Source organism: Sceloporus occidentalis, unplaced genomic scaffold, assembly GCF_023333645.1.
Source record: "Sceloporus occidentalis isolate IW3139 unplaced genomic scaffold, rSceOcc1.0.p SCAF_14, whole genome shotgun sequence".
NCBI lineage: Eukaryota > Metazoa > Chordata > Lepidosauria > Squamata > Phrynosomatidae > Sceloporus > Sceloporus occidentalis.
Genome location: NW_028316994.1, coordinates 19661553 through 19770204, shown reverse-complemented (window position 1 = coordinate 19770204; position 108652 = coordinate 19661553). Strand labels below are relative to the sequence as shown.

The following is a 108652-nucleotide window of genomic DNA, read 5'->3' as shown; positions in this document are numbered from 1 at the left end:
CAATGGATCCAGGCCCTCTCACTGGCAGCGAGAGCAAGCAAGGAAAAAAGGGAATTGCTTTGTTCCTTTTCTTCCTCTCCTGGTGCTTCTGTTTTGCTCAGTTCTTTTGCAAGCCATTTGAGTACCGTAAGTGAGCCAAATTGTAGGGCAAGTTACTCTCGCCAAAGTTTACAGCGTCTCAAGACTTTCAAACACTGCAGATTATTTATTTCACCTTTCTCTCAGTAATGGGACTCAAGGCAGCTTAAAAACGTATGTAAAACCAATACAGTACAGATTAAAAACTACAGATTCATTAATAAGTAGAAATATAGCTTATTTCATCACTTTTTAAACAACTCTTTATCAATGATATTTTATTAATGAACTTGTAGGGCCTAAATGAGAGCCAGTGAGGTTGGACTACAACTATGGAGACCAGGGTCCAATGGCCTTGCTCCACCACGAAACCCCTCAGAGGAAGGCAAAGGCAAATCTCCTCTAAACAAAACGTGCCCAGAAAACCCCAAGATAGGTTCACCTTGGGGACTTGAAGGCACACAACAACAGGCCTACATGTCCAGCATGGTGTAGTCATTTGAAGGTTGGACTAGAATCCTAGACCAGGGTTTAAATTCCCACTGAGCCATGGATGTCCCCAAGTCCCACTCTCTCAGCTTCAAAGGAAGTCAATGGTAGCAAACCCCCTCTGAACAAATCTTGCTAAGAAAACTCTTGGATAAAGTCACCATAAACTGGAAATGACCTGAAGGCACACAACAACAACACAGGCACCAGACCTTGTCTGCTCTTGGAGGCTAAACAGAACTTGGATGAAAGACCAACAAATACCAGGTGCTGTAGGTTATATTTCAGAGGAAGAAACTGGCAAAACCACCTTTGGCAATTCCTTGCCTAAGAAAACCCAATGAAATGCTTGGCGTCCCCATATGCAGACAGGGAACTGGAATGCACATATGCAGACACACATTAATGAACTTACACCTTGTAAGTTCTGACCTATTGCCTGGCTTGATTGCTTGCTTTCCAGGTCTCTGCTCCTAGAATCAGCTGGGTGCGTCAGGAAAGGGGGCCTTCCTTTTGGGGAACTGCACTAGGGCCCCCCATCCCTTTGTACATGAAGAGGAGGAGGAAAAACAAACTGCAGCCTCTGCTCTGGCACCATCTAGAGAAGACGGCCCAAGATGACGACGCACCTCCACACACACTTTAGAACTTCAATTTGTTTATTTTTTTCTTGTTCCAATATAGTTTTCTTAACCAAAAAAACTACACCTTGTAACAACCAGAAAATTTGGCAGCGATAAGGATTTTCTTGTGTTTGTGTGATAGAAAAAAAATGGCAAAAAAAGAGAGAAGAACTGGAAAAGTGGGGAGAGGGTTAGAACAAAAATGGTAGAAACAGGGAGAAGGCAGGAAGGGAGCGATGGGTGCAAGGGGTGAGCACTGGGGCAGGCGAGGAGGAGGAGGAGGAAAAGAAGGAGTCGGAATAACGCGGCGAATCCGGCGCCGGGGGGTCCCACAATGGTCACGGACGGGGGGCCCGGGGCCCGTCGCAGCCACCTTGGACATCCTTCACCGTTGTTCCATCAGTAGTACCGCAGGTGGGACAAGGCAGAGAGAGAGAGAAAGAGAAAGAGGGAGAAGGGGCATGATGACTGGTCAATACTGTGACCGCCGCAAGTGATTGGCCATCTCATAACACTTCTTGTTGACGCAGCCACCGTGGACGCCCTCCTTGCCCATCACCAGGACTATCGCTGCAGGGAGAAAGAGCGGGGGGGGGGGAACAGGTGAGTAAGAGCAGAAAACACAGGTGGCAAGAGCACCCCACCTACCCACCTGTCCACCCCATGCAAGAGGGAAGGAGGCACCCAGTGCCAGGGGCACCACCTTAACTTCACTGGCCAGCAGGAAACTAAATTGTTCCAAGTCCCATTTGGGGAAGAGAAAAGCAGGATATTAATCAAATACACTTTTTAACAAAAGACAACCTGGCGCAAGGATAGACAAAGAACAGGCCTCCCAGAGGTTGATGGACTGCAATTCCCAGCACTCTCTGCCTATTCAGGCTGATGAGAGTCACCGCCCAACCACCTCTAGAGGGCTGCTAGGGCTTTTTAAGGGAGGGGTATCTGAATCTAACAGCTGCCCCCAGAGGCTAGTCTGGACACCTCCCAGCTTGCCCTTTACAGATGAAAAAGAGGGTTTAAATTATATATATATATATATATATATATATATATATATATATATATATTCATATTCCAGCAGCCCACTGAAAGAAAGGACTCTTCCAAGGGTGCTAAGCCATTTCCAAAAGTTGTTTTTAAACTACTTTCCCATTATATACTTTGTTTATTTCTTCTCCTGAATTTGTCTTAATTCTTTTCCATTATTTTTAATTGTATGTTTTACATTGGCTTTTTATTCTATAGGATTGGCTTTGTCAGTTCAGATGGGCAGCCCTGAGCGGCGTTTATTTTACGAAATGCAGGAAGCAGACAGGATGGGGAAGAAGGAGAGGCTTAGCAAGGGGAGACGGGGGGAGGCATGAGGGCTTCCCCCTTGCCCAAAACTACCCCCCTCCCGCTCCCTTTGGCTGAGTCACAAGGCCCCCCAATGCCCAGGGAGAGAAAGCCTCCACGGAGAGGGCAACGGGAGCCAATGCAATTCCCTCTACCCTGCTTGTCCTGTTCTGGAGGAGGAAGGAAGGGAGTCAATGCCAGATTGCTGTGCCCCCTCCCCTCGGCCAGCCAGTCCTTCCCCCTCCTGGGCAGAGGCTTGGCTTTGCCTCTGTAAGATTTATGGCCCCTTCTCCAGCTGCCCAAAAGGCCGGGACAGTGGTGGCCTTATCTCCTCTGCCTGGATGAGGCCACAGCTGTTTGTTCCTCCGCTGGACAGAGGATCCCTGGCCACAGCTGTGGGGAGGGGGCCAAGGGGGGAGGAATGCAGCCTCAGGGAAGGAACCCCCAACAGCTGCCAGAACAGATGGGTCTGGAGAGGGCAGGGAGGGGAGGAGTGGGAAGCCTCATGGCTGCCAGGGGAAAGGAGGAGCACCCAGAAAGGGGGCCCTGGACACTCCAGAGCCCCTCCCTGGAGAAAAGGGGAACCACCAGAGATGCTTTGCATTTCAGCTCCTCTTTCAGAGAAAATCTGCTTGTGCCAACAATACACAGACTGGTTTCCTCCAGCAGGTTTTTGCACGAAGTAAGTGCTCCTTGTGCTCAAATATGGGTTTCTGTGCAGGAAAAAGTAGGGTTTTCAGCGCAAATGATTCCCCCCAACCCCCAAAAATGAGACCCCAAAGTACAAAGAGCATCCAAAGAGAGTAGAGAAACAGAACAAGGTGACCAAATGGATTCCTTCTTGCGCCCGGAAGGAAATGAAGCCCCCCCCCCATTGGTGGTCGACTCACTCTTGTTGGTCATGGCGGCTGTGATGTTGAAGGTGGGGGCCCCTCCCGTACTCTTCGTCCGGAGGTCCATGGTGCACTCCCCATCCGTGTGGAGGCTGTCCCGGATGACGGAGCACTTCTGCCCGCCCAGCGTCAGGCCGTTGACAAACAGGTTGCTGCGGTCCTTCCCCACCAGAGTGTTCACCTCCGCCGGCTGAGAGGGGGAACAAGAGGGTCACACGTGAGGAAGAGGAGGGGGCTCCATTCGTCCAAGGACCCCCCCAGCAAAAAAAAAAAGGCCACCACTCTGCTGCATCTCTAATGTCCCCTTTCCCAGAGAGAAAACACAGACCCACAGGATGGGCAGACACACGTGTGTGTGTGTGTGTTCGTTCTCCCATCCCAGACTTGGGGAGGGGACACTGGGGAGCAGTAATCCTTCATGGGGTGGGGGGCTTCCAAGATAGTGGAGGAAAAGGAAGCATGGCTCCCACTTACAGGTCACCCTAAGCCATTGGGGAGAGGGGAAGCGGTTACCCAGAAATGCAGAAGTCAGTGGGGCAAGATCTCCCTCCCCCCCCCCCCCCGGCTTTTATGAAAGGAAACCAGAAAACTCCCAATTTGGGCCTTCCAGATTCCCTAAATGCACCCCCCCCCCCCCCGACACACACACAGAGAGGGAGGAAGCGGCCCAGTTGCCAACTCTGCCCAGTCCCTTTGCAATCCAAACTCTGCGCTCCTGGGAACATTTTTCCACCCTAAAAGGAAGGAGGGAAGGGAGGAGGAGGAGAAATGGGGACCAAAGAGCAGGGAAACAGCAGGGCTTGGAGGGAAGTCCTGTCCCAAACTGCTGGCACTGTTGGCACCGTCTTTCTTTTGCCTATAAAACTGTGGGGAAAGTGGGCTAAGAGGGAAGACCCTTCCCTCTAATATACACAAACTCCAAACTGGACGGAGAAATGGAGGAGAGAGGAAAGGGAAGGGCCCCGGAGGGAACAATGGATCCCCATAAAAGGGAAGCCAGCAGAATCCGGGCCGGCCCTCAGTGGATCTTGGCCAGAAGGCTGACGGATCCTGGATCAGAGAGGCCTTAGGGCTTGCTAAGAGGGTGGCCACTTGCCCACCAAGAGGCCCCCAGGAGCTCTGGCCTGGCCCCTGGCCCTTCTGCTCAGTTCAAAGGCCCTGGCGGTTACTTATTGCCTCTTGGGGGACATGCGGAGGGTGCTGCATTTTGCATTTTCAGGCCACTTTTGGGGGCAAAACCTCAGTGCTAATAATTCAGAGGATGAGAAAGAGGGCTAAGAAATACTCCGGACAACAACAGTTGGCCCTGCAATGGAGGAAACCCCAGGAAAGCAGACTCTCCCAATGCAGCCCCCTTGAACTGAGCCAGTGGCCCCCAAGTGTGGTTCCCCTTGTGCCAAGTGCTTTAGAGGGGCTTGGGAGGGGCAGCCCCACTTTTTTGACCCCAAGGAAGGGGAGGCAAGGAGGGCGATCTCATACCCCCCATTGCTCTGTAACACTCTCCCCACCTTTGCAAAGCCATGCCAAATGTTTTGGGGGGTGGAAATCTGGTCTGACTCCATTCTGTGGGTTTATCGCTCCTGAAGCCAGGCAGCAGCTGAGTCTCCTTGGGCTGAGAGGAGAGGAGAGGCTGGCACTGGGGCCAAGGCAAGACCCTGCAAGTGGCCCTAAGTGGGGACTCTCCTTTTATGGGGGGGGGGATGGCTGGCTAAGACCCCTCCCCTTTGCCCCAGGGAGGCCAAGGCGCCCAAGCCAATCTGCTCCCCAGGAGCCAAAAGTGGTGAGAAGAGGGACTCTCCCCACTGGGCCTCACTTCTTTTTTTGGGGGGGCAACCAATGGGCCCAAGGCAGCCTGTCAGCGGGAGCCATCTTGTGCCCCTCCCCTAAAAGGCCTCCCAAGAGGCCAGGTGGGGGCTGGCCGGCCGAGACCCCTCCGCTTTGCCCCAGAGAGGCCAAGCCAGGCTGCCCTGGGGCCACCCTTGCCCCCGAAAGGGCAGCGCCCCTCCCAGGCAGAGGGCCGCGTGGGTCTGCCTTCCAGAGGCTGCCTGCCTTCCTTCCTTCCTTCCTTCCTGGGACCCACAACAGGGAGGTCGGGGGGGCATGGAAAAGTACCAGGGGAGCCCCCCTGCAGAAGAGGAAAGGCTTGCACAATCGCGGGGGGGCACTGCTTGCACACTCACTCGCCGACTTCCGCTCGCGCCCGAGGCAGCAGGCGCGCCCCCGCCCCTGGCACTTCCGCTTCGGGAAAACGGGGGAGGAGAGGGGGGCGGGGAGGGCGAGGCCCTTTCTTTCCTCCCCGAAGAGGCCTCGCCCAGATCCAGGGAGGGCGCCTCTTCGGAGCCTCTCCCGGCGGAGGGGCGCTGAGGCCCCTTTGAGGCCCGGCCTCTTCCCCCAAAAGAGAGAGAAGAGCCCCGAGCCTTTCCCTGATGCCGAGGATTCTGGGCGTTGCAGTAGTCCTGGGGGGGGGGGGGGCTCCGGCAGGAAGGAGACGTGGCACGAGGCGGAGGGAGGGAGGCTGGCTCCGTCGCCGCCGCCAGGTCTCCCCTCACTTGGGGGGGGGGGGTCCTAAGGGGCCCTTGGGGCACAAAGAGGCCCGGGCCTCGGCGAGGGGAAGGGGGTCCCCGGCCTTTGTGACCCTCCCTCCCTCCCTCTCTCTGGGCTGCTGCTCCTTCCGCTGACCGTGATGTTGGCGAAGGCCTTCCCGGGGGCGGCGGCCCAGACGGCGGGGGCGTCCTTGTAGCCGACGATGGCGGCGTCTTGGCACGTGTCGTCGGCCATCAGGCTGTCGATGTAGCAGCTCCAGCCGCTCATGGCGAAGGGACGCGAGGACGACGACGACGAGGAGGAGGAGGAGGAGGACCCTGGCGCGCGGTGGCGGTGGCTGCTTCTCCCTTCGCGGCCGGGATCCTTCTCTCTCTTTCTCGCTCCGGCAGAAGAGGAAGAGGAGGAGGAGGAGGAGGAGGAGGAAGGCGCGGCGGGGGCGGGGCCAAGGGCGCAGGGAGGGGCCCCGCTCGCGCCCTTTCTGCGCACGCGCCAGGAGCCCTTCCCCTTCTGGCCGCCAGGGGCGCGAGCGCGCATGCGCGGTGGGAGACAGGGAAGGAGCAAGAGGGCCTCCTAGTTGCCTCTGATCTGCCCTTTGCCCTCCAGAGATTCTGGGGAGGGGCATTTACGGTCCTAACCCCCCCAGGACGAAGGGGGCCACTGAGGGGGGGCCTGGACCTCCTCATTCCCCTAACGGTCTCCCATTAACCCTGACGGCCCTTCTTGGACTACCACTCCCATCATCCCCCAGATGTGGGTCCTTGTGGGCGGGGGGGGGTTGTAGAATCAGCAAAACCAGTCCTGGAAAAACGCCTTTTCTCACCCCCCCCCCAGTAGCCCTATGCCCCCCCACAGGAAGCCCTGAGGTGGGGAGCGGGCTTCCTATGGCAAGGAACAAGAAGGGACCCCCCCAATACACACCCAGAGAGAGACCTTTCCTGCGGCCAGTGCTTGGTTGTGCCATGCCTTGCTTTCCTTTAGACCAGTGGTTCCCAGCCCTCCTAATGCCGCAACCCCTTAATACAGTTCCTCATCTTGTGGTGACCCAAACCCATGAAATTATTGTCATTGCTACTTCATAACTGTAATTAAACAGGTGTTTTCCAAGGGTCTTAGGCGACCCCCATGAAAGGGTCATTCGACCCCCAAAGGGCTCCCGACCCACAGGTTGGGAACCACTGCTTTAGACCATCTTTGCTCTGAGGAGTGGGCTCCATCTGGCAGCATTTATGCCTGTGTAAAACTCTTAAGCACTACATAAGTAAATGCTAATAATAATAGTCATGGTGCCCCTCTGGATTGGGCAAGGAGGGCAGGGGCACCACTGGGAGAATGGCCAGACATCCCCCCCCCAAAAAAAAGAAGGGCAGGGGATGGATGGGCCTGGGGGGCGAGGGTCCCGGTGATGCCCGCCATCATCCAGCCTATGGGTCCCCCAGGGAAGAGGAGGCCCCACCCCAAAAGGACAGCTTTTGCCATCTAGGATTTGTAACTAACGTTGAGGCAGAACCTCTTCTCATGTCCAGCCACTGGTTCTGGTTCTGGAGCAGCAGGGAAAAAGCTCATTCCACCTTCTCTATGAAAGATCCCTTCAGATATTTAAGGAAAGCTCCATTATGTTAAAAAGCAGAGCCCCCCCCCCCTTGGACCAAAGTGAGGGGAAAGTGACATTTTGGGGCAGGGAGCACCCCATGCCTGTTGCACATTGCTCCCCCAGCGCCTCTTCTTCAGCACTGTGCAAAAGGAGAACCTTTCAGGAGGGGGGGAAAGGACACGTATGTCCCCCCTTGGCAGGGGTCTTTGGGTTTGCCTTGGGACCCCCAGGCCCTCTGGGATGCTCACTGCAGGGCCCCTGGTTTTAGATTTCTCCATGTATAAAGTGAACCTCAGGAAACAACAAGCGCCTTGGTTTCAAAGTCAGATCCAGACAATCTGGGCCTGATCCACTCAGGCCCCAACCCTGCCCCATTCAAGGATGTGGATCCAGGCCCCAAAACTGCTACGGAGACCCAACATCTCCGAGGGACAAGGAGCCCATAGGTTTAGGATTGCCTCTGTATATGCTTTCATTTCATTTAATCTTTAATATTAATGTAAAATGCTGTGATTGTAGACTGCATGTGTTGATATCTATCTGTTGCCATATACTGTATTTCATTCTGTACAGTAATCTGCTTTGGATTCTGCAGTAGTTCATATATGTGTTATATATAGGCATGTAGCTTGACTGACAGATACATGAGCTTCCCATAATGTTTGTAAATGATGTTTTTACACAAATCTCCACTTACTGTTTTTAAACACTGGTTATTAGAACGTACCCCAATTAATCTTTCCACTGTAAAGTTTTTGAAATGCTTTTATCCGTGAGCCGCCTTGGCTCCCTTTTTGGGAGAAAAGCAGCACACAAACGAAATAAGCCCATATGCTCAGGGCCTGGAGGGCATGCCAGCACTGCTCTTTCTCCCCTGCTCTGCCGGGGAAATGGTGGGTGGGTCCTGACCCACAGAAGGGAGGCCTCTGTGTCCACATCTCGCCCTGCGGCTCAACCTCATCCAGCCATAGGTGACGCGCCAGTGCCTGGCATTGCCCCAACTGACTTCTGCAACACCTTTTGTGCAACACCCTCACTTCTTCCCAGCCTCCCCACACCACAGACGCACGCGCACACACACAGCAAGGGGGCCTAGGGGGTCTTCCAAAATGGCCCCCTTGTTCCCTGGTATGAGGTTCTTCCCAGTGGGGTGGCAGAGAAATGGCAGGGCATGGGAAAGGCCAACAACCCAAAAAGACTTCCCATGTGAACCTATTCTGACCCAGGCAGCTTGGGTGAGACCAACGGCTGAACCCCATCCTTTCCTCCGTGACTCAAGCAATGCGCAAAAATGTGGTTGGCCACAGGAGGGGCAGGAAGTGGCGAAGGGATGAGAGCAGGAAGTAAGCAACACCTTTCTGCCTCCTGCATGAGCCGGCAAGGAGGCAGAAGAAGCAATTGCCCCATTGATAACCCCACGGATGGGGGAACGGATGTTGCATGCGCCCACAGTGGGGTCTTAGCATGTCTGTCCTGGGCCCAGGGCTATTCAGCATCTCCTTAGATGAAGGAAAAGAGGGCATGCTTTCCACATTTGCAGGTGACACCAAATTTGGAGGAGAGGCCAATGCCCCAGAGGAGAGGGATTAAAATTCAAAATGACCATCACAGATTAGAAAGCTGGGCCAAAACTAACAAAATGAATTTCAATAGGGAGAAATGTAATGCACAGATATAGGACGGGGGACACTTGGCTTGAAAACAGCACATGCAGAAGGGATTTGGGAGTCTTAGTGGACCACAAGTCAACAGTGCGATGCAGCAGCTAAAAAGAGCAATGCAATTCTAGGCTGCATTAATAGAACTATAGTGTCTAGATCGAGGAAAGTCATAGTGCCTCTGTTCTGCTTTGGTCAGGCCTCATCTGGAATAATCCTGTGCCCAGTTCTGTCAGGGTGACCAGATGTCCTCCTTTTCCAAGATGTGTCCTACTTTTCAAACTTCTTTCCCAGGAGGAATCCCAAAATGACCTGGATGACAGAACTGGGAGCATACTTATCAAATTTGCAGATGACACCAAATTAGGAGGAATAGCTATTACTCCAGAAGACAGGATCAACATTCAAAATGATCTGAATAGACTAGAAAGCTGGGCCAAAGCTAACAGAATGAAATTCAACAGGGAGAAATGTAAGGTACTGCACTTAGGGCAGAAAAATGAAATGCACAGATATAGGATTATGGGGCACACCTGGCTGAATGAAACTACGTGTGAAAGGGATCTGGGAGTCCAAGTGGACCACAAGTTGAACATGAGTCAACAGTGCGATGTGGCAGCTAAAAAGGCCAATGCAATTTTAGGCTGCATCAATTGAAGTATAGTGTCTAGATCAAGGGAAGTAATAGTGCCACTATATTCTGTTCTGGTCAGGCCCCACCTGGAATATTGTGTCCAGTTCTGGGCCCACAATTCAAAAAGGATGTTGAGAAACTGGAGCCATGTGTCCAAAGGAGGGCGACTAAAATGGTGAAAGGTCTGGAAACCTTGCCCTATGAGGAACGACTGAGGGAGATGCTGGGGATGTTTAGCCTGGAGAAGGTTAAGAGGTGATATGATAGCCTTCTTTAAATACTTGAAAGGATGTCATATTGAGGAGGGAGCGAGCTTGTTTTCTGCTGCTCCAGAGAACAGGACCTGGAACAATAGATGCAAGCTGAAGGAAAAGAGATTCCACCTCAACATTAGGAAGAACCTCCTGACAGTAAGGGCTGTTCGACAGTGGAACACAGTCCCTTGGAGTCTGGTGGAGTCTCCCTCCTTAGAGGTCTTTATACAGAGGCTGGATGGCCATCTGTCGGGGATGCTTTGATTTGGATTTCCTGCATGGCAGAGGAAGGGGGTTGGACTGGATGGCCCTTGCGGTCTCTTCCAACTCTATGATTCTATGTCCTCCATTTTGAGCATGACTAAGAAGCATTGCTTCATATTTATATTAGTGTTTTTTGCTTTTGTTTTGTAATGCCCTACGATGTTTTCATTCAGTATCCTAATTTTGTGACATCTTGCACTCCTTTGTGGTTTTATGACATCTGGTCACTGAGTTCTAGGCCCCACAATTCAAGAGAGACATTGGCCTGTGAAGCTGCCATCTCCTTCGGAGCCCCTGCTAGGCCTGGGTTCGAGTGCCAGCTTGGCGTGCAGGAGACCCCGGGTTCAAGGAACCGACAGGAGTTATGGGCTGAGGAGGAGAGGAAGCAAGGCACTCCTTTTTCCGCTCAGACCATGCCTATCCAAGCCTGGATTATTTGCTCTGATAGAACCATTGATAACCCAGCCTTGCGCTACCGGTCAAAAGGCCCCATCCTGGCCGCAAAACTGGATATGCTGCATGAAGAATAAAGTCAGAAGGAGGAAAGGTGGGGTGTAAAGCCAAGGGGAGGAGTGGGCTGTGGGGAGGACCACACTGTCTGGACCCCCAGATGCTCCCCCAGCCTTCTTCTCTGAAGGGGTCAAGGTCCAAATGATCCAGGTCAGAAGAAGACTCCTGGCCTGGAGGCACCCGACCCAACAAGGACAGAGGAGGGGGTGGCTGGCCTGTTGGTCAGCCTGGAAAAATACTAGCCAGGCCACTGTGGGATTTCTCAATCTCTGGCTGCTTCCTTCTCCTGCCCAAGGCGGGATTACGGTGGGTGGGTGGGTGAGGGGCCAGATTGGGCTCCAAATAAGTGGTGCAGTGTGTGTCCCTTACATGAAATCAAACAAGGGAATACATGGCTTCTGGGGCGTCATAGATGGAACCACCCAAAACCTCATAGTGCCCGGTTCCTTCCATAATCACCCACACATTTTGTGGGTAAAAGCATCAATGGGAGATGGAGAAAGGGACCAGGGAAGAAGAGAAGGCAAGGGAGGCCTTTTGCACAAACATACATAGCCCACGAGGCTCCTGAAGCGATTAGTCCGCTTTTGGCTGCCCTCCCCGCCCCCCCCCGGGGACCTTCCTGGCCTGGAGGGGCAACCTCTCTCCCTTCTTTTAGGGGGGATCCATGTGTTGGGGATGATGGGGACGTGTTCTCTTGACACTCTTTGGCCTGACTGCTGCCTGCTGGGGCTGGAAGATCCCATATGCTCCAACTGCAGTGATCGTCCTGATTAATCCTCTGCCGCCCCACTTTCCCAGCTGCTTCCAAAATGCCCTGGTTTCTCTCCTGCCCTCTCCCTTTCCCCTCTTTGCCCTCAGTTTACTCCAATGGCTGCAGAAAGAGCTCAAAGTCCAGAAGTTGTTTGGACTACATTAACTCAGCTTTGCCCTTCCCAGTCGGTTCACGCAAAAGCAAGCTGTTGCAGTCTCTCCTAGACTGTCTGTTCAGAGAGTAATATCTCCAATGTGGCTTGGCCACGCATGTGACCCAGTTTTCACCCATGAAATATTGGGTGGCATGGATCCACCCAGGTGCCTCTTTGGTGGGCTGGGGCCCTTTTGTCCTCCCATATGAAGACCCTCCAAGGCGTAGCAGGGGCTCTGAAGGAGATGGCAGTTAAGCCCCCCTTCCTTCCACGTCTGTGGCCCAACTGAGCCACTTAGCGGCCCAGGAGGCCTTGATGGGATTAGACCTCCTCCATGCCTTCCTCATTAAGATGAGCCCCATCCTGGCTAATTGCATTAAAAACCCACAGAGGGAAGAACGAGTCAGACCTGCCTTGCCCTCCTTAAATGGTGGCAGTGGTATCACACCATCATCATCACCATCACAATCATCACCACCACCATCATCATTTCATATTCCATCTTTTCCCCAATATTGGGACTCAAGTGGCAGACAAAAACGAAAACTAATAGGCCTAAATCCTATTGGATCCAATAAATGTATTTGTATGTGGACTCAGCATTCAGTAGTTTGAGCCAACAGGTTTTCTCTGTTATGGCTGACTGAGGCAGAAGTAAAAACCTACAAAGGAATCTTGTTAACACGCAATTAAACTATCTGTGCAATTAAATCAAAACGCATTGGTTTTAAAAAGCAAGAGTCATTAAAACAGCAGGTAATGAGGAGCCCTTGAGGCCCGCTCTTGTTGGAATAGAGACATTCCCTTGCGGAGAAGGGCAAGGTGCCAGCCTCACTTGGCAGGAGTTCCAGGGGCTGAGAGCAGCCACCAAGAAGGCTTGGTCAGCTGGCAGAATCAGGCCTTTCCCATTATGCCTAAGCCCTTGCCGTAAAATACATGCTGAAGAGCATAAACCTCCATAAATCTTGCTGGTGGGGGATTCTGGGACTTATGGTTTTAAAAAATGTCTTTTTCAACCTATGGTCAAGTCAGACCCAGGAGAGGTGGTCAAGAATATTCACTCCCAGGAGGCAAAAGCAAACAGCTGCAGGCTCTTGTCTTAGCTTGTGTGTCCATCCTTTGCAACTTTGGCTGTCTTGACCACACTCTGATGTGGGTTGGCCACAAGTTTTCATCTGTGAAATGCTGGAAGGTATGAGTCCAGTGTTGGGAGAAAGTGCCAATAAGTAAATTAATAAAGGCTGGGGGTTCAAGTATCTTGGTTTAACTAGGGATGGTGGGACCTTCCAGGAGACCCCCAAAAGTTGGCCTGGTGAGCCCAAGGGTGGTGGCAGGGGGTCATCCCTGGAGAAGGGGAAAAGAAATATGGCCAATGGTCAATAAAATATTGGCCAGGGGGGGACAAATGGGGTGGGGGCTGCTGGCCAAAGTGGAAGAGATGGAGGGGACTGGTAGATTTGGGGAGTGGGGAGTGCTGGCGGCCCAGGACTCGGGGGTCCTTGTGGGGGAGGGATATGGCCTCTCAAGGGACAAGCCTTAATCAGGGGCCACCCCCCCATGGCAACCCATGGGAGTGGGCTCTGTGTGAGTGTGATGGCTGCAATGACCCCACTGCTGCTGTCACAAAGGTTGCGCCAGGGAGACCCTGGGGTCAACAGTCTGAGGGGCTTCAACCGCTTGAAGGGGTCGAGGGAGACAAGGAGGGGGCACCCAGAGGCAAAGCGGGGCTACATTGGGACTCCCAATTTTACAATCCTGAAAGGGAAGTATTCCAAGGAGAACAGGTGAGTGGGGGTCCGGATGGGGGAAGTGGGGGGCAGGAGGAAAACTGGGGGGCCTTCACTGCGAGTGAGACCCAAAAACAGACCCCAAATAATTTCAGAGAAAGGCAGGAGGGAGCTATTAGTCCGAGTTCCTACAGGTAAGTCTGCAAAAGTCTTTGACAGCCATCATCCTCATCCTCATTGTTGTTGTTGTTGTTGTGTGGCCTAGAGAGCTGGGTTGAACTGTATTTCCCATCCATGGGTCCTTCCGCGGTGGCCTTTTGGGGGGAGGGTTTTTGTTGTTTTTGGGTTGCTGTTATTTAGTTTAATGTATTGACTCTATGCTTCTATGAATTCCTCTCTCGCCCGTCTCCCCAAAGCTGGGATGGGGGACAAAGACACACAGGGGTGCGTCTTAGTTGTGTTTTTAACCTTTGAATGTTTTCGTGTTAATTTTATACTGTTTTTAACTAGATTATTTTAATTGTTTTAACATTCTTATTGTAAAGGTTTTTTAAAAATGTTTTTTGTTTTGTCTTGTGATCCGCCTTGGGTCCTTTTCTCGGAGAAAGGCGGCCTAAAAATGAAACAAATAAACTAAATAATAAAAATGCAGCGGAGGGAAATCCACAGCAGCACAACTAAGAGACATGCCTAATGCACACCCCCCCCAAGGCGGTCGTTCCTTTTAATTAAAATGCTGAAATCCAAGGCATAGAGGGCAGGGAGTAGCCTTGGGTCCCTTGCTGCAGTGATGGGGGAGAAGACTACACTGCAGGGCTGTCGTAAGGCATAGATAGTGGACATATAAATAAGTAAATAAGTAAGTAAATACTATTAGGCTCGGAGGGAGCGTTGTTGTGGGGTGGTGTTTTTGTTGTGTTTTATGCTTACTTTGCTTTTATTGTATGCTAGTTAGAGATATTTAACCATGTTGTGTTGTTGTTGTTGTTGTTTTGGATTGTATGCTGCTTGGCAGGTTTTTATTCTTATTTCTTACTTTATTTGACCCTTGCTATGGAAAGTGCTGTGAAATAAATAATAATAATAACAATATATTGTGGGTAATGGAGGACCGTCGGAGGGGAAGAAGAACGGGGGTCTCCTGTGTGGAGAAAGGGCTTCTTTTGGGGAGGCAATCATTGTAAGCCGCTCTGAGAGCCTTTAGGGCTGAAGAGCAGGGTGTAAATACTGTAAACAATAACAATAACAACGGAGTGTGTATAATGGGAGGACTCCAAGGCCACGGAATGGACTCTGCTGAGGGGAGCAGGAGTTCTGTTTAGGCCCAGAGGATTGTGGGGAATCATGCGCAGTGTTGCCATGGCGACTGGGGCCTTGTCTGGACAAGAGAGCGGCTGTTGCTGCTGCTTCCTGGGGGATTGTGGGTAAGGGTGAAGATGGAGGGCTCACTTATTAGGGACCAAATCCTGGGACAGAGGGGGCCTTATTTTATCTTTTAAAAATGCGTTTTTGGCCTCCAAAGCTGTAAACTATGAGGAGATGTTTTCTTAAATCGTAATAAAGAGAGGCCTCAGGAGCCAGGGGCATTCTGGGTAGTGATGGAATAAGGTTGGGTTGGAGCCCCCCAAATTAAGTCCCATTCCCACCCCCAGTGTCTCGGCCGGTCAGTGGGTCAGCCGCCAGCGGGGAAGGTGTCCAACTGGTGCAGCGGCGGCGGGTGTGACCTTTTGGGGCGTTTCTGTTGACTTAATAGAGCTGCCAAAAGGGCCAGGACTTTATTTACTCAACATTGTATTGTATTGTTTATCCTGCCTTTCTCCCAGTTGGGACTCAGTGCGGCTCAAGAGGACTCATAGGGTTAATAACATACAAACTGAGAATAACTGGAGACAAGTGTTATATTTGGTTTCAACTGCAAGGATCGTATACGCTGAATATTGGAAGGATCTGGACCTATGTCTCCTTAAAGCACTTGGCGTTGTAGAGATGGACAAACCCCAGCCCTCCCTAAATCCCTCCTTGGCAGGCAGCTTTGCCGCAGCCCCAAATGGCCTAAAGACCTGGAGGCATCCCAATCCTACAAGTCCTTCGCTCTTTCTATCTGCCCCATACACACACATGCATACTTTCCCACTAGTGCTCTGTGCAGAAAACTAAACCCTGCTTTTATTGTCACACATTTCTGTACACAACAAAAACACACCACCGAATGGTGGAAACTGCACAAGCGAAGTCCCCTCCGCCAGATGGCACCACGTGGCCAGGCATGGCATCCCTTGCCCTGCCCTGCCCTGCATCCCCCCAGGCCAGGCTTACGTCTCCCCCTCCATGCCGTTTCCCCCCACAAAGCCCCTTACTGCCAGTCATGGGCAAAAGGGCAGGGCAGGGAAACTGCACCCCAGTGACCTTTGCCTGGAACTCGCTTCCCAGATCTAGGAGGCCGTGCCAAGGACAGGGAAACTTTGCCCACTGGATGGAGGAGGATGAAGGGAGTCCAGGCACCTAGACCCCCTCCACTGTGGTGCCTGCCCCCTAAGCCTCATGCCCAAAGAAACCAAGGGGTCCCATTGTGTGGCCCCTTTGTGGGTGCCCTGCCTCCTGCTGGCTGCCTCTTCCACCACACTTTCCCTCCTCTGTCTCTCAGACCTTCTCTCCCAACGGGTTTCTGGTCCTCTTGCAGAAACTGAGCAGGTGCAGCTCCTCTCCAAAGGCTTCCCCAACAAAGAGGTCTCTGAAAGGTGACTTCCCACATCTGTGGCACTGGGTGACCCTCCAGACCCTTCTCCGCTCCCTCCCCCAGAAGACATCCATCCCAGGAGCAGGGCTCACATCTCCCCAAATCCTGCAAGGTCAGAGCCAGGATCACAAGAAGGACTCTCTTTTGCGAAGGGGTCCTTGAGGGGCTTCTCCTGCCCCCTCCGCCTTCAGAGATGCCCAGTCTAGGTCTCTGAAAGGTGAGCAGAAGGAGCTAAGATTACAGCCTCGTCCTTTAAGCTGGGGCTTGGAATGGTCCTTTTGACCTTTAGCAGGCTCTAAATTTAGGCCAAGACTTTAGTGGAAGGGCCTGGCATCAAGGGACCGTCTACAAGGAACCAGGGCTGGCATTTCTATTGGGGAAGGAGGGGGAGTGGGATGCCACCAGCTAGTCCCTCGTGTTGCAAGTGGGGAGATCAGCTTCCCTCCCAGCAATGTGGTTCAGTGGTGAGATCAAAGGCCCCGTGATTCATCCTGGCTTGGCCACCAACAGTTCTCCTTGTAGCCCCGTAGGCAAAGTTGGCATCTGTTCAGTATCCCTCTCCTGTTCAAAATAGATTAGTAGGGTCGAGAGGAGGCTCCGAGGGGGAAGGAATTCCAGGTGTGTTGAAGGTCAGGATTACAGAGGGGCGTCCAAATGGGCCGGTTGCCCAGCAAAGCTGACGTTGGTTCAGAATGGGCAAAAAAGGAAGCAGTCTTGGCATTAGCACACCTCAGGTACAATCAGTGCGCGGAATTTGCTGCTGCCAGAAGGATGTGAGGGGGTGGCCACTAGCCAGCCCACTTTCAAAGCCAACGAGGCAAAGGAAGGGAGGGCAAAGAGCGGAGCGCAGGGAAGGAGATTCCTCATTTCCATCTCTTTCATTTAAACCACACTTTTCTCCCCACATGAGACCCAGGGGTCCTTCTTCCATGAAGCACAAGTTGTCCCTGAGGAGAGGTAATGGGGTGGGGGCTTGGGTTGCAGCCCTCCCTCACTGAGTGCCAGGAATGGATTGCCATCTGTCATTGGGGATGCTTTGATTGTGAGTTCCTGCATGGCAGAACGGCATTGGACTGGATGGCCCTTGGGGTCTCTTCCAACTCTATGATTCGATTCTATGATTCTACCCCTTCCTTTCCCCTCTCATCCCACAGGGCAGCTCCCTCCCAGCGGCCACTCAGAATGTCCCTGCTCACATTCAGATGGGATGCCAGACAAACAAGGAGGCCTTTGCTGTGCCCCATGTGCCTGGCAGCCCCAGTCTTAATCTTGGGCCCATGCGCTGTGGGTCTGCCAACCAGGTGCCCTCCTCAGCCACGGATCCCTGCACACTCCTGCTGCACATGCCAGTCCAGGAGGAACTGAGCATGGAGGACAGGACACTGCAGGGGGAAAGCCTTGGCTGGCCGGGAAACCCTAGCAGAGGGCGTCCATAGGCTGCAGTTCAGTCAAAGGACCCTACAACAAGAGCATCTGGTGTAGACCCTCCCAGGGAAGGGATGCCTTGGAAGGTGCTGACCTAAGGCCATGGGGAGGGGTCCTCCTTCTACCTCAGTGGGACCTCCCTGGACCTTCACTTGTGGGCCTCCTCTGGGCTGAGGGTCTTTTTTTGCCTTCCCTGAATTTGCCAGCTTTAATGCTGGGAAGAATAACTTGCCTGGTTACTGAATCCCCTCACCCAGAAAAAGATCCCCACCAGAGTGGATTGCTGCAGTGGGAGATGCCACCTTAAAGCACAGGAACAAACTCAGAGTGATCGATCGATCGATCGATCGATCGATATTGATGGAACAATCTCTCTGCTTGTCTATGCCACTTATGCCTCACCTCTTAGGCCAGAAGGACCCCTCAGATGGCATGGAATAGATAAGAACATTTAAAACATTACGCACATGGATCCTGACTTCTAAAGCAAACTGAAAAGACTCCTTAAGAATAATGTTAAACCCAGCAGGGCAGAGAGATAAGCCGGTTTCCTTGGCTGGGCATCCAAGCCCTCCGGCCCCATCCCTCGGCCCACCATTTGCAGATGGTCCCTGACTGACTGGGGGGGAGGCGGAGCTGGCACTGGACCCCTGGTATAAAGGGCCCGGGTCCAGAGCCAGGCTGGGCACTGTCAGCAGCTCCCAGCGGCAGCCACAGGACCCCAGGCACCCCCACCTCAGCCGACAGTGATCCAGCAAGTGAGTGGAGACCCCCCCGGGGAGGGTTGGGTGGGCGGGTGGTCGGCTGTTGTGTTTGGGGGGAGAGCAGGTGGCCCTGCAGCCCCCTTGCTGCCTTCTTGGGCCCACAGCTCCTCAGGGCTAGAAATGCACTCAGAGCCCCCCGCCCTCCATTTCTGCCTCTTTGCTCCCCAGCTGCCATTCCAAAAATAGGAAATTCCTTCCCAGTCCCAGGGCAATCTGCCTCCCTGCGTTGCTTTAAGTTTAAAGACCCTCATTCTGCGCCTCCAGCTCCCAAAGCACTCTAAGGGTAGGATCACTTGCCAGCTTGGCGCTGTGGGGAGTTCTGCTCCAAATGTTCAGCCTCCAAATGTGGATGATGGGGATCCTTATTCCAAAGGTTGAGAGATGACTCCTGTTCCTGAGCGAATATGCCCTTCTAGCCTGGGAACTATAGGAACTGCTATTGGCGTATTATTTCATTGCCCCTTTTACAATGACACTCGTAAAGATCTGATCACTCCAAATCTTTCAAACAAACTGCAGAGATCTGAAACTTTATTTAAAATACCTATTATCAGATTTGAATCCTGACATAATAACTGATAAAGTGGCTCAGTTTTGCGCATCTGCAGTTACTTGCAGGAAAAGTCAAACTAACCTAAGTTAGCAGAGCATATTGAGACAGGGCTACTTCTATCAACAGTTAGTAACTGGTCCTTATTTTTACTTGAATTTATTTTAACTGTTGTGGAAGTGAATTATTTCAGCTGCGCAGTGGGCAGGTTTTTATCATTCTGTTTTTTAAAACTAAAGTAGTCTGATGTGTATATTATTTTACTTATTTTTATGCATTACTTTATCATTTTTTATGTATTTTTTAAATTGATGATGGTCTTTGACCATAATAAAGTTCAAGTTCAAAGGTTGAGCTATGTGGTCTGGGGGAGCCTGGCAATAGGTGGGCAGAGTGGTTGGGCTCCTCCATCCTTGGATGCCCTGGTGGCACCTTTGGAGCCTTGGGCAAAAGGCAGGCCCAGTGCTGACCTTTCTCTGCTCTGGACAGGGAGAGAACCGGAGGGAGGGAGAGGAGGAAAGGCAAGGGGGCTATTTTTAACCTTGGCAGCTGCCCTGCACCAGTTGGGGTGAGACCCAGGCCTGGGCAGGGAGGCAAAGGGCCAGGGCATGGGTGGCAGGTGGGTGGGCCTGGTTCCTTTGGGGTCTCTGTTGAGTCTGACCACCAGGAGCAGTGGGTCACCCTGCTGACCTCTCCCCTCCCTCCACAGCCATGTCTATCCAGAAGATCCTTGCCCGTGAGATCCTCGACTCTCGGGGGAACCCTACGGTGGAGGTCGATTTGCACACTGGCAAAGGTGAGTGCAGGGCAGAGAGCATGTGGGTTTTGTTCTCCTGGTTTTAAGGGGTGGGTAGAAATCTGTTTGTTTCTTTGGGGGTCAGTCAAGGTTGACCCTTTTCTCTCCCTGCCAGGCCGCTTCCGGGCAGCCGTGCCCAGTGGCGCCTCCACCGGCATCTATGAGGCCCTGGAACTCCGGGATGGAGACAAGGCCCGCTACCTGGGCAAAGGTGAGAGGGTCCAGGCCCACCTGATGGGCTGCATGGAATGCCCCGGGTGGGGGGTGGGCTGGGCTGCACCAGGGTCAGAGGTCAGGTTGGAGGAGGAGGACGATGAGAGGAAAGGGCCCTGGGACCAGGAGGGGGCCTTTCTTGGAAATGTAGGTGCCTGAGTACTGGCAGAGAGAGGCTGCAGCATGAACAAACTCCTTCCTTTCTCCTCAAAAGAAACCTCACTCAGGGGTATAGCTGTGGGGAAGCCAAAGGAGCACATTAGCCCCCCATAAGAGCTTTGCTCCCCCCCCCCCCAGCTGTCACTATGTAATTTCCCTTCAATGCTCACAGTTCTAGCATTGCAGAGCGGGAGACCTTGAAACTCCTTCCCACCTGGAACGCCTCTTCTCCTTGCCACCTTTGCATCCCCTTGGAAACCCTTTGCCTTTCTTTGCATGCCTCCATGGTGGTTCTCAAGGCTCAGCTGACGTTCCACAGTGCTGCAGTGCTGGAGATGTGGGGAACTGGTGGGAGATTTCTCTGGGGAGGGAAGAATCCTTATGGGGGGGTGCAATGCCCTCCTTTCCCCTGCTCCAAAGGTACACCTCTGGAAATGGGGAACAGGCTTGTGGCCCTCTTGGTTGCCAGACTGTGTAGCAGTGGCTCTCATGAGTGGCTTCAGGAAGGGCTTTGTTTAAATCTTGGGGGTGGTGGTGGGGGAACACTTGGAGGACCCCTCCTTGTCTGACTGGAGCACAGCTTGTCTTCAGGAAGAGGCAAGCCTCCTCCCCACCAAACCTCACCATCTCTGGCTTCCCCATGGTGGCTAGGGCCTTTGGATAAGGCCAGGGAGTCCTGGCCAGGTGCCCTCCCCATTTCTGTGGGATGCTCCTGCTTCCCACCATCTCCCTCTCCTCAAATCTGCCCCACTGGCTCTGTCTGCCTCACTCTCTGCCACTTGTTTTGATCAGGGTGTCTCTGACATCTCCCAGTTGGCCCACTAAGTCCACCTTCTGGCTCATTCACTCTGTTTCAGTCATTCTGTGTCCCCCCCCCCCCCCCGGCCAGGATAGAAGCTGGTCCTTGGGCAGGACTGTGAGCGTGGGAAGGGGCTGCCATTGCTCCCCTTCATCCACCTACTCCTCCCTCCCTCCATCTCTCTGTCCATATAGGGGTGTTGAAAGCCGTGGAGCACATCAACAAGACCATCGCCCCAGCCCTGATTGAGAAGGTGAGCTTCGGGGGAAAGGACACCGCAGCGGCTGGGATAAGCGGGGGGTGGGAGGGAACAGGACATATACGAGGCTCCCTGGGTGCCCTTCTTCCCCATCTTGGGAACTCATCTCACATCTCCCCATCACCAGCCCACAAGCAGGTCCTCTCCAGGACACAATAGGTCACAGTGGCTCAGGCCAAACCAGACCAACTCCTCCAAACGAGTACAGAGCAGGGATTCTGGTTGAGCGGATACCACTGATCCACTCACCAAATGATCACGTGGCCATTTTGATGGCCACAGTGAGACTTTCCATGTCCCACCCATTTATTCCCACAGAGGAGAACAGAAGCCTCTTACAGTTTGTCTATGGCTGGGAGGTGGTGCTCAGCACATGCTCAGAAGCCCCTTCACTTGTTAATGAGGGGAGTTCTGCCTCTATGTAATGTCTGAGATGCAGCTAGGTCTCTCTTGGAATGCCACTTGTTTGGCAGAAGGATGTGGGCAGCACATGGGAGCAGGAGGTGGAGTGGGCAGACCAGGCTCCCAGGGGCAGGTCCTTCTGTGGGGTGTTGGGGGGGGGGGAGGGGAGAGAACAGTGGCTTGAGGTGCAGCCAGAAAGCACCTGGGGAAGAGAAGTCCAGCAGACATCCCCCATGCGCTCCATGCTGAAAATACCAGACAGCATCCAGTCCTTGGTCTATTAATGGAGGGGGAGAATGGATCAAGAAAATTAAATTTGCCATGGCTAGTCAACATTTCTCATCGTATCTCTTGCATCAACAACTCTTTGGACTGATTTTCAATTTCCCTAGTTCTGAATTTCAAGCACAAAATATGAATCTCAGCAGGTTTCCAAGTTTTGTGCCAGATTTAAGCCGCAAGCTGGGATTTGGCTTTTTCTGGAAAATAAAACCCAGAGATAGACAGACCGACTGACAGACCTCCGCTCCTTTTCTCTCCCCTCTGCTAGAAAATCAGTGTCGTTGAGCAGGAGAAGATTGACAAAATCATGATTGACTTGGACGGGACGGAGAACAAGTGTAAGCGGAGCCTTTCTTGGGAGGAAGGGGAGGGAAGGGGAGGGAAGGGACCCCTGGGCCATGCTGGCCCCCGGTGCCTCACTTTTATTCTTCCTTTCCTTCTCACAGCCAAGTTTGGGGCCAACGCCATCCTGGGGGTCTCCCTAGCTGTTTGTAAGGCTGGTGCGGCCGAGAAGGGGGTCCCCCTCTATCGCCACATTGCTGACCTGGCCGGGAATAAGGAGCTCATCCTGCCTGTCCCTGTGAGTGACTTTGCTAGTGCTTGAAATGGGGGTGTTTACACAGGGGAAGGGCACAGGGGAAGGTGGGGAAGGGGCCTGGGTCTTGGAACAGGAGGGGCTGGGCCCTGGTTCCTCAAAGGAGAGAGCAACCAAGGCCTTGGGCTTCTTTGGGGGGGGGGGGCTACAGAGGGAGCAGGCTGTGTCCTGCCTGTCAGCAAAGGTGTCTTCCCAGGAAGGATGGAGGAGGCCAGCAGATGGGGGAAGCACCCCCAAAGCAGGGCACGAGGGCATTGGGAGGCATTGAATGGGAAACCACCAGCTTGGCACTGGATCATAACACTTTCCTTCCCTCAAACTCCCCAGGCCTTCAATGTGATCAATGGGGGCTCCCACGCTGGGAACAAGCTGGCAATGCAGGAGTTCATGATCTTGCCCGTGGGGGCCACCAACTTCAAGGAGGCCATGAGGATTGGGGCCGAGGTCTACCACAACCTGAAAGCTGTCATCAACAGCAAGTACGGGAAGGACGCCACCAACGTGGGAGATGAGGGCGGCTTTGCTCCCAACATCCTGGAGAACAACGAAGGTACCACCTCCTCCTCTTCCTCCTCCGGCGGGTGGAAGCCCAAGCACATGGATCCGAGCCCCAGGCCAAGGAGCCCCCTCACCTTACCCCATCCGCTGGAGGTCACTTGTAGCGCCATGGGGGGTTGTGTTTCACGCTACCGTCTGTCTTCATCTCAGCTCCACCTCGCCCTTTAAATGTTGGGTCCAGAATTAGCTCAGAGACTGTAACTGGAGCCCCATGAAAGAAAGGCCAAAGGAGACACTGCTGCTGCCACCAGCGATGGAAAAGGCCTTGCCCTCCAGTGCCAGCAGAGGGGCTGGAAGGGGTCCCCCACCTCCCAAGCAATGCTGCAGGGGAAGCCAGGCAGCAGCCCAGATGCAGGGAGAGGAGGCATCGAGGACAGCCATGGAGCCCCCAAATGCTCCAGCGAAACCGGGAGGGTCCCGGCTGGATCCAGGGACCCAGGGATGGGGGGACCTCTGCTCCAAAATGGAACCTGGAAAGGAGGGGGGTGTTGAGTGCCACCTGGTTCAAAGCGCCAGGGGATGCATCTGTATTGCCTCCCCATGGGATGCAGGTGTGGACACCAAAGACAGAGCTTTCTCGGTAGCTGCTCATAGACAGTGGAATTCCCTTCCAAGATTTGTTGGTTCTGCTGGTCCTGGAATGGGGGAGCTGGGCCAAGGAAGACATGAGGCCTTTTCCTTAGTTGGAGCAGTGGCTCATAAACTGAGTTAAAACAAAGTCCAATTAAAATAATGGATAGCAACAACAAAGTTAAGTAACAGTCATATTCAAAACACGTCTGCACCAGACAGTTAACATCCAAAGCCCTCCCTAGAGGAATAAAAGGGCTTTGCCTGCCAGCAGAAAGAGGATGGAGAGGGGGTCCCACGGTCTAGGAGCAGCCACCAAGAAGGCCCCGTCTCCCGTGTTCTCAGCAGACAAGCCTATGGGGATTGTGGGACAGAGGGTCCCCTAGGGGTCTTAAAGCTTGGCCAGGCTCACGTTGAGGGATAAGCTCTGTAAGAAAGCCCACTTCATGAAAATGGAAGGCAGTTTCCTTGGACTAAATCTCAGCCTTCTTTCTGAATGCGTCAACCCTCATCCAAACCAAAAGACCACTTCAATCACAAAAAGTCCAATCCAATGTAAAAGCACTGCTGCCACTGCTGTTTCTGGGGAGAGTGGGCTGGCCCTTGGCACTCATGTGCCCCCTCCTAATTTACCCTCCTTTTCTCCTCCCCCCCAGCCCTGGAGCTGCTGAAGACCGCCATTGCGAAGGCTGGCTACCCAGACAAGGTGGTCATTGGCATGGATGTGGCAGCCTCTGAGTTCTTCCGGAAGGGCAAATATGACCTGGACTTCAAGTCCCCCGACGACCCAAACCGCTACATCTCTGGGGAGAAGCTGGGGGAGCTTTACCAGAGCTTCATCAAGAACTATCCTGGTGAGTGGGATGGCTGAGGGAGGGAGACCCCGACGCTCCGCTCATCCCACCCAGCTTTGCAGGCAGCGTTTTCAGCTCTGAACATTAAAAGTACTTTCCAAGCCACTGGACCTTTTTGAACACAGGGCTCAGCACTTGAGAGACCTGCTTCTAATGTTCAGCCTGTAACCCAGAGCAGATCCACAGCACTCAACCCTGCCTTGCAGTCCTGACTTATGCACTGCAAGACTTCTTCAAAGACACCTGACAGCCATGCGGGGGAGCGCTCTGTATACGGCCAGGAGCACTCTTCCCATGCCTGAGGCTCCCAGGGGCCCTCCTTTGCCTCTCAAAGCAATGTTTGGATCCAGGACAGAGCAGGTCAGGGAGGGACCATTAGGACATGCTACCTTTTAAACTCTTCCTCACTCACTCCTGCCAGTTGTTTCCATTGAGGACCCCTTTGACCAGGACGACTGGGAAACATGGAAGAAGTTCCTGACCCAGGTGCAGATTCAGATTGTGGGAGACGACCTGACAGTCACCAACCCCAAGCGCATCCAGAAGGCCGTGGAGCAGAAGGCCTGCAACTGCCTCCTCCTCAAGGTCAACCAGATCGGCTCTGTCACAGAGTCCATCCAGGCGTGAGTGACCGGCCGGGTGGCAGAGGGACATGGGGCCTCTCAAGTGGGCCCACCTTGCCTGGGGAGGCTTGGAGATGTGCTCCTGGGAGGGGTGCTCCCGATGCCCCCTCTGATGGCTTCTCCTGCTCCCTTTCACAGCTGCAAACTGGCCCAGAGCAATGGTTGGGGGGTCATGGTGAGCCACCGCTCCGGGGAGACGGAGGACACCTTCATCGCTGACCTGGTGGTGGGGCTCTGCACAGGGCAGGTGAGAGGCTACTGTTCACCTGGAGCCAAGGGACCATCATAGTGCATCTTCTCTTTGCTGGTCATATTAATTCATAGTGCACCTTCTCCCACTCACTGGGCAAGGCTTTATAATATTTTGGGTGCTCTTTTATAGATCAAAACCGGAGCCCCTTGCCGGTCGGAGCGTCTGGCCAAGTACAACCAGCTGATGAGGTGAGCAGTCCTTAAAAAGCCTTCCCCTCCCCTCCAGCCAGGGCTTGCAGGGGGCTGCTGGGGAGGGGGGAAAGCCCCCAAACTGTACAGTCATCACCCTGAACCCTCTGCTGGGCTGGGCCTAAGAACAGCTGCCTGTCTTCTTGTTTTGCAGGATCGAGGAAGAACTGGGGAATAACGCCCAATTCGCTGGGCGCAAATTCCGGAACCCTCTGGCCAAGTAAGACCCAGGCTCCGGCCTCCAAAGGAAGGAGGAGATACTGATCCCCCAACCTTCTTCCTGCCTTGCACCCCCAAGAACAGCTCTGGGGGCCATCTGAATCTCACCCTCGTTCAGGCTGTTATGGGAACATACTCACTGCACACCTGTGGAGCCTCTCCAAATGCCATCTAGGGGGGCTGAATAAAAAGGCAGCTGCGCCAGAACCTCCCTTTGTGTCTCCTGTTACCTTTAGTGCAGGGTGTGGGGTGTGTGCAGCTGCAGTGTTCCCATCTCTGCCACCGGGCGCCGTTGCCTCCACCACCCTCTAAAAGGCCCACAAAGGCCAGCAGTGCCTGCTCTTGTCCTCACTTTCAGGGAACCAGACAGGGACAGCTTCAGACCTCAGAAAGTCATGCATGTGTGGAAGGAGTCCTGCATGGAGCCACAGAGCGGGAGGTATCCTAAGAGCAAACTAGTCCAACCCCCTTCTGCCACTGCTGGCACCTCTCAGCAAAAGCACCCCTAAGAGTGGGGATCCATCCTCTCTTTAAAGACCTTCCTAGGGAGTCTATTACACTGTCACAAGCAGAATCATGGAGTTGGAAGGCACCCCCAAGCGCCATTCAGTCCAACCCCCTACCATGTCGGAATACACAAGCAAAGCCATCTGAAAAGGGGCTCAGCCAACCTGCTTATGAAACCTGCGAAGGGAAGTCCACCACCTTCAGAGTTTAATAACTCCTGCCATCAACAACTCCTGCTTCGTAAGAGACATGGACTAGATCAAGGGAAGTAATAGTGCCCCTCTATTCTGCTTTGGTCAGGCCCCACCTGGAATAATACTGTGTCCAGTTCTGGGCCCTACAATTCAAAAAGGACATTGAGAAACTGGAGCGTGTCCAAAGAAGGGCGACTAAAATGGTGAAGGGTCTGGAAACTATGAAGCCCTATGAGGAACGGCTTAGGGAGCTGGGGATGTTTAGCCTGGAGAAGAGAAGGTTAAGAGGTGATATGAGAGTCCTGTTTAAGTATTTGAAGGGATGTCATATTGAGGATGGAACAGCCAAGAGCAAGGATCTCCTGCTTCTGCTGTCACCCAGACAGCCCTCTCTTAAGGTCAGAGCCCCCTTTCGTGGCAGCAGCAAGTGCCACCAATGGTCAGCTGTGGGATTAATTTTATCAGGACATCTTGCCCAATTTCTAGCAGTACCAAAACCATCAAAGCCTCCCCTCGCTTGTCTCTTTCCTACCCTTATTTTTCTTGAGCTTAAAATGAGAGTCACAAACCCAGTTCCTGCTCCTGAAAGCATAAGAGACAGACACAAAGCAGCACTCAAAACAGGCGTTTAATGGGTGACACAAACACACACTTTGCCCTCTTCTCCCCAGTTCCCCCCAGAAGAATTTACAATCTGTCATCACAGAAAGATGAAGTACAAGGGGAGTACAATGGGGGCAGCAGCCCTCCCCACAGCTGAGACCCAGCAAGAGGGCAGGACGAAACTCCCCATCTATTTACACACTTCACAAGGAAACCTTGCCAGGAACATTGGCCAAGAGCAGAAGGAGACTTGGCCACGCTCACCCTGCAGCCTCCCAAAGCTAGGGTCCATCCCATTGGGGACAAAGGGATCCCCTTCGCCATCCCAATGCAGCCAAGACCATCCCTTTGCCACAACAAGTTTTCCTTGCAAGGGGTAAGAGGGCCCCTTCTCTGTGGCGGTGAGGCCTTTCCTCCTCCCTTTGCCTGCGCTCCTTCACAGAGGAACTGGAGGAGGGTTGGGGAAGCAGGGTCTATCAGTCACAGCCTGGGCAGGGGCCTTTTTGGGACTCCCAGAATCAGCCAGCCAGCATGGTCGCTGGTCATGCTGCCTGGGGATTCTGGACAGTGCAGTAATACTGCCACCATTTGCCAACGCCATTGGCAGACAGAGGAGCTGGGCAACAGCGACCCCAAGAGCCAAGGAGGCAGTCCAGCCACTGAGTCTCCCGCTGATTTCTCCCTCTGGCGGCAGAAAGGCATGCGCAGGAGGGCGCCAATGGGCACAGCTCCCCCCAGTGGACCCATGTGAGACCACAGCCCCACAGCCAGGCCTATCTTATAACTTTGGGGGGGGGGGCAACACACTAAGACTTTTCGGTGGGAGGGGAGGAAGAAGTTGCAAGGCCTGTAACACAAACCCCACCACTGGACCACCTCTGTGGGTCTGAAGTGGCAGCTTCTGCTGGCAGGAGGGGCTGAACAATACGCCAGGGAAGCCTTTGGGGAGGGGCACAGTTACTCTTTATTTCCCAGTCCATCCTCTCAAAGCCTGTCCACAGATACCCACAGAGCCCCGCAATGCAAGGTCCCACCCTGGCTCAGGCACAGTAACTTTTTTAAAAAGCCCCCTCCTATGGCAATATTAAAATGCAATCCTAGGCTGGGCGTTAAATAACCGAAAGGGAGGGGAGGAAAGGGGGGAGGAAAGGGGGCTCAGCAGTCTCTCCCCCTTAGCCCCCCCCCCCAATCCACTCTGGAGCACCTCAAAACACAACTCACAAATAGCAGCCTCTGCCCTGGAGAGGAAATTTCCCTGAATTAGTCGCAAGCACCCAGGCGGCATGAGGCCCCCCTCAATGGCAAACCAGAGTCCTACGAGTTGCTGCGGGTGCTGCTGCTGGGGGGCAGATTGGCGCCCTCATCCTCGCTCTGGCGCAGCCGCTTCTTTGCACGGATCTCATTCATGGCCTCTTCGATGGAGCGCGTGTCCCGCTTGTTGGCAACAGGAACTATTGGGAGAAAGAACAGAAGCCAAGCCTTTTGGGACTCTGTTATGAAGGGTGCTCCCCACCCTGAGAACACAGGCAGCTCAGAAGCAACATGGAGGGCCTCCTTCAGGTCCCCGGGGGCCAAGTTCAATTTCAGAGCAGTTACTGGGGGCTGTGTGCCAGTGGTGGTGGCACCCAGATGCCATAGTTCAGCCTGAAGGTCTTATTGCCAGTAACTATGTTTTGGGAGAGGCCTTTCAACTTTTGAGAATGGGGGGCATATAGGAGGTGAAAAACCACCCATACCCTCAACGGGTGTCATTTGGAAACCCCCATTAGGGCTGGACTGGGACACTGGAAGAGCCTGAGAGCCACCCCTCCTGGTTTCCCTCCATAGGGACTCTGGCCTCTTCCCACAGCAGTACAGGGAAGACAGGGACTCAGAGCCTTCTCAGAGGTGGCACCCGGCTTGTGGAATGCCTCACTGGCATCAACTCATGCTAGCTTCATTTCAGCGTCCAGTAAAAACAGGACTGTTTGGAAGCTAACGGTCTATTCCACAATGTCCAGACATGGCTTTAAAATATTTTAGCTTATTGAATGGCTTAACATGTTTTGTTAGTTCGAAATCATTTTAATTGTTTTAAACACTTCAAATCTGTTTTCCTTATACACTCTGAAACAATAGGGTGAGATACAAATGCTCTAAAACACGGATAAAATAAGTGTCTCCCTTGCCCAACCCCAAACTCTGCCAGGCGCTCACTGGTATGTGGACTCACCACAGCCATAGGCCTTGTTGGCCTCCATAGCGTGGGCAGCATCCTTGGCGGCCACCTTGCCAATGAGGTGGCTGTACTTGTCCTTGTAGTCCGTGTTGGGGTTGACCACCGTGGGCCCCTTCCGAGCGTCCTCTTCTGCCTCCCTCTGAGCCAGCTCCTTTGGGCAGAAAAAGGGGTGTGGATGGGCAAGGATTGTGAGGTTGCTCAGGAAAGGGCAAAGAAAAGTCCCCATTCCGGTCACTGAAGGCACCTCATCTTCCCTCGTCTGTTAGTGAGGAGGGACGAAGGAGAGATCTGGAAACCATGACCTTTGTGAACAGCCTTTCATGTGTCCTGAAGAGGTTAAGGGGCTGCAATGAGGGAGGTGTTCATCTCTTTATGGAATGACCCAGTACCTATACATCTTGGGAACACATCTGACACTCTCAAAGGTGTGTCAGTTCTGAACAATGTTAGCAAGCAGATGTCCTGGCAGCTCATTTCTGGCTTCTCAGTTTCTAAACACTCACCTGCTCAGATCAAGCTGAGAGAGCAGCCCAGGGATGACATGCACCCCAAAGCTGAATTTGCGGCCCTCTCCCTGGGATGCCGAAGGACTCCAAATCTTTTAACCCCCTTCCCCCCAAAACCCCCAGGCCATGTGAAGCCCCACTCCCATGGCCTCACTTGGACTTAAAACAAGCCTGCAAACCCTTTCATTAATAAATACTTCATCCTTTCTGCAGCACAGGATGCAAACAAAGTTCAGCTAAAATCTTACTTTCCAAAAGTTAAGAAATGATTACACCAACAATTCTACTAAAAAGGGCACAGTTAAAACAATACCAACTATGCTGAAAACATAATGAAGTACATAAAAACACTGAAAGCATTCTTCCACCACAAGGTTTAAAAACCAAGAGCCTGTCAAGATGAAAAGGCCTTTCCCTGGCGGCAGGCAGACAACCCAAGTGCCCTTCTTGCTGGAAGGAGTTCTATGGCTGGGACTGAAAGCACAGCAAAGCTGTCCCAGTGGTCCTCAGAGAGGCTGTCAACGATGTTAAAGAACCATTTTTTAAAAAGGGAGGGGGTGTCTTATGGGAAGCTGCTGTTGTTGATGACGTTGTGTGCCGCCTTGATCCTCAAATGGGAGATGCGGGATACAATTAACTATATTATTGTTATTCTTCAAGTTATTTCTGGCAACAAAGTGTTTGCCAACACTTGCCTTGCTCTCAGGCTGAGAGAATGGGACTTACCTATGGTCACTCAGAGGCTTTTCTTGCCTGAAAGAGGATTTGAATCCTGGCTCTTCAGAGCCCCAGTCCAACTATCAGGCCACTGCACTATGCTGGCTTTGCACCAAATGTTTAGAAAACAAGAAAGTTTCAGCTCAGGTTTACAACGGTAATTGAGTAAGTCTCCATATATTCGTCACGCTGGCTTTCAATGAGACCCCAGACTCTTGCCAGTTTCCCACCCCACTGCGACCCCCTTCCCCCTCAAAAGGAAGATGGCTCACCTTCAGCCTCCGCTTCTCTTCGGCCTGCTGTGGGTCCCACTCTTCTCCCCGGCGATAGGCCTCTAGCTCCTCATCCGATGGGGCAAACTCCTAGGAAAAGAAGAGCGGCTCAAAAGTGGGAGCTGCAGGCTAGAAATCTGGCCAGACTCCTGGAAAGGGGACTAGGGCAGAGCCTCATCCAGACCTCCCTCCCACGTGCCTTCTTAAAAATCATGACGTATCGCGACTCCTCTTCCTCGCCAAAGGAGAAGGAGGTGAGGCCGGCCACTTCCACCACGTCGTGCCTGAAAGGAAAAGTCACAATGGAAGGTGGAGAACGCAGCCCTTCATGCAAGAAGCAGCAAGAGCAACCCTGAACTTCATCAAGTGCCAAAAGGACTAGAAAAGGTACTTTGCAAAGAACAACTCCAGGGTCAGCCAGACGGACAAAGTGGAAGCTGGGCGTTACGGACCAACAAGGTAACTTTCCAAAGCCAATGGAGTGGCTAGCAACAGACCGCCTTAGAGATCTTTCCTCATACAAATAAATCACATTCTTAATATGCGTTTTTTGCTTCTTTTTATAACCGTTACATCTTGCCCTTTCCCCAAAACCAGTACTCAAGGTGACCCTTAACTGTATTGCAATCAGTTTAATGTGTAAGCCCTTAGACCCAGGCTGCATCTACACTGCAGAACTAATCCAATTTGACACCGCTTTAACTGCCCTGGCCCAAGGCTGCTTTTTGTTGTGCAATTCTTCTATCAGCTTGAGGGCAGGGCCCTGCCTCAGGAGCCATTTGGAAGCAGCCGCTCTGCTTTTAAAAAATCTGGGATGTGTACTTTGTGAGACATTTAGCCTTCTGGTGCCACAACAAACTGGAAATCCCATGTTTCTATAGGATGGAGCCATGATAATTAAAGCAGCAGCCCCAGATTTGGGGGGAAAGCGAGTCAGAAATAAAGATAACAACAACAGAAAAGCATTAATTAGAAAATGCTGCTGATAATAATTTGTTGTTGTTGTGTGCCTTCAAAACCTTTCCAGCTTATGGAGACACAAAGGTGAACCTATCATGAGGTTCAGAGGGAGTTTGCATTTGCCTTTCTCTGAGTCTGAGAGAATGTAACTTGCCCAAGGTCATCTAATGGATTTTCATGGCCAAACAGAGATTCAAACCAAGGTTTCCAGAGTCCCAGTCCAGTGCTCAGACCACTACACCACACTGTCTCTCCTTTTTAACACAATTGTTGATTTGATGGTTTCTTAACTGTTGTGAGCAAACTTGTTTTCTGCTGCTCCAGAGAACAGGACCCAGAACAATGGATGCAAGCTCCAGGAAAACTTCCTGACAGTAAGGGCTGTTGGACAGTGGAAGATGCTGCCTTTGAGTCTCCTTCCTCTGAGGGCTTTAAGCAGAGGCTGGATGGTCATCTCTTGGGGATGCTTTGATGGAGAGTTCCTGCATGGCAGAAGAAGGGCGTTGGACTGGATCAGGGCCTTTTTGGGATCTCTTCCAACTCTAGGTTTCTAAGTTGGAAACAACTTGAAGGCACCCACCAGCAACAACAACAAAGGCTTTCAAGCGCTTGAAGACCCCACGGAGAGAGTCTGAAACAGCTTTAATGTCTGAGACCCTCCTCTTGGGGAGTTCAAGCACTCTAATGTGTTTTGTAGAATACATTTGTATTTATATCTGTTTTGTGAACTTCAGTGTTGGAAAGAGGCCAGCTGTATATGTCTATGTGTATTTCATAGAATTATAGACTAGGAAAAGACCCTAAGAAGGGCCATCCAGTCCAATCCCCTTCTGCCATGCAGGAACTCACAATCAAACCATCCCCAACCCAGCCTCTCTTTAAGCACTTCCAAAGGAGGAGACTCCACCAAATTATTGGAGGGATTTTGGCCCACTGTCCAACAGCCCTTACTCTCAGGGAGCTCCTAATGTTAAGGTGGCATCTCTTCTCCTGGAGCTTGCATCTATTGTTCTGTGTTTTACACACACACACACAGAGTTGCCCCTCTGTTTTCATGGACCTCAGACCTGTGACCATTGCTTACTCATGAGGAGAAAACGGAGGGGATTAACATGGGGTATGCACCTATGGCTGCTTGTGGACACGAGCCCCCATTGAAGCCTATGGGGCTTCAATATCTGCAAGTCTCCGTTTCTGCAGAGGTGTGTGTCTGGAACGGATTCCCTGTGAAAAGAGAGGGCTGACTGTATATATACACTTGTCCCTCTATATTTGCTAGGTTTAGGGGCAAACGACCCCCATGAATTTGGGGAAAATCGCAAATAACAAAAACGCCATGTTTTTACCTGAGAGGACACCTCTCTAGGGATCTCTAGGTCCTCCAGGGCAACTCTATGGCCAACGTCCGACAGACACTGACCATAGAGTTTCACTGGAGGAACTACAAAGGCCTAGGAGAGTGTCCTCTCTAGGGATCTCTAGGTCCTCCAGGGCAACTCTATGGCCAACGTCCGACAGACACTGACCATAGAGTTTCACTGGAGGAACTACAAAGGCCTAGGAGAGTGTCCTCTCTAGGGATCTCTAGGTCCTCCAGGGCAACTCTATGGCCAACGTCCGACAGACACTGACCATAGAGTTTCACTGGAGGAACTACAAAGGCCTAGGAGAGTGTCCTCTCTAGGGATCTCTAGGTCCTCCAGGGCAACTCTATGGCCAACGTCAGACAGACACTGACCATAGAGTTTCACTGGAGGAACTACAAAGGCCTAGGAGAGTGTCCTCTCTAGGAATCCCTAGGACTCTCAGTGCAACCTTTAGTTAACGCTGACCATAGAGTTGCAATGGAGGACCCAGATATCCCTAGACAGAACGTATTAATCCAATCTGCAGATCGGAAGCCCGCAAATCTGGAGGGAGGAGTGCCTTTGGGAGCCGAGCCCCAGGATCCTGGGAGGAGGAGACTCACAGGATGCTGCGCTCGATCTTGTTCATGGGCGGGAACTTCTTCTTGGTTTGGCCGCTGTCCTGGATGAAGTCGGAGACCTCCTTCTCCATCTGCGGAGGAAGAAGGGAAAGGCGGCCAGTGAGGAGGAGGAGGCTCTCTTCCCTCCCTCCCTCCCTGCCTCCCTCTCTTCCAAGGCAGCGGCAGAACCGACCCTCTTCCGGAACTCCGCCTTCTGGCGCTTCTCTTGCTCCTGGAGCTTCTTCAGCTGAGCCGTTTGCTCTGAAGGGAGAGAGGGAAAGGGTCGGCAAAGGCTCAAGGCCAGGGGCTCCATCCATGGCTGCACCTAAGCTCCGCTCCGGGCCCCCGGAGCCCGCAGCCTTGGCCCAGGGCAGCGAAGCCAAGCAGAACCCTAGTCCCAGCTCCATGCCCCCTCCGACCCACCCTTCGCCCTCCGGGCCTCTCTTCCTGCCAGCGGCGGCGGAGGCTCCATGGAGCTCAGGATCGAGCCCAGCAGGTCCAGCTCCGCCATTTTGGACGGACGGCACAGAGCGGGCGGGCCACGCCCACCACGCACGGCGTCGAGTGACGTCAAGGATGCGACGATGACGACGCTGATCAGCAGCCCCTGCTGCGGCTGGCGAGCGGGGCGGCCTTCTCCCGGGACGCCTCCTTTAAAAGTCGGAGGGCACTAATTCTCTCTGGGAGGACGCCACCCGCTCCCTCTCCCTCGTCACTTCAGTCGGAGGCAGACCTTGCGGAAGTTGCTTTTTCTTCCATGGCAAACTCCCCGCCCGGGACTACGACTCCCGAGAGCCTCCGCCGGCAAAGCTCGGCTCGAGGAATTGTGGCCGTTGTAGTCCAGGGCGGGAGGGGGCGGAGCCTGCCCCTCGTTGGCGGCCAAGGCGAGCCGTGATGACGTCACCGACAGGCGCCCCGCCTCGCGAGAGGGCCGCCGGCGGAAGTGAGACAGGAAGTCCCTTGGTCCGACGAGAATGGACTAGCTGTGCTTTCTGCGATCTCTAGACTAGAGCGACCCTGCTGCTGCAACTGATCCCGAATCCCAGGAGGGTTGGCAGCAGCAGTTCCTCTTGTGACCGGAAGGGGGAAGCACCTCCGACCGACGTGGCTTTCTGCGGTTCCAGCGGTTCCTGTGACCTGGCCTCTGCCGCGTTTCTATTTGCTAATCAGCCCCTGTAATAGTAAAATGTCTGCTATTTGTGTCGTTTAAATCATATACAAGCAATTGCGGAGCGCTGAGGGGCTGGGACCCCTTGGGCCTCCCTGGCGCTGCCCTTCGCGGGAAAGCAAGGCGTGAACGCCGGGAGAATTCCAGAGAGAGATCATGGATACAAACAGTTGGATGGTTGCTCTTCATAGGTTTCTTTAGCTTGGAAGCAGAGGGCTTGAAAGGGAGCTCGCTTTGACATCAATGGCATTCTGCAATGCTCTCACTCCAAATGGGGCTCCTAAATGTCTGCGTTTCCTTCATTTTAAGACCCTGGTGATTTCTCTGCTTCCAACAGCGATCCCTGAAAGAGCAGCACTTCTGTGAAAATCAGTTTGCAGCTGAAGAGCAGAATGACTCGCAGTCACTGAAAATCACAGTTTGGCATCAAGCCAGTCCCAGTTCCAATCAGTGACTAAGAATATCTGTCGCGCCACAGGCCTTCTCTCCCTCGGCTCCCAGCCCAGCGCCCTCCGTCTTCCGTCCCCTCGAAGGCGTCCATCGCAGCCAGCCTCCGCCTTCCCTGCCAGCCCCGTTAACAGTCCCGAGGCCCAGCCGGGTCAGCACTCCGAGGGAGGAGAGGCTCCGCCGGGGCCCCTCTCCAGCAGCAGCTGCAGCAGGGCCCAAAGGGGGTCAGCCAGGCCCTCCTCGCCTTCCTCTTCCAGGAGGGGGCCGGGGCCACAGAGGTGCTCCTGGGGAGGAGGGCAGCGGTTAGAGCGGCGGCAGCAGCACTGGCCTGGGAAGCGCTCCCAGGACTGGGCTGGTGTTTGCTTGTGGCTTGCTGGGTTTAGTGTTTAAGCGCTCATGTCTATTACGTTTCTATTTGTAGGATGTTCGCCATAGGCAGCTTTATCTTATTCCATCCGGATTGTACGTTCAGCACTGGATAAGTTTAGTAATACTCCTCATCCATCCAGGGCAGTGGGAGTGCGCATGGCCTCTGCCAGCCCTGGCTGAGCCAAAGGGACAAAGGCCAAGGCAGTCCCTTGACCCGAGTGCCTAGCCACGAAGGGCTGCAGGGGCCGGGGCTCCTCTCCGCTTCTAGGCCAAAGGCCCAGTGTTGCCTGAAGGCTGCTCCAGGGGCCCACTGAGAAGTGGCACCTGTCTGTCTACAGTGGTACCCCGGGTTACGAAAGTAATTCGTTCCGCCGCCGCTTTCGTAACCCGGAAACTTTCGCTAGCCGAAAAAGCCCATAGGCTTTAATAGCGAAAGCCGCGATTCCGTGTGAAATCGCGCCGAAAAGCACCAAAATTTCTTTCGCAACCCGGAATAACCTTCGTAACCCGGAAACAATTAATTAAGTGAATTTCTTTCGTAACCCGGAAATTTCGTAAGGCGGCGCATTCGTATCCCGGGGTACCACTGTACTTGCATTTGCTTGCTTCTGAACTGCTAGGCTGGCAGGAGCTGGGACTAGTGCTGGGAGTCCATCCATCATGCAGCCCTTGGGCCTCCAACTGTCAACCTCCCAATGCTCTGATCATCAGAACGGCCATCTTAACCACTGAGCTCCTCTTGGGCAGAAGGTGACTCCCTCCACCCCAAAAGTGCCAGGGCTCTGCCTCCAGACTCAGAGGAAGGAGACCCTTCAGGAGACGGCCAACCTGGCAGGGCAGAGAGACCCCTCGCCCGCCTCTGGGTCCAGGCCATGCCCCTCCAGCCTGGAGGGATGCCCTCGCAGCTTTGCACGCCCACAATGCTGCCAGACTGCAGATACCAGCATGAGTAGCCAAGGCTGGTGGATGCTGGCACTTGCAGTGGAGCAGCGTCCGAGGGCCACCTGCCACTCCTCCCTGCCATTTTTTTCTGCTCCTGGGGGGCCATGAGGAAGGGGAGCCCTCCAGCCCTGGTTTGGGAAACAGGGAAAGGGGCGGCAGCAGCAGCAGCAATGGCAGCAGTGCTCTCTGGGACCATTTGCATTAATGCGGCCTTTGCAGAGACTGTAGACAATCCAGCCCTCGCAATTCCTAAGCAAACACAACGACAAAAGCCACAAGGTTGTCTTTTTAGGTGGAAATTCATGTCTCCACATTTTTCAACATACAGAAGTGAGCCAAGGGCAGGGAAAAACCAAACACAGGCTATACACACAAAACACACAAAAGTGAATTTACAGCCAAACAAATAATAATAAATGAAGGAAAGAACTGGAGCCCTTTTAAAAACAATTCCATCCGACGAGGAGGAAAAGGATAAATAGCGCACAGAATATTTACAAAATTGTACATGCGTAAAAAGGCAAATATCTTTACAATAGTCTATATTTTCTTCTTTTCAAATATATATATATAATATAAAATATATGTATATATATATATGTATGTATGTATAATTTAATATATTTAAGGCAGCAAACGGAGAGACTCAAAGGGCTGGATCTTGGGTCCGCTTGCTCCTTGCGCTATTAAGGTGTCTCCGTTTAATCTGTGGGTTGCAAGGCCATCTGCGCTGAAGTACGCCCGACAAAGCAGAGCTGGAGGCTTTTGCACAGATGAGCGAGTGCCCTCTTCCTCCTCTGCTTCCTCCCTCACTTTGGCCCTCCCCAAACCATACAGTTAAGTTAAGGTCAGGCCCTCAGGGAAGGAAGAGACTTCCAAGCATCAAAGCCCCTCTGGAAGTTTCCAAAATTAAGCTTCCCAGGCAGTGGCATTAGGGCTGGGCCTAAAGGGATGGCAGGCGCAGCAACCGAACGGAGAAGGGATTCCTAGGGAGGCTGCAGGGCCCCCCCCACCTGCCCAAAAGGCCAGTGGACAGGGGGCTCGGGGGCGGCTGAGGGGAGATGGGAAGGACCCCCACGCCAAGGAAGCTCTGGGGAGACTTCCCCGCCAGTCTTTTGGGGTGTGGGGAAGGGGTGGGAGGGAGTGCCTTTGGCTTAGTGTTTCTTAAAGTCAGAACACGGGGCCTGGGGGGATGCCCAAGGTGCAAAGGATGTTCTGCCCTCTGTCCCTCGGTTGGGGAGAAGCGGCCTGAGGCTTCAAGTGCCGCCAAGTCAGGAGCGCAGCTGCCCTGAGACATGAAGGGTTTGAGACGCACCGCGTGGGGTTTCCCCCACCGAAGCAACTTGGTGTGCGTGTGCGCCTGTGTTCCCCTTGGCAGGCACTCGTGAATTAGTGCAACACGGTATAAGTGCACAGAAGTGGCTGTGGGGAGACTGTGGCTTCTTGCTAGGCAGAACTATTTCTAGTGTCCAAAATGAAGTTTAGTGTCCAAACACTTTCACTAAGGGAACAAGGCACAGATACAACCAGGGAAGGGAATGCTTGGAAGCAGGCGGCTGGGAAGGCAGCGGGAAAGGGCATCCTGGACTCAAAATGTGGACGTTGCTTTTTTGGACTACAACTCCCCATAACCGTTGATGGCTGGAGGATGCTGGGAGCTATAGTCTAAGAAAGCACCTTTCCCCAGCTCTGGAGCTGCTCCAAGCGAGGGACCATCCTTTTTGCGACCTGTCCTTTTGCAATCCCCATTTGCTTGGGGCTTGTTTCCAGTGGGAGAAAGGGAGCATTTCTAGGTTTCAAGGGCTGCTGGCTTGAAAAAGGCACATGCCATGCCCAAAGCAGCAACCCTCTCACCCAGCCCTATTCCTGACTGGCCCACCCCAACCTTCCTCCTGCCCCCTGAATTATGAGTCTTTGCCAAACGGCCTCACAAGGAGGCCAGGGCCAGGAGGAGGAGGGACACCCACCAACTAAAAATGCAGAGGCCCTGACCAGATTGGGACCTCTGCCCAGGATGACCGAACCTCACCAGGCAGCTGGCCCTCCAGCTATCTGCCCCCCCACCCCCCTCAGCAGCCACAGAGCTTGCAATAGGCCAGATACAGGAGCAACATGACGAAGACATAGAAGATGCCAAAGCCGGCCAGGTGTTCCGAGAGGGCGGCTGGGGCGAGGGGCTTCCCCACGGGGGGATGCAGGAGCAGCAGGGCCTCCAGGAGGCGGAGGAACCCACGAATGTTGCCTTGCAAGAGGTCAGCGGCAGAACAGAGAGAGACCTGCGGCAGGTGGAGAGGACACAGGGACAAGAGAGGGAGAGGAAGGACACAGACAGAGACATGGCAAGGTTAGTGGAGCTAGCCGAGCGGTGGGCTGGCCAGGAGGCCCCTGAGGGAGCCCAGAAGGGAGTGGAGGGCAGCGTGGGGGGAAAGGGGGCCATGGGAGGAGGAAGTCAGGAACCCTAGAAAGGGCATCTGCATGTGTGAGAGAGAATCTACAAATAGGGTGGGTTTGGGGTCCCTGCTATAGGAGGTCTTCTCTCCCTAACCACTGCCATGACCCCCACCCCACTCCAAGGGCCCACCAGACTCACCTCCGGAACTCCCAACTGGTGGCAGGCGGCCAAGAAGTTCTCCACGTTCTTCCGACTTTTTACAGCATTCAGCTTTGGCTGTTGGGAAAGAAAAGCAGAGAGAGAGAGATACTGAGGTGTCCCTATCTGTTGTGGGTTGGAGGAGCCAACCAGGCCTGGATTGAACCCAGCCTCAAGGAACAAGGACAGGACACTTTTGGAAGCCCCCTGCCTCCCCCCAGAGGCTCACCACAGCAGAAGAGGGCACATGGATGAAGGGAATGGATCGCGGGTGCAGATGGTTCACCAGCTGGCAGAGGACGACCCCGTTGGCCAACGCCTCACCCAGATCCTCAGCTAGCATGATGTTCAGCCGAGACTCAATCGCCTGGAGAGGAAGAGGATGGTGTCAAGCCTGGGTGGGAAAGGAGGTTCCAGAAGGGCCCTTGGAATGCAGCCGGGCCCAGGACTTCTCTGACCCTGGAAGGAGCAGCTCTTGATTTATTAAAAGCAAGCCCCTAACCCTCAATAAAGGCTGCAGAGTTCACCTTGCAACTAAATTAGATTCCTAACAATGATGGCTAGGGGCCTCACCTTTACCTCAGCAGGAAAAGCCTGCCAGATGAACAGAATACACTGCCAGATGGAGGCAGGTTCACACCATCCAACTTTCATTGTCCTGGACGGCTAGTTCCTGTGGCCCTGCTCCACCTCAAGGCCCTCTGTTCCCACTCCTAGAATCCTCCCTTGCCCCTTCCTAATCCTCACCCAAACACAGCTGGACCACAGAATATGGCAGGCACTGAGCAAGCCTACTTTTGCTCTGAGTAACAAAGAACCTTGCAAGGCTAGACTGTCCTCCTCTGCCATCCCCACGTTTGGGATTCTGGTCAAACAGGAGCCAAGCCTCCTGCCCTCCCAGCCTGGACCCCCACAATGCGGCTAATACTGCCTGCTTTTCCAGGATGCCATCTGCCAGATGTGTTTCCACTGAGGTCTCCCTACCTTGTGCAGCTGAAGCATCAGTCCTCTCTCATCCAGCGCCTGCGACCCAGGCCTCAACCTCCAGGGACTGTTGAGCTCAGAGGAAGAGGAGAGATCAGGAGAGAGGGAGCCTAGAGACAAAGGGAAGGAGAATCAGAAGATGCTCTTTGGGAGCAAGACAAGGGCTGCTGGAAGGTGATCAAGGATGGGCTCAGGTCTCTCATCTACTCAACTGGCCCATCTGCTTGTGAAGCATATCTTTTATATATATATTGGTTGGGGGCTTCTCTGTGACTCCACGCTCTTTGGAGAGCTGTATGCATCACCTCTCCCCAAGACTTAGTGTACTTTTGCACAGTCATTGCCTGCCTTCTCTTTGTCTGGCTGTTTGAAAGAGCAATACCAACACTGAGAATAATGTCTGTTGGCAGACTGAGCTTGGTGAGGCAATGAGGAATGTTTCTGGGATGAAAGGGACACCCTTCCCTGGAACAAGAATGCTGGAGGTTTAACCTTAACAAGGAGACACAGAAGCTGTTAAACAGGACTGGGGGGAGGGGGGAACTGGCAGGAGCTGGGAAGTCGCTGGTTCAGGCTGAATTGTCCACAGGCAACGAAGGGGAGAGTGTTTTTCAACCAGGTAAATCGGGACAGGGTGGAAATAGGCCACAGGCATATGGAAAAAGCCAAACCATCAAAGAAGGGTATGGGTCTATGCAGAAAATGCACTTGCCTCAGACAGAAGTACTTCTAGGCTAATGCCAGATTCCTCTGGGCCAAAAGAGGACAGCTGAAGTGCTTGGTTTTGTGGCCAAGTGGCTTGAAAGACCACATTCTCTCACGTCAGCCTCCAGCCTAGGTTTCACAATCCCAGTCTTGTCACCTTCAGAGGCACAATTTGGAGGGAGGGAGACATGAGAGAAGGACTTCTCAGTGGCTGCTCCCAGGCTCTGGAACCCTTGAGAAGGGAAGCCAGGTGGCCTTCATTTCTGCCATCCTTCAGATACAAACTCCTGCCATTTAAGCTGATTTGCTGCTGAAGCAGATTTTCACCTAGTTAGTCCTTTTTACTGATTTCTCCCTCTTTCCTAAAATGCTTTGGCACTATTTTCAGTAGAAAGTTGGTATAAGCATTTAGCAAGTAAATCAAAAGAAGTGTTCTTTCCAACTGTCCCCTGACTTCTTGGCTCCTCTCACTGCAAAGAGTGTGTGTGTGTGTGTGTACTTTCAGCTGTGTACGGTAACTGACAGAGGAAAGACGCCTCTCACGAATCCAGGGGACAACACAGAGGGCTTGGCCAGCCAGCAAAGTGTATGATCTGCCACAGCAGGAATCCTCCATATTTCATTTTGGAGGTTGCCCTTCCTGATGCTTACCAGAGCCTCCCCGCTGGATGCTGTGACGTGAGGAGGAGCGGAAAAGGAAGCTGGAAGGTTTCTGCATGGAGTTGGTCTCACGGGCCAAAGAATTGGCGCCCACCATGGAACTCTGTGGGTGGTAAGGATCTGCGCACAGAGGGCGAGACGGAGGAAGTGGCTTAGCAATGGCGACACTCAGCTCCTAGCGGCCCGTGCCAGCTCATGTGCAGCAAAAGCCAGCAGCCAAGGTCCCCACATCATCCCCTGTGCTGTGCCAACCTATCTCCTCCACTGGCAGCCTCTCCTCACCTCCAAGTGGGTAGCCCTGGAGACACGTGCCCCCTCCCCAGAGGCCCCTTCTGCCCTGTCTACCAGAAGGGCTCCCTGGCTATTGCACTTATGCTGGGGCCCAACTTACCTGCATAGTGCAAGGGGCTCTGCCTGAGGGAACCAGCCAGCTGTTCTCCCTGTGAGAAAACAAAGAGAAGAGGTGAAGACTGACCATCTGCCCCCAAAGGAGGAGAAAGAAAGAAAACAGCCGTCTGTGCGGCTAGTGTCGGAGGGGCACTGCAAAACACAACACATGTACACACTCTCTTTCTCTGAAGAGAAGCCACACAGAGCACTGCATGCAATCCTCCCCCTGATGCACACACAGCAATAATTTGGCTACAGCCAAGCAGTAATCTGACAGTTACCTTGCCCATTCGATACCTCAGCTGGGAGAGGCTGCTGCTACTCTCTGTTAGACTGTTGCTGTGGAGGTAAAAAGACCCCAGTGTCAGAAAGAAAAGCCAGAACTACATGCCCACTGCACAGGTGGCTGTGTTTTGGGGGACTTCCCTGGACTGCAGCATCTGGTATCCTCGCTTCCCTGACAAAATCAACTGCTGGGTTTTAAAGAGGGACTCCAACCTTATTCTTAAGTAATGCCAGTGTAGCCAGATAGGTAATAAAGTAGGACTTGGAGCAAGGAGGCCCTGGCTCTGCCAGGTAATGTATGGCTTTGAGCCAGTTATTCTCCTCCTGATCCAATCATGAAATGAGAAGTCACAGTGGTCTGCCTCACAGGGCTCTCATGACAGAGAAAGCAATGGTATCTACTAAGTACTAAAAAAAGTGAGGAAGGCCCTTTGAAGGAGAAACAGGAGGAGGAATCTATTGAGCAGAGTTTTGGGTTGCTGTCTTAGGAGAAGAGGAACTATGTCTGGTGGCAGAGGAGAGAAAAGGAAGGCTGGAGGTGGGAAGTGAGAGAAAAGGCATCCCTTCCTACAAGAGAGATACTTTGGCCTTCCTTCCTCAGCTCAGGGCAAGTGAACTGGGCAGGGCCATGGGCAGATCCTGGCAAGAAGGAAGCTAGCCAGAAGCCACAGGGCAGCCACAACAAGGCACTGGCCTCAGAAGGAACTCCTCTGGGGACAGAGCCTGCTTGTCGGGGAAAAGGGGGCATGGGCCCAGCTGTCTTCCCAGGACCTTATCCAGCCTGGTACCTCTCACGCTTCTCAGCCCCTTGGCTCCACAGAGGCCGCGGTGGTGGCTGCTGCCGCTCCCGTTCCTGCCACAGCTGAAAGATCTCTGGGCGCCGGCGCTCCTCACCAAATGGCTCTGGCCGGGGAAGGCTGGCCCTGGAGAGTGAGCGGGCGAGTCACCAAACAGCAGGGCCCCCCAGATGCCATTCCCACTCACCTTCCTAGAGTAAGGGGAGAGCCGATCCCCAAGCAAAGCAGGCTAGAAATGAGCCATAGAACTGGTAAAGGAGGGCAGGCCGCCTCAATAGCATAGGTCAGCCGGAGGGAAGTCCTTGCAGACCCTGAAAGGAGGGCTACTCTGAACATCAACGGTGGCAGCAAGAGACTAAATCAAGCCCATGCACAGAACAGCCGCCTTGGTTCTGGCTAATTTCTAGTGGCTGGGGAGGTGAAGGAATCCCTTTCTACCCTCAGATGCCACATTTGATCTGGCATAAGTGACATGTGCCTTAATTATGTCCTGATTACTGTAATGCACTCTGCATGGGGCTGCCTTTGAAGAGTCTTTGGAAGCTTCAGCTGGTCCAAAGAGCTGCCTCCAGATTTGTTAACTGGCTGGCCATAAGGAGCACACAGCCCCACTGGCTACCAGTCCATTTCCAGGCACAGTTCAAAGTGCTGCTTATTCCCCATGCAGCCTTATACAGTACACTAGGCTATACAAAGGAACCTTTCTCCCCATACTTATTGTTTATTAAATATATGCCCCGATATGGAAAGCTATCCAGGCTTTGAGAGCCTCAGGGAAAGCCCCTCTATTAGTTCTACCACTTTCACTGGCAACTCGAGCAGGGATACAAAACAGGACCATCTCGCTGGCTGCTCCCAAGCTTTGGATGCCAGGATGGCTTCCTCCTCAATGTCCTAACAGAGGACTTAGAAGTTTGGGGGATAGATCCACTCAGGGTAGCTTTTGGGCAGCCTTTTTGGCTTAAGATTTCTGGGCAGTCTTTGGTGGTGAGGGCTTCTCTCCCCTTTTCCATCCAACAGAAAAGAGAAAAGGCACTCAGGGGTGCTCTGACGCAAGGTCCACCAGGGGTCGCTGCTCACCTGCTGGTCAGACCGGGCTCCATCACTCTGAGGAATGCGCTCCTCCCAGCCCCGCTCTCCAACTTGCCCTCAGTCACCACTGTTGCCTCCTCCTCTTCTTCCTCGCCGTTAATGCTGCTGTCAATGTAGTCCACCTGATCCAGGTCACTGGCATCAGCTGCGCTTAGGAAGAGAAAGATTTGCTCTCATCCCATTCTCTGACTGTGCATCCACTTTCCAACCAGTGACACCACACACACAGAGGTAACTAGGCTGGCCCATGTTCCTGACTCCGCTTTCCCTCCTCAGCCACAATGCCTCACCTGCCCCATTGCTCTTCCTCTTCAGCTGCTTGGGGTCCCGGGTCAGCTCAGCGATGCGGAAGGAGAGGTCTGAGAACTCATCTGCAGACTAAGAGATGGAGAAAAGGGGATCAGATGGGAAAAAATGTATAAAGGCCTTCCATGGGATGAATGGGGAGAAAACACCAGCTCAGCTCTCTCAGCCAGTTTAACACATCCTTCTCAATTTGTGGGGCTGCATGAGGACAGGGACCCACAATCTAAGCCAGCAGTTTCAGAAGCAGCTGGCGTTACCCCTGCACTCCAAGCATGGTCCTGCTGTACCTCGTTTCCCGACCACCGTTTGCTTCCACTGTCCACGCTGTTGAAGCCCGAGTCCAGGCCGCCATACTGCTGCATGGAGTACAAATCATCTGGGAGGCTGTGAGGGTGGCAAAGGAGAAAAGAGAAGCACGATGAGGTGGGAAAAAGGAGAGGCCAGGTTTTGTCCTCCCAAGAGGCCTATTTGCTCTCCCCGGAGGATGCCAAAGCAACACCCACTCCATCCCCTACTGCTGCCAAGCTGCCCTAAGAGCCTCCTTCCTTTGGCGAGGGGTGCAGCCTTGCAGCACCCCACCTCTGCCCCCTCCTCACCAGGTTCCAAAGCCAGTGGGGCGGCTCCCTCGGGCGAATTCTGCCAGGTCCACCCGGCCCTTGCTGCAGGCCTCAATATTCAGGTATTTGAAGATGTGGATTTTGCCTTTCAGGCAAATCTGTGGGTAAAATGGCCGGCCGGTCAAGGTCCAAAAGCACCTCCCCCACAGGACAAAAGCTGCCATCGCTGATAGGGGCACCTTCAGGCAAAACCTGAAGAGGCTTTTACAATGATCCCCTTGTGGGGTGGGGGACATGGGTCCCTATATCTCTCCAAGTGTCCAATGGGGCCTGCTCTCGACCTAGGTGCCATGACCACTAGGCCAGAGTGCCTGGAATAGGAGTCAGGATTGGGAGGGAGTTTTCAAGGCAGAGAGAAAATCCAAATTATTCCAACCACAGCCCAACCTGTGTCCAGAGGCACCTAAGGCTGGGGCTATACATTTCCCCAGAAGCTCTCAATAGCAGAGGCTGGCAGGGATGCTGGCAGCCACAAGCAGCAGAGACTGCTTGTGCTGAAGGCTAAGGAGGAGCAGAATGGAGCAAGGACACTCTGCCCAAGGAGGACAGAGTCGGACAACCAGAGGTCATCCCTTCCCCACCTCTCACAGCAGAGGGTGAGCTGGTGCTTTTGGCCCTTGCCTGCCAATGGTCTCTCCCTTCCAGCCACACCTTGAGTACCTGTGCTGGGGGGGACTGCAAGGGGTTGTTCTCCAGAAGGATGGACTGCAGGTGCCGGAGGTGGCGGTAGGAGACAGGAATGCAAGTGACACGGTTGCAGGAAAAGTCCAGACGCACAAGAGGCAGCTCAGCCAGCTCTGGGAGGGAGACACAGCACAGGTGTGAGCCAGTTAGTGTGTCAGGGGGGCATGGAGGTGGGAGGCACCACCTTGGCTCTTCCCAAGTGCTGCTCCTTCCCCTGGGGAATTTTAGGAAACCTGTGAAAAAGACAGCAGGGAAAACAGCCCAGAAGGGGACTGACCTTCAGGCAGGATGGCAATTTGGTTCCTCCGGATGTTGAGGTCCCGAAGAGACTCCAGGCCCCCCATGCTGGCTGGGAGAGACTGCAACTCGTTGCTGCTGACGTCCTGCTCAGGAAAGAGTTAAAGGAGACGGAAGATGAAAGACACAGTCCCCCTTCGGGCCCCTCACAGAGCACCCCCCCCAAAAAAAAACAAACCCTTACCCTGACACTGTCTGCTGGGAAGGAGGCATGTGATGGAGGGAAGGGAGCAGCGCTGCTAACAGCTGTAGTATTAGACTGGCCTCAAAGGATACTCAGAAACTTCAGTCAGTTAAAATCATTGGGGGGTGGGGGTGGGGAATGAGTAACTGGGACCAGATAAAGAGAAGGTGTTTTGCCCAGTTCAGAGAACAGCAATGGTAGGAACCCTGGCCTGCCTCCTCTGGAGGGTCCAGCTCAGAGTTCTCTCAGACTCCTCCTGAGGAGGACCCACTGCTCTCCGGATCGGAGGCAGGTGGTGATGGGTGGAGAGGAGGAGGAGGAAGAAGAGGAGGAGGAGAGGAGGGCCTTTCCTTTTGCTAACACACCCCCCCCCCCCCGGCACTTTGGCCTCAAGGATTCCTCTCCCCAAAGTGTCTTTTACCAAAGGCTGGCAACTCCTTCAGGACTTTCAGCTTCATTTAGCCTTTATTTGTTCAGCTTTTGACTGCTGCTGCACTGCCAGTAGTGAAGTCAGCAGTTACATACTCTATTGTTCCCACTGTTTGAGTCTGTGGGGAGGGGGATGTGAGATCTGGGGATTCCTAACTCTCCTGATCTCCACATGTCTTCAACCTCAACAAGCAACGGCAAAACTGGACCACTACAGGATGCTGCAAAGGACAAGGTTAGGGGGTAAGGAGGAGGCTGCACCCACTGGCCCCCCCCTGAGCCTGGACTCACCAGTTGGCGCAGGCTTCTGAGGGCACCAATGTCTTCGGGCAGGGAGACCAGCTTGTTATTGCTGGCGATGAGGACTTTGAGGGGCAGGCGGCAGAGGCAGGAGGGCAGGGAGGTGAGCTGGTTCCGGCTGCAGGGAAAGAGACCTTAGCCAAGAAAATGCCCCCCTTGGGAAAAGGACCAGCCAGGGGATTGGGGCTTTCTCTGCACAATAATCCAGAGAAGGCCCTATTCCACCAACCCTGGTCCCCACCCAGCCTGGGCTGCCTTCCGCATGCATTACCTGACATTCAGGTAGGTGAGGGCTTGGAGGTTGGCGATGGCAGCAGGAATGCTGCGCAGGCAATTGTGGTACAGGCTCAGCCCTTCCAAGGACATCAGGTGGCACGCATCTTCGGGCACCTCAGCAAAGCGGTTCCGGGACAGGTCTGCAAGGGAGGAGGGAGGGAGCAAGGTAGGATCCATCAAGAACCTTCATTTCTATTTCATATTTGTTTACTTATTTTCTATTGATTTATTTCTCACTCTCTCCCCAAATGGAACCCAAAGCAGCTTACAATATAAAATAGCCAGAGAACTTCCCAGGACAGTGTGTGCAATAGTTTAGTAAGACAAATATAATAGAACAGACTTAACTAGAAATTTGCACATTACAAATTCATATTTGTATAAATAGAAACAACAATAATTTTGCCTCACAGCAAACAACACAACCCTTTGGGGAACTCCTTGCTCCTGTTCAGACAAACTAAGGCAGGAAACTGGGAAGCGAATTCCAGCTGGCTCTGGGGGCCTTCTTCCGAAAACAGGGGGTTCCCATTTTCTCTAAATCTTCAAAAAGACTCCCAGCCCAGAAATATCTTGAGGCACCATGGTCCCCATTGGGGAATAACACCTCTTCACTTGTTTCATTCTCCTAGGTAGCAAAGAAAAATACTGAACGTTTTGTAACTGCTGAGTGAGATTACAAGTGGTTTTGCACGTGGCACGGCTATTAGTTTTTGCATTCTGGGGCTGTTTTGGTGAAACTTTCTTTAGCACAAAATTTGCCGCACTTGGAGCAAAATGGCAAATTTCCTTCTCCTGGTTAAGGAAGGGTGTCTCCCCAATTTGAAAAACCATCCACAAAAAGATGGATAGGGTCAGAGCTCTCCACTCTCAGCCAGGCTTCTTCAAGAGTAGGGACTAAGCCAGGGTGGGAAGGTCTGGCCTACATCAGGCCCCTGCCCAAGCCAATTTGTTTTTAGGGGGGGATAGAAGGGGGGGGAATTCCAAATGTGGCAGCTTTGCTTTCCTCAAAAAACTGGCTGAAAACAAAACCAGACATGATGTCAGGTCAACTCCAGTTCTAATTCTAAAAAAACGAATGTGGAAGCGCAGCCAAAAATGGTCACCGCCTGTATTAACAGTGTTGGAGCCTCCCAGATGCCAAGTCAGGATGCAATGCCCATCCAGGAACGGATGGTACTCAGGCCAAGCTGCTGGGACACCTTTACCCACCCACCCACACACCCCAAGCAAAAGGATTGGAACCAGAGAACCAGTGCTGGGGTACAAATGTGGATCTGGAGGGACAGAGAGATGGACTGAAGGCAAGGTCTGCTAAGATAATCTTTTGGAGGCAAAGGGAGGAAGAGACTAAATTTAGCATCAGCCTGAGCCCACTCCCACCCATCCAAGAAGGCAGGAAGGCAGTCCCCTCAGGTGGGCGGATCATAGAATCGTAGAGTTGGAAGAGACCACTAGGGCCATCCAGTCCAACCCCCTGCCATGCAGGAAATCCAAATCAAAGCATCCCTGACAGATGGCCATCCAGCCTCTGTTTAAAGACCTCTAAGGAAGGAGACTCTATCACCTTCCAAGGAAATGCATTCCACTGTCGAACAGCCCTTACTGTCAGGAAGTTCCTCCTAATGTTCAGGTGGAATCTCTTTCCCTGTAGCTTGCATCCATTGTTCCGGGTCCTGTTCTCTGGAGCAGCAGAAAACAAGCTTGCTCCCTCCTCAATATGACATCCTTTCAAATATTTAAACAGGGCTATCATATCACCTCTTAACCTTCTTTTCTCCAGGCTAAACATCCCCAGCTCCCTAAGTCGTTCCTCATAGGGCATGGTTTCCAGACCCTTCACCATTTTTGTCGCCCTCCTTTGGACATGCTCCAGTTTCTCAATGTCCTTTCTGAATTGTGGCGCCCAGAACTGGACACAATATTCTAGGTGGGGCCTGACCAAAGCAGAATACAGTGGCACTATTACTTCTCTTGATCTAGACACTATACTTCTATTGATGCAGCCTAAAATAGCATTGGCCTTTTTAGCTGCCGCATCACACTGTTCACTCATGTTCAACTTGTGGTCTACTTGGACTCCTAGATCCCTTTCACACGTAGTTTCATTCAGCCAGGTGTCACCCATCCTATATCTGTGCATTTTGTTTTTCCGCCCCAAGTGCAATACCTTACATTTCTCTGTGTTGAATTTCATTTTGTTAGCCTTGGCCCAGCTTTCTAGTCTATTCAGGTCATTTTGAATCTTGATCCTGTCCTCTGGGGTATTAGCTATTCCCCCTAATTTGGTGTCATCTGCAAATTTGATAAGTATGCTCCCAATTCTGTCATCCAGGTCATTGATAAAGATGTTGAATAGCACTGGGCCCAGGACAGAGCCCTGTGGGACCCCACTGGTCACTTCTCTCCAGGATGAAAAGGAGCCATTGTTGAGCACCCTTTGGGTTCGGCCGGTCAACCAATTACAGATCCATTTAACAGTTCCTTTGTCTAGCCCACATTTTACAAGCTTGTTTGCAAGAATGTCATGGGAAACATTGTCAAAGGCCTTACTGAAATCAAGATATACTGTACTATATCCACAGCATTCCCTTCATCTACCAAGCTGGTAATTTTATCAAAGAAAGAGATTAGATTTGTCTGGCATGACTTGTTTCTCTGAAACCTATGTTGACTTTTTGTGATTATGGCATTGCTTTCTAGATGTTCACAGACTCTCTGTTTAATGATCTGCTCCAGAATCTTTCCTAGAACTGATGTCAGACTAACTGGACGATAATTGTTGGGATCCTCTTTTTCCCCTTTTTGAAGATGGGGACAACGTTTGCCCTTCGCCAGTCTGCTGGGATCTCTCCTGTTCTCCAGGAGTTTTCAAATATGATTGCCAATGGCTCCGATATTACTTTTGCCAGTTCTTTTAATACCCTTGGATGGAGTTCATCTGGTCCCGGAGACTTAAATTCATTTAGATTAACAAGGTGTTCCTCTACTATCTCTTTACTTATTCTGTGCTGAAATTCCCCTATTCTGTCCTCTGCTCCATTATCCTCAGGTTGAGCACCCTTTGCCTTTTCTGAGAAGACTGAGGCAAAGAAGGTGTTGAGTAATTCTGCCTTTTCTCTATCTCCTGTTAGCATTTTGCCATCTTCTCCACGCAGTGGCCCTACCGTTTCCTTCTTCTTCCTCTTGCTGCGGACATATCCAAAAAAGCCCTTTTTATTGTTCTTAACCTCTCTAGCAAGCCTGAGTTCATTCTGCGCTTTAGCTTTTCTGACTTTACCCCTACACATGCCTGCTATTTCTTTGAATTCCTTTTTCGTGATTTCCCCCTTTTTCCATTTCTTATACATGTTCCGTTTCAAACTTAGCTCGGTTGAAAGTTCCTTAGTCATCCATCCTGGTTTCTTGAGACACCTCACGTTTTTCTTTCTCACTGGAACTGTTTGAAATTGTGCCTTCAGTATCTCCCTTTTGAGAAAGTCCCATCCGTCCTGAACTCCTTTATCTTTTAGTATTTCTGACCATGGAATCGCCCTCAATACTTCTCTAAGTTTACTGAAATCCCCTTTCTAAAGTCTAGGATGCGTGTCTGACTCTGCCTGGCTTCTCCTTTCCACTGTATTACAAACTCCAGGAGAACATGGTCACTTCCACCTAAGGATCCCACCACTTGCACCTCATTAACCAAGTCATCCTTGTTGGTTAGGATCAGATCTAAAATAGCTGACCCCCTTGTTGCCTCTTCCACCTTTTGGACCATGAAATTGTCTTCCAGGCAAGTGAGGAATTTGCTAGACCTTGAGGATTTTGCTGAGTTTGACTTCCAGCAAATATCAGGATAGTTGAAATCGCCCATCACTACTACATCTCTCTTTTCTGACTGTGTGGTCATCTGTTTTAGAAAGATATCATCCAATTCCTCAGTCTGACTTGGGGGTCTGTAGTAGACTCCCACCGTAACACCCTTGTTGTTTCCCTCCCCTTTGATTCTTATCCAGATGCTCTCCACCTGGCTTCCATGATTGATGTCCAGGATCTCTTCACTGGTGTAAATATCTCTGACATATAGTGCTATTCCTCCTCCTTTCCTGTTTGGCCTATTTCTCTTAATAAGGTTATACCCCTCTATTTCCACATTCCAATCATGAGACTCATCCCACCAGGTTTCAGTGATGCCTATTATATCATATTTGCTTTGTTGTACTAGGAGTTCGAGTTCATCTTGCTTATTTCCCATGCTCTGTGCATTGGTGTAGAGACATCGCAGACCATGGTTCCCTTTTACTTGCTGCCTGTGCAAGTTTTTTTGCCTCCCACTGCTGGGTCCTTGCAATGTTTGCCTTGTTTCCTCTATGTCAGTTTGACTATTTTCACCATCCCTTTCGCCTTCCTTAATATTGTCTCCCTTCCCCTCGGAACTCAGTTTAAAGCTCTCCTGATCAAGTTCTTGAGACTGTTGGCAAAAACATTTCTTCCAACTGGCGTGAGATGCAACCCGTCTGTTGCAAGAAGTCCCTCCTCATGGAACCGCAGCCCATGATCGAAGAATCCAAATCCTTCTCGGCGGCACCATCTGCGAAGCCATTTGTTCACATCTGCTATTTTCCTCTCCCTTCCTGGACCATGCCCTTCAACTGGCAGAAGAGACGAGATGACAACCTGTACATCCATTCCTTTCAGCTTCCTACCAAGCGCCTCGTAATCCCTTTTGATGTTCTGAATGCTGTGTCTTGCAGTATCATTAGTTCCCACGTGGACCAAAAGGAAGGGGTATTGGTCAGTAGGCTTGACCAGTCTTGTCAGCCTCTCTGTCACATCACGGATCTTTGCACCTAGAAGACAACACACCTCTCGAGACATCTTGTCAGGCCTACAAATCACTGCTTCTGTACCCCTCAGCAAGGAGTCCCCCACTACGACCACACGCCTCCTCCGAGGCTTAGCAGCGACTGTTCCCTCGGGTGGGACTCTCAGGCTCCCCTGCTCTGTCCCAGAAGTCTGTCCAGGCTGCTCTTCTTCATCCTCCTTGATAAGGGAAAGAGCTTCGAATCGATTTTCTAGCTGCAAGCTCCCCGAACAATTCCTTCTTGGCTTACTTCTCTTTGTGACATTCCTCCAGCTGTCTACCTCCTCTGTTTGGCAAGTGACCTCTTCCACCCTAGCATCTTCCTCTGCGTGGTACTCATCCAAGATGGTTAGTTCTATTGAGTCCAGGAAATCCTCTTGTTCCCTAATATGCTGAAGTGTAGCTACTCTGGACTCCAGCTGCTGCACTTTCTCCTCCAAGAGTGATACCAACTTGCACTTGGTGCATGTGAAGTTCTCCACTTCTGTAGGCAAGAAGAGAAACATCCCACAAGAGTTGCAGGTGACTGCGGCAGATCCCTCGTTGTCCATACTGCAAAGTCTTTAGTAATAAATATAACAGTCAATCTACTGAAAATACTTCTTTAAAGGTAAGTACTGGCTGCTATCTTACACTTAAAGGGAAGGTTCTGTTTCAATATCTGATTCTAACCCGATGCCACTTGAGCAGAGTTGTTGAGTTAAAGAAAATGAAAAATTTGCGCGCCGTTAGGCTCTGGAAGCTGGTATATAAAGCTAGTCTGCTAGCTCCGCCCCCTTGTGACTCACAGATGTGACTCACAGAAGCTCTGCCCCTTCAGCAACAAGCACACGGTCTCAAAATCCCTGCCAAGCAGCTCCTCTCCTTCTCCTCTCTCTGGCCGGACTGTTCTGGAAGGCTCTGGAAGCTGGTATATAAAGCTAGTCTGCTAGCTCCGCCCCCTTGTGACTCACAGATGTGACTCACAGAAGCTCCGCCCCTTCAGCAATGAGCACACGGTCTCAAGCACACGGTCTCAAAATCCCTGCCAAGCAGCTCCTCTCCTTCTCCTCTCTCTGGCCGGACTGTTCTGGAAGGCTCTGGAAGCTGGTATATAAAGCTAGTCTGCTAGCTCCACCCCCTTGTGACTCACAGATGTGACTCACAGAAGCTCCGCCCCTTCAGCAACGAGCACACGGTCTCAAGCACACGGTCTCAAAATGGCTGCCAAGCAGCTCCTCTCCTTCTCCTCTCTCTGGCCGGACTGTTCTGGAAGGCTCTGGAAGCTGGTATATAAAGCTAGTCTGCTAGCTCCGCCCCCTTGTGATTCACAGATGTGACTCACAGAAGCTCCGCCCCTTCAGCAACGAGCACACGGTCTCAAGCACACAGTCTCAAAATGGCTGCCAAGCAGCTCCTCTCCTTCTCCTCTCTCTGGCCGGACTGGCTGGATGGAGGGCCAGCCCCATCTCTGCTCTCCTCTCCGCTTGGAAGAGCGACCAAACGTGTTCCCTTCCACTGGTGTGAAGAAAATCCCCACCTGAAGTTCTCCTCATGAGAGCTGGGTGACCAGCTCCTTCACTTCAGGGCTCCCCACCCCTCTTGGAGCATTTTAGAATTGTGACTTCGGGTGGGGGACAAGCTCACATGCAGACAGACAGACACCATTACAAATACAGTTCCTGCAAACCAGCCTCCAGGGAAAACCCAGCATATATATAGGCCAATCCCAAATCTGATGTTTCCCCCTCCGGCCAGGCCTGGGCTGGGGAAGTTAACCCGTTCTACTCGTAAGTAAGGCAAAGTGGAACAGTCAGCCAAGCACAGAGTTTCCTGTTTTCTTTCTGGAAGGAGGAGCAAAGGCAGGGGAGGAAGAGTCCTGAAGAGGAGTGAGAAAAAGGGAGTAAAGAAAACATGTCAGAAGGAACTGGTGGGACCCCACCTCAGGTTTTGGGGTCTGTGGAGGAAAAGTGAGGGGTACTCTCCAGTCTGAGGAGGGCAAGCGGTCATCCCAACAGGCAGATACACAGAAAAAGCTGAGAGAGGGAAGTCCACTTGCTCCAGAAATGCATCTTACAAGGAAACCAAGGCTGGCCAGATGTCTCTGGGGGTTGTGCAAAGGAAAGGGCCCAGGGGAGGCCAGAGGTCGGGAGTCGCCTCTCTCAACTTTAAAAAAAGAACTGGCCTGGAGTACCTGCCCCCTTCAGAAAAACAAGAGAGACCAGGGTGCATGGCACTACCGCTTCTTTCCTTCTCCCATGCCACCAAGCTCACCGTAGTGCCCTCCAATGGAAGAGGAAAGCAGGTTGACCCTCCAGATGCCCAAAAGCTCTTGGAGGAAGGAGGCCAACAGTTGAAAGGAATGGGACCTCCACCCCAAGTTCATCAGCAAGAATGGAAAAGCAAGGAGGAAGGCGGCCACCTCGAAAGGTGCTAGATGACCCCTCCACTGAGGGATGCCTGGCTGTGCCCCCCCCCCCCCCCCAGAAAGTCAACCGGGAAGCCAGGTGGTTATCCTGACCTGACTTTCTGCCTCAGGATGGACAGGCAGGCCTCAGGCAGTGGGATTGCCTTCGCTTTTCTGCCGGACCCCCAAATAAAGGCCCATAACCAACTGGAGCCAAATGCAAAATTCCGCCTCCAGCAGGAGGATTACTCCCAGAAAAGGAAGAGGGTACCTCTGAGCATGTGTCCAGCCCAGGAATTTGTGATAAATAAAGGTTAATCATCATCATCATCATCATCATCATCATCATCATCATCATCAGGGGGAGATATAGCGGTAGGAGAGTGGAGTCGTATCGGAAAGGAAGGCGGGATCGATGTGTAATATCTATCTCTTCTTCCATCCACACTCCTAACCAAAGAGATCTGTGGGTCAGTCCAACTGTACCACAAACCCTGTCTCTGCTCCTATGTAATGCCAGGTCCATAAAGAATAAGACCCACATAATGTATGACCTGCTAGAGGAGAAGTGTTGTGACCTGGCATGCATTACTGAGACCTGGCTTGGGCCTGAAAGTGAAGCGGTGTGGGCTGAGGCCCTCCCAGCTGGGTACTCAGTTAAGGACCAGTGCAGGTTAGGTGGGCGGGGTGTGTGTGTGTTGCCTTGATCTATAAGAACACTCTTTCCTTGACCAGGAACCATTTGCATCAGACTGACTACACTGAGTGCATTTACCTGACCCTGAAGGCCAGGGACAGTTTGGGGATTTTGTTGGTCTACAGGCCACCCCGTGCGCTGACTCCCTATCCGAGCTGACACAGCTGGTCTCGGAACTGGTGTTGGAGTCCCCTAGGCTTCTTGTCTTGGGGGACCTCAACACCCCTTTCGAGGCCAGTCATGGTCCAACAGGTGCGGCTCGGGAGTTCATGGCTACCATGACAGCCATGGGCCTGTCCCAATTAGTCTCAGGGCCCACACATTTGGTTGGTAATACACTCGATGTTCTCTTCTGTACGGATATGAAGATTCCATGGACAGAGGTTATTAATGTCTCTCCCTTGTCATGGACGGACCATTTCCTGGTCGAGGCTAGTATCAAGGCTTCTACCCGGATCCCTCCCGGGGGTGGCGGACCTATTCGGATGGTCCACCCTCGAAGGCTGATGGAACCCAAAAGGTTCCAAGAAGCCCTAGAGGGGTTTATGGTTGGAACTGATGGTGATTCTGTTGATGCCCTGACTAACACCTGGGATACTGATCTCTTCAGGGCTATACACAGTATCGCTCCTAAGCATCCTTTCAGGCCTGCTTTCAAATAACAACCCTGGTATACGGAAGATCTCAGGGTGAGGAAGCGGGCTCTGCAACGACTAGAGCGCGACTGGTGGAAACACCAGCGCTTATCCAACAAGACACTCCTAGAGTCTCAGTTGAAGGCCTATGGAGTGGCAATAGGTGCAGCAAAGCGTTCTTTCTATGCTGCACGTATTGCGTCCGTGGAGTCGCGTCCGGCAGAGCTGTTCAGGGTAGTGAGGGAGCTAACCCAACTTCCCCTCCCCCTGAACCCTATTTTGGAACCATCTAAAGCCTGCTGTGACGAGTTTAATAACTTCTTCGCGGATAAAATCTCTTGGATAAGGGCTGATCACGACGCCAGTATTAGTTCAGAATCTAGAGTAGAGGTATCCAGAGCTTCCGTGGACTTGGTTAAACTGGATCACTTTGAGTCTGTAAGTACCGAGGATGTGGACAAGATTCTTTGAAGTGTTAGGAGGACAACTTGCTCTCTCGATCCCTGTCCTTCATGGTTGACAGCTCAAGGGGGAACGATTGTAACAAATATGTTGCACCGTATTATTAATTCATTTTTCAGGGATGGGCAGTTTCCATCTACTCTGAAGACGGCCATTGTAAAACCTTTGTTGAAAAGCCCTCCCTTGACCCCCTAATTCGGAATAATTATCGGCCTGTCTCGCTGCTGCCATTTCTAGGGAAGGTGATCGAGAGGGCAGTTGACCTTCAGCTTCAGGGGATCTTGGATGAAACGGATTATCTGGACCCATTTCAAACCGGCTTTCGGGCGGGCTATGGAGTTGAGGCTGCCATGGTCGCCTTAGTTGATGATCTCCGTCTGGGCATGGACAGGGGGAGCGTGTTCCTGTTAGTGCTCTTGGACATCTCAGCGGCCTTCGATACCATCGACCATGGTATCCTTCTGGATCGCCTGAGGGAGTTGGGTATTGGAGGCTCTGCTTTGCAGTGGTTCCGTTCCTACCTCTCGGGTAGATTCCAGATGGTGCAGCTGGGGGACTGTCGCTCCGATAGGAGGGCCCTTACATCTGGGGTCCCTCAGGGAGCGATTTTGTCCCCCATGCTATTTAACATTTACATGAAACCGCTGGGAGAGATCATCCGGAGACACGGGGCGCGGTGTTATCAGTACGCTGATGACACCCAAATATGTTTCTCTGTGTCTCCGACTGATGCAGTGACTAAGGATGGCATCTCTCCTCTAAATGCTTGCTTGGAGTCGGTAATGGGCTGGATGAGGGAAAACAGACTCAGCCTGAATCCAGAGAAAACGGAAGTACTGGTGATAGGCTCTCCTGGCCCGGGTAAGGAAATTTTTCCACCTGTCCTGAATGGGGTCACGCTCCCTGTGAAGGACTCTATTCGCAGTCTGGGGGTGCTCCTGGACTCATCACTTCACCTTAGTTCCCAGGTGGATGCGACGGTCAGAAGCATTTGTTATCAGCTTCAGCTGATACGCCAGCTGCGTCCCTTCCTGGGCCGGGGGGACCTTGAAACTGTGGTACATGCTCTGGTAACCTCTCAATTGGATTTCTGTAACGCGCTTTACATGGGGCAACCCTTGTACCAAACCCGGAAGCTTCAATTAGTGCAGAATATGGCTACTAGGCTGGTTACTGGATGTTCCAGGGCCAGCCATATAACACCAGTCCTGAAAGATCTTCATTGGCTGCCTATTCGCTTCCGGGCCGAATACAAGGTGTTGGTTATTACCTATAAAGCCCTAAATGGCTTGGGCCCAGGGTACTTGGAGGACTGCCTCTCCCCATACAATCCGCCCTGCACTCTCAGATCGGGTGGGAAACATCTTTTAAGAGTTCCAGATGCTCGGCTTAATTCATCTCGGAGGGCATTTTCAGTTTCGGCCCCTCAACTCTGGAACTCTCTCCCCCATGAGCTCCGTACAGTTACCACCCTTGATGGTTTCAAGAGGAACCTGAAGACTTTTTTATTCCGCCAGGCTTTTCCCCCATGAGCCTGTTGGTATTCTTCTTTTTCCCCTGGCAATGTAATTGGTGGAATCCATCTTCAGCCATTTGTATGGGGTTGTTTTGCATGGTTTTAACTGCTTTTAACTAACTGCTTTATTGTTTTATTGTAATATGATATTGTCTATGTTGGGGTATTGGGTTTGTTATTCTTATTGTTCTATTTACTTGTTGTACACCGCTGTGATCTTTGGAATAGCGGTATAGAAATAAATTTTATCATCATCATCATCATCATCAGTACAAGCACCATCCACAAGTTCCTTCCACATAGAAATCCATTCCTTGATCCCCAGCATTTTCCAGAACCCCCCTTTGTGTGTCTGCCTGGCACAATATGTGTGTGTGTGTGTGTTTGTGTGTGTGTGAGAGAGAGAGAGAGAGAGAGAGAGACCCACCCACTCTCTCCCCATTTCCAGCTCGATCTCACAGCCTTTTCTGGGTGGGGGGGAGGTGAGGGAAGAGAGGGAACCACGTCCAGGGCCTGGTAGATGGTGGGACAGTGCCAGCTGCAGGTCCCCACCCCACCCCAACCTCCGGTTAACAATAGTGACAGAACGGCCAGCCCATGTGACCGCCTGGACACAGATGCCTACTGTTTCTGCAGGGGGGGCCTTGGTGGGCTGGGTAAACCTTTTGCCTGCCATATGTCCAGGGAGGGGGGCACAGAATCATCAGGCCCCTCAAAAGTGTGTCCAGGCCCAGAAGAAGCCACAGGGGTTATCTGGCGTGATGGGGGCAGCCAAGATGCTCTTGATGTCATCATTGTCATCACCATGGCCTGAAAAAGCAACCCTTCCTTTGGCAGATGTGAAGGAAAGAAAGTTGGAAGACACCCCAAAATTACACCATATCCCTCTCTTTCCCCCCTCGTACGCAAGGCCCCTCCAGACCCCAAGTTTGGGCCTGATAGTTTGTGTTTGGGGGTCTGTGGAAAGCACACTTCTTAAGGTAAGCATCCTGGCCTCTGAAGCCACTGGTGAAGCTGCTTTTCAGGAGCTGCTATTAGGACACCCACCAACCCTCACACTTGCTCCTCCCCATTCAGACTTTTCAGGTATATAGCTTTCCTATCCAAAGGACTGCACATTCCTTCCCTTCCCAAAGGTGAACAATGCTGGTACCAGAGTGGCAGAGAAATAAGGCTGGAAATATTTCACCCCTCCTGGAGTAGCAGCAGCAGCATGTCTGGAACGGTCAGGGCACCATCCCCGTGTGGGGACCAGCTCTTATTTGGGACCAGGGGGAAGGAGAGGGGCGGCAGAAGCAGTCAAAGTCTGTGTCCTTCGTGTCTAGGATGGAGGACACACATGCACCATGCTCTGAAGAGAATTTCGCCCTGACTCTGGGAGGCTGTACTCAATTTCTTCCCTGCCTATCAGCAAGACTTATTTCTCCTTTGTGCCCGCTTGAGCCACATCGCCTGCCCAGCCTCAGTTTCAGATTTCAACAACCAGAATCCCCAAATGTAGTCCAAGGAACCCATTTTTCCAGGCTCTCTCCAGACTCATCTGCCCAATAAAAGGATTCCGTGGCATCTGGGTGCATCCATTCCATACCAGAAGAGCCCTGGCTCCCTCCTTCCAAGTACCATTTCTGCAACAGGTTCAAGAGAGCAGCTGCTGTACATCATGGGAAGTAAAGAGACAAGGATGAGCCAGTTTGGGAACTGGGATGGGAGGGTTCAAAGGCTCTGCCCAGCCCAGGACTGGGAGGGACCAAGGAGGGGAGAAGAGGTATGCAGTGGCCACCTCTGCCTCCTTTCCTCCAAGGACAAGAACCAGGGGAGGTTCTCAGAGCTTCACCCCACACACCCCAAACCCTTGCAGGCCTCCCTCTCTGCTCCTCCCCGCTTTCTTGCTTCACAGAGGCACAGAGAAAAGCGGGGGGGGGGGGGGATTGGAAGACGGATGCAGAGAGGCCATCGGCCCTCCCTTTGCCTTCACCCCAGTCCAGCTGCGGCCATCAGAGGGGAACAAGAGAAACGCAACCAGAGGGTTCTCTTTTCTTGCATTAATAAGGCTGACCGAGTGGATTCTATGCTCCTAGAGCCAGTGAGTCAGGCTTCCCAAGGGACTCTGCAGGATGTGGGGCAGTCTAGGGACTAGAAGCTTGATTTAAGCTGGGATGGAGGGTAAAAAAGTCTTCCATGAGACTGACCTCAGCCCAGCCCCGGGCAGCCAACTGCAGGTGCCTGGAAAAAATGGAGCAGCAGCTGCCATAACATCTGGCCGTAGCCCTGTTTGCCAGCCTGGTGTCATAGTTTGACCACTCGACTGCAACTCTGGAGAACAGGGCTTGAACCCCCGCTTGGTCACAGAAACCCAAGGAGTGACTGTGGGCTAATCACTCTCTCTCAGCCAGGAAAACCCGTTAGGTGTCACCAGAATTCAGAAATGACTTGAAGGCACACAACAACAACAACAACAACAGCTGGCACCCCACCCTCAAAGGAAGGAGTGAGAGGGGCTTGAGCCGGCCCAGTCCTTCCTCCTCTTGAGCCAGCACTTGGGTCCAGAGGGCCCAAGCTGATCCTTCCCAGCCTCAGGCTACAGCAGCTTTTTGCAGTCCCCCCACATTGTCCAAATTCAGCCAAGAAAGGCAGCTGCAAGTAGATCTGAAGCACTGCCCCCCCAACACACACAAACCAAGGGGGAGTGGGAGGTGAACCTGAACTACAAGCAGATTACAAGAGAAACTCCAACCCCTTGGCTAAAAATAAGAACTGGATTGGGGGGGGGGGGAACGGGACAAAGCACCATGTGCCAGATGTTTCCTTTCTTGGAGAAAAGAAGGGGTTTTTGAAGAAGTAATTGCTGGTTGGCCATGATGCAGATCTAGGCCCAAAAGCCCGATGGGAGCCAAATATGTGCTTGCCTGGTTCCCCCCCCCCCCCCGCAAAAAAAAAAAAAAAAAAAAGCCCTATAGAGGGAACAGGAAGGGCTCTCTCCTGGCTTGGAGGAAGCAAGGCATGCCAAGGGAGGAGGACCCCAATGGCAGGTCCCTCCACTGCCACTGTCATGCCAAAGCCCACTGCAGCATCAGCCACCTGCAGAACAGACAGGGCTCCAGGGTGCCACCTGTCTGCCTTCCTGCCTGCAAACCCAGGAGGGGAGCCAAATAGAAAGCAGCCTCAGCTGGAAAGAGGAAAAGGGGGGGGGGGGTTGTCCTGGGTTCCAACCAACCCACTCTATGTTTCTAAAAGCCTGGAAAAAAAGGAAGCAGAAGTATTCCAAACACCAGCCCAAGAGGACCTGAAACAAGAAAGTGGGGGGTCTACCCACACAGGCAAGCCCTTCTTTTCTGCACCATGGGTCAATACTTCCATTGTGCTTGCAGCCCCAAGGCACCAGGAAGGGAGGGTAGGTATTGCCCCAGGTGCTACCCTGCATCCCAAGAAGAAATCTGGAAGTGTGGGGACAGGAGAGTAGATGGTGGGCCGCAGTTGACTCGTCTTCCCCACCACCTGGTGCCCTCTGACTGTGTTGGAACACAACTCCCATTGCCCAGTAGACAACCGGAGGGCTCAGGAAGGCCAGGTGCATCAGTCCCCTACCAATGATCCCCGTCAGGGCTGAGTACCCAAGAGGCAGCCCTGCTGACCTGCCAGAGAGGGAGAGCCAAAATTCCCTCCCCTGGGGCTCCACCAAGAGCAAAGAAAAAAAATGTTATCTTCCCAAGCAGGCATCCCTTTAGGGACCAGGGCTAAAAGATTTCCTGGGGTACTCCAAGAGACAGCTGAGGGGATGGCACAGGATCTGTAGGCATGAAAGCTCCTCCGCATGCAATGGGGAGGGGGGAATGGCTGGCTGGCCTTGCCAAGCTCCCACCCTCCCTCTACAGTCCCCCCACCCATCTTCTAGCTTTCCCCAAGGAGATGAGGGGCTGGCTGCTCCTCCCCCCTACAAGTGCATGAAGCAAAATGGGGAGCCTCCCCCCATGCTATGCTACACTTCCACCTCAACACCTCCATTTCTTACTTATCTCTTTTTGGGGGCACCAGGTTGGGTCTTGTTTTAGAGGATGAGGAAGCATCACACCCTATGTTCTTAACCCCTTTGACTTCCTCTGGTCCAGGCCAGGACTCACTCTAGATGCCCCACAGGTCAGATCCAGCAGACAAACTCAATGGGGAGAATTGCACCTGGGGCCTCACACTTTCCCAGCCTCCACACTTCCCCAGCTTCCAGCTGCCCACTAGGGCTGTGGCCTCTCAGGAAAGCGCCTGGCCTTGGTCCAAGGGAGACCACTGTCTTTATCCAGATGGTGCAGCTGGGGGACTGTCATTCCGATAAGAGGGCCCTTACATCTGGTGTCCCTCAGGGAGTGATTTTGTCCCCTATGCTATTCAACATTTACATGAAGCCGCTGGGAGAGATCATCCAGAAACACGTGGCGCAGTGTTATCAGTACGCTGATGACACCCAAATATGTTTCTCTATGTCTCCAACTGATGCAGTGACTAAGGATGGCATCTCTCCTCTAAATGCTTGTTTGGAGTCGGTAATGGGCTGGATGAGGGAAAACAGATTCAGCCTGAATCCAGAGAAAATGGAAGTACTTGTGATAGGTTCCCCGGGCCCGGGGAAGGATATTTGTCCACCTGTCCTGAACGGGGTCACGCTCCCCTTGAAGGACTCAGTTCGCAGTCTGGGGGTGCTTCTGGACTCGTCGCTCCACCTTACATCTCAGTGGATGAAACGGTCAGGAGCACCTGTTATCAGCTTCGGCTGATACGCCAGCTGCGACCCTACCTGGGCCGAGGGAACCTGGAAACAGTGGTACATGCTCTGGTAACCTCTTGGCTGGGTTTCTGTAATGCGCTCTACATGGGGCAACCCTTGTACCAAACCCAGAAGCTACAATTGGTCCAGAATATGGCAGCAAGGCTGGTCACTGGATGTTCCAGGACTAGCCACATAACACCTATTCTGCAAGATCTACATTGGCTGCCCATTCGCTTCCGGGCGCAATACAAGGTGTTGGTTATTACCTATAAAGCCCTAAATGGCTTGGGCCCAGAGTACTTGGAGGACCGCCTCTCCCCATACAGTCCACCCTGCACTCTCAGATCGGGCGGAAAACATCTGCTAAGAGTTCCGAAGTCTAGATATACTTCATCTTCACAAAGGGCATTTTCCATCTCAGCCCCGCAGATTTGGAACTCCTTGCCCGACGAGCTCCACTCTGTCACCTCTCTAGATTTGTTCAGGAGAAATTTGAAGACCTTTCTTTTCCGTCAAGCTTTCCCTCATGTGCCTTAATACTATCCTTTTCTCCCTTCTCGCATATTGTTCGATCCAGCTACTTTGTTGTATGGTTTTATGGTATGGTTTTAATTATTGTAATATAATGGTTTTTAGAGGATTTTGTATAGCTTTGAATTGGTTATGGGTAGTTTGTTTACACTGTTGGGGATATACGTTGTTATAATTGTATCATTTTATGTTGTAAACCGCTATGATCTATCTAGGAATAGCGGTATATAAATAAATTTTCATTCATTCATTCATCCCCAGCAGCCCCCCGCCCCACCCCCTTCTAGACCTCTCTCTCTTCCCAGTGGCTTTGCTGTTTCAGTCTGGTTTCCGCCCAAGGCATTCCACAGAGACAGCCCTCACTAAGATCTCCAATGACCTTTTACTGGCCAAGGCTAATGGCCTTTACTCTGTTCTCATCCTTCTCAATCTGTCTGCAGCCTTTGACACCGTTGATCACTGTCTCCTAGTTGACATACTCTCTGACCTTGGGTTCTCAGACTCTGTTCTCGACTGGTTTCGATCTTACTTGTCTGGCAGATCTTTTGCAGTGGTCACTAGTGGTCAGACTTCACCCTCTGTTCCCTTATCTGTTGGAGTTCCCCAGGGCTCTGTTCTGGGTCCCCTTCTGTTTTCTCTCTACACACTGTCCTTAGGAAAACTCATCAGCTCTTTTGGTTTTTCCTACCATCTCTATGCCGATGACACTCAGTTGTATCTTTCCACCCCTGACCTTTCTCCAAGGCTTGAACAGCAAGTCTCGTCTTGCCTCACAGCTGTCTCACAGTGGATGCGCCATCGGCGTTTGAAGCTCAACATGTCCAAGACGGAACTTCTTGTCTTTCCTCCTAAGCCCACCCTTCAACACTCCTTTTCTGTCTCTGTGAACAACATTTCCATTCAACCAGTCCAGCAAGCCCGCAGTCATGGTTTTATCTTTGACTCTTCTCTGTCGTGGATCCCTCAGATCCAGACCACAGCCAAGGCTTGTAGATTGCCAAAATCCGACCATATCTCTCCGCCTCTTCTGCCAAGATCCTGGTCCATGCCCTAGTGATCTCACGACTGGATTCCTGTAACGTCCTCCTGGCTGGGCTTCCTCTTTCTCACCTCCGTCCTTTAATCTCTGTCCAGCATTCAGCTGCACGCATTATCACATAATAATAATAATAATAATAATAATAATAATAATATATTTTATTTATTAGAGTACTTGTACCCCACCCTTCAGCCCTAAAGGCTATCAGAGTGGCTTACAATTATTAATTTGAATAAGACGGTTCCCTGCCCTCAGGCTTACAATCTAAATAATAGATTTATTTCTAGCCCGCCCAATCACGAAGAAATCCGGGCGGGTTACAACAATAAAATACAACAAATTACAATAGAGTTAAAAAATCAAACCCTAGACCTACCACCACCCCCCATTCCCAGTACTAAAACAGAATTAAACAGTAATAATATTAAAACATTAAAAACATTGAACAACCAAAAAATAGGCAGAAACATTGGCGGGGGGAAATAGACAGATGAGGGGACAAATATCTCTATATCTGGGGAGGGTAACTAGGTTGGAAAGGCCTGCCAGAAGAGATCCGTCTTGAGTGCTTTCTTAAAAGCTACCAGAGTGGAAATGTGACAGATCTCCTCCGGCAGGTCGTTCCATAGTTTAGGAGCAGTAGTAGAAAAGGCCCTCTGGGAGACAGATGTTAGCCTAGATTTTTTTGGCTGTAGTAGATTTCTTCCAGAGGACCTTAGTGTGTGGGACAGACAATAGGGAAGAAGGCGTTCCCTCAAGTACTCTGGGCCCAAGCACCGCTCTGACCATATCTCTCCTGTGTTGGCATCCCTTCACTGGCTCCCCCTCCCTTTCCGCATTCTGTATAAGCTCCTGCTGTCGACATTTAAAGCCCTCCATGGGCTGCCCCTCCTTACTTATCAGACCTTATTTCCCCTCACCTTCCCACTCCGTTGTTCCCTCCGTTCTGGTAGTCAAGGTCTGCTGTCCCAGCCCAGGATCTCCTCTGCCCCATCTCGGATTCACCCCTTTTCACTCGCTGCCCCTCACTCCTGGAACCTTCTTCCCCCACAAACAAGAGCCTTCTCTTCTTTAACCAGCTTCAAAACGGAGCTGAAGACCATCCTGTTCAGAGAAGCCTTCCCAGGCATTGCATAATTGTCCCTCGCTATTTGATGTTCCTTTGTTGTCTGTTTTATTGAATCATTTCCTGTATTGCTATGTATTTTATATGTATTATCCTACTAGAGAGGCCCCTTCCCCACCACCTTTCCCTTCTCCTTTTGTGTCGTGTCTTTTTAGATTGTAAGCCTGAGGGCAGGGAACTGCCCAATTAAAAAGACTGTATGTACAGCGCTGTGTAAATTTACAGCGCTTTATAAATAAAGGTTAATAATAATAATAATAATTGTGCCTTTGCTTTATTTTAGAGGATTCTGGGCCATCCTTTCAGCTTTTGCTCTACTTCTCAGAAGAGATAAGAGACAGCTCCTAGTGCGGGAAAAGTCCCAATATCTCCCCCCCCCCCCAATATCTCAGCACACAGACACACACTGTGGGGCTGGCCACCAACCCTCCTCTTCAGCTCCTTCTCTCCCAAACGCCAGCATGACTTTCGCGCGAGTGAATGAGTCCGCAATGGCACGAGGACACAAGCTTTACAAGGAAACCTGTAACCTTAGGGTCATCTTACCCTAGAAGTCAGTGGAAGGCACACAACAACAATAGCAACTACTACTATTACTACTACTAGGATTCTCAGCCAAAGAGCTGTCATGATTCACCAAAAGACAAGCCCCAGGATTCCACAGGATATTGTCATGGCAGTTAAAGTGGAATCATAGCACTATGATTGTGTGAAAGGGCCCCAGGAAGCTGTGTTTCATCCCAGGCTCAACAAAACAGAAGGCTACTATAGCTTGTCATTCACAGCAATGACCAGGACAGGCTCCTTGTGCTTAGAGTTCAAATCTAACAACATCATTAGGGAAGTTGAAGGCACCACGCTAACAGGGGTGAAAGGAGAAAGCATGTTTATCTCAGAGAAGATGGCTGCTGAGGGGCAGACTGGAATGTGTGCAAAGAAGGCAGGATGAGAGAAGGGCACAGATGGGATAACTGGGCTCCCGTTATCTGCCAAAGAAAACTGCCTGGAGAAACAGAGCAAGGGAGGGCTGTCCTTCCCAGCAGCTGCCCCATTGAAAGACCCCCAGGCCACTCAACTGGGCTGCTGGGAGGGTTGGGGAGGAGAGGAATGTCTCACATTTCCTTTAAGCTCAAGTGCTGTGTGGGAGAGGATTGGGAAGTTCCTTTCTTTGGGGGAAGGGGAAATGTAACCCTGAGAATGCCCCCAGCCAGCACAGCCCAAGCTCTGGTGCCCCTTCCCTTCCTTCCCAGGGCTCTGGGAACCCTGGAGGCATCTAGATTGTCTGGAGGAGGACCAAGACTGCAGACCAGCTTTCCAGGAAGGAGTCCATAATTCCCCAGGATGTTGCAACCGACTGCAGGGTCCCCCCACCCCAGGTCTGAGGGAAGCCCATGGGGGAACACGTGAAGAGGGTGCGCCAGGAAGGGTTCCTCTGAGCTCCCGGCAACTGCGCTTGGCTGGTTGCTCTGCCAGCTCCTCCACTTTGTGCCAGCTGCCACTTTAGTCACAGGTCAGGGCTTCTGTTTGCTGTAATCGGCTGCAGGGATACAAGATGCCACAACCAATCTCACAAAGAGACACAAACTCCACCACACCCAGCCACACAAACACACCTGTGGAGAGAAAGAGAGAGAGACCTCAGAATGGAGGCCCAAACCCCAGGCTGAACAGCTGCTACTTCCAGGAGCAGCTCCAAGGCCAGGAGGGGGGAAGAGGTGCCCAGGGAATAGGGAAACCCACCTGCGACATCAGATGTCCCCTTCCCGGCCAAAAGCTCTTTGGAACTAGCAGTCCCCAGTGCCCCTTCCCCCCATGCAAGGAAAAACTGAAAGCAGGACGAGATTCTTCATTCCTGGAGCTACAAATAAAACCCAAAGCTGGAAATTGACCGCTGGCTACCTCTAGGTTGCATTTCTAAACACACTTTTTTGGCTTGCAGCAACCTGTGGTGGGGTAAACATTTGGCCCTGGGCCCTACCAATTCAACCCAAATTCAATTTCAGAGAAGTCTGGGAGGGCATGTTTCAGAGGAGAGCAAATGGGACAAAGTCACAATCGCTGGCAAATATTATTTGATAATGAAGCCTTAGAAAGTATTTTTCATCTTTTAGAAGGGGAAGGAACTGTTAATTTAAAAAAAAAACACTAGGCAAAAGAAGGTTTCCTAAGACAAGAGCATGGCCTTCTGGGGAAGTGCAGGAGGGCCAGGCAGCAGCACCCGCTGACCCCCATGGGGCATTCTGGGGGCAAGAAGGGAACAGCCTCAGTGTCTGCCTCTCTCTCATGCTTTGGAGAACAGAGAGATGTCCAGATAAAGGTAACGACTACCTCCCACCCAGGTGCTTTTCAAGGGTCTTCCCTGACCATGGAAGTGCAGAATTGCACCATCTGGCCCCAGGGAGCCAGTGTGTCGGTGGCGTGGCAGTTGCGCAAGTCACCCAGTTTCCCTTTGCGGCTACATTTCCTTCTGCTTCAGCACAGACTTGGATGATCAAGCTGCTGAAACTGAAACGATAGCAAGACTGAATATCTATGCAACCCTTTCTGGAAGTGAACTTCAGGCGGAGAAGCACTGGAGACAGACACATACCCCAAGCGCATGAAAGGAAGAGAAAGTCTGTTAATCCAATTACGTCCAGCAACTGGCTGCTCATTCTCTGCCCACTGTCCTCCCGCACCATGCCCCACAAGCAGCTGGCTTGGCAAAGCGCCTCCCCCTTCCCACAAAACACTCTTCAGGGCTGAGAGTGATCCAAGGGTTAGAGGAAGGTGATGCCTTGCAAGGGGAAAGAGGGAAGGGAGGGAGGAAGAACAAACAAACCTTTAAAGGTCCTTCCCTACAACAAGACCTAGAAGGAGCTCCCCTGAACTGTGCTCTCAGCAAAAGTGAGGGAAGGAAGGAAGGAAGGAAGGGTAACTGGGAAGTGAGGGTGAGACGGCAGAAGGATGTCTCCAAATGTACACCCCCACCCCACAAGTGGCCAAGGGACACCCGGCCCTATCCAGTACCAAGCTCCCCACTTTATTCAATTCCCTGCATGGGACAGCGCCATGTGCTCCCAAGGCCTGAGGCTTATTTGGCTGTTCTGCAAACCTGCCCTCCAAGGCCAGTGTGGGGCTGGCTTCATCCTCACAGCTGCCCTCTGAATCCCAGGGGCTAGCCAAGGACATTGCCCATTGCCACTTCCATCTACTGCATTTTATATTTATTGGCATGTCTTATAAATTATTACACACTGTTTTAAATTAGAAATATTTTTCAGCTCACTTGATTGCTTTTTAACTTTTTAAAAAATACAACCAGGTGTTTAGCTATACCTTGTTTTAGTCTTGCTGTAAGGCTCCTTGGGTCCTTCGTAGGGAGAGATGCACAACATCACTCAAATGAAGGGCCATGGCAAAGTAGAAGACACTTGCCTGCTGATGGGAAGGGAGCTGAGATTCCTCAGTCTGAGGGAAGCCACCAAGAAGGTCCTGTCACTTGTGCCCTCACCAACCAAGCCTGTAATAACGGGAGGGGGGGGGGGAACGCTGAGAGAAAGGCATGCCCCCCATGAAGAGACCTCTCATCCCACCAGACTAGAAAGGGGGGGAGTAGCTCTGTGGCAGGTGGAGACTCCCCCCCATTAACACACCACCACCAAGTGCCCAAGGCTTTTCTATCAACTCTTTTCCCAAAGGAAACCACATTCTTGAAAGTGCCAGTGAGCCACTGAATGCTGGCTCAGGAATTATGGGAGTTGCAGTCCAAACATTTTTGATTGGTGGGCATGGCCCTGTTTGTAAAAACAAAGACTCTTGTGGCACCTCAATGACTAAAGATTTTACAGCTGGCCCTCCGTTTGCACGGAGGATGCGCTCCAGACCCCCTCCCCACACAAAAACGGAGGTTCATGTGTATATAGAAGCCCATGTGTATATAGAAGCCCTGGTGGCGCAGTGGTTAAATGCCTGTATTGCACCCATTCACTCGAAACCACAAGGTTGCGAGTTCAAGACCAGCAAAAGGGCCCAAGCTCGACTCAGGTTTGCATCCTTCCGAGGTCGCTAAAATGAGTACCCAGACTGTTGGGGGCAAATTAGCTTACTTGCTAATTAGCATACTTGCTGTTCGCTGCTATGATCTTTGGAATAGCGGTATATAAATAAAACAAATTATTATTATTATTATTATTATTCAAGCCTCAAATAGGGTGCTGTTAGAAATAACGGCGATCGCCCCTCCGCACACAGTCGAGGTCATGGATCTCAGATCCGCAAGTTAGGAGGGGGGACTGTATTTAGTCTCCATTCTTAGAGGATGCCTCTGTCAGATGCCTGCTAGGGGATTCTGGGAGCTACAGTTCAAACTTTTCAAACTGGCTTTCTATCCAGCTACCCCTACAGCAAGAGAATAAAAGATGGAAAGAAGGGGTGGGTATTCCTCCTTAGGCTCCAAGTCCCACATCTGCCAAGCCTTCTTCCATGGCGGTGGGGGTCTTGCCCTGCCTGGCCCCCTCCTCTAGCCCAGCACAAGGCTGCTCCCTCTCCAATCTCCTTCTCCTGCCCCGACTGCCTTCTACTTTTCATTCAAGAGAAAGCTGGCGTGACAGCCGCACCTAAACCAGAGCCCTCCTGCTTGCCCTGGAGTGCGCAGACTGGTGGCGCTGGCAGGAGGGGGGCCGTTTCTGAAGTTTGCCATCATCCCGCGTCCACCCACCTGCCAGAATGAGAAGGACAGCTGCTGCCTGCAGCTAACAAAAGCCGAAAAACTGCTTCCCGCTGGTGGCTGCCTCTATTGTCTTGCTTGGCTGGGGAGGGGGTGGCATCTCAGTTTAGCAAACAGTGGGTGGAGGGGAATGGTAACCCCCCACCATGTCCCCTCTGCCCATGATCAGAAAGACCTCTCTGGTTAGACATTTTGGGCCAGGGGTCCAAAGAAGAATGGTCTGCAAGGAAGGAGACAAAGAGAGAGAGACAGAAAGCAGGAGGACCTTCCTTCCTTCCTTCGTCTTCCCTTCCTGCTCTTCTGCCGAGTCCCTCCTCTTTCCCTTTAACGTGAGCCAGGCCCTGGAGGAGATCAGGTTCCTGGAGGGAAAAAAGGTCCTGGTCAGTTTGGAGCCACAAACAGTGCAGATGGTGAAGAGAGGAGGAGGAAAGGGTAAGCATGTTTCATCTCTTTCTTTCCTGGGCTAAAAAGCAATCTAGATGCCAGCCATCCACTGCCACCTCCTCAAGACCTCACTGTGGGTCTCCAGTGTACCCAGGCACCTCTGTCCCCCAAAATCAGATGCATCCCACTGCAAGGTCACAGTTCACTCCCAATGCAGTTCACCCAGAGCATGGACTGCTAGTTAGGACCACCAGCTTCATGGGCTTTTTCGCATCTCAAGAGCCTGCAAAGATGACCATAAATACAAATACTGGCTCATATCGCCCCTTCCAAGCCACTCAGTGCAGCTCTCCCTAACGCTAATGCCTTCCTGGAGCCATCACTGGCCACCAGGCCTTGGAGCAGGCACACTCCCTCAGCCACAAAGTGAAAGGCTATTCCGGGACCGACAGCACGTGGGGATGAACACTCTCCCTCGCCCAGGCTAAACACGGAGGCTTCCCACAAAGAATAGTTCAAAACCCTGCCATGATTTTACACCTGCAGCTTGTTCTGATCTGAAAGGCTTGAGCTAGTAGGTGGATCGCCAGGAGCAAGGAAGAATGAGCTTCAGACCTAGAAGACAGGGGCACTAAAAAGAAGCAAACAAATATGATGAAGCCAGTGGTCAATTCTTCCATCCAGTAACACTTCCAGGTGGCTTTGTGAGTGGGTCTGTGGCCATCTCAAAACACTCCTTCCTCTGCAAGATGCAGAACTCTGGACGAGGGCCTCTTCCATGGTGTGACATAGTCCCCAGCAGCATGGCACTGATTAGCTCAGACAGCCCATGGTTTGCTGTGTGCAAGGACAGCCTCTCCCTCTCCTCATCTCTTACACACACACACACACTTTCCCTTTGTGCTCTGGGCACAGAAATTTCTAAGAGAATTAATAACACCTCTCTGGGAGATTCAGACAGCAGAGAAAACAAACTTTTTACAGACAGCAGTACAATTAAAAGAGACTGGAGGGGGAGGGTGGGGAGACCAAAACTACCAGCCTGAGTTCCTGCTCTGAAACTCAGCTCTGGGGGTGGGTGGGTCGCAAGGCCTTGTGTGCTTCTCCAGGCAATGTCTCCCCCACCCCAAAGGTCATCCTCAGGAGCAACTTACACTGTTCTGAAAATATGCTTGGGCCATGCCAAATCCGCTCCAAGGAACCGGTGTATCAACAGTGCAGCTGGGCAACAGGCTGGCCATCTTTCCCCTCCAGCACTTTACTCAAACCAACAGGAGAAGAAATGATGAATGTGGGAAACACAATTCAAGCGCAAACTGCTGCCCTGCTCTCCCAATAAGTCAGTGCCATCAATATGTAAAAAATGGCCCTTAGGTTCTGAGCATGAGGAGACCAAATACATACATGTACATATACGAAAAACAGAAACAGAAGGGTAAGGGGGAAAAATAAAGCTATGGTTTGCCTTTGCAAATCCACACCAGCTCTTTTTCCTCTCTGTTTGAATGCAGGTGTACACCATCCACACAGTGCCCAAATACCAGGGCATGCGTGTAAGAAACATGGGCCCCCAGAAATTTGACAAGGATCCCAGATTTCATAAAAAGTCTCTGCCTATAAACTGCTGCTTTACAGCTTGGTTTCACTGGAGGGATTAAACCAAGCAGGCCTCCTCTGCAGGAATGTGACACGGCAGGCTAATCAACAGCTAAGTAAGGTACGCAAAGAGGGGCTGGACTCCACATCTCAGTCTGGAACAGTCCCCAGTCACTTTTTCCATGGGAGAGTCACCTCCAGCAAGATCTGTCTGCATGAGCTGACTGCGCCCAGCCTTGAAAGATGCTGCCAGCTCAAACTCTAAGACAGAACAGGAGAGATGGCAAACTGCATCGCTTTCATGGAAATTCAACTGGGCCAATAAGAAGGATCCAAGAGGTGGAAATGCCCCCCCCCCCCCCCCCCGGTTCATGGAGACACTGTGTGGCAGGAAGTTGGAAGGAACGCTAAAAAAGTCTCACGAACTAAAAAAGTTAGCACAACTTTCCAACATAAGAACTGACAAGCCAGAAATTCCAAATGGCTAGAACCAGAAACTACGGTTTCCCATAGATACGTACACCTCGGTTTATACCCGTCACACCTTGCCACAAATTGAGAAACCAGAATGAATGGCTGCCCCTGTTCTTCCACCTGAGACCACCAGACCTAACCTCAGTGAGCAGAAAAGAAAAGAGCCAAGCTACGCCAATTTAGGTCTGGGGGCTCAGGTGCTGGTTTGATGCTCAAGCCCCTATATGTTGAGTGCACCATTTCTAACCTGGGTTCTAGAAGGACAGAGGGATGGGTTGCATGTTAGATCATGTAAGAGAGCCAAGAACAGGAACGGAAGCACACCCCTGATCTGATCCTCTACCCCACGCCTCAAAACCTGGAAGCCTTAGCTCCCAACTTTCCCAATGTAACAAAGCAACCCACTGCTCCTGCCTCTCACCTGCAAGAGTAGAGAAGTAGAGATTTCCTATAAAAGGAAATTAAGGCTGCAGTCCCACACACACTGAGCCCCATGGGACTCAATGTAGTTTGCTTCTGAGGAAACATAAACATGACTATACCTTGTCAGAGGGAAGTAAGCATAGCATGGCTGCAGCAAAAACTATAGGAGAAGACTCGGCTGGCAGGAGCTGCACAATTCTCCCATGCTGCTTGCATCTACCTGAAAAGAGCAGAGGGCTAGGCAGGCTTCTGCAGGCGCTGAATGAGGATGAAGGGAGAGGCTACGTTTCTGAGAGCATCAATGAAGGTGGAAGCCATTCCCCTCAAAACACCTGAGCTGGGCCAAAAGGGAACTGCACCTAAGTGAACAACAATACAATAGAATAATAGGGCACACTGATTATCCTGTGGAATTCGCTGCCACAAGATGCAGGCTTTGGCTGAGACAGCTTTAACAGAAGAAGAGAAGACTGTTAATGGCTATTCACTCTCAAGAGGGAACCAGGGGCTGGGCTGGGCCATGTGTGTGTGCAACATCAGTATCTTCCTTGTGGGATTCCTGGAAGCGTTTGGCTGGCCTGCAGCTATGAGAAACAGGATGCTGGCTGAGATGGGTCCCTGGTTTTCTAAGCACCGGGGGGGGGGGGGGTGGATATGCAGAGAACTATCTGGAGAGCTTCACGCAGCAACTCCACATCCATGGAGCAGTGGTCGAGGGCAGGCCTCCTAGTAGCCAGCCAGACAGCCTGACTTGGGCTTCTAGAAGAAACAAAGCCACGCAGCCTCAGCTGCCTTCCCTTGGCCCTCCCCAGGGAGAAGGATCTGGCCCTCTGTGGCCTCAAAAGCCTGACAGCATCTTCCCCACCAAGGCAACCACAGATAAGCAGATAACTGAGGCATCCGAGCCCCAAATACCAGTGGCACCAAAGAAGAGGAGGGGAGAAGTTGGCTATCTATGGTGGCACCCCTGCCACCCTGTTCTCAGAGTTTGCAGAACTGCCCAAGACTGCAAGGAACATATGCAAAGGAGCACAGGAAGCAATGCACCTCTCTCTCATTTTCTCTTATTTCTCTCTCTTTCACACACACACAGAGAGGTCAGGCTCTAGCCTGGTCTCCCTTCAGATTGTTACGGCTTCAAAGGTCACACACTTAAAATTAGACAACTCCACTTAACCAATGGGTTCAGAGGAAGAGAGAGAGAGGGCCAGGAAGAAAGCACTCCCTCTAGCTACCTCCTTACCCAAACAGTGTCAGGATACAAGGGGAGCTGCCAAGCTCCTCGGATATCCAGCACTGGACCGGAGCACATGCAGGGGTAAAGTCAGAAAAGCTAAAGCGCAGAATGAACTCAGGCTTGCTAGAGAGGTTAAAAACAACAAAAAGGGCTTTTTTGGATATGTCCGCAGCAAAAGGAAGAAGAAGGAAACGATAGGGCCACTGCATGGAGAAGATGGCAAAATGGTAAGAGAAGACAGAGAAAAGGCAGAATTACTCAACACCTTCTTTGCCTCAGTCTTCTCATAAAAGGCAAAGGGGCTCAACCTGAGGATAATGGAGCAGAGGACAGAATAGGGGGATTTCAGCACAGAATAAGTAAAGAGATAGTAGAGGAATACCTGGTTAATCTAAATGAATTTAAATCTCCAGGACCAGATGAACTACATCCAAGGGTACTAAAGGAACTGGCAAATGTCATATCGGAGCCATTGAAATAATAGTCTTTGAGGACTCCTGGAAAACAGGAGAAATCCCAGCGGAATGGAGGAGGGAAAACGTTGTCCCCATCTTCAAAAAGGGGGAAAAAGAGGATCCCAACAACTATCCTTCAGTTGTCTGACATCAATCCCAGGAAAGATTCTGGAGCAGATCATTAAACAGAGAGTCTGTGAACATCTAGAAGGCAATGCCATCATCACGAAAAGTCAACATGGGTTTCAGAGAAAGAAGTCATGCCAGACAAACCTGATCTCTTTCTTTGATAAAATCACCAGTTTGAAAGATGAAGGGAATGCTGTGGATGTAGTAGATCTTGATTTCAGTAAGGCCTTTGACAAAGTCCCCCTTGACATTCTTGCAAACAAGCTTATAAAATGTGGGCTAGACAAGGCAACTGTTACATGGATTTGCAATTGGTTGACCGGCTGAACCCAAAGGATGGTCAGCAATGGCTCCTTTTCATCTTGGAGAAGTGACCAGTGGGGTTTCCAGTGGGGCTCTGTCCTGGACCCAGGGCTATTCAACATCTTTATCAATGACTTGGAGGATAGAATTGGGGGCATACTTATCAAATTTGCAGATGACACCAAATTAGGAGGAATAGCTAATATTCCAGAGGACAGGATCAAGATTCAAAATGACCTGAACAGACTAGAAAGCTGGGCCAAAGCTAACAAAATAAGATTCAACACAGAGAAATGTAAGGCACTGCACTTAGGGAGGAAAAAACGAAAAGCACAGATATAGGATTATGGGGGACACCTGGCTGAATGAAACTACGTGTGAAAGGGATCTGGGAGTCCAAGTAGACCATAAGTTGAACATGAATCAACAGTGTAACGCAGCAGCTAAAAAGGCCAATGCGATTTTAGGCTGCATCAGTAAAAGTATAGTATCTAGATCAAGGGAAGTAATAGTGCCACTCTATTCTGCTTTGGTCAGGCCCCACCTGGAATATTGTGTCCCGTTCTGGGCACCACAATTCTAAAAGGACATTGAGAAACTGGAGCCATGTGTCCAAAGGAGGGCAACTAAAATGGTGAAGGGTCTGGAAACCATGAAGCCCTATGAGGAACAACTGAGGGAGCTGGGGATGTTCAGCCTGGAGAAGAGATGATTAAGAGGTGATATGAGAGCCCTGTTTAAATACTTGAAGGGATACCATATTGAGGAGGGAGAAAGATTGTTTTCTGCTGCTCCAGAGAATAGGAGACAATGGAGCAATGGATGCAAGCTCCAGGAAAAGAGATTCCAGCTCAACATTAGGAGGAACTTCCTGAGAGTAAGGGCTGTCCGACAGTGGAACACACTCCTTCCTCGGAGTGTAGTGGAGTCTCCCTCCTTGGAGGTCTTCAAACGGAGGCTGGATGGCCATCTGTCGGGGATGCTTTGATCTGGATTTCCTGCATGGCAGAATGGGGTTGGACTGGATGGCCCTTGGGGTCTCTTCCAACTCTATGATTCTATGAGATCCAAAATGAGCAGAAGCTGGGAGTTTTGGAAGGAGTCTCTCCTCAACACCTCCATTTTGCTCCAGTTTTTGCCAGCAAGAACCATGTCAGTATAAGACAGAGATCTCTTACACCCATTTCCTCAGCAGAAAGAGGCGGAAGAAAACAAAACCTTGCCCTCAAAGGAAAAGAAAGAGATGCTCCAGCAGATAATCTTGATGTCAGGGGTGCGTGAGGGTGGGCTCAACCCCACATCCAAACCACAGACATTTCTACTAATTCCAGCAACCCAGCAGGAGGGCTCAGCACTCAATTTCTGAGCACTCAGCACCGCACTATAAATCCCTGCCACCCAAATCACCATTTGTCTGGTTCTGTTGCCAGGGCTGTGGTGGCAGCAGTGTTGGGGCCTGTGGCTCCTTGAGAACTCAAGCAGAAGGCAGTGTCCAGATCACTGTGAGGACAGGAAGGCGAGAAACAGGAAGTTGCACTTGTTCTCCCTCCCTTTCCCCTTCAACAAAAGCACAGCTGCCTCGATCCTGGCTCCTCACTTCCACACACAAACATCCAGAAGATGTTTAAAGTCTTCCCTTCCAGGAGAGGTTCTGTCTTCCCCTGCACTCATCACCCAGAGCATCCTGAGGATGAAACCCTGAGGAGCCTGGTCAGGCCTCACCCGAAGTCCTGCATCTCATTTTGGGTGCCTCATTTTAAGAAGGACAGAGAGAGGTTGGAGTGAATTCAGAGGAGAGCAACAAGGAGGATAAGATGTATGGAGAACCAATCATATGGGGGAAAGTTGAAGGAACTGGGCATGTTCAGCCTGGTGAAAAGAATACTGAGGAGTGACATGGTGGCCCTCTTTAAATACCTCAAGTGCTGCCACAGAGAGAACTGGGGACAGATTTATTCTCTGCTGCCCCAGAAGGTAGGACTGGGTTTAAGGGTTTGAAGTTACAGGAGGGTAGTTTTCAACAGAACGTTAAAAGGACAGTCGGAGGGGTTGGGCAATGGTCCCTGTTGCCTAGAGGGATGATGGGACCTCTTCCACTGGCTCTCTTCAAAAGGAGGCTGGGCACCTACCTGCTGCCAGGGCTGCTCTGGCTGGAGACCCTGCCTTGAGGAGGGGGCTCAGCCTGATGGTCCAATGGCTAGGATGCTAGCATCCCTTCCTCAGTGGAGGCAACAGCCCTGAGCAGCTGCCTCTCAATGGCAGTTTTACTTTGTCATGGAAACCACCTTCTCCTTCTTCATGTAGGCTGAGCAGACATGCAGGAGAAAGCTAAAAGCAGCCAGAACGCTTGACAAATCCATCTCTGAGGTGTGCTGAGGCCTGTATGAGCCCAGAGTCCTCCAGCCCTCCATCTGCCAAAGGAAACGGCATATGGCTTCCCCACAGCCTCTGACCTGAGGGACACAACCTGACCAGTAAGGCCCACTGGCGCTGGACTCCTTTATATAGAAGGACAGTAACCAAACCATTGTGTTTCACAGCCCCTACTCTGAGAAGAGCTTTGCTTTGTGTCTTTAAAAACTCTCCAGATGTGACAATGTGGTCACCCTTCTGAGCACAAGCAAGGCCACCTGGAGTTGAAAGAGACCCCAAGGGCCCTGATCCAGTCCAACCCTTTCTGCCATGCAAGAAATCATAATCAAAGTACCCCTGACAGATGGCCATCCAGATTCTGTATAAAGGCCTCCAAGGAAGGATCCCACTCAGGGCATAACAAGGAAAGGGTTTTAAAGTACTGGTGTCATGGTGCCCTTAAGCAACCCAGTGGCATAACCACACTGGGAACATGGTAGATGCTCTGGGAAAGGGTCCAGCAGAGGCAGAAGGAGTGCAGAAAGAGGGAGCCAAAACGTGCAGAGGGCTGGGGAGACTCCCTTCAGAGGGAAGGCTAGAAGGAAGGGCTTCCTGTCTCTGTTCTGATCTTGCAGTTTGAGATGGCCAGGATCAGAAGAGTCCAATCAGTAGAACTATGGACTGAGGAGAATTTGAGCGGTGCTGCACCTGAACTCAGGACCATTTGCTCAAGCAGAGAGCAGAGGAAGGCTCAGGATGGAGGGGAGAGTCTCATTTGGGGGGCCTTCCCACAGAAGGTTGGCCAGGCACCGACTCTGTATTCTTTTTGGCACAAAGACATTTATCTGAACAGGCGCTTATATCATTTTCTGTTATACAAAGAAACGTCGGTTGAGCTTTAGGCCGTTTGGTCTGACGGCTTCAGCTTATGTAATGCTCCACTCCACTGGGGTTTTTAAAGCAAGGCATCCAAGTATTCAAATAAGAAAAACTGCACAACAACATTGTTGAATCGTAGGATCTTTTACCACAAGCCCCACTGACAGCTGTGCCAATGTGGGTGGCTTTAGTTGAGGGGAAGTTAGCCAAATCCACAGAGCTGGGGGGGGGATTGATGGCAACTGGTCAAGAGGGCCAAATGGAGCCTCCAGCAGCAGAGGCAGTACACCTTGTGGGAGCCCTGGCTGGGGAGCGCGGGTGCAAGGGCACTCCTGGCCCGAAGTCCCACCGGTGGACTTCCCTGAACAGGCACCTGGTTGCCCAGCGTCCCACGGCGGCCTTTTGGTCTGAGCCGGCACACGGCTCTACTTGCGTCCAACTCTAGGTTGGCAGCACAGGCCCTTTTCATAGAATCCTAGAGTTGGAAGAGACCCCAAGGGCCCTGATCCAGTCCAAGCCCCTTCTGCCATGCGGGAACTCACAATCAAAGCATCCCCATTGACAGTTGGCCACCCAGCCTCTGCTTAAATACAACCTCCAAGGAGGGAGACTCAAAGGCAGCATCTTACACTGTCGAACTGCTCTTACTCTCAGGAAGTCCCTCCTAATGTTGAGCTGGAAACTCTTTTCCTGGAGCTTGGATCCAATGCTCCATTGTGTCCTGTTCTCTGGAGCAGCAGAAAACAAGCTTGCTTCCTCCTCAATCTGGCATCCCTTCAAGTATTTAAACACGGCTATCATATCCCCTCTTAACCTTCTCTTCTCCAGGATAAACATCCCCATCTCCCTCAGTCGTTCTTCATAGGACTTAATGGTTTCCAGACCCTTCATCATTTTAGTGGCCCTCCTTTGGACACAAGGCTCCAGTTTCTCAATGTCCTTTTTGAACTGTTTGCCCAGAACTAGACTCAGAGCAGAACAAAGTGGGACGATTACTTCCCTTGATCTAGACACTATTCTCTTATTGATGCAGCCTAGAATCGCATTGGCCTTGTTAGGTGCCGCATCACACTCTTGACTCATGTTCAACTTGTGGTCTACTTGGCCTCCTAAATCCCTTTCGCACGTAGAAGTCTCCTTAAGCCAGGTGTCCCTCATCCGAAGGGCTCCAAAAATCACAGACCTTGCCTGCCTGCCTGGCCCCCTGACAGGTGAGGCAAGCCCCTGGGGCAACCCCTTGAGTAAGAAGGACCCAACTGGTGAGCCTGGCCCACCTCGCAGGGGCGTTGTGAAGACAAACAGAGACACACAAGGTCGAGCCAGATCTAGTCCAAGGTCCCGACCCTCTCTCCACTCCAGTCAGTCAAAAAAGCTCACTTCAAAAGGGTGGGAGGCGCTTAGGGCGAAGGGTGTGGCCAAAGGGACCTTAAGGGGCGGGGCCGAGGTCAAACGCGGAAGAGGGAGAGCGCGGGCCCTATTTGTGGGCGGAGCCAATGCGAAGTTGCTAGGAAACGGGGCGGGGCGGGGCCGAATCTCTCACCGGCATGCGTGGTGTCGCTGAGGTCCCAGCGCCGTGCGGCTCCTCCGGGGAAGTGCCTCAGCCGCCGCCCTGCCAGGGTCAGGCTGCCCGAGGCCGCCGCTTCCTCCAAGGCGCGCTCGGGGCCCGGAAGGGGGCCCGGCTGGGAGGGGGAGGGCGGGGGCACCGCCTCGGCCCCGCCCTCGCCCGCCGCCATCCCGCTTGTTGCGCTGCGGCAGCCGCTGCCCGAATGAAAGCTCCGAGGCAGAGGCAGCGAGACCTCAGCCAGAGTGGGCGGACCTCGAGCCGCTGCTGCGGCCAATCAGGATGCGGCCACGCAGGAGGCCGCCAATCGCCGGCAGCCAGGCTGGATAAACCCGCTCCCGGAAGCCAATCTCATAGGAGGAGACAGTAGGGTCTTCCTCCTTTTCCGCCAATCCGTTCGCATCTCGCGAATGACTCCTTGGTGGAGTGTAGACTGGCGTCGGTTTCAACCAATCGCCTGCAAGGGAGGGGCTGCCTTTAAACGCCGCATCCAATCGCCTCGTGCGGAAGAAGGCGGTGCGTGAAACTCTTAGCCAATCGTCACTCGGAATCGCAGCAAACGGCCCTATCACAGCTCTCGCGAACGGACTTTCCGTAATGACGGATCGGCCTGCGACCAATCAGGCCTAAGGTGACGCCTTCCCGCGCTTATGGCGGCAACGGTTGAAAGAGCGGAGGCGGCTGAGCGGGACTTATTACTTTTGGCAGGCGAAATACCCAAAGGCCAATCAGAGCTCGAAGCACCGCAGGAGCGGCGAGGGGGCAGTTTGAGTGACAAAGGGACGAGCCAATCAACAGGAGGGGGAAATGATTGACGGGTTTTTAGGCCAGTAGCAACGCTGCTTAATGTGAAAAAGGGGCGGTAAAGCCAGACAGTCCCCTCCCCCTGTATTATGGCTTCTCAATGAAAGGCCTTTCCAGAGCATGTGCAGAGTGGAGTTCCTTGGGAACCGCTTTCAGTTCGTTGTCTGCTATAGTTTATTGTTTGAACGTTGAAGATGTACCCTGCCTTTCCCCTGAAGCCGGGGCTCAAGACTGGCTCCTGCCTGCCTGCCTCCGGGGCTAAGGCTCTGTCTGCCTCAAGGGCTGGAGAGCTGCCTGGCCTCTGAGGCCACCGCTGCCCCAAGGGAGCCCCTCTTGGCTCTCCCACAGCAGCAGGGCCTTGGAAGGAGCAGCCCCTCAGACAGGGACACTGGGGCAGGCGCAGCGGGGCAGAGCTGGAAGAGACCCCTGAAAGGGCTCCGATCCTCTCCCTGAAAGCAGCCCCTGAAGAGGCAGATGGCCCTCCGGCCTCCAAGGAAGGAGACCCAGAGGCTCCATTGCTCTGTGTTTCCTGTTCTCTGGAGCAGCAGGGATGGAAAGGCTGCCGATCTCCGGGGGATTCTGGGAATCCTGGGAATCTCTCCGGGGATTTTGGCTGACTAATGACCATAGAGATTGAGGAGTTCTGGGGGTTTGGTAAAAGATTCGGGGGAGATCTCTGAGGCTTGTTGGCGACTCTGCTTCCAGCCAGGTCCCTTCAAGTCCTCAAAGAGGGCTGCCCCCCTGTCCCTCCAGTCGCTCCTCAAAGGGCTTCATGGCTTCCAGGCCCTTGTTCCTCTGGACACATGGCTCCCTCTCGTCCTTGAATTGTTTTGCCCAGAACTGGGCCCAGGGTTATCCCAGGAGGGCCTGGCCAAGGCAGACTGGAGGGCACTATGGGGGCTTCCCTCTCTGCCAGACGGGAACCTTGCTGCTGCTCTTCCAGGGCTTTCGGCATAGCCGCTTCCCTGAAGCGTTCAACCGGAAGGCAGGGGCATTCACCCACAGCCTCAGGGGGCTGGCCGCCCACCGCTTGTCTGCTGCTTGTGTCACAGCAGCCTCACGCCACACGCAGTTGTCGCTGTCCTCGGCTCGGCAAAGCCTGCCTTCTGGCTGCGCGGGCACGCAGTTTGGCGCCCACTCGGCCAAACACCCACCGCTATCTGTCACCGCCAGAGCTGCGCTTCCGTCGCCTTTGTGTGGGATGGGAACAGGGAAAGGAAAAAGAGGAGACGGGTTTTAAAAGAGCGACTGGGTGAGGTTTCTAAGGAGCAATGTAGAAGGGAGTAGGCGGCCAAGCGTCCCATCTTCAGCGCCAACTTTGTGGCAGAGGAGAGTCTTCCCAGATCCTGGGTCATCCTCAGCCCTGCCCAGGTCTTGCAAAGCCAGGGCTTCCTTGGTGGCATCTGTGCCCCTGTATTGCGGTCTTCCTCTTTTCTTTCCCAAGTATGATATTATATGATATCATATAGTGAAAGTACGATAGCCTCAGTTTAGTTGCTTTGGCTTTTAGGCAAGGTTCGGTCTTGATTTGCTCTTGGGCCCATTTGTTAAGTCTTTTTGTTTTATTGTTATTGTATTGCATTCTGTGGTTGTTGATATGTTGTACATGGCCCTGATTGATAGAAGGGCGGTATAAAAATAAAGCTTTTATTATTATTATTTTTCATGGAACCATTGAATCATAGCGTTGGAAGAGACCACAAGGGCCTGCCATGCAGGGACACAGAACCAAAGCAAAATTTTGGTGGCCTTCAGCCCTGCATTTCAAGTGGCATTTCCCTCCCCCCGTCACCCTTTTTTAATGGTCCATCTTCCACATCCCTACCTAGAAATCAGAATGTCATGGATGATCTTGACTATGTATCCAATGAGAAATCTGTACATTTAAAGATTTTGTCTGACACGCTCATAGTTGTCTGTCTGAGAAAGCTTCTGATTTCTTGGCTGCAGTCTCCATTTTGATTGATGGTTGAGCCAAGGAAGAGAAAATGTAGGCGCTTCTATCGCCCACTTTAAAGTTACGTACATTTTCTGTCCTTATTTTTATCTTCTTAATACTCAGCTGCACCTCGATTTAGCACTTCCTTCCAGAATTTTCTTCCAAGCTTTCCTGTTTCCTGCTAGCAAAAGGGTGCCATCTGTATACCTTGAAGTATGCAGGGGATAAAGTCCCTATGGCCTGTTAGATTACAGATTTTGGGGAGCTTAAAGTCTACAACCAAGCAGGCATAAGGTTATGTTTTAAAGTGAGTTTTTCAGCTGAACTGTGGTAACCTGTGTCTTTTTTCTGCTCCCATAGTGTTTGCTTGTGGCCTTCCAGTCTATGGAACTCCAGTTCTCATCAGGTGCAAGAATTAATCCTACCATCCACATTGGACCTCTCTGGACGCCAGCAAAGAATCAGCCATTGAAAAGAGCCTGAAGTGGTGCTGATTGCTGGTAAGAAGGGGAGGGCTGGCAGACAGAAGAAGAGGGTCTGGAGACAAAACCCAAAAAGCCTGTGACGCCTGCCTTTTCTAGAATGAGAGTGGGCACTTCTGGGTTGGAACTAAAGGGCAGGATCTAGAATCCCTGAGTTCTCTGGAAGGGAAGGAGAAGTAGGCAACAAGCAAGCAGGCAAGATCCGAAGGTGAAACCATCCAAGAGACAGGTTCCTGGAATGATTAAAACTCTAAATCTGGCCACAGCATATGCTGCATTTGCTTTGGTCAGTGAGAAGATGCCTGTTGTATCTTTATTATTCTGGGGCAGTTTTCAAAGACATGTCATCACGATCCATTCACTGATATACACATAGGCCTGCCTGATCTCCCCCTCTCCAGTTGTCTTTCCTTTCATCCCCAAAATAAGTAGGACCAGAATCCCACTCCCTACTAAATGAGTAAAGCTAACATACTCCCCCATTAACCCAAGAGTTAATGACTTCACCTTATTTTACCTTAGCTTATTTATCCTACCCTACTTGCATTTCACAATTATAAGTCAGCATAGTCTATGTAGGGTCCTAAATACCCAAAGAGCACCAGGTCCCATCTGATCTTAGAAGCTAAGCAAGGTCAGCTATGGTTAGTACTTGGAGGGAAGGCTGCCAACTAATACCAGGTTATACTAGGCTATATTTTAGCGGAAGGAACTGGCAGAAGCACATTTGAGTGTGATTCCTTGCCTTAGAAAACCCTATGAAGTTTATGGGGTTGCCATAAATCAACAGGTGACTTGAAGGCACACTTACACAACACAGTGTGTGTGTGTGTGTGTGTGTGTGTGTGTGATACACAGGAGGCAGGATTGGTCCTGATTCATCCACCCTCTGTCTCTCAGCCTTTCAGGTTTAGGGCCACCTGGAATGCAAGGCAGAAATCTTGTAGGTAACAGTCACTAACAATTAGGCAACTAGTTTTGACTCCAAGAACAGAAAGGCCCAGCCTCTCTCCTGTCCCATGGCCCCTTGAGCATGCGCATCAGAGATTTTGGGGGACAGACCAGACCACACAGGCTTCTGCTCCCACTTGAAGCTCTTTGCTCGATCCAGAGCCCAACACACATCCTGCCTGATCTTGGACCCCAGGATCAAGAGGGTCCCCAGTGCCTGGCTCACAAAGGCAGTCCCAGGTGGGCACTGATGTCACAGTTCCCTAGTTACCAGGGAAACCCCAGGCTCTGTGAAGCCATCAGGACAGGCCATTATCACATAGTGCCATGTCCCCCGGGGTGACTGACTTTGTGGGCAGAGGCATTCAAAAGCCTTGGCCATGCTGGTCCCAGCAGCAAGGGTGGGTCTGAGAACTCGCACCCACCCTGCAGGCTATGGCTGGGCGGGCAGACATGATGAGCGACAGGCACATTGCCCGAAAATTCAGAAGGAGAAAGCTCCAGCGCTTCTCCCACATCTCTAGCAGTGAGGAGCCCCTTGGAGTGAGCATGCTCTATTTTGCCCACTAGGCAGGGAGGAGGCCTTTGTGGGGCTGTTTGTAAGAATGGGAGGGCAGGGAAGGGTGAAGAAGAGGCTTGAGCTGGAAGGCCTTCCTCTTGGAGATTGCACACAGTCCAAACAGGGCTGTGGCTTCTCTCGCTGCTTGAGTGCATCTGCAGATTGAAGGCAAATTGGCTAGCCAGATTCAGGCCAGCTTCTGCATGATATTTCTATTGCAGCTTGCAGAGATCCACACAAGTTGGCTATTTCAGCAGACTTTCTTGCCTTTCATCAGAATATGTCAAGATTTTGATTCACCACATTTTGGGGGGAAAGTGTTTGGAAAGGAAGTCAAATCATGAGGCCGTGCCTCAGGCCATTGCGTCAACACAGCAAAGCAACTGCAAAAAAATAAAAGCCAACCCATGTTTCCTTAGCTGTGTAAACAACTGTCACATGCATTGACTCTAGTAGGAGGGAAAAAACTCTTCATAGCAGCATCCACCCAAAGCAAGGAAGGAGAGAACCTGTTCCCCAAGAAGAAAGATGACTTTGGCAGAAACATTCCCCCCTTTTAAGGGAAGGGCGCGGTTGCCCCCTAGTGCTCTTCCAAGGAAGTGCACCCCGCATCTAGCATTCCTAGCATCTGCACAGCAAATAAAAGGCATTATGAAAGTGGCTTTGCATTGGGCAAACGGATCTCCCTTAAAGAATCGTGGAGACCCTTGTTTTGTGCAGGCAATTCCTAGTTCAGAAGGAAGTTATGACTTTCCTGACACATTTCCAGGGCCTTTGACAAGGGTCAGGTGACAAGATATTCAACAAAAGGAACAAGATGCTCAAAAGATGGTTGTTTTATTAACAGGAAATTGGGTTTTTTACTAATGAAAGAAGAATATTTTGAGTGTCCTGGGATGTACTTTCTTCTGTGGATTCCATTGGATGCTCCCCAGCTTCTGCAGATGTACAAGTCACACTTTTTTATTTCCTTTACTTTTGCTGCTGCATGTCCAGCTGCTGGGAATAAGGGGAGGCTTGACTTCTTGAAATCCTGCCCTTTGTGCAGCTTTTATTAAGGTACATGATTCTTCAGAAGGAGGTCTGGCACAGGGTGCTTTTCTTTGATGTAAACATGTGGAAGTAAGATGGCTTCTGGTTCTCACGCTCTCGCCACCTCTTTTTCCCTTGCTTTCAGCAACCCAAGAAGAAGCGAAGGAGTTCATCCACTGAGAGCCCCGAAGACAAAAAAAGCAGAGGAAATTCTACCTCTATCCAGATCTTCCCTCCAGAATTGGTACGTAAACCTGGTTGGAGTAGATGGGTGAAGGGCTCTGCTGTGGGGTCCAAAGTCTAGGATGACCTTCATCTTAACTGAGCCTCGCTGGCCCTACTCTTGTCTCCCCTTGGCCCCATTTTCCAGCTGTACTACATCATCTCCTTCTTGCCTGTGAGGGATGTTGTGGCTCTCAGCCAGACTTGTCGGTATTTCCACGAGGTGTGCGACAGCGAGGGGGTCTGGCAGCGCATCTGCCGTCGCCTTTCACCCCGGCTGCTGCGGGATGAGAACTCAGGGGGCAGCCGGCCCTGGAAGAGATCAGCCATCCTCAACTGTCAGTATAGCATGGTGTAAAATTTGGGGGGGGGGGTTACAAGGAAAATGGTGGGAGGGACAGCAGGAAAGAATTTGCACAAAGAAAAGGATGTGTATGTGTATGCGTTTGCATGTGGGAAAAGGCTAGCTTTGCATGGGAGATGGTGGTGCTTTGACAAGAGAAAGGTGGGATGGCCATTTTTCAGAGTTCAGGATTGTTATATGTTTGGCTAATAGAGTCCCTCTGGCTGTGCTGGCTGGTGGATCCTGGGAGCTGTAATCCAACCGAGTTTTCTGAGCTGTAGTCATTCAGAGAGAAGAGAATTTCTCTCCTTCAAAAGTGTCTCCTTCTCCCACATACTGGGAAGGGGACGGTGATGTAGAGTCTCAGCTCCTCCAGACAGACCCAAATTTCCCTGCCCTTGGGTCCTTTGTACAGACACCAAGGGCTTGTACTTCCAGATGTTCAGCGGCCGACGGCACTTTGTCAGCAAGACAGTGGCCCCACTGCTCTCTCACGGCTACCAGAAGTTCTTGCCCACCAAGGACCACGTCTTCATCCTGGATTACAACGGCACCCTGTTCTTCCTCAAGAATGCCCTGGTCTCTTCCAACATGGGACACATTCAGTGGCGCCGGGCCTGCCGCTACATGGTGCTGTGCCGCAGTGCCAAAGACGTAAGTGCTAAGGAGGGGGAGTCCCTGGGCCTCCAACAGGCCTTTCTTCCCCCTCCAACATGGGGCAGAAGAGGGGTAGAATGCCCTGCGTTGTCAGAGGCAGTTGAAAAGGAGGGGTGGGAGAGAAAGAGAAGAAAAAACAGGAATGTCCCCACCATCTCTATGCTCCAGCCCTGTCTTTATTTCTCTCCCTCAACCCGAGGAGAGAAAGGAAAAGGAGAAAGATCTACCCCCCCCCCCCCCCTTAACACAAAGGTGGGAAAACTCTTTTAAGTCCACCTCTACCACCAAGGGCCAAATTCAATTCCAGACAAGGTCTCAGGAGCCATATTCCAGGAGTGGCCTGTGCGATAGGCAAAAAAGCAAGGTAAAAAAAATTGCCAGCATATTTTACCTTGCAACGTTTAAGTAAGTCTGAATCCCAGTTTGGTAGAAAGGCGGGGTATAAATCCAATAAATAAATAGATAAATTAGTAAACCTTGGGACCCAGCATGGTGTAATGGTTTGAGTGCTGGACACAGCAAGCCACTGTGGAAACTGCTTCAGGGAGAGAGTTCAGCACCTCCCAGGCCTTTTCCAAGTGTGTATTCTAGGACAGTTAACAACAACAACAAACTAAAACTGGGCATTGTGTCATCATCCGCACTGATAGGAACGCCACCAGGCTCTGCTGATAAAATCTTGTCCTTTTCTCTGCTGTGCCATCACAGCCCTTCTGTTGGCTTCAGTGGCTTTACTTTTGTGACAGCTCAAATGACAAGGAGACAATCCAGGTTGGAGTAACATGACCCAGGGAAGCGTGGGGAAGGAGGGAGAGCTTCATTTCCCCTGAGGGAAACATGGCAAAAGGACCTGAGGCAGCTTGAGGATAAATTGATGGAGCCTCGGGAAGGCCTAGAGAAGCTCTGGCTGCAATATATCAGTTTATAAGACAGAGGTGAGCAGCTAAGAGGCACACACTACACTGTCAGGCTTCTGAATTTGTTGTTGCCAAAAGAAAACATGTTGGCCTAAATACCCAAGATCCTGTCTGATCCTGCAAGCTAAATAGGGTCAGCCCAGGTTAATAATTGAATGGGTGATCACCATTGAATACCAGGTGCTGGAGGCTCTATTTCAGAGGAAGGAACTGGCAAAATCACCTCTGAGGATCCCTTGCCTAAGGAAACTATGAAATTCCTGGGGGTACCATAAGTCATCAGATGACTTGAACACACATACACAGAAAAGCAAAAGAGCCCTTCCTTTTGGGGGTGCAAAATGTGTGCCTTACTTTTCGAGCAGCAATGCTGTGTTTGGGTTTTTGCCTGTTTGCTTTGCTGGTGCCATGATATGTAAATCTGGTGGAATGACAACCAGTTTGACTGGAGGGAAGGGAGCACAGATGACAGAAACAAAGAATGAGACATGTTGGCCTCAGGTCCACTTGTCACCCACCCTTTCCACTTTTCTTACAGTGACTGACAACTGGTCAACCCCTGTTTATTATCATTTGCTTCATTTATATGCCACCTTTCTCCCAAAGTGGGCAGGGGATATCCAGACTGGCCCTTCCTGATTGCTTTCCTTCCTTCAAGTTTCCTCTCCTAGATTATTCCTCTTCTAGATCCCCGTTTCCAGACTGATTGATGCTTGTGTTCTGCCCACAGTTTGCCACAGACCCCCGGAGTGACACGGTTTACCGCAAGTATCTGTATGTGCTGGCCTCTCGGGAGCAGCCAGCCACTGCTTCAGCCACTGCAGCCACCTCAGGCCGCAGTGAGGGCACTGGCACAGCTTCTGGGGTACGCCTCTGTGACTGCGTGGAAGTCTACTTGCAATCCAGCGGGCAGCGGGTCTTCAAGATGACCTTCCACTTCTCTATGAAGTTCAAGCAGATTGTGCTGGTGGGGCAGGAGACGGAAAGGTCCCTCTTGCTCCTGACAGGTAAGTGGAGGAGTCCAGAGACTGGCCTCCCCTGGCCCCTTTGACCTCGCACATCCCCGCCCCTGTGGCACACAGAGTTAGCAAGACGCAGAGGCCTATGGCAACCCTGATGACAGTTCAAGAAGTGTGCCCCCCCCCCACATGCTCTTGCTCAATCTAGGATGGGAGAATAAGATGCTCCCCTCCAATGAGGAGCCAATGGATTTGCTTCAAACTCTGCTGGGTGTTACTGTCCCCCACGGAGTAGCCCATGTTGGCACCAGAGGGTGGTGGGATCCCATGACCAAAGCATGGAGATGAAAAAGACTGTGCCTTTTGGATTGCAGCCTATAAAATCCCCATTCTGACTGGGAGGATTCTGTGAGTTGAAGTCCCCAAGAGTATTTTTCCCCCCTCTAGCTGCAGATCATCACATGATCCTACTAAATACTTCTTTTGGGGGTGGGTGAAGAGGAGGACTGAAGAACTACTTTATACTCAGAACAGGCACAGAGCCCTGAAGCTGTTTGCTATGAGCCCCCTCCTTCCTTCTAGAAACCTGATGCAACTCCTTAATGCCACTTGTTTTTGCTTGTCTGAATGAGGCCACCTAACACTCCCCATCATTGCCCTTTGTGGGGCAATCCTTTATCCACAGAGGAAGGAAAGATCTACAGCCTGGTGGTAAATGAGACTCAGCTGGACCAGCCACGTTCTTACACAGTGCAGTTGGCCCTGCGCAAAGTCTCCAAGTGCCTTCCCCACGTCTCCATCCGCAACATGCACTCCAACCAGAGCAGTGCAGTCTACCTGACAGGTAACTCAAAAGATTCCCTTGCTGGTGAGGACAGCCTCAGGCTCTACAGAAGCCTTAGTTATGACTTATGGACCTGTTTAAAAGAATAAAGAGTTGATCATCCAGCAGCACATGGAGGTTGTCTCCTTTCTGTTTTCTGCATGGAATAAAGACAATAGCGGTTAAGCTACACACCTTGGGGGCTTAGAAAAGTGATTCTGGGAGAGAGAGGCCCCAGGCTGAGAAGGGACTTGTGGGAATTGTGAAAAGGAGGCTTGCAGTGGGTGGGGGGAACCAGACATACAAGCAAAGAAAGATGGAAGCAGGAAATGTGCTGAAAAAGTGGGCAGGAGAGCCCACAGAGAGCAAGTAGCAGGTAGAGAGAACAGAATCAGTGCCAGGGTAGAAGTGGTGCCCTTCTTTCCAGCCTCTGCTAGGCTGCCATGGGGAGAGCCCGCCATCCTTTATCCATCCCCTCAGGAAGTTGCATTTCTCCATTGGGTTGTACAGGTGTTGTGAGGTGGGGGAGTCCCACTTCCCTGCATGGCTGGGCTTGACCCTGCTTCTGTCTTCCCCGGCAGAAGAGGGCACCGTGTACTTTGAGGTCCATTCACCCGGAGTTTACCGTGACCTCTTTGGAACCCTGCATGCTTTTGACCCACTGGATCAGCAGATGCCCCTGGCGCTCTCTCTCCCAGCTAAGGTAACTCAAGGGGCTCCAGTAATTCTGGCCCTGCCCACCCCAGGGAGGCAGGCAGGCAGGCAGATGGAACAAGATGGGAGGTGGGGGGGATCATTGCTGAAGCAGGAGCAGATCCTATAGGGAACTGGTGGCAGGAGAGGATTCTGGGGGGAGCCCCCAAGATCTGGGGCCTTTCTCAGCTTCTTCTCTGGGGTGGGGGTGGGTGGGTCCAGGAACCTTCATCTCTCCCCTTCCTTGCCCAGGCACTAAAACCTCCTGTGAGGCTTGTGTAGGCTGCAAGTGCCATGTTGCCTCCTGAAGCCTGATCCTAGGCAGCCATAGCCTGTACAAGCAACCACTTCTTAGAGGAGCAACAATTCACAGGGCAGCTGGAGAACCAGGGGTCCAGACTTTGCGCAATTCAGGGTTGGGGCCAAGGTTTTCTGGCTTTCTGCTCCACTCCTGGTCACCGGCCCTCAAGCATAGTGGAAAGGGCAAGTCCTGAGGGCACTGAAGGCTGGCTTTGGAGCTGACCAGCAGGAGCCTTGCCTTGTCCCTTCCCTTCCCACTGCCATCGTCTTTCCTGCTCCACCTGTTGGGCCCCAAATGTGGGTCAGGTTTTCTCAGCCCTTCTGCCCCTCTGCTTCTGTTCCAGGTGCTCAGCTGCGCCCTTGGCTACAACCACCTGGGGCTAGTGGACGAGTTTGGTCGGATTTTCATGCAAGGAAACAACCGCTATGGTCAGCTAGGCACGGGGGACAAGATAGACCGTGGGGAGCCAGCCCAGGTGAGGCCTCTCTCTCGGCCTGCCCCTTTCCCAAGGGACCCTCCTTAAAACAGGGCACTGGGTGGCACATATAAGTGGGAACCAGACACCCCAACCCTCTGTGCTGGGCTCCTGACAGTCTCCCCTCATTCTGTCCCCTATGCACTGGGGCCAGTCTCGCCTCTCACTCAACAGCTGCCTCTCTGTTCACAGGATCCACAGAGCCAGGGAGGTTATTTCTGAAAATTAATTCCTTCTTGCCATTATGTTTGAGAAGCATCCCATTGCCATTATTCCTTGTGATGGGAGGAGGAATGCCCCTCGTGTTAAATATTGACCTGCTTGTTGCTTTCCCATGATGTTTAAGAGGGAAAATAAGCTGTATGAGGTTGATAAAAGCAGTTTAAAACTCAAAACATTAATGTCAGAATGCCCCCAAAATGCCTTTAAAGGGTAGCATTTTCAGATAACTAGAAACCTGTGCTTCTTACACCAGTGGAGTGACTTCCCCTCTTATTCATTGAGTTACATTTGAAATGTAGCTGTTCTGCATCCTTGTTAAACTGCTTTTAGAGGTAACTATGTTACTTGTGACTTATTGTTTCCAAACTTTGACCACAACCCTCATACAGCAGCAGAGCTGGGGGGGGAGTCTTTGTGGACCACCAACTCTCGCTGCCAACCCAAAGCAGTCTACATAAGAAATGTGTGTTGGGGGGACAGTCTTCCACCATACCCTGATGATCTCTCTGTAACCCCCTCTGCCCATTTCCCGCTAACAGGTGCACTACCTCAAGTGCCCGGTTGACCTCTGGTGTGGCCTCAACCACACCCTGGTGCTGAGCCAAAGTGCGGACTTCAGCAAGGACCTGATGGGCTGTGGCTGTGGAGCGGGAGGACGCTTGCCCGGGTGGCCCAAGGGCAGTGCCTCCTTTGTCCGGCTGCAGATCAAGGTGAGCAAGCGGGACAGGGAATGGTGGGCTAAATCATGTAATGAAGCCCCCTTGGGCGCTGGGCTGCATGGACTATGTAGCATGGACACAAGACAAGGTATCAGAGCCTCAGTTCATCCCTGGGCCTCTCCTTTCCAGGGAATCCTTGGGATCTGAGCTCCTATCATTCCCTCTCCAGCCTCCTATTTGACTTGTTCCTCCTAGCTTGCGTTTTGTTTCTTTTTTAAGGGAAATAACTTGCCCATTTTCTGCTGAATGCCTAGAGATCAGCAGCAAGCCCTGATGAGGTTTCCAGTAGTCACAAGACAGAGATGTGACCACTCAGCAGATTGCCTGCCTTCCTCCTCCTCTTTTATCCTCAAGCACTTCCAAAGTGCACCCAGGACCTGGGCAGCAGAAAGCAGGAGTGACGTGGAGTAGTTTCTGGCTTCAGAAAACTGCTCAGTGTTCTAACTAGCAAAAACCCCAGACACATTTTGCAAAGTGTACGGTTTCATGCCAGTTTATCTATAGGAAGTCCATTAATTAAAAAAAACTGCTTATTAAATCTAAACTTGTTATTATCTCTGGAGTCTGCAGGCCCTGTTCCAGGCCCCCAGCATCCCCTGGAGCAGAACTGAGTTTTGTCCCTCCTATGATCCCCTTTTGACCCTCTGGGCCTCTTCAGATACAACAACCTTTTCCCCTGTGACTTTTGGCTGCTTCCCAGCTTCTATGCTGCTTCTGTTCCACATTTTAAAAGATCAAATTGAGGCTGAGTAATTGACAGTAACAATCTTGCTGTATTACCTGTTTGAAAACTGGTTCCTAGGACTGTTGTTAGACTGCTTTTAGGCATTTTTAAAGAGTATTCTAATATGTTTTTAACATTGTTTTTAACTTTATATTGTTTTTTATTTGTTCATCGCTTTGGGAGCCCTTGTGGGGTGAGAGGCAATACAGAAATACTTTAAACAAATAAATATAACATAACATACAGTAGCATTTTGGTCCCACTCCTTTTGCCTTTGGCTCCACTCACAACTGGGACATGGCTTCCAAGAAGTTCTCTGAAAATAAGCGTGGCCCTTGGGATGGAAGAGCTTCCCCATCCCCACCCCTGGCACTGCCATGGGGCAGGGGGACATGCACTCCCTGGACACTGTTCCCTTTTGTTCTCCTCTCCGCTGCAGGTCCCTCCCTGTGCCCGCCACATCTGCTCCACCCGCGAGTGCCTGTACATGCTGTCCAGCCACGACATTGAGGAGGTGTCCGCCTACCGCGAGCTGCCCGCCAGCAAGGCTGGAGTGCCGCCCAGCGACACAGAAGCAATGGCCGCCCGGGCGTGCGAGGAGTACCTGAGCCAGCTGCACAAGTGCCCAACGCTGGAAGGGCGGATGGCCAAGGTGAAGGAAGCAGTGGGCAGTATGCCCCTCATGACTTTCCAGAAGGACTTCTTCTGGGAGGCTTTGGACATGATCCAGCGGGCAGTGGAATTCCGGGAAGGCCCGGCTTCCAGCTAGCCTGCCGGTCTCGGCTCCCTCTCAGCCCCTTTCCTCCTGCCCCGGACCCCCACCCCATGCCACCTATCCCCATGCATAGACACACATCATGGATCGTGATTAACAAATAGAGAAGACTACACACTGAACAATTGGGAGAAAATAAACCACAAGCACAGACCTAGCGCGGCCTCTGCTGAAGCATGCAGGAGGGGTAAGTGACAAAACTGGGGATCCCAGAAGGGCTCAGTTCATGATAAAGGGAATGGTGTGCCAACAAGCACAGCTGGGTCAAGCTTGGAGGCCCACACCTCCCTCTGGCATTGGGACTCCCCACTGATGGCCAGTCGCTTTACCCTGTTTCTTTAGCATCCATGTGACCCATTACTGATTAACTGTCCAGAAAATAAAGATAACAGAGGACATCATTCAGCAGGAGCTGGAAGATGGAGCCACCACATGTGGGCAACTGGGCACAATTGCCAGGGATAGGTAGCAGAGCCTGCCACCCCACCCCAGCAGCCAGCCAGCAAAGGGCCCTCTTGGCAAACAAGGCAGCTGCCACACGACATCCCCAGCCCATAGGACAAAGTCTGCCCCACTCCCCCACCCCTCAGGTCTACCCTCTGCTCTAGACAAAGTCTGCCAGCAGCTTAGTGCCCAGGGACAGCTCATGGCTAGCCACCAGCCTGCCCAGGTCAAAGTTCCCAGTGCACACTGGAAGAGGGAGAGGGAGACAAGAGAGGCAGATCAGGAGGTGGCAAGAGCCATATGGTAGCCCCACAGTGTAGCTGCTGTGGGTGAAATGGTGCCTCCAAGGGAAGATGCAGAAAGCAGCCTGGTCTGAGGGGCCAAGAGGCCTTCTTCTGCCCCACTCCTGAATCTTGTAATTCCGTCCCTGTGAGTAGCCCCCTGATAACACCCTTCCCTTTCCTCCCACATGGGAGGCTGGCTACACTGGTAATAGAGAGGCTGGGCTCAGCTGGGCAAACCACACCAACTCCACTTCAGAGCCTCCTGCCTCTTGGATAGCAGCAAGGAGGAGAAACCCATCAAAGGCTAGTAGTTACAGTGTCCTTAAGTGCTTCCGGCAGCAGATACATAAACAGTAGAACTATTTTCTGCTAGAGGTAGTGAAGGCTGCCAACGGATGCCTCAAAGCAGGGGCTGCACAGATCCATGACAGATTGGGGCAACCAGTGGCTCTTAGTCATGGTGGCCTATATATTCCCTCCATCATGGAAGGCAGTGTGCCTTAGAATCATGATTTCTGAGGAACCTGAGCAGGAGAGAGCTACCCTCCTCCTGTTTTCCCTGTAGATTTCCCCCTGGTTTTCTTACTGTGTGTGCAGGATGCTGGATGAGAGAGGCCTTTGGTCTGACCCAGTCACAGGATTCTGCTTCTTAGTGGGTGATGATATCCCCTTGCCCTCCCCCCCCCAAAAAAAAACTTTCCCAGGCATGAAGTTCTTGAGAAGGAAATAAACAGGGCTGGGGCAAGGAGGAAGGAGGGCTCCTGGCTCAGAGCAGACACTGGCTGGCTTCCTGGAGCTGGTCTGGTTTTGGAAGCCAAATGAAGCAGCATCAGGGCCTGGCTACTGCTTGAGCAGCAAGCCACCAGGAGGGAGCCTCAGGCAGAGCTGAGTGAGAATCCTGCCTGGAGCCACCCAATAGCCACTGCTGCTGCCAGGGTGCTGGGTGAGATGGACGCACAAAGACCTGGTGCTTCCTACAGCCACTCTGGCCACCAGATCCTTTGCGTCAAAGCTTAGAAAAACCATGGACAACCACTGCCCCCACCATGCATGAACTTTGGAACCCGCCACTGTGCCTGAAGTACCTCCCTGTGATTAGGCATGTGCCACGAGAAAGGGTCCATGTCCCCCTGTGTGCACACTGACTACTACCATGCTCTTCTGAACACAACTGTTCTTGTCTGATTTTGGAAGTGTAGGCAGGGTTGGGACCAGTGAGTACTTGGAAAGTAGACCACTTCAGAAGGGGACGCCTGGGACCTGCTGGCTGTTGCTGGGGGGCTGCTATTGCGAATGGTCTGGCAGCCTCCCACAGTCCTAGCGTCAGGAGGGCTTGCAAGGTCTGCTTGAACCTTTCCTGGAGCCCTGAAATTCACCAGACGTAGCCAGATGCAAAGTGGACCCTTGGGGAGCAAAGGTGCTCCATGAGTGGCATACCGGGTGGCTCCAGCCCAACAGCATAATTTGGGAAGAGAGGAGCATATTTGATCTTGCTGTTGTTGTTTTTAAAAGGGGAGCCAGGAAGCTCCTTTGATCACCTGCAAACCACCCCTCAGTCTACCAGTGGATCCCAGGAGTCCATGAGGGTGGTCCTCCTTCTTTTTGGCAATGGCAAAGACTGGGCTTGCCTGTCTCTGGAGGCAAGGCAACCCTCCTGGCAAAGGGCAGTTGGCCCCTGAAGTGGACCCTCGCTGTCCCCCCCAAGAACTGCTGAAGCATGAATGGGGAAAGCGGAACTCCCATGTCCCCCAGCTCATGGGGGGAGGGGCACCATTCAAATACCAGACCATGCCTCTTGAACACTGTTCAGCTGGGCTGTTAACCCATCCTTCTGGCTTGCCATTTTGAGGATTTTAGAGGAGGAGAAGGCTGCTGCTCTTGAAAGGCTCAGCTGCTCACTTCCTTGCTCTCTCCCTCTGGATCCAATCCACACTGGGCCCAAAGGGAGAATGGAAGGAAAGCAGAAGGTGCCATGCCATCTCTGCCCTCCCTGGCCATTGCATCCAGAAGAAAAGGAGGAGGAAATGACAGGTGGCAGCCGCAGGTTGAGAAGATCCCAGGTTGGGCTGGGGGGGGGGGTACCTGCAGGGACAAGCAGGAAGGGTGCCCTTCCGTGCCTTCCCTGACACTTGCCCTCACAGGACTCAGAAAAGCTCAGTCCCAGGATGTATTTTTTGGGCTGAGAACTCAGGGTCCCCACCTGCAGAGGTCCTACCCAGCTCCCTGGATTTTGCGATTAAAGAGAGGAGCCCCCCAGCCCATGGGACTGCTGTGCTCCTCCAACCTGCCTCCCCAGCAGAAGCCCATCAGGATAATCTTGCTCCTTGGATGTGAAGCCACTTGCGCTGAAGCAGTCTTGTGTTGCACTTTTGCACACTCCTGGAGCAACCCACCCGTCCTGGGGCTTTCCTCCTTTTGTCCTTCGCTCCAGAGGTCTCCATTCTATATTTAAACCACCCCCATCTCCTGCCAATGTCCAGCGTGCCACCTCTGCTCTTGAGTGCCACTACAGCGGCATGGGGGAACCGGTTCTCTTGCACCCTCCAATCCCTTCAGGGCTTCAGGAAGGGTCTCTCCAAAACTGGTCCTTCTGTGGAGCCTTAGCTGCCCTGGGGAAATTTCCCTTCCCAGCCCTGCTTGCAATGCCCTCTAGGCCCAGGAGCAAAGCTTGCTGCCTCTCATGTTGCATCTTCACAGTGTTGAAAAGAGGAGGAGGCTGAGAGGGAGAGGGATAGTAGCAATGGGCCCCTCACCTGCTCCTTCAGGGGAGGGTCCTCTCTGGCCCTACTCTGCCTCTGGAAACAGCATCCAAAGCAATGCCATCCTAAAGGGGACCTGAAGGGGGGGACCACCTGCTCCTCCATGCTGGAGGCTGCCTCATCCCAGATCAGAGCTTTGGTCATGTGGAGGGACTGCCTTTGTTAGATTTGTATTGGATAGCTCAAAGTAAAAGGTAGAGTCCCTGCCTCCCCCCTCCCCCTCCCCCCCCATTCAGTAGACCACTTGGCTCTTGTGAATGGTTTTTCTTTGCATGTTACATATGCATGCACATACTCCTGAATGTACAGTCAGCCCAGCTATCCACAGATTTTTTTATCCACAGATTCAAGTATCCATGGCTTGAAAATATTTTAGACATATATAAATTCTAAAAAGCAAACTTTGGTTTTGTCATTTTATATAAGGGGCATCATTTTACTCAACCATTATATTTAATGGGACTTGAGCATCCATGGATTTTGTTATCCATGGGGGGGGGGGGGGGACTGGGAACCAAACTCCAACAGATACGAAGGGCCCCCACTGTATAGCCCTCTCTCTCTGACCCTCAGGAGGTTGCTCTTGCCCCCCACCCCCACCCCCGGTCCAGCTGGTGGGCTCCCCTTTGGGGCAGCTGATGGATGGCTGTGTAGGCAGGACATTTGACCAAAGAGGCCTCCGTGGGTCTGGTCCCAGGTGGCTTTTCTGGTCTTGAGCTAAACAGGCCCCACAGCTGCAACCTTTCTTCAGAGAGTTTCCTGGTTCCCATACAGCTCAAAACAACAGCAACACCTGATTAAATTTAGCTAGGCTGCATCTGCACTGCAGAAAGCATCCAGTTTCATACCACATCATATAATAATAACTCAATCCGATGGAATTCTGGGAATGATAGTTTCCTGTGCCACCAGAGCTCTCTGACAGAGAAGGATAAATGTCTCACAAAAATACAATTCTTGGGATTCCATAGCCTTGAGCCATAGCAGTGAAAGTGGTGTGAAACTGCATGACTCCTGCAGTGTGGATGCAGCCTAGTTCAAAGCTAATTATTTACCCCTTTCTTCTATTAAGGCTTCCTTAATGAATTTGTGGGGTAACAAGCGCTGCTTCCCAAATATTGCAAATAGCCAGTTAAATTTGAATTGTATGTTGCTTTCAAGTCTCCTGTGGATTTATGGCAATGGTTTTCCTAGGCAAAGGATCCTCAAGAGGTAGAATCATAGAGTTGGAAGAGACCGCAAGGGCCATCCAGTCCAACCCCATTCTGCCATGCAGGAAATCCAAATCAGAGCATCCCCATTGACAGATGGCCATCCAGCCTCTGTTTAAAGACCTCCAAAGAAGGAGACTCCGCTACACTCCGAGGGAGTTTGTTCCACTGTCAGACATCCCTTACTGTAAGGAATTTCTTCCTAATGTTGAGCTGGAATCTCTTTTCCTGTAGCTTGCATCCATTGCTTCAGGTCCTGTTCTCTGGAGCAGCAGAAAACAAGCTTGCTCCCTCCTCAATATGACATCCTTTCAAATATTTAAACAGTGCTATCATATCACCTCTTAACCTTCTCTTCTCCAGGCTAAACATCCCCAGCTCCCTCAGTCCTTCCTCATAGACCCTTCACCATTTTAGTCGCCCTCCTTTGGACATGCTCCAGTTTCTCCACATCCACTTTGAATTGTGGTGCCCAGAACTGGACACAATATTCCAGGTGGGGCCTGACCAGAGCAGAATACAGTGGCACTATTACTTCTCTTGATCTAGACACTATACTTTTATTGATGCAGGCTAAAATTGCATTGGCCTTTTTAGCTGCCGCATCGCACTGTTGACTCATGTTCAACTTGTGGTCTACTTGGACTCCAAGATCCCTTTCACACGTAGAAGTCTCTCATTCTGCCAGGTATCCCCCATAATCCTATATCTGTGCAGTTTATTTTTCTTCCCTAAGTGCAGTAGCTTACATTTCTCTGTGTTGAATTTCATTTTGTTAGCTTTGGCCCAGCTTTCAAGTCTATTCAGGTCATTTTGAATTTTGATCCTGTCCTCTGGAGTCTTAGCTATTCCTCCTAACAAATGACACCAAATGACATTTGGTGTCATTTGCAAATTTGATAAGTATGCTCCCAATTCTGTCATCCAGGTGATTTGACATTGCCTGCCTTTGAAATATAAGCTAGTATTCCTTGGTGGTGTCCCATCGAAGCAGGTCTGACCCTGCTTAGCTTCAAGATCAGATGGGACTCGGAGTGCCTTCAGGGTATTTTGGCTTCTCAGGGAGATGTCAAGTCTAAATCAAGACAAAAAAGAGCACCTTTGAAGAAACCAATGGCAAAATGTGCCGCTAGGGATCAGTGGTGACAACGCATGCTGTTTTCTGCGAAGGCCCTGATTTATGTACAAAATAGCCAAGGAACTAATCCAAGCAATTCAGCAAAAGAAACTATGAAGGACAATTAATGAATCTCCCATTTCTTCTTGTCTGCTTTCAATTTCCCCCCCAACATGGCACCCCTAAGGTGAAATGTATAACCTCCAAAACGGGGTTTTCTTGGCAAGAATGTGACTTGTCCATAGTCACCCAGTAGGTTTCCATGACCGAGTGGGAATTTGAACCCTGATCACCAGAGTCATACTCCAATACTCAAAACATGACACTATCCTGGCAGTGGCATACTGGGGGTTGGGCAGACTGCCTTGGCCCTTGGAAGTCCATTTTGGCTCTGGCACGCGACCACACCAAAACCCAGATGGAAGGGACTGACCCCCCCCAGCAGTCACCACTGTTGGAGGGGGCAGTGCCAGGCCCCTAGAGGTCTGAGCTCTGACATGGCTGCAGCCACACCAAAGCCCAAACAGAAGGGGCTACTGTGGCTGCTGGGCGAGTGAGAAGGGGACGTGATGCCCTTCTTCGCTTGCCTAGCAGCCACACCAGGTATACCACTCCACTTTGGGACACTCCCTTTGGAAGGTCACCCGGTGCGGTCAGCACCCCCTGCGCCCCCTAATGATACCACTGTGTCATGGCTTTCCCCTTTCTATTGGCAGACAATAAGGAATTTATTCTCAGACTTGACATTACAAGCTCTGGGTACTTATTGAACCAAAGGTCCTCAATTCTAGGGGCTGAAAGGGAGCATCCTCCAGCAATACCAACATGGAGGGCAGAGGACTGAGGCTGACAAAGCCTTTTGGTCTCTGGGGAAGGAGAAGGCAGTCCAGCAGAAGTCATGGCACAGCCCTCTGTCTGTCTGGGAGGCCCCCAAGCTCCTGGACCAAAGCAGCTGTCCCCACAGTCCATGGCTGATGGAAGGGCAAACTGCCCAAAGATCCCTTGGGGGTACGTGGTGGGAAAGGAAAGGGGGCAGTGGAGATACATTTTGTTTCAGTCCCTTCCTCCACTAAGACTGGGCCCTGTTTACACAACCACCAAGCCAATGTAGCTCTGAACCCGACCAAAGAGTGTGGCTTCAGCCTCCGCTGCCAAATTCAGAGGAGAGCTTCCCTCTGGGCCTGGATGGAGGGATCCCTGCAGACAGACTGTTTAGACACAAAGCCTCCCTTGCTGGGAAACCAGATTCCCCAGGGCAGCAGCCAGAGAGAGAGAGATGGAGGTTGCGCTGCGCTGGGGAATCCAACAGGAGAGGCATGTGTGGTTGTGTGGGGAGCTGTCCATCTTGTCTTATGCTGCCCTTTGCCTCTCTCAGGACCTTAAAGACAAGGGGAGGCCCAGCTCCTTGACCCTTTTGGGGTCGCTGGGGAAGGGGCTCCTAGGGTGGTGGAAAAGTGGGTCCTGCTGGAGTAGTGGGGAGGCGGCAGGTGGCTTCCCCGTCCCCCCACTGCTTGCTGCCGGCCTCCTTCCTCACCCAGGCGGTCAGCAGCTGTCGCACAACCAATGCCCAGCCATGACCTCAATCTGTCTTTTTCTCTGGCGTGGCAGCAAGGGGGGGGGGGGCTGGAGAGACCAAGAGAGAGCCAAAGAAGATGCCCTTCCAGCCTGAAGGACAGGAGGGATTGCTTTTCCTAACATGGAAAGACCCCTGTGCCGAAAGCGGCCCTTTGACGCACCAGGAGGCCGGAGCCAAGGTTTCCATGTATGCGGCCTATTTTTATGACTGCCCTTGCCCTCCTCCCAGCATAGGGGTCTATTTTTGTGCATTAAAGCACAACAAAGTCCACTTGTGCCTGCAGGTTATATATAGAGGCCGCAAAGGGAGCCAGGCTGGGAGGCCCCTGAGGCTGGGAATGGGGTCGGAGGGCTCCCAGGGCGAGAGGAGAAGGTCTGGAGCCAGCCTCTTCTCTGAAGCATTGCTTTGGGAGGGAATCTGGGAGGCTGAAAGGTAGGAAAGAGATGGCGAAGGAGGAGAAGCTGAGAAAGAAGGAAGGATGCTCAGGAAGGCCAAGAGTCTCCTGGATACCAAGCTGCAGCTTTTCATAACCAGCTCCCTCTATCTGTGTTGGATGACAAAACCTACCATGCACCCTGCGCTGGCTGTGGATGATGGGATTTGCAGCCCAATACCGCTGGAGGGATCTGGCTTGCAGGGAAATCCCTTTGCCCCCAGATTCTCACTGCTAGCACTTGCAGATGCCTTGTTGGAGGCCCAGCCGCTGGAACTGTGCACCCCACTGAACCACCCCCTCCTTCCCCAGCACCCCCAAAGTTTCCCACTTTGGGGCTCTTTTCTTCCCAGGGCACCCTCTGCTGCCCCACAGCTTCCTCCTCCTCCAGCAGAGCCACTCCCCTCCAGAATGGAAATCTTCCTCCTCTCCTATTTTCCATATTCAAGGCCCTGAAATTTGCCTATAGGAAAAATAAACCCAAGCAGCCACCTGCAATCTCTGCCTTTTCCGTATTTGCAGAGTGACTGGGCAATTCCAGGGCTCTCAATCACTTACCATCCCCATCAGAGAGAGAGAGAGATTTTGGGAGGGGGCAGCCTTTGAACGCCACCATTTTGGGTTCAAGTTGCATCTTCATTTTATTTCAAGACTCCCCCTTTCCCCATGCTCCCACCCTCCGAAGTTCAATCTGCTGCAGGTCCATTTCGTCTGCCTGAGTAGGTTATGGTGGGCTCCCCGGCAGTCTTCCCCCCCCCCCATTTTAGGGTCCCAGGAGACCCTCCAGTGGCTCAGTGTGGCAGGAGGCAAAGGGGCGGCGGAGGAAGCGGAAGGTGCCCAACGCCAGCCCATGCTCAGCCACAGCAGCTTTGCAGTCCTCTCAGTTGGCCTTCTTGGCCCGGCTCCGCTGGTGGCTTTCGTACGCCTTGACCCCAAACCATCCGACAATGCTGGCCAGGAGGCCCATCAGGAGCAGCATGACCCCAAAGGTGGAGAGGAAGGTGGGGGCCCGGGGGAGGCCGCCCCCCAGTTCCCGGATCTCCCCCCGGATCATGTGCAGCTCATCCAAGATGCTCATGAAGGTGCAGCAGTGGAACCACTGGTGGCTGTGGCCCCAGATGTCGAACTTGCCTGGGCTGAAGCGCTCGGGGATCTTGCTGACGTTGAAGATGCCTGAGGCCAGGAGCCAGAAGCAGTGGCGCAGGAAGAACCGGCCTGTCCCTTGACCACCGCTGCCACTGCTGCCCCCCACGTGCCACAGCTTCTCGAAGACTGGCAGGGAGACCACCAGGAAGGGCAGCAGGAAGACCAGTGTGCGGATGAGGTAGCGGTAGCGGGGCCACTGTCGGCGGGTGCTGCAGCAGGCCAAGGTGCAGAAGAGGGCGATAAGGCAGGCGCTGGGCACGTACAGGGACTCGAACCAGGAGCCCGGGTGGCCCGCCAGGGTGGCCGAGAGCCAGCCGGACCCTTCGGCCGGGCCGGGCCAGAGACCAGAGGAGAGGTTGGCAGTGCCCGGCGTAGGCAGTGCGTGGGGGGTCTTCTTGGTACCCGGCGGGTAGATGTAGTAGAAATAGGCCAAGGAGGAGCCGACGGTGTAGGCACTGATGGTGCCGTAGTCGATGTAGAAGCAGATCTCCCGGATGACCAGCGACATGGAGTTGAAGAGGTGGGCCATGCTGCTGGCCACCAGGAGGCCGCAGACCCCCAGGAAGTAGTTCCAGAGCGGGTAGAAGAAGGGGTCAGTGGGCCCCCTTTGCACCGTAGGGCCCTGGCTGCCCTCCTGGCCCCAGAAGGGCTCCAGGAAGTGGAAGGCGAAGACAAAGACGGCCAGGAAGTGGGTCCAGAAGTTGCCCGTCTCGTTGGTGGGCCGGAAGGCGGAGGCCAGGCACTGGGCAAAGGAGTAGCCCGGGCAGCGGTAGCCGCTCAGGATGAAGCTCTCGGTCATGCTGGGGGGCACCTCGCTGGAGCGCAGGAGCAGGGCCCCCGCCGGGACCCCCGGGGTCCTCTTGCCCCCCTGACCCATCAAGACCCCCGAGAGAAGGGCTGGGGGCTGTTGGGGGGCCTTCCTCCTCAGGGGAGGGGCAAGGCCAGAGGGGCAGCCTGAGGGGCCCCTTTCCTCTCGCTCCTCTGCTCAGGGGCCACGCAGGTGCAAGCCAAGGCGATCTAGGCTTCTCTCTCTTTGGATGGAGCTCCGATGCTGGGGGGGAGGCCGGGGACTGAAGGGGAGAGGGAGGCGGCTGCCAGGGATGCTGCTGCTGCTGCTGCTGCTGCTGCTGCTGCTGGGGATGTTCAGGAGGATGCTCCCGCCGCCGCTGCTGCTGCTGCTGCTGCTGCTGCCGCCTTCTCCTGTCCTCTCTCTTGCGAGGCCAGGGACTGAGGCAGGGATGGAGAGGGACCGAGGCCGAGGCGGCAAAGGAGACCGGAGGAGGGAGGGATGCGGCTGCCAGGGATGCTGCTGCTGCTGCTGCTGCTTCCTCCTCTTCTTCCTCTGGCGGGGGGGGGGGTTGCCATGGAAGTGAGCCCGCCTCCCCTCAGAAATCGAGGGAGGGAGGCTTTGGGGGGGCAGAAGCTCTCTTTATCGGGGGAGCCCCCCTTTGCGGTCCCTCTCTCCCGCCTCCTGCTCTCTGGCGGGGGTCCCTGGGTCAGGAGGGAGCACCTGCCCCACTCCCCTCGCAGCAGCCAGGCTCCAGCGGACAGACGGAGGGAGGGAGCCAGGGCCGAGGGGGCTCCGCTGCTGCCGGAGCTCTTCCGCGGGGACCCTCCGGAGGCAGGCTCCAGAGGGAAGGGAAGGGAAGGGGCTGAGGGCAAGCTCTGGCCTTGCTTCCTTCTTCGGGGGAGGGCTCTTTGCCCTTGGCCCCCAGACTCGCCCGCCGTCGCCCGGGAGAGAGGGAGCCAGGCGGGCTTGGAAGCCAGGGCTCCCGAAGGCGCCCCGCAGCCTCCCTCCAAGGGATTGGAACCCACTGCCTGGGAGGGTCATGGCGCGGCCTGGCCCTGGCCCTGGCTGGCTGCCGGCTTCTTCCAGGGCCCCCTCGGCAGCCCCACTGGAGGGCGCCAGAGAGCAGCGGCTGCCAAGGGAGGCAGGCAGGCACCGCAGGCAGGCAGGGAGCGAGGGCCCCGGGAAGAAGGCCTTGGCCCGGCGGGCCCTCGGGAGAGCAGCCACGCAGAGCCCCGGCCGGGGGCCCCGGGGCAACCCTCCTCTGCTCAAAGGCCGGCAACAGCAGAAACCGTCCGAAGAAGAAATAACCCGGTTTGGCACCACGTTAACTTTTTTTCTGGCGCAAGGCTATGGCATTCTGGGAGTTGGAGTTTGTTTGTCTGCTCTGGGCCCCACAACAAACTCCAACTCCCAGAATTCCATAGCCTTGAGCCAAGGAGGCAATTAAAGCGGTGCCAAACCAGGTCATTTCTCCAGTCTGGATGCAGATCACTCAGTGATTCCCACACTTTGCTTTTATTTCACTCCAGCTCCCAGAATTCCCCATTTGGGACCAAACTGGCTGCAGCTTCTGGGAGCTGGAGAACCCAAGTCCCTTCCCTTGAACCCCCTCCATTCTGCTGCCCCTTCTTGGCATCAAAGGGTCAAAGGGCAGGGAGGGGAGGAGGGCCAAGGGGCCAGAGGCTGGGGCTAAAGGGGGGCTCTAGGGCTGCAATAATACCTGCAGGAAAGGAAGGGTTCTGGCTCAGGCCTCAGCTGGCAAAGCCCAAAGCCTGGCCCCTTGCTTTTGCTCTTTTGTGCCCTCATGGCGACTCTAAGCTGATCCTGTCCTGGGTTTTCTGGCAGGTTCCTTCCGAAGGGACTTCCTGTTGCCAGGATTCGAACCCTGATCTGAATGAAAACTCTGCAGAACTCAGCTGTGTGTTATTCTTCCTGACTGGACTTTCATACTTTGGGAAAGCCAATTTAGACTGGCTAATGATTGGGAGCCAGGATGGCCTAGTGGTTTGAGCATTGGGACTAGGGAGATGAGGGTTCGGATCCCAACTTGGCCATGGAAACCCATTGGGCAAGTCACACTCTCTTGGCCTCAGAGGATGGCCATGGCAAAGCCCTTCTGAAGAAACTTGCCAGGAAAACCCATGACAGGCTTGCCTTAAGGGCACCATAAGTCAGAAATGGCTTCAACAACAACAACAACAAAGTCCAGCCTGGATCCTGTTAGTAGCAGCAACTAGAGTCGGCCCATTGAACTTATGGGGTTTACCAAAGGCTTGAGCAAAGGTTTCAGCAACTTGGATGAGCTGCAGGGAGCGTGGGGCTCATGGGCTCAAGGGCTGGAGTGAGCTGGGGCTCTGGCAGCAGGCAGATGGGCCTCAGAGTCCCTGGCCTCATGCCCACTACAGAATAAACCACTTTGCAAACCAGTGGTTTGCATTTGGTTTAAATGGCCCTTGTTCGCACTTGTGCTGAATCCCTGGCGCGGTTTAAGGGCCCTTGGCGCTAGACCCGTTTAAAACGCATCTCCTGGATCTGCAGAATTCTGCACATCATTTGCAATAAATGGATTCAGCGCTAGTGTGAACGGGATGCGGATCGGAATCGGTTCCCTGTGAGGCAGTCAATCGGCCGTCAGAGCGGAGTGCCTTCAGCCCAGTTGCCATGATTGACGGGGAAAAAGGAGCCACGGAAGACAGACCATTTTAAATCTGCCTTGAGTCCCTGTCCTGGGAGGAAGGCAGGATATCATCATCATCATCATCATCATCATCATCATATCAATTCATTGGTAAATGTGAACAAGAAGTGGGTTAATTTGCAACAGGAAAGTTCAGTTGGTGCAAATGTCGTGCCGACGACGCTCCACTCTTGAACCAAACCATTGATTTGAATCGCAAACGGAATTATTTGTAAGTGGGATTGAGGCCCCTGTGAGCATCCTGACCAGATGTTTCCAGCTGTTCAGCGATGCAGACGAGATCCATTGTGGTCACTGACCTGTGGGATCCTTTTTGCCTTGGCTTGGACCACTGAGGCCAGGGAAAGATTTGAAGGCTGGGAACAGAACCCAGGATTTTCCTCTCTTCTTTCTCTCCTTCTGTAATTCTCTTAGCTGTGCAAAAGTGGAGATGGCTCATGTTGGCACAACTCTGTTTTCTTTGTCTGCTTCTGCACTAAATAGCATTAAAGTGCTCAATATCCTTTGGAAGATTGCCTTCCATCGGCCTTGCCCTGGAGGGGGGCACCCCAGATTAGCCCCCCATGCCCAGCAATAGGGCACCAGATTGCCCTCCAGGAGTGGCTTGTGTAGGCTTGGTTCTTGTGGGGCCCATTTTGGCCCCTGACCCTAGACTCAGCTGGGAAGTGCTTCCTGGAAGCAGACCCTCCGCTGCAACATTTGCCCCGTGGACCCCTTGTGTCCCTTTGTGGGTCTGGCACTGAAAGGGTTTCCGAGTGGCCTGGAACAATGCCCAATCCACCTCAAAATCTTTGAAAACCACATTACAATGCTACCCAGATCTATTTCGGGGGGCTCTGTGCCCTGAAACAGCCAAGGACCAGCACAACATCACTTCCCTGTGCCCCACTTGCCATTGCTGTGGGGTGCTATGGCCCTAGAGGGCGCTGAAAGTAGGCTGGGGTACCCCTCCCCATGTTCCTGGGCATGCCCACCCCTCGGCTGTATGGCTCTGGATAGGGTTCGCCGCCTTGAGTCCATTTTGGGGGGGGGGGGGAGGGAAATGAGGATGATCGGGGTGCAGCTACAGGAGGACAAAAGGGTGGCATTGCCCCCCAAGTAAGAACTTTTCTCGCAGTTCCCCATGAAATATTCATTCAGTCCCCACATTTCTAGTGTTACACTAGCTTAAAACGTCAGTTTAGCATTGAAAGGTCCAGTTGTGAAGGGTTTGCAAAGCCTCCCTTTCTGCAATGCTTAGAAATTTGGGGCTGAAGTTGAATTGGCGGGGCAGAATTCTTCTCATCATGGGGGCAATGCCCTCATTTTGCCCCTCTTCCTTCTGCCTGTCACTATTCCAGATTATAACACCTGGACTCTAGATGTGGCAATCCCAAGGGACAGAAGAATCGAAGGCAACGGGAAAACAAAGACGATGAAATATTGAGAGCGATGAATAGTGGAGATTTGGTGTCTTTGGGGAAAGAAGCCAACTGAGGCTTCCCAGGCAGAGGGGCCTTTTGGCAAAACGCTTGGATCGCCGACATGGTACAGTGGTCTGACTGTGGAAGTGTGGCTCTGAAGGCCAGGGTTAAATGCCCACTTGACTATGGAAGCCCACTGGGTGGCATTGGGCAAGTCACACTCTCTCAGCCTCAGAACAAATCTTGCCAAGGTTTTCCTTAAGAGTTTCCATAAGCTGGAAATGGACTGAAGGCACGCAACAACAGCAGGGCTGCAAGAGCAGTGTTACAAAAACGACACAATTGGCACTGGCCACACGATCCGAGGGGTCCGCCCCAATTTCTCAATTCTTGGACAGAATCTGGAGCCTTGACGGCCCAAAATTCCCATTTGCAACACTGGGAGACTGTGGAGCTAAGAAGTAAACAGAAATAGTGGTGTGCCAACTCCGCTTTCCGATTGTGCGCCTGTAATAGGAGTACTTTTTTTGTGGGGGGGGGAGGCAAAAAAGTCTAGCAAACGGAGCAAGAGCCAGGAGAGGGCCTGTTTTTCCGCTCCAGAAGGGTTTAATTGTGCCCAAGAGGCCAGGCACTTTTGGCAGAAATGGAGTCATACAGAAAAGTGTTTTCTCTCTGCATTGCCTAGCCAGCCAGAAAGGGAAAGGTCCTGGGTTCAAACCCAGCCTTGGCTATAGCACCCATACTGTGCCCTCCCACCCCCGCATGGCACAGGGTCCATCGTCCCTGGCTGCTGCTGCGGCCCCTTTGCCCACAGGCTTGGCCTGGACCTTCTGACTGCCCTCACAGCCCTTGTCCAGAGGCCAGAGGATGTGGAAGGAGGGCCTGCGGTTTCCCTTTGGCCGGCTCTGGCTCTGGCCCTGCGTAGGTGGCAAGGCACTCCGCTCCTTCCTCTGGAAAACAGAAAACTCCCAGGTCTCCTGCTGGAGGAGGAGGAGGGCTGCTTAGCGCCCATTCTCAGCCCTTGACTAGGCCAGTTGGCATCCTGGCCTGGGGAACCAAGGAGATGAGGGGAACTGCCCACAAGATGCCCCTTCCCCCTGGATTCAGGGCACCCTCGCCCACCCGCCCACCCAGCTGCAACCTGGAGCTTCTTGGTTCCCCCATCTCCATGGAGAGAACTTGCCACCAGTTTGGCCCAGTCAATAAACTGGAGGTTGCTTTCTGCTATTCCAGACACTAGAACCCAAACCAAAGGGTTCAAGTTACAAGAAAAGAGATTCCAGGGTGACCTTCTTGACTTGGAGCGGGGAAGGCATTGCCTGGGAGGGTGGTGGGCTCCCTTCCTTTGGAGGCCTTTGGGCAAAGGTTGGGTGGGGGTCTCTCAGGAGGGCTTGGGTTAGAATCATAGAGTTGGAAGAGACCACAAGGGCCATCCAGTCCAACCTCCTGCCATGCGTGGCCCAAGGGGGATGGAACA

General features: G+C 52.3%; 6 protein-coding genes and 1 long non-coding RNA gene across 8 annotated transcripts; 3 read left to right on the top strand and 4 right to left on the bottom strand.

The window, feature by feature from the left end:
- Positions 1–1208: 1208 nt before the first annotated feature.
- Positions 1209–6376, bottom strand: PFN1 (profilin 1). The gene is made up of 3 exons (XM_089479920.1): positions 6101–6376; positions 3419–3611; positions 1209–1760 (listed from the first exon to the last, which is right to left on the bottom strand). Exons 1-3 carry the CDS (start codon positions 6230–6232, stop codon positions 1663–1665), a joined length of 423 nt encoding a protein of 140 aa, XP_089336046.1. The 5' UTR covers positions 6233–6376; the 3' UTR covers positions 1209–1662.
- An 11962-nt stretch (positions 6377–18338) lies between these two features.
- Positions 18339–25968, top strand: ENO3 (enolase 3). Its single transcript, XM_089481150.1, has 12 exons — positions 18339–18431; positions 19697–19783; positions 19899–19994; positions 21149–21207; positions 22166–22235; positions 22344–22477; positions 22820–23042; positions 24277–24474; positions 24896–25097; positions 25236–25344; positions 25480–25538; positions 25693–25968. The coding sequence occupies exons 2-12, from the start codon at positions 19699–19701 to the stop codon at positions 25760–25762; spliced, it is 1305 nt and encodes a 434-aa protein (XP_089337276.1). The 5' UTR covers positions 18339–18431; positions 19697–19698; the 3' UTR covers positions 25763–25968.
- Positions 25969–27068: 1100 nt separating this feature from the next.
- On the bottom strand, positions 27069–34393 carry SPAG7 (sperm associated antigen 7). The gene is made up of 7 exons (XM_089481151.1): positions 34124–34393; positions 33894–33961; positions 33704–33792; positions 30974–31058; positions 30775–30864; positions 29274–29430; positions 27069–28512 (listed from the first exon to the last, which is right to left on the bottom strand). Exons 1-7 carry the CDS (start codon positions 34209–34211, stop codon positions 28376–28378), a joined length of 714 nt encoding a protein of 237 aa, XP_089337277.1. The 5' UTR covers positions 34212–34393; the 3' UTR covers positions 27069–28375.
- Positions 34394–36694: 2301 nt separating this feature from the next.
- Positions 36695–80027, bottom strand: LRCH4 (leucine rich repeats and calponin homology domain containing 4). Of its 2 annotated transcripts, XM_089481148.1 has the most exons (17): positions 79697–80026; positions 47218–47362; positions 46938–47064; positions 46014–46119; positions 45713–45849; positions 45032–45150; positions 44723–44819; positions 44420–44507; positions 44118–44274; positions 43029–43163; positions 42237–42294; positions 41957–42005; positions 41557–41685; positions 40201–40310; positions 39446–39583; positions 39217–39294; positions 36695–38902 (listed from the first exon to the last, which is right to left on the bottom strand). In XM_089481148.1, exons 1-17 carry the CDS (start codon positions 79887–79889, stop codon positions 38696–38698), a joined length of 2073 nt encoding a protein of 690 aa, XP_089337274.1. In that variant the 5' UTR covers positions 79890–80026; the 3' UTR covers positions 36695–38695. The 2 variants fall into 2 exon arrangements, with proteins under 2 accessions (XP_089337274.1, XP_089337275.1); XM_089481149.1 differs by lacking the exon at positions 43029–43163 and having other exon boundaries at positions 79697–80027.
- Positions 79906–85717, top strand: LOC149304412 (uncharacterized). Its single transcript, XR_016272017.1, has 3 exons — positions 79906–80348; positions 82821–82960; positions 85630–85717. It is a non-coding gene; the product is annotated as an uncharacterized LOC149304412 (long non-coding RNA).
- Positions 85718–85993: 276 nt separating this feature from the next.
- On the top strand, positions 85994–97039 carry FBXO24 (F-box protein 24). Its single transcript, XM_089481152.1, has 8 exons — positions 85994–86044; positions 86488–86703; positions 88354–88630; positions 89268–89426; positions 89987–90108; positions 90743–90874; positions 91636–91806; positions 92979–97039. Exons 1-8 carry the CDS (start codon positions 85994–85996, stop codon positions 93306–93308), a joined length of 1458 nt encoding a protein of 485 aa, XP_089337278.1. The 3' UTR covers positions 93309–97039.
- A 4490-nt stretch (positions 97040–101529) lies between these two features.
- LOC149304410 (membrane progesterone receptor epsilon-like) lies at positions 101530–103746 on the bottom strand. Its single transcript, XM_089481071.1, has one exon. It carries the CDS (start codon positions 103159–103161, stop codon positions 102019–102021), a length of 1143 nt encoding a protein of 380 aa, XP_089337197.1. The 5' UTR covers positions 103162–103746; the 3' UTR covers positions 101530–102018.
- Positions 103747–108652: the final 4906 nt, after the last annotated feature.

Excerpts from the sequence above, each read along its gene's own strand:
- FBXO24 (XM_089481152.1), top strand. The coding sequence starts at position 85,994 with ATGAGAACTCAGGGGGCAGCCGGCCCTGGAAGAGATCAGCCATCCTCA. Across the intron at positions 88,631-89,267 it reads GTCCCTCTTGCTCCTGACAG|AGGAAGGAAAGATCTACAGC; the intron begins GTAAGTGGAGGA and ends CTTTATCCACAG. Across the intron at positions 89,427-89,986 it reads CAGTGCAGTCTACCTGACAG|AAGAGGGCACCGTGTACTTT; the intron begins GTAACTCAAAAG and ends CTTCCCCGGCAG.
- LOC149304410 (XM_089481071.1), bottom strand. The coding sequence starts at position 103,161 with ATGGGTCAGGGGGGCAAGAGGACCCCGGGGGTCCCGGCGGGGGCCCTG.
- ENO3 (XM_089481150.1), top strand. The coding sequence starts at position 19,699 with ATGTCTATCCAGAAGATCCTTGCCCGTGAGATCCTCGACTCTCGGGGG. Across the intron at positions 22,478-22,819 it reads AGCTCATCCTGCCTGTCCCT|GCCTTCAATGTGATCAATGG; the intron begins GTGAGTGACTTT and ends CAAACTCCCCAG. Across the intron at positions 25,098-25,235 it reads GTCACAGAGTCCATCCAGGC|CTGCAAACTGGCCCAGAGCA; the intron begins GTGAGTGACCGG and ends TCCCTTTCACAG.
- LRCH4 (XM_089481148.1), bottom strand. The coding sequence starts at position 79,889 with ATGGCGGCGGGCGAGGGCGGGGCCGAGGCGGTGCCCCCGCCCTCCCCC. Across the intron at positions 41,686-41,956 it reads GAGCCCCTTGCACTATGCAG|ATCCTTACCACCCACAGAGT; the intron begins GTAAGTTGGGCC and ends CTCTGTGCGCAG. Across the intron at positions 39,295-39,445 it reads ATGTGCCCTCTTCTGCTGTG|CCAAAGCTGAATGCTGTAAA; the intron begins GTGAGCCTCTGG and ends CTTTCCCAACAG.
- SPAG7 (XM_089481151.1), bottom strand. The coding sequence starts at position 34,211 with ATGGCGGAGCTGGACCTGCTGGGCTCGATCCTGAGCTCCATGGAGCCT. Across the intron at positions 33,962-34,123 it reads AGAGGCCCGGAGGGCGAAGG|AGCAAACGGCTCAGCTGAAG; the intron begins GTGGGTCGGAGG and ends CTCTCCCTTCAG. Across the intron at positions 30,865-30,973 it reads ACGTCATGATTTTTAAGAAG|GAGTTTGCCCCATCGGATGA; the intron begins GCACGTGGGAGG and ends TTCTTTTCCTAG.
- PFN1 (XM_089479920.1), bottom strand. The coding sequence starts at position 6,232 with ATGAGCGGCTGGAGCTGCTACATCGACAGCCTGATGGCCGACGACACG. Across the intron at positions 3,612-6,100 it reads AGGCCTTCGCCAACATCACG|CCGGCGGAGGTGAACACTCT; the intron begins GTCAGCGGAAGG and ends TCCCCCTCTCAG. Across the intron at positions 1,761-3,418 it reads AGCCGCCATGACCAACAAGA|CGATAGTCCTGGTGATGGGC; the intron begins GTGAGTCGACCA and ends TTCTCCCTGCAG.